Source organism: Notechis scutatus, chromosome 3, assembly GCF_049901735.1.
Source record: "Notechis scutatus isolate UNSWTSFEM ecotype Mainland chromosome 3, rNotScu1.2, whole genome shotgun sequence".
Taxonomy (NCBI): Eukaryota; Metazoa; Chordata; class Lepidosauria; order Squamata; family Elapidae; genus Notechis; species Notechis scutatus.
The window spans coordinates 183,298,267-183,442,445 of record NC_142011.1 but is presented as its reverse complement, the minus strand read 5'-3'; the positions used below and the strand labels follow the sequence as shown (position 1 = coordinate 183,442,445).

The following is a 144,179-nucleotide window of genomic DNA, read 5'->3' as shown; positions in this document are numbered from 1 at the left end:
ATCTGCTGTGAGCTATTAAGGAAAGTGGGGGTTGCTTTCTGTCTCCTAGAGCATGTTTCTCCATTTCTCATTTAGGGAAATATAATATTTTGCCTTTTAAAAATATTCCTCAAAATATTTCATTCTTCTAGGAGGGTGGGTGCTGACTTTCTACAGTCAGGTTCAAGCTCTCGTGCTTTCAGAACAAAATCTATTCTCAATTTCAAGTGTTAGTATTAATTATATAATACATTAGGGATTGGAGGTGAAGTTTGAATCAGCCTTGCCCTAAATTGGATGTTTTTCTATGCAGGGATTTCAATTCCCAGAATTACTTAGCCACTTTAGTCATGGCTGAGAATTCTGGAAATTGATGTGCACACATCTGGATGGTGACTGATCTGAGAAGGGCTAAATTGAAGGAATACTTCTTCCCATACATTTCTTCCCAAATCCTGAGGCAAGATTTTTATTTCCAAGTTCTGAGACTAATACCAGAGTCCTTTCAAACTAATATTTTCTAAGGGATCATTTAAAAGTGGAACTTTTCAATAATAGCCATGAACTCTGAATACATTCCAGAGAAATTCACCTTGTTCCTGCTCTGTTTTTTTTTTAAAACTTTGTAGGGAAATATCATTTTGGGGAGGGAAAGGATTTTATTATATTTGCATTTTTTGCTGTTACATTGCATTTTAAACAGTGTTACTTTTGCTGTATTTTTATTCTCTTTTCGTTTTTACTGCAGCTTTGACTGAACGACCAATAGTTATTAGTCCTGCGTCTTTTAAGGTGAAGTGGCTGTTACTAAAATAACAGCAAGAGAAGATGAATCAGGCAAATGAGGAGACAGCATATGGATAGTGAAGAGCAATAGTGTCAATAGAGAAGTTTATGGTTGTAAGATTATTGAAAGTAGGCTGACAGCAGTAGAAACAACACAAAAGAAGCAGGAATAGGGAGTTTTGGGTGCCTGTGTGAGCTGCACTGAAAGCCTTTTTAGCGTGCATACGGTTCCTGTGCTGCAAATTGCCCAGCTGTGAAGCTGTTTTGAATGGTGTTAAAAGGAACACATAGGCTTAGGACTGGAAGGATTGGAGTATACTTCAAACTAAGTTTCCTACTCTAGATCAAAGAATCACATAATCCTGCTGTGAAGTATCTTTCATAACATCCAATGTCAACAGGGCTAATATCGTGCAACCAACCTGCTGCTCTTACTTTAAAAGGCATTGTCAAGTTAGAATATTTTGATTTAGTGACAGAGCCACTTTGTTTTGAGTTAGTTAAGAACATTTACTCCTTTCATATATGGGCACTATTACTCCCTTAAATTGTTTTATGATTAGGAGAATTAGCCCTGATTGAAATGAAATATTTATTCATTTGAGATTTGTGTATTTTCCACCCTTCCCTAGCACTTTTAGGAGGAGTTTGGGGAGCCTGTTACTCCATAACCCTTGAGGTCTGCAAGCCATTTGTAAGGCAATGTAAACTGCCTTTGCTCACAGCTGAATGAAATTTTGGAGACTTCAAGCATGAGTCATAGGTGGCACCCAGTTTCTTCAGTATGAAGCAAAGCAGAAGAGAGATGTGCATGCATTAGAAAGAGTGGTTTTCTTTATGTGGAGGCATTAGTGGGATAAAGAAGTTAGTTTCTGGCTACTACAGAATAGTCATATTTTTGTTCGCTTGCATCATCTTACTACCATGGGGTTTCCTCTATGTTTTTTCTCATAAGATAGACTTCTATGTTCAATCTGTTCTCACTGTGTTTCCTGCTTTAAACTAATGAGATATGGTGCTATCAACTTTCATTCATTCTAGTCATAAAATGGTCTAGAACTTTGGACCAAAGCTGGTTTCAACATGTCCCATATACTATGAGGATTAGTTTGGTAGTTTGGATATTGACACAAAATGTCAAGCATTTCAAAAATGATGAAAACAAATAATATAATAACAAACTTTACTCCCAAACAGCTACTTGTGAAAGAGAACACTGGTACTTGGTTTTGTTACTACGATGCTATGCAATATTTATTCAAGAATAATATAATCTACGATCTTAGAACTTCTTATACCCTGTTCTATTTTTCTTCTCTATCCTTTGTGAGCACATAGATTTTACTATCCTTCCTTCCTTCCTTCCTTCCTTCCTTCCTTCCTTCCTTCCTTCCTTCCTTCCTTCCTTCCTTCCTTCCTTCCTTCCTTCCTTCCTTCCTTCCTTCCTTCCTTCCTTCCCTGCCTCAGAAAGCTTATCTGATGACGCAAAAACATTTTTCCAAAAGGAAACTGGACTTTGAAAATCTTCTTTGAAAATGTTTTGCTTCTCAGCCAAGAAGCTTCTTCACCTCTAAGAAGTTCTTAGAACTGAAGAAGTTTCTTGGGTGAGAAGTGAAATGTTTTCAAAGAAAAGAGGGAAAAAAAACCTAAGAAAGCCCAGTTACCTTCTGGGAAAAAGGACCTTTAGGACAACCATGACCTGGATGACTGAGAATCTCTATAGACATTTGCTTATCTGATGTCTTCTTCTTGACTGACAGAGAGATCCTCACAACTGGGCAGCTAATCCCCCTCCTCAGTTACCTCCTCCTTCCCTCCTCTCTGAAAGGTCCAGTCTACCTTCTCACTTCCCTTGCCTCCACAGCCCCTGCCTGGACAGTCCAGTGTCATCTCAGAAGCAGCTGCCACCAGAGAGTGAAAGAATAGGCAAGAGTTCCCAAGGCTGGTGCTGATTGGTGTGAGAAGTCCTGGGGCATTGACTATATAACCTGGTTAATGAGGCCGGGACAAATGCCAGATGACCTGCTGGTTAGGCTAAGTCAGGTTACAATACCACTCTTCTTTTTGTAGATCTGGCAGTATTGTCAGTGCCCAAACAGCATTATAACAGTTTGCAAAAAATGACCTGGAGGGCAGCATCTGGACCAAAAGTCTGAGTTTTGGTCTAATTTCATTGTCTTGAATCCTAACAGCAGAAAACAGCAGATTCTTTAATAAAAATCTACCAGAGATTGAAGCTTCACCTACTCCTAAACTAAGCTATGGCCCTGATCAGATCAGATCTGCTGGAAGTAGTGGAGAGATTTAATAAATTTCACCATTAAGATTTAAAGGCTTTGATCTATTTTTTTGGAGGCACAACTTTCTCCATGTGATGAATCTCAGATGGATTGGATTTCAGGTCTGCAATTCCTAGTTATTGCAGTTTAGTTGACTTAATCCACAACATTGTCAAGCTGTAGAGGGTGTTTTCTTTCTGAATGAAAACATTTGCCTTACAAGTCATGCTTTACTGTGTTTCTCCAGTATTGCAAACTTAGCTATTATTTTTATGAAATTTATAATTGTTTTTATACAGTTATAATTGTTTTATAACTAAAGATTGTTTTCAATATTTTCAAACTTTGGGAACTTTCACAGCTATAATCACAGACTGTTCCCAAATCAAAACCGTACTGTAGGAGGACAAGCAGCAGAAACCATTCCTAATGCTTGTTGTGACAGGTCTTTGCAAACACTCCTTAAGCAACATGAAACAAAGAAACCTCTTGGATGATTTGTATAAAACCCCCTTTCTTTGATGTTCAACCTGATTCTTACCACTATTCAAACCCATGCCAGTTTATACGAGTGTGATTGTGCATTTTTCTCAAATGTCTTCACAAACGTCTTCAATATGAGTTAGCCAACAACTTGCAAAATCCCAGTTTGTGCTCATATTTAGGTATATTCTTAATTCTGGGAACTCTAGAACCAATAGGCAAGAGGATTGTGAGAACTGGCTGTTCTAAAAACAAATTCGACCCTCTGTACAGTATCTGACTTGGATGAGAGATTCAATGTAGTGAAAACTGACCTGCACTTTCTCAACAGTGTGCTTTCTCTGTGAAAGGGACTTGGTTTTTTTTCCTACCTTATTCCCAGGGCGCTTGAAAATTCCTGTTGAATTTGTCTTGTCATGAGTGGTGTTTCTGAACATTTTTTATTGCTGGGGGTGGTAGATGGTATGATTAGCATATCACTGTTTTCTGTTACACAGGTTTCCATCACTAAGAGGCCTGTCTAGCAGCTGATATTTTCCAATATGGGGGGAAAATGCAACAGAAAGCATTCTGTAATGAAAATGTGCCTGTGGATTCATCCAAGTGTGAGAAATCAGAGGGATTGGCTGCAGATTGCTGAAGACAGAAATGCAGAGTCACAGACTGCACACCATCCGCACAGCCATCTTGGCAGCCTTTAAATGGAAATAGTGCAAACACATTTGTTTCCACCTATGAGCATTTCACGGAAATTCTCTTATCCTTAGAAACAATTTCAAAAGCAAATTCCCTTTCATCTAATGGATCAGATTTGACAGAGATTTGACAGATTTTTAAATTAATTTTATACTAGCTTACAAAAAACACATGAAAGAGGCAGAAGGTCTTGCAAACAGTACATGTCCCAATGCAACAGTACATATCCCAACAGCTTGTTAAGTCTCCAGTTTCCTTGTATTGCACAAAAAGATGGCCAAAGATTTCTATTATTTTTTTTTACACAAGCAAGTAGAAAAGTCTTTGAGCAACTAGGAAAGTAGGTTTGCCAATTATGTGAAGGTTCATTTCATTTCTGAAAATCACAATAGAAACCATCTACATGTAACTTTTCATGTAGTATGGAGAGATCAGAAACATCAAGGGTCTGGCCTGCATATCTCATTTTTCTAAAAATCTCCTAACTATTCAATCTTAAAGCAGCTGGTCATGCTCGTGGGAAATGTTGAGAGTTGGTCTCAAATGTGTCTGGAAAGTTTCAAGTTGGAGAAAGTTGGCACAAGTTATACAAACATAATACAATGCAGAAGATCCTCCAACCTCCTTATTCTATCCATATAATTTTCCAGTTTGAAAAAGTTGAAGAATATTTTGCAAATACAACTAGACTAACTTCTTCAGGCAGGTGGCAGGCTAGGATAATATGAAATAAACACAGGTCTAACTAACACAAAATAGAGGGAAACAACCTTGACACTGTATTTTTATGTATGCACCCTAGGCATTTGCTTTTCTCGAACCTATAATGCACTATTTGCTCATATTCACCAAGCCATCATAATTTTCCTCTCATGTACTTAAGCCCAGTATTGTTTCACTTTCATTCTGAGCACCACAGTTTAGGAAGGACCATGACAAACTGAAGGATCTGCAAAGGAGAATAGCCAATATGATTATTGGAACAGAGCATTTCAGAGAATGTTTGTGCTCAAACAGAGACTGAATAGTCATCTTTTGAAGACTGTGGTTTCACATAATGGGTAAGATGTAGGAATAGACACTTCCAAGATCCTTTCAGTCTCTATATCCAATTATTCTATGAACAAAAGATTATGTCAGAAATATGCTGGCTAGTCAGAGACTGGAACATCTGATTGACAATGGAAATCTGAAACAAGAAGATAATATTTGCCAACAACTAATGTCATTGTAGTACATATGTGGAAGAAAAGAACCCTCAAACCCCCAAAATGCAGAGATGATCTTCCTTTTTCTTTATTTGGATTAAGAGTAGCAAAAGTTCTTTGTTCATCCTTAAAGACTATCATGCAACCAAAATATAATAGAATATTAATCACATGCATCCAAGCCTTCAACCTGAGGCCTATGGTGCTTGTTACTCATAAATAACCTTCCTGGCTCCTTCCATACTCTCTGATCCACCTGTTTATAATTTAAAATAATTTTAAAAGATGCAAGCTGAATAATTGCAAATCTGATATCATTTTTGTTTTCAAATATTGTGTGCTTTCAGCTTTGATATTAACTTCAGAATCTTTCTTGGAAAATAAAATTGAGCAGGAACTGACTGGCTTCTGGATTTTCTTAGTCAGCTTATAGATGGCTTTATTATTGTTAGGAAACATATATCATATAAATTATTAAGAAAACAAAAAATTACATGTTGACTATAATCTGTTGTCTGGACCAAGTTACTAAACCCTCAACACTGCCCAAAAGGTCCTTCACCTCTATATTAGGATATGTTTATTTTGTTCTGCTATGAGACAAAATTAATTGCTAAAACTACTGTCATTTGGCAGCTGACACAACAATAGCTTGGTGACTCCTTAGGGTTCATTTAATGGCTAGAAATGACAAGACTGGCAAGGTTCAGTTTGACATTGTCACAAGCAGGAAGCTAGCAATGAGTAAGGCTCATCATGTATCCTCAGTTGTCTAATTGCTCTTCTATGCAGAAATGCAAATAGGATCTGCTACTCAGAATATGGGCAAATATCTCTTGGAATTAAATCTTAGTTTTGTTTTGTGACTATCTCTTTTTCTAAGGTATATTTCTAGCAATGCATGTAATGGCCATTTTGAATGGTTTTGTATTCTATAACAGTTTAAATCAGGGGTCTCCAACCAGACTTGTGGACGTCAACTCCCAGAAATCTTTAAGACCCGTGGACTTCAACGTTGGATCAGGAACTCTGGGAGTTGAAGTCCACAGGTCTTAAAGTTGCCAAGGTTGGAGACCCCTGGTTTAAATGGCTGTTATACACATTCCTACGTACTGTAATTATTTTACTAATGGGCCTTTTAATCAAATCAACTCCTTCACTTTTTTAAAAGTTTAGGATAGAAATTGCAGAATGGCAGTGGATAACAGATAAAAAATGAAAGTGTAGTGGCACATTAGCAATGATGTTGGCCCTTGAGAACAAAGGAGCATATTTTTCATCCAACGAATTCTGATTCCTGGGAGATGATTCTATACAAGCAATGATGCCTGCTCAATGTCTGTAGGAACTTTCACTCTTATAACACAATTAATTACAGTGGGGAAGCCAAAGCTCCAGTGAGCCAGTCATACTGTTTTTCAAGTTGATTTGCCAGGCAACTTGTATGTTTTGATTTTTCGGACCCTGACAACTCATTTTTTATTTTATTTTCCTTAAGACTGCTCTATAACACAAGTGACTCACCAAGATAACGGAGCTCAGCAGCAGGGGACCATGGCTTGTCAGATGTCTGGTACATTTTCCTTGAAGGGAATATATGTAGCTCAGGGTTGAACTATAGAGTCCTTGGTGTTCTCTGAGCTTGGTTATTTGCTTGAAGATGAATATGGAGTTTGTTCCCTGTTTATACATAGTAGCTTGACCTGTCAGCTTTGGTGGGAATATGTTTAGGATATTTTTTTTGCTGCTTGAGCGTTTGGCTACTGTTAATCCCTGCTTATCTAGATGTTGACTTCTGGAGTGGATGTGTTTTGGCCTTTATACTACCTTCTTAAATTTGTTATTGCTTCTTTTGAATCTTGTATATGTTGTCTATATGTCTATGGTGGCTGATTTGTCAGAATTCCAGGCTTCCTGGAATTTCCAAATGTTTTTGGATTTAGTTTGGTCCAGGATGCTTACTGTTTCCAAGTTGAAACTATGGATGAATCTGTTCATGTTTGTCAAATAAATGACTTTTCATTGTGTTTTCTGACTACTAGTTGGTGTTCATGGATATACTGAACTAGTCTTGTGTTTGTTGAACATAGTAGCTGTTACATTGCTAGAAATAAAGCACAGTCACCTGGTGTTACCTAGTTGGGTAATGAATTATCTGCAAACAATCAAGTTCAGAGAACACCAAGGACTTCACATTTTCTTTGGTTTGCTCAACCAATCAACAAACAAGTAAGAAGTTTCTTCATTTGTCTGTTTAGGCCCACATACACAATTGATGGAATGCATTTATCTTCACAGGTGGTTAGATTTTGAGCTGAAAGCAACCAAACAGAATATAATTGTGTCTCCCATCTCTAATAGAGAGGACTCAAACACTAAGTCATAGCCAATTATTGAGCATACCACATGAGATGAGTTATTGATACCTTGTGTTTTGCTCAGTAATAAATCAGATATTTCCTGCTTTTTTTGGAATCACATGCTGATCGATATTGTATGTTTTCCTTTCTATTGGATTATGGTCAAGGAGGAAGAGGAGATTCATTGCATTTATGTCTTGCCTTTTCTCTGAACAGTGTGAGTGGAGGCTCCAGCTGCAGTTTCAATTCCAACTGCAGGTTTCAGCAAGAATTATATAACTGTATTGTTGATCTTTAAAAGTTAGAGTACTTGAAATATACCAGAACATCTATAATCATTTGTTACATGCACAGGTAGAATCTCACAAAAACAGGCAAGATTTTGGATGATATTTTAGCAGTTTGGAGGTTTGAATCTTACTTTATATATTCATTGACACTCATGACATATTGATTGATTGATGTCTAGTTCCTGAGGAAATTATAAATAAGGTAGGCAGTTTTTTAGTTTACCTGAACTTGAACTCTTCAAGTAAAGCTTAAAAGTATTTTGAACAATTCTGCAGAACACAAAAGTTTATTTAATGCTTTGCAGTACCGTTAGTTTTAATAATATTCCAGTTTATATAAGGAACACAGTCTCAATAGATTGCAGCATTAGGTCAAAATTGGATGGGCTGGGACCTTAAATTAGGTTGGTCCTGGATGAGACATTGTCAGAGAATCTCAGAAGGCAGCAGTAGCAAACCACTATTGCTGCCTGGAAAACCAAAAACCAAACATTTCAACATATAATAAAATTAGAATAGATACATCAACCTAATATAACTATAGTATTTAACCAATAGCACAGTATCATGGTTACTGACTAAAAGGCAAGTTAGAAGGCAATTATTGGTTAATAGCACAGTATCATGGTTACTGACTAAAAGGCAAGTTAGAAGGCAATTATTGGTTAATAGCACAGTATCATGGTTAGAAGGGAAAATACTAGATTTGCCCACCAGGCCATTCCCCTTCTAATAAAATATTATTTCCCTGTCAAATAAAAAGCAGCATTAGAGCATGCACAAATTTTCTTTCACAAGAGTGTCACAAAATCTTCCCTTGAGTAAATGAAGAGCAGACCATTGAGTCTAGGAATTATGAAAGCTCTTTTAGAAGATGGATATAAATTGTTGAAACAATTAGCATAGAATAACAATCTTCCAATCAACTATTCCATACAAGGAAGAATGGCCACTGTACATAACAATATCTAAATAACACTATTTCACAGTAATATATTTGATGTATCTGATACATAAACAAAACCATAAGCCATTAAAATGCTGTTTTTTTCTACAGTTATGTTGTTTAACTTTGTCGGACAATATCAGGACATGATTTTCACTGTTGTGTAGCTTGCGTTTTTAAAATCTATGCAAGAGCTCATAGCTAAGTAAGTGGTGCCTTAGCTGACTGAATGTGTTTATCTGACAGGATAGTGCCATCAGCTGGCCAATTCAATTTATTGGTGGATTTCACTGAAAAATTCAGAGAGGTTAACGTTATCAAATATAAACTGAATTATATATGGATATTTGGGGTCAAAAATGCAGAACTGAACAACTAAATACAATTCTCTGTCCTGTTGAGTAAAGTTAATCTGGATTTGAATCACTAGTTACTATGTTCAGAACTGCTAGTTCATGGTTCACTCTTACACGTAGCATCATGTACTGTGTGGAATCAAATTAAGCTAATCTCTGCCTGTTGGGTTGCATTGCAAATTTATTTGGGAGCTAAGGGGGAAATCTTTCACACTTCTTTTTAAAATGCAAGGGAAATTGGGAAGCCCAGGGTAAGAAAAATAATAATAAAAACTAAAATGTTTTTACTACATTTAGAACTACTGTTCTTCTACTTGCTAGACAAGAAATGCACTGACACAGATTGAAGTGCATACCTGAAAAAGATAGAACTATAGGCAACCTAATATGGAAAAAGTGTACTTTAGAAATGGAATAGAAAAAAAACACCAACTCTAATATTGTTCTAATAATGATTGGAGGATTATGGAGGAGTGGATGAGGTGATGCCATCCATTTTGGCTGTCTAGAAACACTTGTCTGTCCATTCTTCTGAGGTTCAATAAAGTTCTCAGTCACAATGCTGTTAGCATAGGCAATTCCATTTGTGGGAACCCATTCGTGATCCTTTGTAAGTAACCAGTTGGTTAATTGATGTGTTGTGTAAAATCAGTTGTAATGGTTGCTTAGGTAAAAAAAAAAAAACAAAGAAAAAAACCATAGTCTCAGCACCAACTTGGTGCTTAAAACTGGTCTTTGTAGATCTGAGGAAAAGATGCTGAAAACTGAATTGGCTTCATTAGATTAAAGGAACCAATTCTTTCATGAGGAAAGCTTATAATGTCTGAGGCTTTTTAGTGCAGAGAAAATATGAGTAAATGGGTACTGTTAGAGGTATATAATGCCATGCATGATAGAGAAAATTCATAGGGTGGTATTTTTTCCTCTCCTTCTTTCAAAATATTACAACAAGGAGTCATCGGATGAAGTTAATTAATGGGCCATTTAGCTTCTCTTCTTGAAGCCAAGTGGATGTTATTACCTCACGCAATCAGATTATGTTCAGAGGTCTCTTCCTTAGAAAATTTTATATGAACCATGTGGATGTCTGGAAGGGAGGAACTATACTCTATGGAGCTCATTAATATTCAGATATATGTCAGTATCATATAAACTTCAATATGAAAACCAATGTGATGTAGTGACAAAGATCAGAAATGTATGGGAACTCCTTCTTCCCAGATTTTGTGTAATAAAATGAAGAGAACTTTTGTGGGAAAGGAAGACAGAAATTGAACAAAAACATCAAATATGGTTCTGCTCCATATTCATAAGTTGGGATAATCATTAAGGTAATATAAATATAATAAATCATCCATTCAGCCATAAACCTGCATCTGTTTGAGGCTCTTAAAGCTGTTGTCCTTTTCCAACAGAGACTATGCTTTGGTAATAGCTGTAGGATTCACCTCATACTGTCACTCTATTTGTAAGAGAGAAAAGGCTATTGCTATAACTGACAGCAGATGCCTGTCATGGAGATCAGTTTTATTTTTCCATCTTAGTGACCTTGAAGCAACTGTGAACTACCACTCCCACAACTCTTATCCAGCACATGCACTTCAGATTGAGAAAGGATGGATTAGATACACTAACTTGGTCACATTTCCATGATATAGCGTGTGTTGTGGTATCTGGACATTTGTTGCATGATACTGTAAGAAAGTCTTAAAGCTCTCACAATGAGCAGACAACCTGTCTCCCGAACAAATACATACCATAGATAGAGAAGAATAGTATACTCTTCTATTAGAGTAGTATATGGTCTTGTTGCACATCACCATAGCAACAAGACACAGACCACTAATAACTCCATGAAAGATTTCCAGATCACTATTCTCATTGCATCAACGGGTCAAAGGCCCAGATGATTTAAGGACCAAAAATAGTCACTCGAAATCAAGTTAGCCCATCTGGAATGTGACAGATTGCAGATTCTGCCAATGATCGCTGATCAAAGGAAACTCTTCCCTCTCTGCACGAGGGATTCAAACAACAGAGGAAAAGAGAGTGTTGTGAGGAACTGCAAAATTAAAAATGAAACAAAGAACCTAAAAGAAGTCCAGCTTTGATAGTGATACCATGGATTTTGGAATTTATTTATTCTTATTTCTTTTAATCCAAAGCTGCTCTTAGAAGCACACAGGAACACTGAATTAAATAAACAGGAGAGAAAATAAGATCCAGACACTGACTTATCAACCTTCTTGTAAAATGTGATCCTGCATTGGCCAAGCTATGGAGGAGGAAGGCTGGAACAATAAAATATTGGAGTACAGAATATGCTGATTAGCTTTCCCATACTTTGGAAAGAAAAAGCATTTTGAGAAAAGGAAACTCAAACTTGCCTTAAAAGGTCCAGGTCCAAAAAACATGCAAGGTATCTACAGGAAATGTAGTTAATATTTTTGTATCTTTTTTTTTTTGCACTTGCACCAAAAAGTGACTGTACTTTTTTGGGGATATGGGAAGAATCTAAGGTGGTTGGTTAGGGGCAGAACCAGCTAAAGAAGTTAGCTTGAAAAAATGTGTTTACATATAACTACACTGAGTGCCAGCAGCTTGAATGGACTCAGTTGTGAGTTTGCAGAAACTGTGAGCTTGCTAAAGCAACACAAATTGTATATTGTACAAGAGATATATTGGAAACTCCCAAAGTCCCATGATGTCAATGAAGGATACAAATTAATCAGGGGTGGGATTCTACCAGTTCGCACCTATTCGCTAGAATCAGTTGTGAACATTCTAAGCAGTTCGGAGAACTGGTTGTTAGAAGAAATTACTGGCTTAATCCTGTAAGGAAGGCAGGAAGGAAACATTCTGGTGTTGCTTACAGAAACTGCCTCTCCATTAACCCTTATTACATTCTTGGCAGGACTAGACTGCCTGTCTCAGGAACTTCTCTGGAATTTTATTTCCCTCCTTTGCTGGTACTTTGCTTGTGTGGAGTGACCATTCAAAGTTACAATGGCACTGAAAAGAGTGACTTATGACCATTTTTCACACTTACGACTGTTGCAGCATCCCCACAGTCATGGGAGGCCAGGTGAGGAGATGTGTGCCTCGATGTGAGTGATATTGAATTGGCCATGCCCAGCCAATAACATGACCACCAAGCCATACCCACCAACTAAGTGGGTTAAAAAATTTGAATCCCACCTCTGAAATTAATCTACCAATGTGTCAAATAATGAAGGCATAGCTATCATGGTAAATACTGAAATGCGGGGCTGTCTTAATGCATGGGCCTGACGGGCACTTGCCCATGGGCTCCACGAACATAGAGGCCCCATACTAAACTGTATGTGTTAACCACTCAATGTACCTGATATCATATAAATACAGCAACATATTTATTGCATTTTTATTAATACTAACATGCATTAATAGAAATTAACACTGATTTTTTTTCCCCGTACATGAGATGAGCCCACCATTATTCGGTGCAGGCTCATCATTCTGTTCAGTCCAACGAGTTCATAGATATATCTAATGAACTTAATGACATGAATATTGGTTATATTTATACATTGTATATGAACACAGGTATAGGGCTATGCATAGATTATTAGTGATTCAATCTGAGGTTCATTCACAACATTGAACCCTTATACGATAAGTATGTAGGGGTTATTTAAGATTATGAATTTATGATGCAGTACTAATAACCAATAAAATGTTTTTAATGTTTCAACACTGATTTTAGTTGGAAGTGGATGGTGATTGGGGCATGTGATGCAATGAGGAGTGCAGGGGGTGGATTTGTAATATTTTACTTATTGAAAGGAAACCCAGAACTTTCAGATTGCTTATTTCCTCAGCCGAATCTGGGCACAATATGGAAACCAATACGAGTTTCCGCAATTACCGACAGGATGAATGAAAGGGACCCTTTGGCTTGTCGGGGAACTTGTCATGAAATTGTGTAATCAATCTATCTGCGTGTACATCCCAACTTTTCACCCAAGCAGCTTCTGACAAAGGGTAGCCTTTCCACAGCACTAAATATTGTAATCGTCCTCGGTATAATCTAGAGTCAAGGATTTTCTTGATTTTGTAATGTGTTTTGCCTTGTACTACCAAAGGGTATTTATTGGGTGGCTGGGTGGCTGCTGGTATGGGTCATAGATTGGATTCTTCTTCTAAGTCAAGGTCATGTTATTCTTGCACATGGTTGAGAAGTGGTTGACGTCTCAAGTTGAGATGGATGGTGATTGGGGCATGTGATGCAATGAGGAGTGCAGGGGGTGGATTTGTAATATTTTACTTATTGAAGGGAAACCCGGAACTTTCAGATTTGGGGTTTTCCAGATGTGCCAGTTTACTACTCTAATAAATGGAACCTTTGAGAAGATGTCTGTCTTGGAGTTATTGGTTGAAGTTGAGGTTTTCTGGAATGCTGACATATATGTTTAATTTTATTGACCATTTACATTTTTATCCCTGTGAGTAATTGTCATAGAGGCCCCAGTACACTGCTTTGCCCGAGGCCCATAATGCTGTTAAGATGGTCCTGCTGAAATGTGCAGTCATGCTGCTGAGATCCATCAACACTCCAATCATTTTATCTGTCATCAATACTGCTGCCCATCAGTTATACATTTTCTTGGCCTTTATTCACAAACTAGGTATGATAAGAAAAGAAAGAGCAGTTTTTAAAATAAACTGTATTGTTCGTTTACGTTTTAAAAAAGAGAAATTAATCATAACATTGACAGTACTGTAGCATCAGTATTATACATATTTATCTCTTATGCATATTTACATTTATATACATTGTTATACGATCATATACATTTGTCTATAGTTGGCTTATCTTAGGTTTCTTTATTTTCTATTTACCTAGTTTCCAGCCAATCATACCATATATCTCAAATTTTATGATCTTCAGACTCTTCTTTGTCTTTTAGTTTTAGGGTCAATTTGTCCATTTTGGCACAATCCAAGATTTTTTGAATTACCAATTCATCAGAGGGTATGTTATTATGCTTCCAACGTACGATATTCTAGGGCCATTAATATGTGTAATACAATATATTTAATCTTTTTCTCATGTTTCTTTTTAAATATTCCTAGCATAAAGGGCAGTTTTGATGAAACTATAAAATTGTATATCTGCTTGCCTGCAATTAGATTTGCTTCTGTGCAATGACCTAAACAGAAATGTCAGGACATGGCATGGATATGTAAATCACTTAGCTGAACCTGGTTGCTCTTATCTGATCATGTGAAATGATCCAAGAAGCAGACCTTGCACCTTGCAGGAAAAGAAGAATTTGCATGATGTCACTGGAAAGGCTAAGACAGAAATTTGGAGCTTTTTCAACTTATCTACATGTCTACATATCTATCAAGATTACTGGTAGAAGCCAAACATAAATACTATTGCATTTGTTTTAAGTGAAATGTAGTGATGGTAAATTTTGGCAATATGATCCGGAAAACCAAAAAAGTCACAAAAAGGTTTCACACCAAAGTTGACTATTAAGTTGCCATTTTCTGGGGTATGGAATGTTGTTTTGGAGGGGGAAATGGAAAACTAGACTGAAGATTAGAGATACCAGGAATAAGGAATCAGCAGCTGGTTGGCTTTTCAAGCAGATGTACTTCACCTTGAATCATTCATTATTTTGTATGAGAGCAGATTGTAGCTTAGGTGAGTGAGAAATTGCACTATCTCTCCCTACCAGATGCCCTGCCAAAGACATTTTATTTTCACAGAAATGATTTTTTTAAATGGCGTTATCTGTTTTCTGATAAGATATAGAGCAGATGTTATATGAGATGCATTAAACACAAAGGAAAATGAGAGATCAAAAGCAAATAACTTTAATAAAACCCATAAAATGAAATGAAGACAGCAGCAAATTAAACAAAGCAGTCGTTATTTTGTTGTTTGACTTCCTTTTAGACTCTGGACACCCTGCCAAACTTTTCTGCAGACGCTGCCCAGAAATCAAGATGAAATTAGCTGTGCTTGGCTGCTGTTGTTGCTGCAATACTCGCATAAATTTGGAAGACTAAGCTTTCTCCCTCCTCTCTGTTCCTAATCCTGTGCTATTGAAATGCATTGAATGTATAAGAGCACTTCTCCCTCTAATATCCTAGTTAAGGTTAGGGTTAGAGCTGAAATCCTAACCAACATCTAAGTATTGCACATGTAGTAAGTAATGTACATAGTAAGTGTGGCTTACTATGGTATGAAGCCACTCTGCTGCTTTGTGAGGACATGTCCTCCAAAATGGACACCTAACATAAAAAACGTCATCAAAAAAGCACAACAAAGAATGTTCTTTCTGCGCCAATTCAGAAAGCTCAAACTGCCCAAGGAGCTGCTGATACAGTTCTACAGAGGAATTATTGAGTCTGTCATCTGCACTTCTATAACTGTCTGGTTTGGTTCTGCAACCCAACAGGACAGACACAAACTTCAGAGGATAATTAGGACTGCAGAAAAAACAATTACTACCCACCTGCCTTCAATTGAGGACCTGTATCCTGCAGGAGTCAAAAAGAGGGCTGTGAAAATATTTACAGACCCCTCACATCCCGGAAATAAACTGTTTCAACTCCTTCCCTTAAAACGACGCTATAGAGCACTGCACACCAGAACAACTAGACACAAGAACAGTTTTTTCCCAAACGCCATGCTAAACAAATAATTGCTAAATAATTTCACTCTGCTAAACAAATAATTCCCTCAACCCTGTTCAACTATTACAAAGTCTGCACTACTATTACTGTTAATCTTGTCATCTGCCACAGAACAGCCCACTGGGCGAATCACTTCCATGGGCATTTTTGCTGCTAAAGGGGCCTGACATCTCACTTTCATGGATTTTTTAGACATATTATGGAATCACGATTGATACTATAACTTTTTAAAAAACCTTGATAAGATTTCAACTCCTGATTCAGGATTAAAGACTTCCAGAGAATTATAAAATCATAGACTTAGAAGGCACCCAAGAGATCAAATCCATACTCCTGCACTAATTCACATAGGCTAAATAGGCTCACAATAGTTATCTACCAGGGATGGCCCTGGTAGATAACTATTCAACCTACTTTGAAAACATCCGGTGAAGGGGAAGAAGCCACTCCATGAGGTAGTGGAAGCTTAAAGTTCCCTCAGTAAAGCCCCAGGGCTGGCCAGAGCAGAATTTGGGGGGTAGATGTCTGCATGCTTTAAGGATTACTCCAATCAGAAGTGGCAGCCAGAGGCCACAAGAGTGCCAGATAGATTAATATCAGTTTACAAATGGGAAGCTGGTAAAAAGCCACCAAACAGGTATAGATAGAATTGTCTGGACAGATTTGCAATTATTTTTATTTTTAAAACTTTTTTTACCTCAAACTATTCTGTTCCCATGTGTGTATATTCTATCTTTTAATTCTATAAATAATTCTTTTCATTAAATTTATATGTTGGAACCTGGCCTGAAAATCTCATTGACATCTATACATACGAATTTAATCTCCAATATCTAGCTTTTAATCCCCAAGTAAAATCTAATATCCAGATCGTTGCCCAATGCATTTCTCTAGCCCAAAAGTTGACTCTTAAAGGGTTTTTTGGGGAGACGGAGTGGCTATTGGAAAACTGGGAAAAATATTGGAAATGTAGGATGCTAGTAGATAAGGTTTGTTTGCCTTCATGTACATCTCTGGGATTAGGTATTTTTGAGGATTTTGGACCCAAAACAGAATTTCTTGCCTATTCATCTTTTTTGTTTTGATTATTGTAGTTTTATAACCTTGTCAGGTCAAATTTGTTCCACTCTGAGTCATAAAACAGGTTTGACTTTATTTCAAAGATTTGTTTTCTCTCACAGAGGCATCTGTCCTCTTGGAATATACTTTTCTTTTCTCTGGGGATTGCTTGGTTATAATTTCTTGAGCTACAGCAGAAAAATCATCTTCCATATTCTGCTGTTTCCAAAAGGTTCAAAGTTTTCTAAAATATGTATCAGTTTTATTTTCTTTTAATTTATTTAGTTCTGATAGAAATCTAGAAAGTTACTACATATGGAAAATTATGATGATGATATAACAAAATTAGAATAGCAAAAGAATCTCTGTTAAGTGTTGATAGAATACTATGTCTACATCAGATAAATACTTACCCATTCTGGAATTTGGGAATGTCTTGGGAATGTCATGTCTTAGGAAATTGACTACTTTCTCTGTTATTCATATTTCTTTGAACCTTACAGTTTTATGAAGCGAGTGATTACAATGGATGAAATGATAATGATAAAGAACTGAATGACACATATAAGGTTGGCTACTTCTTGTGTTTCATGGGGATGCTACTGGCTTTTCTTTTCATTATTCCTATATTTTTACTTATTACTTTTATTTACTACTTATATTATTTCTACTTATTTTTTATTTTCTCACCACAAAAAAGCAGGAAATATTTTCCTATTTTTCAGTTCTGTTAATAGAATCCAAAGGCAGAGGAAGCTCTAAAAAGCTACGGTACTAAAGTGGAGATTTTAGCTACATGTAGTCCTGGGGCCGTAAATTAGCAGATTATATTGTCAAATATATTTCTTGAGACTAATTAAACAATTATGAATCATACTAATGTTAGACAGATTTTGTAATACCCACTTTTCACAACATAAAATTTATCCTTTGTCTCATCAGGTGGCAACAGCTGCCCAGTCTTGACAAGGTTTATAAATTAAGCAGGACTGGATCTGGTTAGTTTGTGGATGGGTAACTAAATCAAAAACATATCCTGAAAGAAGATAAAGACAGATTACGTCAATATTGCTGCCCAGAATACAATGTGGCCTAACCATAAAATCATCAGGAATCAAGCTTGGCTTTGGAGGATTGATTTTAAATCCCTCCTTTACCTTGACTTTATTATTTACCTACAGCTTCTGCTTATCCTTTGGCTAACTCTTTGTAATAACTATAGGGAATATTGGCCACACTATTAACAGCAAGGATTTGTATGCAAGCTACAAATGCATATGACCCAGGGCAATGTCACCCAGATTTAGCTCAGGGCTTAAATGAAATATCATTTTTCAGCTTGACTGTTCTGTGTCAATCAGTTGCCCATTAGGATCTAAATGCAGAGGAAAGAGGTGCTGAACAAGTCGGTGGAGGAGAACTTCTAAGCAACTATCAACCATCTGTTTGTACCAACACAGGAGTTATTGGAAAGGCAACGATACATAGAAAAAAGCAGGATCATCTGTCAGCTGCCAAGAAGACAGTTCAGTATGTCCAATGCAGGCAAAGAGAAGAAAGAATTGAGGCCAAAAGTCTGCTCCATTCCTAAGACCTCAAAAACTAGATTCAATCAAACATTTGTCAATGCACAACGTGTACAATGAAATTGAAAAGATTCTGCAAAACTTTATGCCAAAAGCCTGCTAATCATCTCAGAGAAAAGTGTCTTATTTTTCCCTCCCAGGATTTCATATTGCCAAATTGTCTACTACCATGTTGATTTTTTTTGTAGATTAATGTTCTCTATTGCAGTGATCCCCAACCTTTTTTATGCCGCGGCCCGGTATCCCCAACCTTTTTTATGGTGCGGCCCGGTACCGACATCAGCTGGGCGCCGCCATCTTGTTTTGATGAAAAAGTGCTTCCGGTGAGCTTTCTACCGGAAAAGCTCACCGGAAGCACTTTTCATCAAAACAAGATGGCGGCGCCAGCTCAAGCACCGGTAGGACTTGTTCCACGGACCAGTACCGGTCCATGGACCGGTGGTTGGGGACCCCTGCTCTATTGTACATTTTCCGATCACCTTTTTATTAAACACAATTTTCTGTCTCAAACATAGGAATCTTATCTTCTTAAATGATCGTTGATCAGTTTTGCCATGTCATTTAGCTAAGGTTGTTTTGTGCTTTCTGTGGTTGTGTGGTGTATGGTAGTGGGTTTCTGATGGGTGACAGATAGGGAGTCTGAGTATTCTGGCCTTGGAGGGAAGTCCAGAGGCTCCGGTGGTGGGATTAGAGGGAGAACAGAAGGCATGTAATGCCATTATATTTGTGATAGGGAAAGATAAAGTGGGAAGCCGTATCAGTGGATAGCAGTCATGTCTTGTCCCCAGTGTTCATTTCTGGTACCAAATGATTGCATGCTTGGTGATTCTGGGCTCCAGCTGCTACTTGTGAATGCCCGGTTGGTTTGTAATAAATAACCTCATCCATGGTTTTGTCAGGGAATGGGGTGCTGACCTAATATGTACAGGTAATCCTGGTTTAGTGACTGCCTTATATAGCAAACTTGTGAAATTACAACAGTGACAAAAAGACTTCTCATGTTGACCTTCATGGGTCTATAAAGCAAAGTTAAATTGAAGTAAGAGGATAAGCATAGTCATGTGAGGTTATTTGAACTGAATCTGATCCCAATTCCTGGTAGACAGTAGACAAAGTCTTCCGAAGTTTGGTCCACTGTTTATTAGACTCAGGTCCTTCCTGCATGGCAAAAGTAGTTCAGGTGGTGACCTGTAATTAGGTGTGTGGTTGCAATGCAGAAGACCATTGCACCAAGGAGTTTACTGTCCAATTTTAGATTTCTACTTCACATTAAGAAAAATCTAGTTTAGAACTCATTCTGAGCTAACCTGTTTTTCACTCTGGTTTGCAGAATAGCTACAAAAGTGAGTCTCAGACTTTTGATTCCCATCCCAGAGTCATGTGCCACCCGGTCAAGGTCAGGTCTTGCAGTCTCATGACCATAGTAGGGCATGAAGCTGTGGTGCCAGGCTTTGATAAAATCCTTGAGGTTATTTGTGGGAACTTCTGCATAGAAACTAGCATTAGGTACTGTGGAAGCTGGCTATCCTTGGGCTATATCTGCTGTCATTATTAAGGAGTTCTTAACAGGTTGTAAGAAATTTGTCTTGCTTTGTATGTATGCTTTTAAATATTGTATTGAGTGAATAATAAAGCTTCAAACCATTGGTGTGCTCATTGTTTCTGGATACAAAAGAAGCAATTGCCTATCATTGGATACCTATCATTGTCCTGGATATCTATCATTGTCCTGACACTTGGCAAAACAAGGTGTCAGCCTCTCAGGAGGCAGCAGTGTTCCTTTCTCAAGAGGCCATTGTTGGATTCATCTCTTCTGGACCAGTTATTGTCCAGTCTCCGATACTCCCTTTCTTAGAAAGGTTGAGAAATTAGTCAAACAATAATTGCAGACCCTGAAAAACAAATCTAGATCTATTGCAGTCAAGTTTCACATCAGGCTATAGTATGGAGCCTATATCAACATACTTGTTGATGATCTTTGGCAGAGTTGGGATAAAGGTGTATCACTCCTTGATCTCTCAGTGGCTTTCAGTACTATCAACCACAGTATTCTTTACTTCTATTCTACTCCTTCCACAGGGAAGTAGAGGTGGTTGTGCACACAGCCCCTCATTTGTGAGGGACAAAAGGGCTCAACATTCTCATCCCAGTGTAACATGTGGGTGAGGTGACCCATGATATCAGCATGTTGTAAATCTGTCATGACCATCTCCTAGTCCAGTGGTGGCTAACCTTTTTGGGCTCCTGTGCCAAAAATTGCACATGCATTAGCGCGTGCACACTCATGTGTCAGCACCGAAAATGCAATGCGCCCCCCACGCTGCGTATGCATGCGCAATCCCCCCGTCACCCCCTTACCTGCACTGTGCCTCACAGCTGATTTTTCCGCTGGTTTGAGGCCTCTGCAAGACTTTTCAGGATGAATAATAGGCCCGTTTCATCACTTCTGGAATTACAGGAAGTGACGAAACGGGCCTATTATTTGGCCTGCAAATCCTGCAGAGGCTTTTTCCAAGCCTCTGGGAGGCTGAAAAAAGCCTCAAACCAGCTGAAAAATCAGTTGTGAGGCGCACGCATGCGCAGTGAGGTAAGTTTGCCTGCGGCTCGCGTGCCAGCACAAATGGCTCTGCGTGCCACTTGTGGCACACGTGCCATAGGTTCGCCATCACGGTCCTAGTCTCTTAAAAATCCTGAGCCAGATATTCATCAAAGGTAAGAATAGCTTCCCAACCGTATCAATTTCAAAGAACCGAGATATGAGTTGTGAATGAAGTTGCAGTGGCACAGGGCAGAATTGCAGAAATGTTGAATTTCAAACCATGGATTAATCTCCTTATCCTGGGATTACATTCTGGTGCATCCAGATCACTATGAATCATTCTGATGTGGAAGCTGCACTGCAATTTGTAAATATGCTTGTAAGCACTATTGACATATATTAAGGGGAGGATCTTCTTTTTATTGTGAAAGCACACCCTGATGTCCTTAATAGTTTTGGCAGCGTTACCTATGGCTAGAACACAACTCAAAACATTGAGAAACAGCAACGCAGAAGTGCCAGGCTCACATCTACATCCAAGTCATAAATAGACCTATTGAAAAAGATTTTGGCAAAGGTGCCTAGCCAGCCTTTCCCTTCCTGCTCCCATTTTTGACATCCAGCTGGCCAAGCTTGTCACATGATGGTTGACAGAATGGAATCCAGTTTGCTACTTGAATTGCAAATTATCAGTTCTTCAAACCACTGCAGATTTGCAGTTTTTTGGTATTGCATTCTATCATTTTGAACAATACCAATCAAAATATAACATAAAGCAGAGCGTGCCAATAATTTTAATTATATATTTTTCCTCTTTAGGCTGATTGAAGAACAGTTTCAAACACATTTTTGAGAAGGGGATGTGAAACTCAGGTTAAACTTTTCTTCCAGAAGGCAGAGACCAACAGGGAAATTCCAATGGACAAGCCATAACTACTTTTCCTTAAAGGTGCATTGCTTTAAAAGAAAAAAATACTATAATATGCCTGGAATATCTCAATATGAATTGACAAATCAATTTATTTTCCCATACCTATCATTCACAATAAAGTTTTTATTTCCTTTGCACTATGAGTATACTTTTATTCTGGAATATACCTTTTCTTTGATTCTCTCTCCCTCTCTCGCTAAAAGTTCATTACCTTGTAATAATATACTAAAACAGCAGCATAATTATATTGTATAAAAGACTTTAAAAGAGAAACCTAGTCTATTATAAAGAGCTATATAGAGAAAAAAATAAAACATTCTACTAAACCAGTGGCGCCCAACCTTTTGGCCACCGGGCACTAGTTCCACGGAGAGTGATTTTTCTGCAGATGGGAGGGGGCATGGTTTTGTGCGCTGTCTGCATCCCGTGAATGGGGCTTAGTTTGCACATCCTGGCATGCCGCAGCTTGGTGCTGGTCCATGGACCGGAGATTGGGGACCTCTGTACAAAACTATGTGTGGATGTACAGAAAACAAAACTTTAAAAACTAAACTAAAAGCTCAAATACATTTAAATTGTATTTATTTTAAAACATTTAAAAATCTATTTAAAATATTGATCAAGCTGTTAAAAATATATAACTTGTCTCAAATTTACATAATTTTCTTCAAATTCTAAATCAATTTTTGAACAATTAAATCTAGCACATGCCAAATCATGTTACCTGTCTCCTTTGGCACAAAATCTAAGAGTTGATTCAATACAGATAGTTCTCAACTTATAGCCATTCATATAGTGAGCATTCAAAATTACAATGGCACTGAAAAAAGTGACTTTTGACTTTTTTTCATATTTATGACTATTGCAGCATCCCCATGGTCACAAAATCCAAATTTAGGCGCTTGGCAGCTGGCATGTTTTAAGGCATCAGGCTAGAAAGCAAGAGATTGCAAGTTCAAGCCCCACCTTAGTCAAGGAAGTCAGTTGGGCGACTTTCGGGCAAGTCACTCACTTTCAGCCCAACTGACCTCACAGTGTTGTTGTTGTGGTAAAAATAGAAAGAAAGTGTATTGGATATTTTTACCATGTTGAGTTAATTGTAAAAATAGAAAAGGCATGATAGAAACAAACAAATAACAGCTGCACTGTTCAAGGGTCATGTATTCACCAATTTGTAACTTTCCAAGCCAGCTTTTTACAAGCAAAGTCAATGGGGGAAGCCAATTATCATTTAATGCTCGCATGATTCTCTTAACTGAAGTGATTCATCTAACAATTGTGCAAAAAAAAGGTCATAAAATGGGGTAAATTTCACTTAACTGCCTTGCTTAGTAATGGAAATTTTGAGCTCAATTGTGGTCATAAATCAAGGACTATCTATACTTAATTGCATTTTTCATAACTGCCCAAGCTTTATATATCCAAATTTCTCCATAGAATGAAATATTCCAAATGTTTTAGAATATAGTTTAACAAAAGATTAAATTTTTCTGCCTTCCAAATTTACTACAATATTTAACCAATAAGTAATTACAAATGGAAACATACTTGTATGGATTTAAGTTTTACTGTATGCTGTTTGAAGAACTCGCTAGTATTGAATGTTGAACAATATTGTAAACAAAATATCACCTCTTTTACCCCATACTATATCATAGCAACCCAAAACTTTCAATTTTTACAAATGACTATTTTCAATTATTTTGTCCAACATCTGATAACCAAAAGAGAAATTATACTACCTGTTTCCTGGAAAATAAGACCCAACCAGAAAATAAGCCGTAGCTTATTTTCAGGATACTCATATATAAGCCCCACCCCCCAAATAAGCCCCAGTTATGATCATCAGCTAGATGGATGCATTTAGTAGTGCTGTCAACTTGCAAAGCTTCCCTAACCTGCTCCCGAGTTGCCATAGGCAGGGGGATGGGGAACTGAGCTTCACAGCTGCATCAAGGAATTTGCACCTCAGTCAAAACAACGCACATCTTAGCCGGCCAAAGTCAAGGTCATCTCTACAGAAACCAGTAACGGCCCGAGGGAGTGACTCCGGCCAAAGTCAAGGTCATTTCTACAGAAACCAGTAACGGCCCGAGGGAGTGACTCCTACGACCTGTGAAATTACTTTGTTGGGGAATGTGACTGATGACACACCTTGGGGGGAGGGAGAAACAGGGTAAGAGGCAAGGCATGAACTGAGTGGGATCAGAGCTGGCTTCACTTGGACTGTGCTGACATGACATTCCTTATAAACAACTGGATTTTTCTTGAAACTTTGCTTGAGGTTCCTGTTTTTATTAAGGCATCAGTTGGAATCCTGACAACTGCATTTCTCCAAAAATAAGACCTAACCAGAAAATAAACCTTAATGTGTCTTTTGGAGCAAAAATTAATAAAAGATCTGATCTTATTTTCAGGGAAACACAGGTATTGGCAGATGAAACATAAAAGGAGACTGATTTTTTACACAGCTGTTCAAAACGGCTATCCAATTTACAATTGAATTTACTGAGAAAACATTAGTAAGATACCTGATAAGGACCTATAGAATTCCTAGAAGACACTAAAGAGTTGATAAAAAGCAATTATTCCATCATATGATTCTTCATTTCATACGTAGAAGCAACATTACTATATATGTTGTTTCTTTAAATTCAGGCATAATTGTGCAAAAAATTGATTTTCAATCAACTATATTACTATAAAAACAAATAATACTCTTGTGATCAAGATGGTACATTGCAACACAAGAAATACAAGACTACTACTATTCACTTCATAATTTACATTTGGTATTGCTTATGAAAGAAAGAGCCTCAAGCATATTTTAGCTTAAATGGTAATTACATAATTTTACGGCCTTATTAATTCCTGGCACAGATCCTAGGAATTCATCTAAAAAGTCTTATTAGAGTATATAGAATTACCACTACTCTAAATAGAATTACTAGCAAAACTCCTTCTGAATATGTTCGTCTGATAAAGATTACATGCAGATCTTTTAACAGCATGATTTATTTTTTTCCATCTGAAATTTTTGCACTTTTTTTTAGCATTTGGAACAGTAATTTAGGACTTCATTAGTAGTCAGGCTGAAAGGTATTATATTGTGACGTCAACAAAATCAGGTAAAATCTGGTTAATGTACGTAGATTTTTAAAGAGAACTCATTGATATTACTGCCTTGAATTGCTTATAAAGTAATAAAAGGACGATAAAAGCAAATAAGTAAATAAATGTAACTTAATAAATACAACTCTAGCCCAATTCCTGTCTGGAAATTTACGAGGAAAAAAAATACAATGGAGAGGTTTATGCAATATTTTTCCTGAATACTGATCAAGACATTTTAATTCAGGTCAATCGAAGGTTCTACTTCAATAGAGTAAAAATAGACATAAACATACGTCAGTTATATGTTTTTGCTTGAAACAATTCATTTTTCTTTTAGAGTGGTCAAGAAGCATGTGCTAGTCATTTCCGGCTCTAGTTAATTAGCTGAAAGCTAATACAAAAATGAAATTTGTGAAGTAGAATACATTCTAATATTGTGATCCACTCTTTTGGGAAAGACAGTTTCATTGCAAACATTTTCATGTATAACACTGATTTTACCATTTAAAACATTGTCCAACAATTACATCTGAAATTTGAATTCAGGAAAATAAAGCCAAGACAATTTTTCAAAGACTCTAATACATGTTTCCAGTATTTGTTTTTATTGAAATTTACCAAAAAGTTATTTGTTCTTGGAGTATATTGTGTGTTGTTGAAAAAGCCATTTCCCCTCCCCTTTCAATGCAAACTTATTCTGAGAAATTAAAGTTAATTCTTATGTTCATATCTGTATGTACAAGACCACCAACTCTTCCCAAAATGCTGAATATATAGGGCAAGGACTTAATATCGTTCATTATAACTAGAACCAAGCCACAAAGATACATTTACATGTATTACAAATGTCACAAATATCTAAGAAAATGAATAATGTAACATAAAATATGGTTGTAACCATTCACTCCATTTATAAAGGTGACAACTTAAACTGCTCAGTTTTGTCATTAATACAATAAATAACAAAATTAGAGGAGAAATATAAATGAAAGCTATAACAATTACTTCTTTGGACACAGAAAGAGAAGGCCATCCCACCCTTTAAGGCTGCAGATATGAATTTTTCATCAAGTTAAATTTATAAAGGATATCCGTTCAGGAAAGTGATGCAATTACATATTGTATGTCTTTGCATTTCAATACTTGCAATCTTTTAGACAAATATGACTCAGTGTACACTAAGGAACTAAGAGAACTTTAGTGCTACAAAACCTAAGTGCTGGAAACATTCATACACATAGTACTGGTTTACTAAGGACAGAGTTAGCTCATTGTTCTTTTTTCTTTTTATGTATCTATGCTGTGAAGAACACTGACATATTCTAAAATGTGTCAGCTTAAACAATCACATATGTGATAGAAAGTCAAATGCAGTTCAAGTAGAATACATACAAGATATTTAAACAGAGAAGCACAGATATTAATGTTCATTTGCTAATGCCTCAAATGTAGATATGAACTTGAGGAAAATATTAAGCAACAATTCATATAGTTATACTGTCTTTTTATGAAGTGATAAAAACTAGTTCCATATTATAAGGCAAGTGACATTTGTGAAGCCTTGAGTCTGACATTAAATTAAAAACATTCAAATTGTAATTGCTAAGGAAACTTTTAAAATTTACCTGCCATTTCCAAATATACCATTATTTGGCATATAGTTCAGAGATCAGTCATGCAACATTAGGAAGAGATCTGGGATGTAAGCAAGTTTACACACCAGTAATAAATTTGAAAGAAGTTGATGTTGCACTGCCAATGGGATTAAGTATATAGCATGCAGACTTTTCTCTGCCACTATTTCTATTTACAATTTTTATTACATGGTTTTCTTCAAGTCACCGTGGCAACCAAACAATACAGGTACATTTTTTTGCTTTGTAATACACAACCAGAAGACCAAACTTTAATTCAGACTATAAACATATGACTGCACAAATTTACTAAGTCACTACCATTTTTCTAAGTACAATAGTAAACCCAAGATGAGCAGAAATAGATTTGGTATGAGTCTGATTGAAAGTCAAGATTCACAAAAGTAAATTTCAGGTTCATAACATAAGTCAAAGAGTGATGGGGTTATGGTTTTTTTTGCACTTTTCCATTTAGTTATCTAAACTTCTAATAATTTATTGCCCTTTGAACTGTGCAAAATATATTAGCTTTTGATGCAAAATGGTCTTCAATTTCTAATACTTCTGGATAGGCTTAGGATATTTATGGCTTAAACTTGGACTTTTAACATCATTATTACAGGCATGTGTTTCAACAGATATATCACTACCCAAGATAAGATAACTAGATATGATTTCAAGACATCTACTGAGTGTTAAAAATACATTCCTTTCCTTTCCTAAAGGAAAGACACAACAGCTACTTCGTAGGTATAAAAGTTAACAGCCCTATTCAAGTTCAGTTTTATAACCACATTATCAACCAAAGTTGTCTAAAGCAACTTAGATACCTACCTACATTGGAATTTACATGTGATAATACAATATTTTTGCCCTGAAGGACATTGCTCTAATGCATATGAAGATTTACTTCTACCAAATAATCCCAAATTGTAATAGACTACTTAGTGCAAAGTTGGTTTTTGTTCTCCTGGTAGTTTAAATCAGATAAGTAACATTTTGACCACTGTCCAAGGTTTTTGCAAATTATATTTGCTCCAGCTATAATTCCAATGACCTGATGATAATAAAGTGTTTTACTCTGATGCACTCAATGCTGGTCATTTTTTTCATTTTGTTCTGTGAAGTTTAGTCAATTCAGAATTCTTCATTTTGACATGCACCAACAACATGGGAATTGAATTGCACTACTATAATTGTGATATCATCCCTGTACATCCGAGCCAACTCTTCTGGAAGACTGAGCATTTTGGAGAGCCGTTCATGATCCACAGTGCCAAATTCATTATTTCCGACAGCATGGCGTATCAAATGAGTAGCAGCATTCTGATCTTCAAAGGCTGAAGAGACACGGGCTCTCCTTTCAGTAAGAAGCCCATGCATCTGTCCCAATGTTACCTTGTAACCACCAACAGCTATTGGCTCCTGATGATGAACACCTGTAAGATACTCACCTACAATTCTAACTACATCCTGCCTGTGCATTGTTTCCCACAAACCATCTGTTGCCAGTATCAGGAATTTGTCCTGAGGTCTCAATTTGTGGTGTATCACTTCAGGCTCAGCTGTGAGATATGGAGGAGTATGATAGTTCGGTGGAATGAACTTTGTATATTCATTATCATTCAGTTGATCGGGGCCAGATTCTACTACTCTCTTCTGAAGGTCAATGCTCCACTTAAATTTGACATCACCAAAAGCTCGGAAAGGCATAAGTAAACCCAATAGCCGATCTTGTTTTACAACACTCTTTTCTTCGGACTTTGGATGTTCCATCTTAAGTCGTTCAATTTCATTTTCATTGTATGAATTATGATCATGAGATAAAGCAACAGCAGTCCAAGAGCCATCCTCTTCTTGGACACCAAGCATGGCTCTACTATCACCAGTATTGGCAACATGCAAATCAACACCATCTACATGAGCCACACAAGCAGTTGCACCAGAAAAAGCTACACGCAATACTAAATAGTTAAGAAAAGAATTTGGATCTCCAACTTGTGCTTCCAAAGAAATGTCATTGTCAAGCCTCTTAAATGCATTAATTAAAGCTTCTTTGACATCTGTTGTTTCTCCAGTGTTAAGATCTATGAGTTCTTGCCAGTAAGTTCGCAAGCTGTTGAAGTATAATTTGGAGGCTTCTTTACTGAAATAGTCATTAGGGTGTTTATGCCACTGTAAGATGGGCAACAGGGCCCTACCGCTTTCAACAGCATTTTCTATTTCAAGTAAAGTTTCGTGGGGCAACAAAGAAACAGCTATATAATAAAACAATCGCTCACTGACAGCCTGGGCACATGCACATCCTGCGTGCCCATCGAATACACCCAGAAGCATGCCTCTTGTCTGCAAACAAGTCGCTGCACTTCTTCGATCCTCTATGGGAGCATTGGCTGGCAGCTGGTTGCTGTCAAAGCCAAGAACAGAACTTACATTTTTGCCATCAAACTCTGGCACTTTGAAACTATATTCATTTGCCTTGAGGATGCTGTTGACTTGTGGAGGCGTGAGGTAAAATCGCTGTGGTGTAGAGACATAATTTCTTGCATGAATAAACTGACTGAAGTTTTCCTTTGGTCTGCAAAGCGTCGCAAGCTTCTTCTGAGGAACATACCTCAAGTGCTTGTGAGTTACGGGAGGGGACAAGCAACATAGATGCTTGTGGTGACAGTAACATGCAGTACTGTATATCCTGCCAATCTCACAGTTGCGAATTAATGGGAGTAGTAGCTGAGCTGGTGCTGGCATGGCATCAGAGAACAATGGCAATCTGGAGCTTTTGACTGGAATTGCTGGAAGAAAACATAAGACAACGTAAACTTAGGATGGCCTGTCATGAAAAAAGTATATATGCACCATATCATGCACCTATATACTCACTTTTACTTAAATACCTCTTTAATGTGTACAGCTTTACAGATTCAACATATTTGCAGGAAGCAGGAATATTTTAAAGTATCAATCTAAGATTAAATAACTCAATTCACCCTATTACACTAGTAGAGAATTACAAATATCATTATTTAATTTAATCAAAACTTCAAGTTGGGAGAACAAAAGTAATCTGAAAAGTTGAAGGACCAAAACAACCACAATTGAAATCCTGTCCTTGAAAAGACTCTCAGTATACATGTAATAAGGATTTGGATTGCCATATGAAAAAAACTGTCACATCTGTTATTTGTATTAATCATTGTAATCTGTTTTCTCCTATATGATTTCCCTCCAATTTCACAAACTTAATAACAGAACAGAATAACAGAGTTAGAAGGGACTTGGAGGTCTTCTAGTCTATACCGGAAACCCTATAACATTTCAGACAAATGGTTGCCCAATCTACTCTTTAAAAATCTCCAATGTTGGAGCACCCAAAACGTCTAATTATTTGTTCTGTCAGGAAATTTCTCCTTAGTTCTAGGTTGGTTCCCTCCTTGATTAGTTTCCACCCATTGCTTCTTGTCCTGCCTTCAGGTGCTTTGGAGAATAGGCTGATCCCCTCTTCTTTCTTGCAGTTCCTTAGATATTGGAACACTATTATCATATCACCCCTAGTCCTTCTTTTCATTAAACTCGACACACCCAATTTCTGCAACTGTTCTTCATATGTTTTAATCTCCAGTCCCCTAACCATCTTTGCTACTCTTCTCTGCACTCCTTCTAGACTCTAGAGTCTCAACTTATATCATGGTGACCAAAATTTGAAGGACCAGGCATATATCATCTCTGTATTACCCACCAGTAACTTTGGCTCTGTTCACCATTTACAAATGAACAAGGGTATTTATTGTGTGTAACAACAATCATGTACAGTAGACTAGAGTTTGGAACTACAAAACGTCCGATAGATTGTTTTAAACGATTAGTCATTTAATGGTCTTCAAACAAATCACAAAAATAATTAATCTCCATTTTGTAGATAGTAGTTTTCAGCAACTATCTACTGTTATATAGTTCGTGGTCTATGACAGTTAGCAACTTCAGAATTAATATGTAATATATTATTGTATGCTAGAACTAACATCTAACCTAGAGATTCCCAAACTTTCTTGCTTCATAGTGCTCTTAGTGTAATTTTCTCACTGTACTATCAGTTCCCACACATGCTTTATAGCAGGGGTCTCCAACCTTAGCAACTTTAAGATTTGTGGACTTCAGTTCCCAGAATCTCTCAGCTAGCTTTGCTATCCACAAGTCTTAAAGTTGCTAAGGTTAAAGACCCCTTCTCTATAGCACCCCAAAGACATTGGACAGTTCAGTTTATTAAGTAGTAAAGTATCCTATAGTGCCTGTGAAATTATTGTAATAACCTAGGCGTCAGTTGGAGAGCCACAGATCTAATCCACACTTTCCAACTGACAGCTTTTCAAGAGGAACTCTTCTAAGTAGTAAAACAATTTTCTTACTCTAAAATCTTTTATGTTCCATAGATATACAGAAATATTTTAGCTATTTCACAAGGTTTGGTAGGGTATTACTATTAAATTTGTGTTTTTCAGTCATATAGAATTTCAAAAAAAATAGTCAAATTGTCTTAATCTGAGCAGTCTGTATTAATTTCTTCTGTATTCCTATATTTTGGTTGCACATTGTTTGCTCAGTGTTTTGTTCACCCGTCAGTCTTTCTCAAATGTCAGATACTTTTTGCTACCTTAGCCCTTAATAACCATTAAAGGAATACACAAGATGGATCCATTGTTCTCAATTTATTTTGTTTCCCTTACAATCATACCCTTTTGTGGGACTTTTACAGTACAGTTAGTAATATGCTGCTGTGGAGAGTCTTTTGGGAGTGAAGCAGATTATCTCATTGCGTAATTTAAATATGTATATGATTTCAAATTCTGGAAATGTCTACTTTTATTCCATCTTTCATTTATTAAGTCAGACTGCTCTAGTAATGGCCAACAAGGGACCAGGTTCAGTTCTTTTATTTCCCCCGTTTTACTGCCAGAGCTGTGGTGGCGCAGTGGCTGGAATGCAGTATTACAGGCTAGCTCTGCCACTGGCTCAAGGTTGACTGAGCCTTCCAAGGTCGGTAAGAGGATCCAGATTGTTGACTCTGTAAACCACTTAGAGGGGGCTGTGAAGTAGTATTTAAGTCGAAATGCTATTGCTATTTACTTATTTACTGTCAGCTCTCCAGACAACCTTATCAATTTTAAGCTGCTGATGACTTTCAAAACAATTTGAAAGCCTGATATATGTAGTTACTTGTCATGGTTACCTTGACCAATATTTCACTTTCCAGGTAAGATTCAGCATTGTATCAGATAGAAGATCATACCAGGAGTGTGGTACAAGGTAGAAAACAGGGGTGGGGGGGAGAGGAAGGGGAGGGAAGGAAATATGTCAGTGACATGCCCAATTTATGCCAGTAACTGAAGCAAGCTAAATTAATCCTGCCTGAGGGCATTCAAAAAACCATGAATGAATAATTTAACTTTATATTATATTCTAGATACTTGGGATGCTTGTCAGCAGTACATTTGTACAAATGAGTACATTCATTCAACCCAATTCAACACACGCATAATGGTTGGATACACACATCCTAAGGATATTTTAAAAACCATAATCAGTTGAATAAACCGTAATGGCTAGATCCACATATGTAAAATCATAAAGCATATTTCACAAAGCACCATACTGAGTTTATGCATTTAAGCCCAAATTAAACAAGTTACATTGTTCAATATATTGTGAAATCTGATTTACTGTATAGTGAAGCTGATGTCCGTGACACTGAAATCCAAGGTAAGTTTATTTGCAAGAGTATACATTAAGAAAATACCAATTTAAACTTAAAGAAGCATTTACAAAGATAATACTTACAGCACCTTTTCCAAACTTGGCATTCTCCAGAAATGTTAAGATTACAATTCCTAGAGTTCACAGCCAGCAATTCCAGAAGTGATCTACAGTAATGCTTATTTAATACACTCCCTCATTAACCCATCACCCACCCTTCAAATTTTATTACTCAGATAATAGGAGCACAAAAAATACCTACCAATTCTCCTGGGCCCAGGACACACACACATTCTCCTGTCACAACAAGAAGCCGCCAACATCCACAAAGCAGAAGCCCAGGAATAGCAAGGAACAGGAGAGATTATTAAAGGAGGAAGAAGAAGTCTCCAACATTGAAGGGGGACAGGAAAAAGAAAGACAGAAATACAAGCAGTTTGTAGTGACAAACATTAAGAAACAACTTGCAGCATAGCCATTTCTTAACCAGCACTATTCTAAGCTTTCTACAGCCGAACATAGAACATATCTCAATCACACTTGCTATGCAACGTAACATCAAGTTCACACAAGACTCATCTGCTGTCAGCTAGCTCTGAAGAGCAACAGGCATATACACTGTTTTGAAACTAGGCTGAAAGAATATTTCAATCTGCTAAGCACCAGCTTCAATTATTTGAAGCCCCCATCAAGGGGTATACAGCTGCTCTGAACAGAGCAATGTAATGTTTTCACTGTAGTATTTTCTACAAACCAAGATGCTCAGGATTTTTCCAGCTTCACTGATCTAGAGTGAAGAGATTAGTACTAACAGAGATTACTAAACAGACATACAGGACATATTCTGACCAGATTGACATTTAAATCGAAACCAAATGTCCATATCAAACAAGTATGAGCAGTATTTAAAATAACAAGTACGCCTCAATCTTTCTGAATAGATATGAACATCACAGAAAGAAGGATGCTTCTTAGGTGAGGAACAGTTTATCACTACTGCTTCAAAAATTTGGTGCTTTCAAAAGTGCCTTCTTACATATCCCAGATTTCCTTATTTGAAAATTGGGGTCATAAAGCCATGGATTTATGGTCAATCCAGTTACAAGGCATATCCTATTCTCCAAGTTCCACAAAATCCTTGCAAATTCATGAAATAGAAGGTGGTCAATCACAAACTTGGCAAGAGCACACCAACTGTTTAGCAGCAAAAGTAGTTTGTTTCTAGGATGAGGGCATTCTAACAAGGGATTAACTATATCTATCCCAGGATTCTATCAATCCTGTTGATTATTCTCCATATTGCAGGTAATGGTTTAAAGAAAAAGGGGGCAGCACAAGTAAGTTCTTCTGGATACAAGGCAGGAGGAAATACACTGATTAGTTTATGCAATGATCTGCTAATCAGATTTAAAGCTTTAATTAGAGTAGAGGTGTGCAGAGGGAGAAGGGTACCATTTCAAAAATATCATAGAAACCTCAAATAAAGTGCTATCTTCATTTTGTTCTTTTGCATTCAAGAAAAATTAAAAAGCAACATATGCCTAACATCAATATTATTAATCATCTACATGTATACAGCACAGCGCCAGCAGATGGAAATAGCTGGCTGCCTATATTTGAGTTTGAAAGCTTAGAAAAGAATTGAGTGGGATTAGTACTGGGAGAAGTGAGCTGTAGATAATAAGACAAGCTATGAAGAGATGTGAAAAGTAGCAAAAAATTATATAGACCTCTATATTGCTGTCTATATGTCTATCTATCTATCTATCTATCTATCTATATATATATATATATATGCTGCCTAGATTATTTCAAGAAAACTACCGGTACATTAAAATACAATAAAAGAAAAGCACATTGAGTAGTTTTCTCAAACTTGGAGACTTTTCAATATATGCAGTATGTGTGTGTGTGTGTGTGTGTGTATGTATGTATGTATAAATACACATACATATAAGTATGCATATATGCATACACACACACAGGAACTCTTAATGGAGCCACTGCTCATAAGTAACACTTAAATATGGCCCATTTTGCTCAACAGGGCCTGCAGACAGGTTGGAGCTCTCTCCTACTCTTTACTAAGGAAATCATCTGGATGTGTCCATGAAACCACCAGGACCCAAGCTTGACCCAAAGGTTATTCCCCCCACACTACCCAGAGATGCAGCACTGTGAACCAAGGCTTTCTGGAGGCAAAAACACTGGCGGATCCCGAAATGTCACCTTCAAGTCGGACAGAGGATGCCTGTTTTGCATGCCCAGCTACACACAACAGGGGCTTCTCTTTCAGGGGCTGCCTTGGAGACGCGTGTACTCGGGTCTGTTGCTGAAACTACGCCCGCGTCCTCTTCCTACGAGGGATCCCCGGTCCGCCCCTGGGCCTTTCCGCCTGTACCCAATGTGGGAGAGGAGCTAGCTGCAGGGCAGCAACACTAACTTCCTCCGCCCAGTCTGCGCGCCCTCCTCCTCCGTCTCAGGCCGGGGAAAAACGGAGCCGAGAGATGGCAGCGGCCGCTACCCAGGACCACCCGCGGGTGGCTCCGGCCCCATAGCCGGCTCTAAACCCAGAGATACTGACCTGGCCCGAGATGGGGAAGAGGGAAGGTGACAGTACCCGGCGGCGAGGGCAGCGGGTTAAGAGGAGAGCGAGCGAGCGGAGGCGGCCGCCGTCCCGCCCTTCCGCGGCCGCCGTAAACGGGGCGACTCGGCCTCTCCCCTCCCACCCAGAAACCCGAGTGGCCAGCGGCGGGCGCGCGCCTGCCTCGGCTTCTCGCTGCAGCCGCGCAGCGGGCGATAAAAAAAAAAAAAAGCGAGTCGGATTTCAAGGATCGTGGCCGGCTTTTGTGACGCTACTCGATTATATAGCCTTCGCTCGGCAGTCTTCACGCTCATTGGCTAAAGGTAGGAATGGGCGGGGAGAGGGCAGGTCACGTGACTCCCACGCTCGCTTAGCTCATGCTCACCGCTTTTTTTTCTCTCTCCCTTTTTTTTAAATTGTCGGGGGCTTGGCGGAGGGATCTCAAAGCTTAGGTTTCGCTCACGCTGATCGCCTTTGCTGCTAGTGCCTTTCGAAAGAAGGATGCGCCTTATAGACATTGCCGCTCGGGACTTCTTTTCTTCTCCTTTTATGAGCTTTTCTTCCAATCTGAAAAAGGCGGGAGCCGGCAAAAAAAAAAAAAGAGAGAGGGCGGGTTCGGCCGACGCTCTGTTTGGCTCGGATCTCCCAGAAGATCCTCCTCCTTATACCTTTGCGGCCTATCAGAACGCTTTGCTGAGAAGAGGCGTAATCCGTGCTTCTGGGGTGGGGTGGGGGTGCAGGTGAAAGCCGTATTCTATTGAAAAGAAGGTGGGCACAATTTTAAGAGTGGGAGCGCTCTTCACAATACTCGCTCTTTGCTAAAGGAACTAAGTTCACACGACGACAAGAATAGCTATCATTTGCTTTGGATAAGAATCTCAGTGGGCACAGTCACCGTATGTTTGCACAGGGCTTGCATAATTAACCCCATGTTACGAACAAACTGCACGGCAGGTTGAAAAACTTAGTTGACTGGTTTATGGTTTGGTAAGGGGGTCTTAACGTAAACCCTAATATTTCGATGTAGCTTTTGCAAGTATGAACGGACACAAGTCATCTACTTTAACAAAGACTTTCCTTACATATTGGGAGGAAAGGATCTGGGGGTGGGGGAAGTGGGATGAACGGAGAAGCTGCGGTAGAACAAACTAGCAAATGCATTGACTTGAATCTAACAGCATTTCTGCAGTTCGGATTCACGTTATACATTCAGAATTTGAGAGAAGATAGGGCTTGCTGGAGAAGCAGCAGCATTCAAAAATAATGCTCATCTCACTTTTATTCTGTTATATGGTGGCCATATTTTCTTGGAAAAAATGAAGGACAATCCTGAAAAAGGCAAATCTGAAAAAGGTTCATAAAATAAAACATTTTAACAGTTTCTTTTGTAAAGACTGTCTGAAGTTGTCTGAAGGTTGAATCATTGCAACTGGACTGGTTTTTTTGTTGTCAGTTTGAGAGGTGCAGTCGCATAACTAGCTCAAACCAAATAAAACTAGTCCAGCTGCAATGATTCAACCTTCAGATAACTTTACAATCTTCAGACAATTCTACCTGGATGATTGAAAATTTTCATTGACATCTTTCTGTTTATAACTGCTTTATGAAAGGAAAATCAATAGTGACCCCATCCCCCCACCCCACTAAATGCATATTATTAAAATACAAACAAATGTAAATTTATTTTTATAAGAATCCAATTTCTGTATTTTTCACATGAATATGAAAGTTGCATTAAATCATAACATATGTACAGTAAAAGTTTAACTCAGTAGGATAGATGTATGTTTTTGAAAAGTCCTAACAGGCAGCTTATTGAAATAAAGGACTCTCTTTTATATTAAAGAATATATGGTCACTGTACTTGCTTATAGCATTTTCCTGATTTGCTTGATGCTGTAAAAATACAGAAAAATATAATAAAATCTTTACTCTCAGGTTAAAAGGGCTATAAGTTTCATCCAACTCTGGGAGATTTAATGGATAGATCAGATTTAACTGAAGTAATTTATCACTGCCTTCTGGTTTAGACTCCAGTCTTCTGATTCAATCACTAACCAGATCTGACTCTGTTGCCCAAGATTTTCTAGGATTGCTGCCTGCATAACAGAACAAATATAACATTTATTTGATACTGCAGTAGTTAGATATTCATACAGTAAAGTTGTGCCTAAGATTCAGCACCAGAGTCCTACATATAAGAGTAAGATAAATACAGTATGCAGTTGTTCTGTTCAACACCTAGCTAGTTTGAGCTGTTACACATTTCATACTTTTTTCAGAAAGGGTTGAGTTACTTATAAAGTAATAAAGGTAGGATAAAAAGCAAATATATATTTCAAAAAGCATAGTTTTCATTTAATCTTTTGCAGCTTGCAGACAAGCAGAGGTTGGAATCAATCAAAAGAGGTCAATTAGTGTAGGTTGTCCTAGATCTCATATAACAGACACAAATCTCTGTTTTGGAGGAAAAGATAATGTCTATTCCATGCACTGAAGAGCAATGACTAAGCTCTGAATTAATTTGTGGAACAATTGCCCCAATATCAGAATTATGGATATCATTGGAAAAAGTTTAGATAGTTTTAGTTTTATCTTGATAAGGTAGAAATATACTGCTTTTTAAAAATGGAAATATTAGGCACTTGGTTCTCAGATCATTTGAAGGCCTGCTTTTTTCCCATAGTTCTTTGCCATCCTTAAACCTTTTATTTTCTAATTTGATTCAGATGTTGTGGTCACAAAAGAGAGGGTGAAGGTATTTTTAAATATGAAATACTACTGAGTTCCAAATGCTTCTGTGCTATGAATGTTATGAATTTAAAACCTGACCTACCCTGAGGGTCAGCCAGAACTGGAAAAGTGACACTGAGAAAGTCCGTTGGTTTTAAATTTCAGATTGTGTGACTGAGCCATTTTCATTAATCTACAGCAGAAAAAATACTTCTGTTATTTTTTTAAAAGGCCAGAAGTAGCAAAGTCTGAACTTTTAAAGATATCAGTTAGATTATGAAGTGACATGCTGCACAAAAGTATATTTATCTAAGAGGAAGTCCCAATTCTTAAAGAGACCCAGGGGATGAAACAATGGAGGTTTCTGAAAATCTGAAAAAAAAAAAATCTTTATTGGTACCTCTTGAGATGCTGTGTCAATTTTCCATGCAATTCTTCCTTTGTATGTTTAAATAAAATACATTTAGAAAAGACATTTTATTTAACTTCTATATAAATAGGGTGAGGCAGGAAGAATGGCAAGATGAAAATGACTGACATGAAACAGGATAATCCTGCCATTCCTGTCCACAAGTAATAAGGCATGATCGGGAGTTTTGAACTAAACTGAATTGATCTAAATCTGAACTTCTAATAACATTGACTACATTATAGCAATAGCATTTAGACTTATATACTGTTTCACAAAGCGGTTTATGGAGTTGGCAAATTGCCCCCAACAATCTGGGTTCTCATTTCCTGATCTCAGAAGGATGGAAGGCTGAGTCAACCTTGAGCCTGGTAAAAATTGAATTTATCAACAGGTTGGCAAAATACGACTGAGCTATTGTGACCCAGAGACTAAATAAACCCATGTGATAGAATTAACAGAATAACAGAATTCTACCATGTTCTACCTAATTCTAATTCTACCACATTGAAATTGCACTGCATTTCAGTCTTTGCTCAGACCTGAAGCTTATTGGATGCTTTTCACATAGTAGTGCTTAGCCTTGGCAAATGGAATAAATTTCCATATATCAACCCCTGTATGTTTTACAGGACAGGCAGAATACAATAAATAAATAAATAGTGGGAGAAAACTGGGATAGAGGATTCATGTTTCAAATTATAAGAGAACATAAATCATACATTATAACTCAAATTCTCCACTTCCCTTTCAAGTCCCTTCCATTAGGTATAGTGAGTTTGGTTGACTTTAGTAGCCACTTTTTACCTCACAAAAAGACCCATTGGTAGTTATTAACTTATTGTTGCTGCTATTATTATTACTACTACTACTGCTGGCTGGATTCAAACCTAGTAATAGAATAGACCAATTAAGAGCAGTGGCACTGAGATTAATAATTAAGTCTCATTGTTTTCCATGGGTCTCTACGCACGACCCATTGCACTTTTTTTTTGAGATTGATAAGTGACATAAGGCAAAGCTACTTGTGTATCTGTGTACATATTAGCTCAGGTGCTAACATGGTTGCTCTTGGCTTGGACACCAGGTGCTTTAATTGGAAGGAGTGCTATTTATTCTCCAGAGGCAGCATAAAGTTTTGGACCAGCTCTGTCCAAGCAAACTTGTAATCCAAGTTAGCTGAACATTTGTACCTGCAAGCTGTTTTCAACTAATATCATGTACAGAAAACATGGCATCCCTGTACCAAAGAATGTTTGTAGTTTGACCAGTTTGGCTAGAACAGGAATGGGTAGAAAGGAAAATCTTTAAAAATGATTTCTCAACATTTGTGAGAGTCCCACTTCTAGTTTTATCTGTCCTATTTTCCTTGTCAGTGTTCATACTTATTCATTACCTATATAACCTACAATTTCTCTATCATGTTTCTGCCTCTTGTTTCTGATGGAACTTTGTGTGATTTTAGGTATAATTTCCTTTACCCTGCATGATTCTTCTAGACCAAAATTCTCCAAATTGAACCAGGACCTTTTTGAATGCAAAGCATACAGTACAGATAGTCTTTAATTTACAACAGTTTGTTTAGTGAATGTTTGAAGATACAACATTGAAAAGAGTGACTTACGGCTGTTTTTCACACTTGCAACCATTGCAGCATCCCTATGGTCATGTGATCAAAATTCAGATGCTTGGCAACTGATTCACATATATGACGGTTGTAAAGTCCCAGGGTCAAGTGATCGTCTTTTGCGACCTTCTGACAAGCAAAGTCAATGGGGAAGCCAGGTTCACTTAACAGCTGCCTTATAACTTTAAAATTGCAGTGATTCCCTGAACAACTGTGGCCAGAATAGTTGTAAAATGGGTCAAAATTAACACGTCTCACTTAAGAACAGAAATTTTGGGCTCAGTTATGGTCGTAAGTTGAGGACTACCTGTAGTTCTTTGCATTGCAATGACTTTTTACCAGGTTAATATGTGATGAGCAGTACACAGATAATTAAGCTAGAAGGCAATCTTTTGAGCAGTATTTCAGTCCTGATAGCAAGAATTACCCATTTTATCAAATGTTATTAGGACACTTGAGTGTTGACCCACTATCTGCTATTTATATATTAATCATGAACAGAAAAGACACTTAAAATTCCAAATGGCTTTGGTCTGTAAACAGCTTCCTAAGTGAATTTCATATTATCTTATTTACATTCCAATGTCCAGACAACATCAGTTTCAACAAGTGGGATTTTGCAAGGATCATTTAAGAAATGGCTGTAAGTAAAGGTTGTGTAATATTCCAAAGTATAATATTAAAAAAGTCAACAAAACTATTTAAAAAAGTCAACAAAACTATTTTAAAAAGTCAACAAAACATGGCAATTAAATAAAAAAAAACTCCAAAAGCATGCCTTGCTTTATAAAGAATTGTATTCAAATGAGTTTTATAGAAAGGTATATTAGCTTCCATGTTTTACTAAATAAACCACATAAAAAGGAGCAAAAATTTATTTTTATTCATTTATTAAACTTATATAGTCACTCATCTATCAGTGGTGAGCAAGAATTGAAACACAATATAATTAAAATGGAACAAAACAGTCTAAAATGATGTGGAGGTCTGATAAAACTTGCATCCATCAACCAACTAATCTTGAACCTCACCCCCTACCCCAAAGTTGCAGGTGGTCCTATTGCTTCCTTGACAATAATTGCTGCATTCTTGAGAGGATTTCTTAATGTCATATGCAATCACCTCCTTTAAAACACCCACTACCATCTTCTGCAAATTTATTTCTTTCATGGTTTTATCAGGAAATAACACTTTAGTTATTAGTTAGGAGGACTGGCCATAATGATTTATCACTTCATTCTAGAACTTCATTCTAGAAATTCTCAGACTGAAGTGAGTGATTCTTTAATAAGGATGGTTAGAAGTGCATAGTCCAAATAATAGTCTTGAATTGTTTGCTAATCACTGTGCATTATACATTAGAGTACATTAAATTAAATCTGAACAGCATGATCCAAGAATCTCCACAGGGTATAGTCAAAAAGTCACTGAATTAAAGCTCATTCCCAGCAACCTGCCACTTGTTTTCTATTCTTTCATGAAAACTATTTCTGCAATGGTTAATCTGATTCAGTCTCCTAGTGGTGCCGTAATAAAAGGTTTAAAGTTAAACTCTCATCTTGAAATCAAGAGGCTATAGTAGTAGGGTTGCGGCAATGTAACTCAAGAGAACTGCAGTGTGATTTAGGTGATAATTGATCTTGCAATCTTTCAGGCAACTTCCTTAATAGACAATAATTGTCAGAATCACCTTGGACCTGTTGTACTTCACTGTTGTATGAATTCTACCTTACTCTTAAGATTCACTCTATATATCTTTTTAGAAGTTTGGTCTTACATCTCGCTCCCTGCCCTTAATGAGTCTTGATAGCTTCTTTAAAAATTGCATACCACTTGAAGAATTGTAGAACTCTATCTCAATATTATTTAATAGTGTTGCACTGCTTGTCTCATATTTATTTTTATTTGAGATTAAAAAAAAATTAAGAAAAAATAAATGGAAAAAAAACAATTCACCCAAGTAATGCTTAATTTTCAGATTATAGTTTGACAATTATCATGATTTTAGCTAGGTCCTCGTTCATTATTTATTTAAAGTGCCAATTTTCAGTGTCTGTTATGGAAAGAAGCTTATTTTTTACCGAATGTCCTTCAAGATAATCCTGACTCCTGGTGATTACATAGGCTTATCTTCTTCCAAGGGTTGAGAAAGACTGACTGGTTCAAACTAGTAGGCTTCCTGCTTTAACTACCAGAAAACAATTATGAGCCTTGAACTTGCAGTATTGTGAATTTAATCAACATCATAACACACAACAGTGGAATCCATGGAACTATGGTTCAATAGGAAAGTAATTTCTCCATTATTCATTATTCATTATTAAAATAGCCTAATTACCTACTAAGTCTGTTGAAGATCATTCTGGGTTTTTTTTAAGTGCTAGATTATTTTTATGATGTAAATCACAATTCTACCAAGAACATTGTTCACACTTCTAGAACATTTAATTTGGTTGGTGTATTTTCTGAAGAATTTCACAATTCTTTTGGGCTTGCAGAAGGAAGGAGGAATGATCATTTGTACAACTGAACACATATGCATACGAACCCTTAACCATCTACTTTTTTCTCCTATAAAACCTGAGGGATAGATATGTTGTTAATGCAAGGCAAAACTAAGGAAAGATTTTATATCAAAGATGCTGAATTTGGAAATTAGCTCATATTAATAGTATAGTAATTGTGCAGATGTATTTATGTTGTCATAATTTCATTTAATAACATAGTATTGAAATATACTTGTTATAATGAAAAAAAGAGTGATTTGATGATAGGAATGTCTATGGAGATTCCCATTCATCCAGATCATGGTTGTCCCAAAGGTGCTTTTTCCAAAAGGCAACTGGACTTTTTTTCTTTGAAGACTTTTAACTTTTCATCCTCTTCAGTTCACTTCAGTTGATGATAGGAAATGCAATCAGAGTCAGAAAAAAGAGTTGGATTGGCTCCTTTTTGTCTACAAGTGACTTTTTATAGATATAGATCTGTGCAGTGCATGGAAAATTTCCTATCAGGCAAACAGAACTTTCCAATGTTTTGGCAAGTCTCATGCTTTGATGAACATGAGCATACCATTCTCCATTTTCTAAGTTCTTGTTGTTCACAGCTTTAACAAAGTACAATGCTTTTCCACAATGAAGGCTGAATTATCAGGAAAATTAAATCATGCAGCCAATAATGGATTAGTATGTATATTTCTGTTGCAGATTGGTCTTTTAAGTTAAAAAATCAAATCTTTACTTGTGGTTTCCTACTTGAGCATGGGGTTAGACTAGAAGACCTCCAAGGTCCCTTCCTACTCTGTTATTCTGATAGCCTACAAGCAAGTGATCTTTTGCAATGTGTTTACAGTGGGTCATTTCCCAGAATACATGACAGTAAAGCCTAGGCTGAACAGACTTCTTTGATCAAAGTTGGATGTACGGTAGTAGACACAGTTTGGGAATGACGATTACTGTGAAATAATTAACAGCTATTTAATCAAGGCTTTACTTCTATTCAGGAAAGGCATGGGAAGATAGCAGGAAGGTGCTTTCCTTAGCCTCGGTTTGCAATACAGCAGGGTACTTTAGTTTATATATTTTCAGCCATGTGCAAAACATTAGATAGAATTTGAAAAAAATCGACCTTGTGAAAGGCTAGGCTTTGTATGGTGTGGAGGGAGGAATGCCATCATCCCCTCCCTTTATGTTCCTTTGTAAAGTCTCTCCTGCCTGTGCAGTCAGAATTGGAAAAAAAAGTAAACCGCAAAGTAAACCGCACCAAACTTGATTGCAGGAAATACGACTTCAGCAATAGAGTGGTCAATGTCTGGAATACTCTACCCGACTCTGTAGTTTCTTCCCCAAACCCCAAAAACTTTAACCTTAGACTGTCTACTATTGACCTCACCCCTTTCCTAAGAGGCCTGTCGGGCGTGCATAAGCGCACCAACGTGCCTACCGTCCCTGTCCTATTGTTTCTCTTATTCTTTTATTTTTCTTATATGTAACCATTTCATGTATTCACAACTATGTATACATTTATACTTATTATCTTGTAAACAATTGGCAAATCAAATAAATAAATAAATAAATAAATAAATAAATAAATAAATAAATAAATAAATAAAAGGCTGGGAGTATAGAGCCCAGTCTGAAGAAAGAGGGCTCCTCTCATCCTCCGTAGAGACAGCCTGATTGACATACTTTGGGGTGTTTTTTGCCTGAGGAGCTGAACTTTTTTTCTTTAAGCTGTAGTTAAATGGTGAAGTTCAAGAGCGAATGGGAAAAATAGCACCCAACTGAGCTTGCCTGAACTGTTATATCTGTATCAGGCAGCATTAAGGCTGTGTCAAGGGCAGGAGGAGCCCAGCAGGAATGAGGCCATATACCTGGGGGTGGTCCAGAAGCAGCAGCCCTTTGAATAACCCCACCAATGGAAAAACACTGCAACAAATAAAGCCACTGACAAAGTCCTTCTCTGGTGAATTGCACTGCAAAGTGTCTCAAGTGTTCCTAAGTTATCAAGATGTTGGCTTTTTTTTCTTATTTCTTGTCCCTAGTGTCTGGTAATAATAAATTTGTTGGGTTCTTTGACATCCAAGCTTCTCCTTGCAGTCAACCTGGCAGTTCACACCTCCGGAAAGGAATCTCTTTCTGTCCGCTGGAGTCTTCTGCCCTTCTGCCCTTCTTCATTTATCATTGCTGTCAATAACCTTTTGCAAATTTACAGTTAATGATAACAGCGTTTTCCACTTTCTTTTGTTACCCCTTTAGGGAATTGTACAATTCAGGGGTCTTCAAACTTGACAGCTTTAAGATTTGTGGACTTCAACTCCCAGAATTCCTCCTCTAGTCATGTTAGCTCAGGAATTCTGGGAGTTGAAGTCCACAAGTCTTAAAGCTGTCAAGTTTGAAGACCTTTGATGTAGGAGATAATCAAATGGAAATAGGGCAGATGGGCCTTTTCAGATACTCAGATTTAAAGCTGGCATCAAGTTCCAGCTCTAATCTTTCAAATTTATCTCCTGCAAGTAAGTCTAACACTTTACACCCAGTAAGTAGTGGTCCTCTCTGTATCCTATTCTATACAGTTTTACAATTTAGTTTGTTTTCATATGATGACAGCCAGTTCAGGAAGGCATCATGGTACAAACTAGGAGACTCTAAATTCTAGTCCCCCCACCCCGCCCGGCAAGAAGCCAGTTATTTAATATATTTATATGAGGTAGATGAGACAGGAAACATGAACAGATGAGCTAATTTTACTTTATTGTAAGGTTTTATTAACAGAATCTTGCAAGTTTGAAGGTACATCTCTTCCTCAGTCTTTATAGCTCAAAAAATTAAGAACAGTGCCATACCAGGGGTGGGATGCTACCGGTTCTGCCTGGTTCTATGCAGTCGGTAGCTCTGAAGAGCAGCAAACACAGAACCGGTTCTGTACTTGCTGCTGTTTGGCCCGCCCCCCCAGGCTCTTACCTGTTGTTTATTTCCTGCTTTTTAACCTCAGCTGCTTTGTGCGGCACAGCTGAGGTTGAAAAAGCAAGGAAAAAGAGGCTTTTTGAATGAGGCGCACCTGCGCGCAGCGCTTTTCAGCTGTCTGGGCGGCACAGCCTAAGGTTATTTTACACGCGCATAGCGTAATCACCAAACCGGTAGTAACGACAGTTGAATCCCACCCCTGTGCCATACCCACATTCCTGCAGTAAATCAAACTACTAAATAGGCTTTATCGAGCTGTTCCCTTGGCTGTGTCTCTACCCTGTCTCCCAAGTTCCACATAGGATTACATCTGGTGACTTTGGGCCAATCACTTCCCCTCAGCCCTAGGAAGAAGACACGGACATCTTTTCCTGCTTAAAAATACTGACTTGAAGGCATATATACACACAGGAAGAAATACTGGTTTCTTTCAGAGCTCTTAATGAATTCTAAAGTACAAAAGGGAAGAAAATTTCCGTCATAGACTGGCTGAATATAATATACTCAGTTATATATGGGAATCATCAACATGTGATTTCTTCACTGCACATGGCTAGATACATGCTCATTTGGTTTGTCAGGACACTGTAAGACTGGTTACTTGTTATTGACCCTCAATTCAGGCAGTAGAGGCTTGTTTGCTTCCATATCTGCTTTGTTTTATTTGATCAGCATATTTTTTCCATCTGTCAGCATTTGTTACTTTATGGAAGGCTAAACCCAGCATGCCTTTATTCAGGAGATCAGCAAAACTACCAAGTTTCAGAATCTTTTGTTGACATATGAAGCAAAGCAGAAATAACACCATACTTGTTTGATTGTAACCGGGGACATTATAGCTTTTCCCCTTTTCCAAGTTTTTTCTATTTAAATATACTGAATGTTCAATGGTCCTTGAACTCTCTGAAAAAAATTACACTAGCCCTTGAGCACTTAGGCTCGTACCTTCTAATATTTTCTGCCAAAACTTTCCAGTTTCTTTATTTTCGCCCAATATTTATTTAATTAATATCCCATTTAACATAGTAAAATCATGAAAAAGTTTATAGAAATCTACAAAATTACAGAAATATTAAAAACAGTATTTAAATACTTTAGTATTCTAAATCAACTAGTTCACAAGTCTGTAAAATTATAAACCCATAAAGGTTACTTAAACCATATGCAAATATGTTCAGAATAGACACAACTGAGAAATATTTCAGTAACAAATCTGAGTTTGTATAAAATTATGAAATTAATTCATGAATTTTATTTTGTAATATTGACAATAGGATTCTGTAGTATTTTATCAGGGCCCTAGGGCATGGTATTCATTATTAACTACTACAAGTACCAAAGTATTTAATTCATAGAAAAATAGATTTTCCAGCATGCCACATAAGAAAAGTAGGATACATTAATTTTTAAATAATACTGCAAACAAATTCTTCTTTTTCGTAACTTTTTTTCAGAGCAACATAGTGTCCAATAAAGTTTTTTTTCCCATTCATATCAGGAATCGTTCATCTACTAATGTCTTGGATGCTAAATTCTTCTCCCCAACAGTATTACGAATGAACCTGAAAATCTAAGAACACAAACCGGATTCAGTTGATATGTCACAAATTGAACCAAAATATTCTTCGTATAGCAACAGATATCCATATGCTGTTCTGCTAACTTACATACTATTCGATCTCATATTGATTATTGTCTTAGATTGTGACAAATTGATATTGCAGTGCATGACAAAAAGGGGGACATCCACTATCTAATATGTATTCATATTACTTTGGAGTTCTAAAATGTACATCAAAAGCAAAGCTTTAGGACCAGTCACTTTAGGATATATCAGTTTACAGTGCCCAGTCTTAAATATGCTATTTCAGGCTTTCAGAGAGTAGCGAATTATAATTTCTTTTGAAATTCTAGAGGTATTCTAATAGCCAAACAAATGAAACCACGTGACTTTGCTGTTTGAACAGTCAGGTTTTATTAACAATGGGAGTTTACCAGAGGATTATGCACTGAATTCAGAGTACTTCCTGAAAATGCCATACCAGATTGTGTTGCTTAATACCGAGCATAGTTATAAAATAACAATAGGTTATATATTGCCAGGTATAATTGCATAATGTTTCTTTGGAGGGATAAAAGAACCCAGGAAAAAGTTTAAATATAAATCTTTAAAACTATTTTCATGGGATCCCCAAACCAATGTTCAATGTTCCCCTTTGCTCTCTGTTCTGTGTGATTTGCCTTTTCCTTTCACTGTAAAAGATGGATTGTTTTAAATTTTTATATACAGTATGTAGCAATTTATAGATATTAATAATTTTAATAATGTACATTTCCCACAGGATAACTACAAGATGTAAATAAATGACAGAATAGAACTTTGAAGCATTCTCCATATTATTTTAATTGTGAGATTTACCTCTTGCTGTAAATATGTAAGAACAGCTGCTAAAACAAAATTCTGAGTAGCCAGATCCACAATGGCAAAAAACAGCATATCAAAAATAAGAAGGGTAGTTTCATTGCCATAATAAATAATATCGCTGAAAGAATGACCTTCATCTGCAAAAAATGAAAAATAAATAAAAGGTTAAAGATTGAAAATATCTGCTGAATAACTTGCCTTTCAAAAAACCCAAAGTTTATTTTATAAAATCATAACTACTACTAGAATGTTTTTTTCAAACTAGGTTCCATCCCTCATAATGCATAGCCAAACAGCTGTACTGGAGAACTGATAAAAAATACAGAGAACATGCAATGCCAAAGGGAACATGAACTATCTGTAGCGATTTGGGAAAAAATAGTTATATAGATCTTTTTTGATTAATGCACTACTCAAGTTATATTTGGTTGCAATCAATGTAATGTGTTTAATGTATCTGCAATTCTATCAGAGCATACTAGTTGCAAAGCCCTTCTTAAAAACAAAATACGATTGAAAATACAACTGGAATCATTTCATTTCTGAAGTTTTATAGATTAAGTTATTGTCCAGAACTTGGATGGAAGACCATTCGGAAATATCAGAATTGCAAGATATATTGGAAGGTTGAAAAGACCCTGGAAGAAGACAATGCCAAATCATTTTCAGATTGTTGCCACAAAAATCGCATGTTGCTAGGAGTCAAGCCTGACTTGACAACCCTTCTAGTAAAAAAAAAAAAAAAAAAAACCTGCATTGAACAATAGGCTATTTATGACCAAATTTCTAAGATTCTAAGATTCTTCAGAATGAAAAAGTAATCACACTTCTAATCTTCTGCCATTAGCAGAAAAGGAAGCTGCTTGATTTCTTTACACAGCAAACTCCATTCTCAGAATTAGTGCTGAAGTTAAGCAAAGTAATAGATGAAGGATTCACCACTTAATTTCATCTCTGCCTTTTCTTTTGGTAAAAAGAGTATATTTTACCAGTATTTTAAAAAGCATTTATCTACATGCTGTTTGTAGAGATAAAAGGGTGTGAAATGTGTGCCCATCTAAAGAACAACTATTTAGAATTGTATATTCTGTAAATTGTAAACAGAAGATGTACCAGAGTACTGTTGAAGGTTCCTCAGTTTTGAGGAGTGATAATGCAAGGACAATTGGAACAGCAGAGTTTGGCTTGTTCCACGGGTGTCAAACTTGTGGCATCATGTTGCTGTCCCATGATGTTTCATGTTTTTTCCCCTTCATGGAGCTGGGATGGCTGGCCTGCGCATGACGCATCTGGCCCGTGGGTGTGACACCCCTAGCTTATCCTAATACACAAAGATGGTCATTCGCTTACAGCCTGATGTATTTATCTGCTGACAGATTTAATCTTCATAAATATATGTATATAGAAAGGAGCAAATATAAGCTATATGTAATGTAGTTAAGTTTGGCATTTTTCTGAAACACTAAATGCTGTGCAAGAAAAAAAAGATTGCATATAGAAATAAGTTGCTAAGTTTCCTTTGCCTTCATAAATTAAATATCTGAGGCAATACCATTGTAAAAGATGCTCTTTTCTATTGGTTCCATAAACTCCATTCCAAGAATTCTTTCTAATAATAATTTGTCCTTTATGATGTAGTCTATTTCCTTATGAACCTATTAAAAAGGGAAAATACAACAACTCAGAAGAAGCAAAAGAAACTCTTCATTATGAAATTCCTTTCAAACAAACAGTAACAGCAAAACTAAATTATGTGTTTGCAAATTAAGCAAAACAGAACAAACAGTACAAAATAATTGTGCGGTTGATAATACCGATGAACAGCAACAAAAACATAAATATCAAGTCAAAGTCTATTAAACAAAAAAAATAACAAACAAAAAATAGTAATAGTGCCTCATAAGCTAGCAGAATATTGTCAGCGCAGATAACATCATGACCTGGGTATTATAGCTAAAAATATTGTTTATAAATCATATTAAAAAGCATGTTAGAAATTGCAACTATATTAAATGAACGGCAATAAGCCATCTTTGGGACAAAAGATATATTGCAGCTAATCAACAGACTTGGATGAAAGTAACACAAGCTAAAAAGGTACCTCACAATCACATGAAAATATTTCATATGTTAATCATACATACGTGATCAATAAATGAGCTTAGAAATTTATTCATAGTGTGGTATGCTTTTGTGCTTTGCTCAAATGTGGTTGCAGAAGAATTGAGAAGCCTAACAGGACCATGTTTCTGAAAGGAAAATGAGAGAATAAAAGTTAATCTGAAGCATGTATATTTATGGGCCCATTTTGACCTTTAACTAGTCACTTTCTCTGAGCCCAGGAAGAAGGCAATGATTGCATATTGCTTACTGCTTGGTTGTTTATCTGGTGTTAATCCTGGTGTTAGTTCCTAATTATCTGGATGTTGACTGCTAGTCAGGAGATGTTTTTGTTTCCTTTCTAACTTTTACTGTCTCTTTTGAATGGTATGTAAATGTTTACCTTTTATGTGAATGTGATGGCTGATTTATCGAAGTGCCAAGCTTTCAGGAATTTCGTAGAATTATTAGATTTAGTTTGGTCTAGTTTGGTCAGTTTCCCACTTAAAACTATGGTTAAATTGCCCATGTGTTATGAAATTAAGGAGTTTTCATTGTGTCTCCTGATTGTTAGTTGTGCTCTATACTCTGCTAGTTCTCTACTACTCTTCTGCCGGTCTGTTCTGTATAGTGGCTATTAAAGTCTTCATTACTGTATGTCAGCTCCTGTTAGTTCCTGTTATCAAAGGCTGAAGGGGTGGTGGTAGGCAAATGGGCAATATGATTGTGTGTATGTGATGGAAATAGGGAAGGGGGAATGGCAGGTGAATGAAGACTGGAGAGGCCCAGAACCAGTTTGTTCCAGAAGCACCAAGGCCATGCACCCTGAGAAAGGAATGTGAGTTGCCCACAACATCTCAGTGTTTTCATAACATTTTGACAAGACCCGATTGGTGGGGGTTGCTAGGGGAGGGAAGAATGGAACATTTTCTGTATCTTTTTCAGTGGGAAACTCTTAGAGCTATCCTGACTTTATTGCAACCAACTTCCTTTAGTAAAAGAACCTTTTGCTTCAACCTGATGGAGTTTTCTAAGTATGGGGCAGTCTGACACTGTATGATGTAGATGACTCCTGTTTCCGCCCCCCTTCAGTTGGGCTACTGGGTCTTTTAGATTATTTAAGATGTTTTGGAGGGCTTTAATTGGCTTGTGGTCTATGGTGATGTTGTGGGTTGTATTATACATAATTAAAAAAGCTAAAAAGGAAACAAAAAGTCTATAAAAATTCATTGAAAGCAGTCAACACCCAGATAAGTAGGGATTAATTAACACTGGACAATTTATTTTTATTTATTTATTTGATTTGCCAATTGTTTACAAGATAATAAGTATAAGTGTATACATAGTTGTGAATACATGAAATGGGTACATATAAGAAAAATAAAAGAGGAATAAGAGAAACAATAGGACAGGGACGGTAGGCACGTTCAATCAAGCAGTAAACATCTAGGAACTACCCAGAAGAAAACAACACTGCCACTAACACTGTCAGGACAAGCTATTTATATAAGTATTTAGCACTGAAGATGTTAGCTAGTTGAGTAACAAAACGCCTACAACAAACAACCAAGCTTGCATAACACTAAGAACTTCATAGTTCAACCCTGGGCTATATTTATTTTCTTCTAAGAGTATTTGTCAAACCCCAGCAGTATTCTGCACTAATATTACTATCTAAAAGGACCTCATCAACCATTTTAACATACAAATGTGAAATAATAAACTCCACTCAAATTGTAGGAATATGAATGTAGAGTGATGATCCACTTATATAGCACATAAATAGGAGAATAAATAATGAATCCTTGGCTATACAAAGATACATAAAAGTGGGAAAAGTAATCATATCAAATACAATATTTGTATTGATCCCATATATTCCAGCAAAAATCATATTTCAAATATTTGATAGCAAACAATCTAACAAGAAAAAGTATATACCCTTGTCAATGATTCATGAATCTTATCATATTGCTGCCTCATTTTGCTTGAAATGGAAATCTGAAATGTCTGGCCATCTGTATTTGGTAATAAACCTCTTTGGCTACACAGATTTTCCTGAGGAAATGACACAAAGTAGAATTGATGAAATAACATTTACAAAGATTGAAAGTTAACATTTTATTATGTAGGTTGGTGCTTCTCTACTTTGGCAACTTTTAAAATGTATGGACATCAACACCCAGAATTCTATAGAAAGCAAAATCTGAAGCTGAAGTACACACATTTTAAACTTGCCAAGGTTTAGCAACACTAATGCAAGATGATCCGATATAAACTGCAAAAAAATCTGAATGAACATTAGATTGGAATAACAAATTTTTTCTTTGCCGCCATCTGGATTTTTCTAGCTAAGGTCTGGAAGCCCCATATTATTCCTGTCACAACAGAATGTGGACAGTATGTAATTCCAGAACTGTGAAGAATCTAAAATTTTGATATAAAATACTGTTCATAATGGTAAGAACAGCCACCACCAAAAAGTGATGAAAGGTAATATTGATATGCTAATGGTTCAGTTGAATATAGTTTCTCTTCAGGGAAATCTTATGGAGATCAGGGTAAAAAATAAATAAAGATGGCAGCCACAACTTTACCTGTCTCTTTATGCACATTACAAAGCAGATTAAAAGAGGGTGGGGCTTTGGTTATGCATTTCTGGTTGTCATCTTGACTTTTTGAACACTGTTCTGCAGATGCCCTCTCTGTGACCAAAATTCATTAGGATACTCTTACAAGCTTTAGTAATTTAGTTATTCCTTTTTTTCCTGGGTGGCTTAAAATTAAAATATGAACAATACAATAAAGGTCAAAATAAATAAATAAGGCAACCATACAAATAATACAAACATTAAAAACAATTAAAAACTCCTTTGAAAGAAATAATGGATTGCTTTGTGTATTAGCAGAAATTCTGAACATTTCCCAGTTAAATATTGTTCATTGTAGTGATAAGTTCACATGAAAGATTTTATTTGAACTTGTCTCTGATAAATTCCATAAGCTGTGACAGAATTGGCATATTTTGAAAGATCAAATGCAGGGAAGGTAGAAGAGAGCAACTCTTAACTGTATATTAATGAATGAAATGAACTTAAGGTTGTAGCAGATTCCTCAAACAATTAGAATTGTTAGAATGAAACCATTTTAGATTTCCAGTATTCTGGTTTATTCACTTACTGCTTCCCTTTTTAGGTTCATATTCATCTCTTCCATATTTGTATCTGAATGGCCATGCACAGATCGCCCATGAATATAATACCCAAAACATCTCTCTGATAATAGAAAAACTGAAACCTGCAATGTGAGAAAAGTAAAATGAAGCATTTTAATATACATTCAGATAACAAGAACAATTCTGCTCACCACTGCATTTTGCAAATGTATTACATCTCACGCCTATGCTACAGAGAATAAGCAACTATATTTGGAAGCCAGGATATGTTTTAATTTTGAAGCACTTTTGAAATTGTATGCGTGACCATGAGACCCTTCCTTCCACGAGGCTATATCAGTAGGAACAACTCCTTTACTGGACTGGAATGCAGCACAAACATAGCAACAACTACACTGGGAGGAATGAGTTTCGTTAAATATTCAAATGACGTTACACTGGGCATTAAATAAGAAAAGGGAAAATCAGTCCTTTGTCTCTCTTGCTCACATCTGAATTCAGACATTTGAAAATGGAATTCTGAATTTATCTCAGAATATCAAAAGCTTTCCTATGGATGGGACTTTTTTTTACATCAGTAAAAATATAAAGAAATAAAACCCAATGCATTTTAGTAAAACAAAATTGGGAAGTTGTTTAGAAAAGGTAGTTTGGGATATAAATTATTAGTATACTAACTATAGATATATGGACAAAGCTCATCTTTTCAAATATAATTTTGAAATGCCTGAATATGAACAGCCTTTTCGAAGAAAAGCACTATTTGGAAGTGTAAAATACTTACATTGCTCATGCAGCATAAATCAACAAACTGTCTGATCTTATCTTCAATAAATCTTTCATAAATGACAGAAAAATATACCACCTGTGAAAAAACAGATTTACAAGTAAGTTAAAAAAGAATTGATGTTTTTCTCTTTTAGCCAGTAAGATACACAGATTAAGATGTCAAACCAGGCTGGGCAAGCCAGGTTCAAATTGAAAGCTCACTGGTGACCAGCCCAGCTACTTGCTTTCAATTCTATCCACCCTACAGGAGTGTTATTTTGGAGAAAAAAAATAGAAATTAGAGTACTATATATTGTTTCACTTCCAGAAGGAAAGGCAAACAAATCTAACAAAAATTAAATAGGCATTGCCATGCGACTGGTTTGTAGAGCTGAAGAGATTTTCAACTCTGTCAATTCCATAATAACCAACCAAGCAACTATGCAAACAAATATGTTCCAGAATGAAGGAGGAACTAGCATGGAATGTTCTGATTTTCAATGATTTTTGGTTAGAATATTCAAGTAGTTACAGACTGTCTTTCCTCCAGCCCAGTGTTGGCTCATGAGCTAGAAGCAAGACAGCCAATATAAACATTTCCAAATGTGTTTTTCTCTCTCTCTGAGTCTTCTAGATAGGTAGGCCCTTTGACCTTCAGTGATATTCCTTTCTGTAGACTAGAGGAGGTAAGACTTAGATGAGGGAATAGAAGGGGAATTTACCAAATTTGCAGATGATACTAAGCTGGCAGGAATAGCTAACATCCAAGAAGATAGGCTTAAGATCCAGATGGATCTTGACAGACTAGAACACTGGGCCATATCTAATAAAATGAAATTCAATATAGAGAAAAGTGAAGTCCTACACTTAGGCAAGAAAAACCAAAAGTACACATATAGACTGGGTGAAAACCAGGCTCAATAGCAGTAACTGTGAGAGGGATCTTGGAGTCTTAGTGGACAACCAGCTAAATATGAGCCAGCAGTGTGCAGCCGCCGCCAAAAAAGCTAATGCAATCCTAGGTTGTATTAACAGAAGGATACAGTCAAGATCAAGGGAAGTACTAATACCACTCTATAAAGCCTTAGTAAGACCACACCTAGAGTACTGCATCCAGTTTTGGTCACCACATTATAAAGAAGATGTTGAGACTCTAGAAAAAGTACAGAGAAGAGCAACCAGGATGATGGGACTGGAGGCTAAACGATACAATGAACGGTTGCAGGAACTGGGCTTGGCTAGTCTAGTAAAGAGAATGACTAGGGGAGACATGATAGCAGTCTTCCAATATTTGAGGGGCTGCCACAAGGAGGAAGGTGTCAAGCTATTTTCTAAAGCTCCTGTAGGCCAGACAAGGAATAATGGATGAACAAGGAGAGATTTAACCTGGAAACAAGGAGAAACTTTCTGACAGTGAGAACAATCAACCAATGGAACAGCTTGCCCTCAGAAGTTGTGGGAGCACCATCACTTGAGACTTTCAAGAAGAGATTGGACTGCCATTTGTCAGAAATGGTGTAGGGTCTCCCGCTTGGGCGGGGGGTTGGACTAGATGACTTATAAGGTCCCTTCCAACTCTGATTATCTGTATCTGTATCTAAATATGATAGAATGAATGTCATAGTCTTCAGCTTAAAACAAATTAGTATTTTTCCATTTTATGGAATTAATTTCAATACTAGTAAATGTTTTATTTCCAATAAAATTAAATGAGTTACATATAATACTCATTAATGAGTCTTCCAAGAGATGGCTCTTAATTCATGTATACTTGGGACTGACAATATATTAAGAAAACCAGATTCTGGTACATAGGTGCAAATCCTTAGTTGTGGAAAGAGAGAAAAAGTCATTCTGTCACAATTCTCTCATTATGAGAGAGGTCAGTATAATTATAACAATTTGCTATATTATCGTTTGAAATATTATCCATTTTGTTCCTGAAAGTAATAAATAAAGCCACTCCTGAAGAAAAACTTGAGAAACTGGATTTTATCAATTTACTATAGATATCTACATGTATGCTGATGACTCATACACAATAAAATCAATTTAATAAATGTGAATCATCTGGTGGGAAGGTAGTCACAGTAAAATGATTTTATAGTTTTACCTGAATTACAGCAATCAATAGCCAAAGTACAGTGGATATACCATATCTCAAAATGCGGCTCCAGGGTGCTATATAACTTTCAGGGTTTCTAGTTAGACCAGAAGATGAATCCATTAAGGCCAAGTTTGAAAATCCTACAACCTATAAAGGTAACAAACAAATTACAGTCATACCTCAGTATTCAGCTGCTTCAAAACTCATCAAATTTGGTAGTCCACATATTTTAAGCAAAAGTCTTGTCCGGGCACTTAGTCTTTCTCCCTGATACTCGATGCGCAAGGTAGAACTTGCTGGCATTGTCTGCCTCATGACTCCCTACCCCTTCCAGCCAAAATAAAGGGTCATGTGGTAAGTCACATGATTTGCTTGGTATCTGTTTTTAATATTAGTCACGCCCCTTGGAATGAAGCCCAGATGAGTACCAAGGTATCAACGTATTGATTATTTTTTAAAATATCTATTAGCAAAGATTTTCTAAGGAATAAAGGTGAATATACGTGTCTCAGGATAATGTTGCACGATCCAATTTGGGTCGGTCACTGGGACCAGCGGTTTTGGTTTGAGCTTTTGGACTCATGCTGGAGTCCATCTTCAGGGAACTTCTCTCTTGCAGAGTGTGCTGTTCTGGCTGTAGTATTTATGGTGCCTGTTGTATGTACATTTTTAGATGCTGATTGGGGGGATGTTGATGACTGGGCTTTTAAGTTGTTGGCTGCCGTTTGCTTGTGCTCCAAGCAATCTTTACAATGCATAATTTGTTCTCGTATGGTAGCCTCTGGGTGGCGTGCGATGTCCATTTGCAGATCTCAGAAAATGCACACTACAGTACAGCTTCTGAAATGTTTTCGATGTATGGCAGGACATGCCATGTGATTGGTCTTGTACCTTGTTTCTTCCTTTCTCTCCCTACCATGTTCTGCAGACATCTTGTCAGACACTGTCAACACGGTGTGCCCACAATCATTCATCACAAGAGGAACAAGTGGGCACCGCACACTGCTCAGTGGCTACCATAGGAGGACAAATTATGCTTTGTAAAGATCGCTTGAAGGTGGGAGATGTAATCTACTGAATCCCCTACATGGATTGTCCCTGTGATTATGTAGGACAGACAGGGAGAAAGCTAACCACCAGATTAAAAGAACACAAGCGAGTGGTCAGAGAGGAGAGTCAAACTCATTGGTAGCCTCACACTTCAATAAACAAGGACACATTCAAGTTTGCAGCTACTAAGATTGTTGGACAACCAGGCACAAAAACAGACAGAGAAGTGATTGGAGCCTGGGAAACAGGCCCCTCGTCAGTCAACAGGAGTGCCTTCTAAGTATTATGTACTTAGAAGGCAAGGGTTAGGCAGCACAAGCAAATCGGCCAATGACTTAAAAGCCAGCCATCAACACACCCCAATCACATCTAAAAAGCACATACAACAGACACCATGTACACAACATAAAACAGCACACACTCTACTGGAGAGAAGTTCCCTAAAGATGGGTTCCAGCACGAGTCCGAAAGCTCAAAAGACAAGACCTCTGGTCCCAGTGACCAATCCAGATTGGATCCCGCAAGATTTTCTAAGTTGCCTAGATGAACACTTTCAATTTTTGAATATACTTCAGCAAGCACAAAACAGCAAGTAATATTTTGTTCAATTTCATTGTACACATGTTGTGCATTGACGATTTGATTTGATTTGTCAGTATCATTTTTTCCTTTAAATAATACTAGCTCTTGAGGTGAGTGTGGAGATCTTATTTCCCCAGATGTTACTAAATTATTGTTCCCAACCAGAACGGCCTACAGGAAGAGTTGTTGGAGTTAATTCATCACAGCTCTGGCTTTAGGGTACAGGAAGGCTTGCAACAATAATGTAAATGGTACTTGATTAGAGTAGTAAAGTCAGAAGGTAATACTTCTCAGATGAAAAACTTATTCTGGAGCTTTGTAAACATTTGTTACAATTCCTACCAAAGACAGTTAATATTTATTTTTTATTTTTTTGCTACATTGATACTTAGCAAAAATTAAAACCAACCTCAAATAATATTAGACTTGGAATTTTATAATTCACATGAATAATCTTGCATTTTTCAGTTGTTTGTTTCACTTTCTGCTTTATATATTTGTCTCAGCAGCCAAAATTTAAACCTGCAGAAGGAAATGGCAGCTGGAATATAAATCCAAGTTCTAGTCTAGTCCTAGAGTGTATTATGAAGTAATCTACTCATCTTTCTCTTATCTTAGTTATATGCATGAAACAAATTTGTTCTTATCTATGTCTCATATAAAAAGTATGCATCAACTAACTTTTATTCTGCTAGAAAATCTATTTAGTATAAAATAGTATAAATTTAAAAGCATATTGTTCTCCTAGACACTAGATTACCTGATTTGACCTCCCTTGCCTGATTTATTCAATATTTGACTCTGGCCAAACCATGAATAAAATTACACTAAAAAGGCCCCAGGATGTTCTTCCAGTCTTTCAAATATCCTCTAAGCCTCAGAATAGCTGTTGATTTTAGTAAGATAATAGAAGTAAGAGAATGGAATTTACATGGGTGACAAATAAGCACATCCATTCTTTTGTTATATTGTCAGAGAAAAAGCCATTAGCCTGTCTTAGGAAATGAGGTAGTAATGAATAAATCATATTTCAATCCAAACAGCATCTGCTCCTATTTGATGGGAAATCGTTCTTGGCTGTACCCTGACCTCATTTATTATATTGTATTGTATTGTGGCTATTCAGTACATGGCTACAAAAGTATAGAAGAAGTTGATACAGCTTTGGTTTGCTGAGTATTACTGCATAATAAAGGGAATTGTCAGGAAGCTATCACCCATGTTGGATAGAATTAGACAGCAATAGAAAACAAAAGTTTAATTTAAACTTAGCAAAAACATTAAAGAAGCTTTTCCATTATTAAGACTCAGCCAAGATGCACCAAAATATTTATGTTGGCTCCTGAAAGCATGCCCTGCTCCTGATGAATTCTTCCAATGGTTCCTGAATTATGATTAAGACTTGTAAAACTGTAAATGTGGTCTGGATGGGTATATACAAATAGACACCACTAATAATTTTTGATGTTGAATGTAAAAGAAAAAGCTAAATCTTAAATGACTGAACTGGCAATTCCAATGCTCACATGTTGGGCTGCTCTTGATCATTCAACATTGCCCTTTGTTTAGAATAATAATTGACAACATGCAGTTAATCTATTGGCATTCAAACTAAAAAAAGCTGCTCATCAACAATCGTTACACTAACAAATAGGACATAAAATGAAAAGAAGATTCTCTTCTTTTATATGATACCTTAGGAGCCCTGGTGGCGGAATGGTTAAATGCAGTATGGCAGACAAACTCTGTCCACAGCCTGGAGTTTGATCCTGACAGGGCTCAAGGTTGGTATTCAGACTTCCATCCTTCCAAGGCTGGTAAAATGAGGACCCAGATTGTTGGAGGCAATACGCTAACATTGTAAACCACCCAGAGAGTGCTGTAAAGCACTAGGAAGCAGTATATAAGTCTAAGTGCTATTGCCATTTCTCAAATTATGAAGTGAGGTGGTGGTTTTGATTTCTTTAAATTTTCCAAAAAGGTATAAAAATGGCCCTCAAACATCAAGCAAGGAAGAACATAAACATAGGAATTCCTACTCTGGTAAGAAGCTCTTCTGTACTTCTCTTTGCTTCTTTTTATCCCAAAGGAGCTAAACCATCTTCCAGTGCACCAGGTGGACAAAAACAGCCAATTTGCCTAAGAAGGATTTTTTTTTCTCCATCTGTTTCTCTTCTTCCTGAACTTTTTTTTCTTCTTACAAATAATGTTATCTTTATCCTATATTCCTGAGTTTTTACATCTGCAAATCTCTTTGATTTCTTTGCAAGACACCTTTGTTTTCATTTTTGCTGTATGCCCTTCCAGACTATGTACCATCAAAATGAACTTCTCAAAATCATGTTCTCTGCTTTCTTTGATTTCACCCTTGTCTTTCTCTCATAAAACTGAGAATTACATTCCCAATAGACTCTTAGTGACTATTTGATTGTTTGTATGCAACTGGCTTAATATATACTTAATGTTACTAGTTTGATTATTATGTGTACAGTAATTTCATCATTGGACGTCCAGATTACATAAGTCAATTTAAGGATGTTCAGAACTGGTATTTTAGGAGGTCCAGTTTGTGACAACTACTGTATTATAAATGTGATTTTTTTCCATTACTCAATTTTCATGAGCCAAATATGTCTTGGAACATTGGGAAAAAAATGTCACCTCTAAAAAGAAGAGAACAGCAAGCACTTGGAAGAGAGGATTTATTTTCCTAACGGTCTGAATTTCATTCCACTCATTTGCTATGAAGTATGTTCTCCATATGCTGACTGGTGCAGAAACACTTCTTATGCCATTTTCTCCTATAAAGAAGAAATGTATGTTAAAGATTTTTATTTTGGCCTCAATGACACAAACCTCACTAGTTAGATTACATTAGATAATGTAACAAGATTATACTGTATAAAATTAACATAAAGCATATCATAGATGTTTAATGAAGTTAAATAACTTCGTGTATTTTTGTTCCTGCCCTGGGTGTATTTTATATAATCCAGTATGTAAATGTTAAAAATTTGGGTGTGCACTCATTACTTATCCAAAAACTGTATAATGGATTTTACATGTTAGCCACATGAACAGTACTAGAACATGAAAAGAATGTGTACAGTTACTTCTTATATAATATGAGAACGAAGGTATAGATGTGGTTACATATATCTGTACAAAATAAACCTCTTCTATATATAGAATGCTTAGAATGAGATTTGCACCATTTCTGAAATCATCAAGTTAATCAACCAAAGGAAAAACATTTTATACCTTCTACTGCCTTAAGAACTTTTCCTTTTGGACGTTCCCAGTCGATGAAAAAGATATCTACTGTAAGTTGGGAAACAAGTAGATGCAAAAAATGCAGCGCCTAAAAATCATTAGATGAAATTAAAAAAAACCTTAAAATTATTGTCTTGGAAAAGAAGACAATTCTAGAAAAGCAACAGTAACTTAGAATTACATGAAGAAAGGCATTTACATTGCCACCTATCAAATAATAATAAGAAAAGTCAAGTCTAATACCTCTGCCTCTATTGCCATTAGCAGGAATTGCATGTTCTACATGATGGATGACTTGGAAATTCCTTCCCTATGCAATCCCAATCAGATCGCAGAATTACAAAATGCATGAATTATAAGGGAGTTTGTAGGTCATCTTTTCCAAGCCTTCCAATAAATCATTCCCGATTGGCTAGTGATGCAGTTCCATTTGAAAGCTTCCAACAAGTCCAATACTGTTTTGGACAGGCTGTTTCATTTAGCAGCTTTTTCCAGTAGGAAATTCCCAGTAATAACACAATTCCTGGTGTATTTATTCAGGTGTAAATTTCTAAAGAACACAATTTTTAAATTCTTGTAAAAAGCTGTTTTTCCCCACTACCTCAAATCCAGTGTTGAATTATATATAGAATCTTTATGCTTCACTGATATACATATATGTACACTGCTCAAAAAAATAAAGGGAACACAAAAATACGACATCCTAAATCTGAATGAATGAAATATTCTTATTAAATATTTCTTTCATTACATAGTTGAATGTGCTGACAACAAAATCACACAAAAATTATCAATGGAAATCAAATTTAGCAACCCATGGAGGTCTGGATTTGGAGTTACACTCAAAATGAAAGTGGAAAAAAACACTACAGGCTGATCCAACTTTGATGTAATGTCCTTAAAACAAGTCAAAATGAAGCTCAGTAATGTGTGTGGCCTCCATGTGCCTGTATGACCTCCCTACAATGCCCGGCCATGCTCCTGATGAGGTGGCGGATGGTCTCCTGAGGGATCTCCTCCCACACCTGGACTAAAGCATACCCCAACTCCTGGACAGTCTGTGGTGCAATGTGGCATTGGTGGATGGAGTGAGACATGATGTCCCAGATGTGCTCAATTGGATTCAGGTCTGGGGAACGGGCGGGCCAGTCCATAGCATCAATGCCTTCGTCTTGCAGGAACTGCTGACACACTCCAGCCACGAGGTCTAGCATTGTCGTGCATTAGGAGGAACCCAGGGTCAACCACACCAGCATATGGTCTCACAAGGGGTCTGAGGATCTCATCTCGGTACCTAGTGGCAGTCAGGCTACCTCTGGAGAGCACATGGAGGCTGTGCGGCTCCTTAAACAAATGTCACCCCACAACATTACTGACCCACTGCCAAACCAGTCATGCTGGAGGATGTTGCAGGCAGCAGAACGTTCTCCATAGCGTCTCCAGACCCTGTCACGTCTGTCACATGTGCTCAGTGTGAACCTACTTTCATCTGTGAAGAGCACAGGACACCAGTGGAGAATTTGCTAATGTTGGTGTTCTCTGGCAAATGCCAAACGTCCTGCACGGGGTTGGCCTGTAAGCACAACCCCCACCTGTGGACGTCAGGCCCTCATACCACCCTCATGGAGTCTGTTTCTGACCATTTGAGCAGCCACATGCACATTTGTGGCCCGCTGGAGGTCATTTTGCAGGGCTCTGGCAGTGCTCCTCCTGTCCCTCCTTGCACAAAGGCAGCGGTAGCGGTCCTGATGCTGGGTTGTTGCCCTCCTACGGCCTCCTCCACGTCTCCTGATGTACTGGCCTGTCTCCTGGTAGCGCCTCCATGTTCTGGACACCACGCTAACAGACACAGCAAACCTTCTTGCCACATAGTGATATAGTGATGGATGAGCTGCACTACCTGAGCCACTTGTGTGGATTGTAGACTCCATCTCATGCTACCACTAGAGTGAAAGCACCGCCAGCATTCAAAAGTGACCAAACCATCAGCCAGAAAGCATAGGAACTGAGAAGTGGTCTGTGGTCACCACCTGCAGAACCACTCCTTTATTGGGGATGTCTTGCTAACTGCCTATGCTTTCCACCTGTTGTCTATTCCATTTGCACAACAGCATGTGAAATTGATTGTCAATCAGTGTTGCTACCTAAGTGGACAGTTTGATTTCACAGAAGTGTGATTGATTTGGAGTTACATTGTGTTGTTTAAGTGTTCCCTTTATTTTTTTGAGCAGTGTACTATACTTTAAAATACTTATAGACTGATAAAAAACCCAACAGTTTTCAAATAGAAAAAGTATATGCTTCTGTTTTTAAGGATATGGGAAGAAAGGCACATTCTTTTTCAGTTACAACTGTGATAGAATTCAGGCTTATTCTAAGGTTTTCTACATGCAGGTATCACGTCTGACTTAGGGCAGTAATTTCATATCCCCACTGAAAATTGGGAAGTAAGCATGAGTGAGTTTTCAACTATACTTCAAAAATATATTTAGCAAGAATTGTTGCATCAGCTATCAGGTTCTTACTTTGAATTTTAACCTAGCGAACACTAATAAGAAAGTAGCATTCTAAAAAAGAAGCTACTATTAAAGCTTCAGACAATAATGAATGTAAATTGTTTCCAAAGTGACATTGATAAGTTGTAGCATTTTATATTTTTGGAAATCAAAAGGGCATATATTTACCTTCAGAACAAAAGCACATGCAACGTAAGAAATGAACTTATCTTCTTGACTTGGCTGAGGTAGTAAAACAGAGACAAACTGCTGTGCCTGAAGAACAACAAACTCTGTTATACCAAACAGGATATAACACCATTATGCTTGTTTAATCATACTAGCTTGCATATTTCTTACAGAATTGCAGCAGTTTTGCAAAAAATAATGAACTTGAAAGCAAAATAGGATAGGTGCCAACTTGATCTATTATTTTTTTCAAGTTCACTTAGAGAGGAGAAACTATTGAAAAAGCATCAGAGCAAACAAAAAGATAATTTAACATGCAGAACTTGCCTGAATGGTCTGATCAGAAAAGGCAAAAGAGAAAGTAAAACATATAAATATCCAGATACCTCATAATTATACAGAACCGTTTATTCGTGTACAAAAAAAGGAAAAAAACTTACTTTAAAAAATATAAGCCAATAAATCCCTGTTCCCACTGTGATGATGAAGAAAACATTTGCAAGGTCTCCGGCATAAAAGAGAAGAAACTTCATAACTGTCTAAAATACAAAATTATGCTTTTGTAATATGCAGTGGAGTGACTTTTCCCCCCCCAACGAAAATGATTTTTTTAAAAAAAGACTTCTAAATAGCTGCACTACAGATCAGGAGACTCTTGACATGCAGAGGCTTCACATGCAGGAAAAGTTCAGATTTTGCTGAAATTAATTTCTTTGATTAGAGAAAAGACATTATCTACTTTTATTGCTGACTGGAAGTTTCTTATAAACTATTTGTATAATAATGAAAAAGGGCGTTGATACTTACCTGACACGCCCATTCTCTTTGAGCTGCGAAGAGCATCCAGTAGTGGGGAGGGGCTTCAGTCTCTGCTTGTCTAGGCTGGGCTTAATTTGCAGAACGCTCCTCTTCCTCCACGGTACTCCTCCCCAGCGTTCCCCAGTTTTGGCGAAGACAAGAGAAACAAACACCCTCGCCCTTAATACGCTAAAAGTCATTGGCCGAAACAGGATCCCACCAGATGGAAAGAGGGTGGGGTTGGATGCTCTTCGCAGCTCAAAGAGAACAGGCATGTCAGGTAAGTACCAACGCCCTTTCTCCCACGAGCTGCTCAGTGCATCCAGTAGTGGGACATATCAAAGCTTGGCCTGTCCTACGGGAGGGACTCCGTCTGTCTTGGAATCCCCTCCTGGTCCCTGTGGACCCGTTGCAGAACCCTTCTGCCAAAGGAGGCCTTAGCTGACGCAAACACATCTATTTTATAATGCCTAATAAAAGGCGATGGAGAGGCCCAGGTTGTGGCTCGACAGATGTCAGTGATTGGTGCCTGCGTGGCCCATGCTGCCAATGTTGCGGTGTTCCTTGTTGAATGAGCTGTTATGCCCCTGGGCACCTGTAGTGATTGAGTCTGGTACGTTTTTGCTATTGCGGCCCATAATGGCCTATTGTGGAGGATGAGACCTTGCATCCCTGAGTGTTGGGCTGAAAGGACACAAATAAAGCTTCCGTTTTTCTGAAAGATGCTGTGTGGTAAATATATATTCACAATGTTCGCCTCACATCAAGCCGATGCCATTGTCGTTCCAACCCTTGGGATGGTCTGGGACAAAAATTAGGAAGTATCAGTTCTTGTGCCCTGTGAAAGGCTGAATTAACTCTGGGTATGAACGTAGGATCAGGACGAAGGACGACCCGGTCGGAATGGAAGACGCAAAGATCTTGTCTGATCGACAAGGCTGCCAGTTCCAAAATACAACAAGCGGAAGTGATCGCTACGAGGAAAACTACTTTATACGTCAAAAACTGGAGACTTGATGATTGCAAAGGTTCGAAAGGGCACAGTGAGTGCAAGAAGGACCTTGTTAAGGTCCCAAGTGGGATAAAGGTGAACCGTTGGAGGGCATAAGTTTGTGGCTCCTCGAAGGAAACACTGTATGTGTGGATGATGGGAAAGAGATAGGAGACCTTCATAAGTGACAACTGACACCAAGGCCACCACCTGTCTTTTCAACCTATTAGGTGATAATCCCCTGTCAAGCCCCTCTTGTAAGAACTCTAGGATTTGAGCCACAGTTGGAGAAATGGGATCAATTTGAGACTTGGTACACCATTTGCAGAAATTGGACCACGTGGCATTGTAGATACGAGTTGTTGAGGGGCGTCTGGCAGCTTGGATGGTGGCGATAACTCTGTTGGAAAACTTTTCACTCTTCAGACGACTCCGCTCAACCTCCAGTCAGTCAGGTGCAACCATTGAGGGTCCAGATGCGGAAGGGGTCCCTGAGTTAACAAGACCCTGTCTGGCGGAATTCTCCATGGTGGTGATACGGATAGACTGCGGAGGTCTGCAAACCACGACCGTCTAGGTTAGTAAGGAGCTACCAGAAGCAGCTCCACTCTCTTGTCGAGCAGCTTCTGGATGAACCTGGGGATCAAGTGGCGGGAATGCATACAGAAGCCCCAGAGGCCAATGGCAATGGAGCACATTGAAATTCTCTGCTCCTTGTGAGGGGTATCTGGAAAGAAATCTTGGGAGCTGAGCGTTGAGGGGGGAAGCGAACAGGTCTACCACCGGCTGTCCAAATGTCCTGACCGCCTCTTGAAAGAGGGTTGGATGGAGGCTCCACTCCGATTGATCTATCGTGACCCTGCTTAGCCAATCTGCCTGTGTATTCGACAGTCCTGAAATGTGTTCTGCTCTGATGGAAATCAGGTTGCTCTCTGCCCAACGACACAAGCGCTTCTTGCATAAGGTGTTTCAACTGAGTTCCCCCTTGTTTGTTTATGTGAGCTTTCGCGGTCACATTGTCGGTCAATATTAATATGTGTTGATTGCGTACCTGTGGAAGGAAGCTGCGGAGAGCCAGGTGTACTGCTCGAAGTTCCAGCCAGTTTATGCTGCACGACTGTTCTATGGAGGACCAGCAGCCTTGGGCTGTGAGCGATTGAAAGTGAGCTCCCCATCCAAACAGGCTGGCATTGATGGTGATGGTAAGTCTGTGGGACTCTTTGAATAGACAACATCTGTTTATGGCTGGTCTGGTCCACCAGAAGAGAGATATGAGGACCTGTGATGGAACCTTGACCTTGTATTTGGAGTTGCTTCGGCCGGGTCACTGGTACGGGAGCAGGAACCACTGGAGGGATCTAGTGTGGAGCCGGGCTCAAGGAATAATAGATATACATGAGATCTTGCCTAACAATTTTGATAGATCAGCTAGGGACACCCTCTTATGAAACCTGATCTTCTTAACTAATTGATGAATGCTGTTTTGTCTATCTGGTGACAGGAAAACTTTGCCTTCCACTGTATCTATGACTGCCCCCAGATGGATTAATCGAGTTGAAGGTGTTAAATTACTCTTTTCCCAATTGATTGAGAACCCATGCAGTTGTAGGGAATGTAATGTGGTCTGAGTATCTATGACTGATTGATGAACAGAAGATGACAATATTAAGATATCATTGAGGTAACATTGCAGTCTTATGGGGACACCCCGGAGATGAGCAGCGAGGTCTGCGAGAACCTTTGTGAAGGTCCTGGGGGCAGAGGCTAGTCCGAAGGGAAGAGCCACATATTCAAAATGGAGATTATTATAACAGAATCGTAAAAATTTATAGTGGGAAGGCCGAACGGGAATATGTAAGTACGCCTCCGTCAGATCTATGGATTTAAGGACGTCACCTTTTCTGATGCCAAGTAAGATAGATTGCAGGTGTGCATTTTGAATTTGCGATATACTAAAAATTGATTAAGACGTTTCAAATCCAAGATTGCTCTCCACTCTGAACTAGCTACTGGTTGGATGGCTCGTATGTCCAGTAGATGCTGAATAGCTGTTTCCATAAGATTTCATTTAACCGGATCTCTGGAAAAATCCACAACATAAAGAAATCTGGGGGAGCGGATTGAAACTCCAACGCAAGGCTGAATCTGATCGTGTCTCTGACCCAGGAATCAGACGTTGAGGAGTCCCATTGATCTGCAAATAATTTAAGGCAGCTGCCAATGGGAGCCTGGTCCATGGGGTTATCTTGGATGCCGGAAAGATCTATTTCCTGCTCCTCAGAAGGATCTCTTGGATTGGCCATGCCTTCGGTTCCTATCCCCAAAGTCTGACCTCTCTGGCTGTTGCCCTGGTCGGAAGGGTGGGAGTCTCTGGTATCTGGTTGAGAATGGTCCCTGATAAAAGGGCCGAAAGGACTGAGGGTTTCTAGGGTCTGACTTCCGAAAAAGGGAAGGTAAAATCAATAAGTAGCGGATCGAGGGAAGGGCCAAACAGTCTGTCTCCCACAAGAGATGACGCGAGCTTGCATTTATGCTTAATATCCGCTTGCCAATTCTTTAACCATAGCAAGCGTCGCGCTGTGACATGTGAAGTAATGGCTCTGGCTGAAAACTTAACTGCACGAAAGGTTGCATCAGCTGAGAATTCAGCAGCTGCTATAAGTTTTGCAATGTCTTGGTGTGCTCTAATGTCAGAATTGGGGACATGCTCCTGTAATAGCTGAAGCCATCTAAGGGAAGAATGGGTAAAGAAGGAAGCGGCCGTGGCTGCTCTGATGGCCCACACATCAGACTGATGGGCCCTGCATTGGGCTAGCTTGGCCCGTTTTTCCTCCGGCTTTAATGCCTCCAGCGCCTCACTGGGAATGGAGGACGAGGACGCTAATCCCACAATGGGTTTGTGTACCTCGGGAGTATTCAACAATTTTAAGAAATCTGGGGCCAAATTAAAGTATTTCCTGTCGTAACCCGTGGGGGCTGGGTACACTGCTGCAGAAGCCCACTGTTTCTGTACCAGGTCTGCAAACATGTGAAGGACTGGAATCACGTCTGCCTCGACTACAGGTTGGTTGAAGATGAGATCCTCTGGTTCCTCTTCTGACGGAATTGGAATGGTAGAAGGGGCAGGCTTGTCCAGGCGCGTAGTGTTTTTGGCCTTAAACAAGAGTGACTTGAAAAGTTGCGGGTGGAATAAGCCTGTAAATACAGGTTGGTCGGGAACAAGGCCCTCATCCTCAGACATTCCCCTTTCTAAGGGGTCCGCTTCTGACATGGCCAGGTCAGTATCATGTATTGATTCTGATTCACTCTGTTCCAACTGCTCAATGTGTTCCACCTCTTCCACCTCCTCCTCCTGCTCCTGCGGCCCCTGGAGGAGCATACCCCCTTGAAACTGTACCTGGGTATAGTGTTGCTCTGACCTGTCCAATCATACTCAGCGGGTGCAGGATGATCCCTGGTCAGAACCGCATGTTGCAGGCCTGCTGCGATTTCCTGATGGATAGCCATCTCCATCCAAGTCTTCATTTGCTCTGGCACTTTGTCTGGAAGATTGTTCCTGTTGAAGACTGGCAGCCATTGGTGTGAACGTCGCTTCAGGTATCCTTCGCATGGTTGGTGATTGAGTTGACTGGGCCTGTTGACTCTGGGGAGCCACGCTGCACCTGGATGAGAGGGAGAGATCTGGGGGGGAGGGGGGGAAGAGGAGGACGGTTCTGGACTGTGGGGTGAGGAAGCTTGAGAGGTCCTGTGTGTCTTCCGTGTGCACTTATCTATTTGTTTTTCCAGTGCCTTGTGGCGCTTGTTGGCATCTTTTTCTGATGACTTAGAAGTCCCCCTTTTTTTTGCTTAGGATTGTGTTGAGATTTAGATTTGCCCCTTGAAGTTGAGGTGTGTGAACCACTACCCCCTGCCATTTTGATTATAGAATTTACAATACGCTTGTTATTTAATGCTATATTGTATAGGCGGTTGGCGCGCCCAGGGACCTGACCAAGGATGGACAGAGTCCCCTTACCGCAAAAATGGCGACCGGCCGTTATTTGTGGTGCGCGCGCCAGCAGCAATCTCCCACCGTGAAAAAGGGATTAGCTCCAAACAGCTTTCCCTTAGGGCTAAACCGGATGGGAGGGGTGAAAATAACCAGGCGATTACACCTCCACCCCTAAACAGCGCTCTGGGGGAAAAAACTTCGATACGATTCAGGAGAGAGCGAGAGAGAAAAGCCACACCATTTGTATGTTAAAATGGCACGGCTATCGCTATGGCAAGGGTAGGGGTAGCGGTGGGGGGATGCGGAACGAAGCCGAAGCCTCCCTCCGCTTAGGAGCGCAAGAAGCGCTTCCTGATAATGTGATCCCTGATGGCCAGGTGGCAAAGGCAGCGTCGGTGGATCGATGAGCAATTGTTAGAAGAACCTGAAAGATGAAATTGACTGTCTCCAAACCTGAACGAGAATTCTCCTGTTTTGGCCAAGGAGTAACGAAAAAGCACTGCCTATCTCTCACAGGGCTGAGCCAAAACTGGGGAACGCTGGGGAGGAATCCCGTGGAGGAAGAGGAGCATTCTGCAAATTAAGCCCAGCCTAGACAAGCAGAGACTGAAGCCCCTCCCCACTACTGGATGCTCTGAGCAGCTCGTGGGAGAACTTTTCTGTCACTGACTGCATTCCCTATAATCAACTAAAGTGAACTGAAGAACCTTCTTGGATGAGAAGCGAAATGTCTGCAAAGAAAAAAACAGAAAGTCCAGTTGTCTCCTGAAAAAGCATCTTTGGGACAACCATGACTTGGATGACTGACAATCTCCATAGAAAATAATGGAAAAAATGAACTTGTGATTTATGGTTTTGATGATTAGATAGGATAGATCATAGAAAGGAAAATATTACATGTAACTTTAGAGAGAGTTCAAATATATTTGTACTTAATTGCTATGCTGTAGAAAGTATCAGAAGCCACTTCTTTATATATTTTCCTTTCTTTTCTATTTTTTAACCCACCCCTTTTTCTTGCACATTTTGCTTTCTCCTTTTAGTGTTTGTTAGTTTGTGTTAGCTTTTAGGTTCTTATTTAAAAGTTTTAATAAAAATTATACTTGAACAAATATGTAGGGGCTTCACAGCTGATTTTTGAAAGAATCTATAGGAGAGATAACAATTCAGCACCCAAATGTGGAAGTGTATTTAGGAAATAGTTTTTCATATTTCTTACTATTCAAATAAGCCAACATAAGGCCTGGATATAATATTGTGCTGCTCTTATTGTATTACATACAACCATGCCATTAACAGTGGGTTGAAAGAATGCAGGAATAAGGCTACATACCCCAAAGAATAAACATATTATGCAGGACATAGAAGGCCCCTTCCATTCAGAGATGAGTAATTAAAAGAACCTTCTGCTATTTTTCATAAAATTTACTATTGCACATACATGCTAGGATTGCAAGTTTTATATACAAACTATATTGACACTGGAGTTTCCAGTTTGATGCTTTTAATGCAGTGCTTACATTCCTTAAAGTTGTTGTCCTGGCATAAATGTGCATCATAAAATATAATTAAACTGAATAGGATGTATTTTTACTAAATGTGATCATAACATCAAGTGTGATGCATTACCAAAGTATTATGTTTAACCAGGTCTGCTTTATGTTGCAGGAATGTGTCCTAACATATACAACTAATAATACTAGATAAACTAAGACATGTTCTTACCTGTAAATCAATCATGGGGCTTCCTATACGCCTTTTCCAGCCAGCAGTCTTGAGAAGGGACCATAGAACTGCCAGGCCGCCTAGAACACCCAGTGCTATCTGCAGGAACAAGTAAGCAAATCATATGGCTTTGCCTATGGAAATGAGCAGACAAGTTTCAAAGAGGTTAAAATTTGGCAGGAAGAGAATGCTTACATCAGTGTGAATGAGAGCCTCTGACTGGTTCATTTCATAATCGACTGAGAAGGAAACCTAAATAGTGAAATTGTTAGAATGTTAAAAGAATAATTTCACAAAATTAAATCACCTCCATCTACGTAACATTAGAGCAGGGCTGTCCAACCTTGGCCCCTTGAAGCCTGGCGGACTTCAACTCCCAGAATTCCCCAGCCAGCAAAGCTGGCTGGGGAATTCTGGGAGTTGAAGTCCGCCAGGCTTCAAGGGGCCAAGGTTGGACAGCCCTGCATTAGAGTATCGGTCATAAAATATAATTACTTTAAATAAAATGTACATCATTGACTTCTCATCTATTTGTTAAGCTAGGTCTTCAGTTTTTGGCACAAGAATGTTGTGACACCACAGACAAAGTGGATGGTGTCAGAAAAATTGTGGCTACAAAACAGAAATTTGAACCAGCCAATGGTAAGAAATATTCAAAACAGCCTGGCTTTATATGCAAAACTGGTACTGAGAAATTGTTTAAAAAAATAATACATAATAGAGTGAAGGAAGTCTAACTCAGTGACTCTTGTCTACAGGAAAAAAAAAATATGGGAATGGAAAATTGAGGCACAAAGTATCATCATCATAGAGTATTGGGCATGCTTTTCTTATATGTCACCCAGAGTCACATTTGTGAGATGGATGGCTAGATATTAAGCACAATTATGGGAGAAATAAGAGACTAAGAAATTAATCAATGTTTAAATAAATCAGAACGGAGATTTTGTGAGGATGCACCAGTGTGTAATTGTTCATTTTAATGGCCATTCAGTAAATTGGATTAAACAGGCAAAAGCTTAGTTCTCTTTTTTAAGCTCTGACTTAAAAATATGTAAAATGCTCTTTTTGGTTAATTGTTATACCTTCATAATGATCAATATCCAGGGATTTCCAGTTTATTAAGTTAGTGGAATTATTGATTATTCAGTAGGATCTATCTTGGTTATGCCCGGCTAAGCTACTGTTAAATGTAGCTGAGAGGTAGGGAAAAGCATTACCTTACCATTATATTCTCAGCATTAGGATTCTGGATGAGAACATCACTGTAGGCAATTGTTATCAGAGGTGGATAGATGGCTCCCCTTTGAGTGTTCCGCACTAGACGAATGCTGCAAAAAGGAATGCAATGGAGAGTTAGCTAGAAAACCGCAATTGGCACCATTAGAAGTAAGGTAACGAGTCTGCAATGTGTAATCTCTTTACATGCAGTTCTGTTTTGTTTAAACTTTCTTTTTCACTATATGTAATGTGCCTAGCATCTTTTTTTTTAAAAAAACAATCTCATTATTCTTTTTAACTCCCAGAACTTTTGTTACAGAACTATGCTTAAATATGGTTATTCACTATAATAAAAGGTAGTATTATTACTACTGTTAATGGAAGATAGGCAAAGGCAGAAACTTGGAAGAAAAGGTGACATGGGGTATAGATCACAGAAGAGGACAGAAGAAAGGGATATGGTGCATTGGTCTTGTGCTACTAATTTGGTAAAATCTCTCTAGATTTTGTCTTGGATGAAATTCAGAAGAACTGAAATATTCTGTTTCTGGGTTAGTAAAACTGCAATCTACTTGGCTAAATTTCCTGGCCACGGTGTGTTTGTTTGGGGTTAAAACAAACATATTTCCTGTTTGTATACATCCTTCTACAAAGTACAGATTATAAAATTAAGACAATACACTGGTCCCATGTCTCATCAACAGCACTTACTTTTATCAATAACTGGTGGCTATACTGGAGCAAGTCAAATATGAAATTAGCCTTTGCTTTGCAGTCCAAGTATGAATCATATCATTTTTAAAGCTACTTCCCATTTCACTGTTTATGGTAGCAAGTTCCTTCTTCAAGAGTAAAATTTACTGCAATAACTTCCTGAAATTTTCATTAAGGCTCACACTGTACATATAGGCAAAATATTTGTTTGAACTAAGGATGTAATCGTCAGCATGTGATGGACCATTTTTAGCCTATGATCATACTTTATGTAAAAAGAGCAGGATAAATTCCAGGGAATTCAACAGAGCTCTCATTTGAGCAGATATGTGGGAGTTTTGATGGTTGGTGGGCATTGGGTTACCTTATTTTTGTGCAGATTTTTTTCTCACAGCAAACTAGTATGCTGGATTAAAGAAAATTCAAATTTGAATTTGGGAATTTACAGCAACCTTTTCAAACTTTATATAACCTTACCTTATTGCTATTTTACTAGCAATTCGGATTACTTTTGGCTGGCTTTCTAAGTCATTTTCTCGTCCACTTAAGGTATCCACCAATAATATACGCCGTGTCAAAAACCAGCTATTCACATTGCTGCCTTTGAAAAAAAATGCAAAATTACGATTTTAGACAAAAAATTACTGAAAGAGAAGGAAAAATAAGGAAACTTGCATTATTTATCACTAATATAGAACAATGAAAACAATGACATAAATCATATTGAATAACTTTTAGTTGTTCCATATTATTAAATATATTTTAATATATTTACTGTTAAAACTAAAATAACAGCTGAAGTTACTTCAGGAGCACATGTATACTGCTTTTCCTTCTCCACTAGCATAGCTGCCCCAAGACTGAATATCTGATTCTGTTTTTAATTAAATGTTTTAATTAAATGTTAACTTTATGTCCAAACTCAAATAAACTGTGGCTGGTCTTATAGTTTACTGAAAACAACTCAATTTCAAACAATAATTTACAAACTGGGCTTATTTCAATAATATAGTTAAATTAATCAGGGCTTAAAAATAAAGCTTCAGTTAACTGAAAACCAAATGAACACTTCTATCCTATTGATAGAGCTACCTGAAAAGAGAATAGGTAGATTTAAGCCTTTTCCTGTTCACTTATTACCAAATTAGAGGGCTTGGTGCTCATTCAAATGAGACCATTGTGTATGAATGAGATTTAGAGTGCCAGTAGAGTTACTGATAAATAGTAGCAATAATTTTGAAGAATAAGAAAATGAAACTATGCATTTATTACATCTACTTTTTATCTATGGAATCACTGAGATACAACAACAGAATATTCTTACCTTGGTTTACAAATATTTCATTATACTTAAGATTCACATTTAACACTGGCACAGCCCAAAGGTATTGTTGTCCATCTTCTTCATCGTGATATTTGAGGAATATATCATAAAACACAGGTTCAGCATAATCCTTTAAAATCTTGGAAACTGAAATTGTACACTGTATCAAAAGAGCAAAGGAACGTATAATGTGTTTTTACTAACATCCAAGAAAATTCAAAAATGGAAAACGTTTTAAGGAAAAATCCTTCCCCTTAAAACATATACCTTATTATTTTGTAGCAAACTGAATGACAGAACAAAGAGATTATACAAAAGGCTTCAAAAGTCTATATACAATTACAAAGTGCTCAGACAGATTTTCCTGGGCATGTTAATTAGGACATGAGGGTAACAGCTTCCCTTTCACTATTTCCAGTGCTTGGCAATTTAGAAGCATTAAAAAAAGAATGTTATTATTTGTGTTAGGTAAGTTTTACACTGAGATGAGGATTAAAGTAAAAATTCAAAATAGATTTCACATGATTAAGACAAGTATTAAAAAATAATTTCAAAAATAGAAAAAAAATCATCTAAAAGGAAAAGCATTCAAGCAGCCACCGTCTTTTATTCTCCCCACTCTTTTTTCTCTAAGTACTACTTAAGTATTTTTATGCAATGCCTTATACTTCCACAATCATTGCCATTTCTGTTTAGATAATTTTAATTTAAAAAAATTAAAAGGACAACCCTCAAATTTAACACTGAATGAATTGTTGATGGTGTTTTTGTATGCACTTTCTAGTAGTACTGATTTTTCATGTCTTGCTGATCATAAAAAGCCAAAATATTTGGAGTTCAGGCATGGCTTAAAAACTAATAACAACAGTAAACAACAATAAAATTCTGAACTGCAAAATATGCAGTATAAATATGCACTTCTTAGTTAAAATTATGTGATCCCCAAATGTAAACTACCAGACTACTTTCAATTGTGTTCGTAGTGTGATAAAACAGAATGATCTTATTTCCGTCAGTCCATATGAGAGTATGGAATTTTACCCAAGAACAGCACAACAACTGGACATTATTTTATTCTCTAGCCTTAATTAATGTGTACTTTATGAATCTTTAAAAAAAAAACACCAACTATGCTTACCTTTTGTTGGTAGGTTGTTCCAAACTTATAAGCAGCATTCAGCCTAATTAATGTGTCTGGACAAAGCTGTTTTTTAAAAAGAAAATATATAGCATTCTTCATTATAATATTCTCAGATTTTTAAATACATTTTACATTCATTCCTTTTTTTAAAAAAAGGTAGAGGAGTTATGTTTACATGGAGACAAAATGCAGACCTTGCCACTACAGATATGAAGCACTACAGATAATCTTTGACTTATGACCATAATTGAGCCTGTGACAAGTCATGAAAGCCATCAAGGGGATCATCGTGGGACTGTCCCCGATTTTATGACCTTTTCCCGACAGCTGTGAAACAGACACAGGGTTGCAAAGCGAACTGATTACTTGCTATGGGGTATTTTTTTGCTGGAAACAGAATAAACAAGCAAACCTTAAATGTAGGCCAGTTGCCAAACTCTCAAATGCAGTTACATAATTTAATGTATGTGGCTGTCAGAACTGTGTATTTCGGTCATAAATACCTTTTGTGGGGTTAATTGTAAATTTGAATGGCCACTAAGCTTGTAAATTGAGCACTAATTGCACCAGGGATATCAAAACTATCTTCATTGTAAGATTACATTAACAGTTTGAAGGAATTTCTCTCCTCCTCTTCTTTTTACTCTCTGAAAAATTAGAAAAGGTCCCTTCTGAATTCCTTCCTATGACCTGCTCCTTCTGGGTTCTGAGTTATCTTTTATATGGTTACATTGGTTTTATTGTATTGCGAACAGTTTCTGGGGTCCATCCACAGTTTCGTTGTACTTGTATGACAATAAAGTTCTTCTAATTCTAATTCTAATTCTAATGATGGTTGTCCACTCTGCACTCTTCCTCTTGTCTCCCAAGGTCATTTCCACATATGATTACAGGTAATCCTCAACTTAAAACCATTTGTTTAATGACTGTTCAACGTTATGACAGTGCTGGAAAAAAATGACTTATGACTGGTTCTCATACCTCTTACCACCACAGCATTCTTGTAGTCATGTGATCAAAATTTGAGGCTTGGCAACGGGTATGTATTTAGGATGGTTTTAGCACCCTGGGTCACATGGCCATTTGCAGCCTTCTCAGGGGGCTTCTAATAAGCAAAATCATTGGGGAAAGCAACATTCACTTAACAATGTTTTTGGATTAATGACTACAGCAAAAAGGTCATGAAATCAGATGCAACTTACTTAATGACAACTGAGTGTCAGAGGTTCTGGTCCCATTTGTAGTCATAGGTTGAGAACTACCTGTACATTTTCCTACCAGTGATTTGAGAAAGTTACAGAAAGCTAGGTCTATGCTGATGGGACTCAAAATGCAAATGTGGATTCATAATTAGAAATGTATCAATGATGTCACTGTCTCCATGGAACTACTTCTATGACTAAAACAGACTCTTCCCCATCCTACTTCCTGGACACCCCTGTATCTTCTTTGGAAGACTCTTGAGCTCCTGCTAAGTATGCAGGAGTGGTGATGGGAGAAGGAAAGGAAATGGAAGTTCACTTACGTAATGTTACATCTCGTCCTGTTTAAATACATTTAAAGCCTTTTTTAACCATGACAAATGTGTTCTACTAGATTCAATAGACAGGTTTGATTAAATCTGATCCTATGTTCCTAACCCAAATTAATACAAGGTGATATGCTCTTTCCTTACCTGTAAAAGACCATCTTCTAAACGTTGCCATTTCAGAAAATTTCCTGTTGCATCGTATGAGGCTGCAATAAAATTTAATTTCACTTCCTGCAAAAAAGAGAGGCGCTTTCAAGATCTAGGCTCTTGCATCTTAGGCACATCTTTTTATGCAAGATCAAAAAGAAAATCAGAATGTTATTAACATTTCATGTTGTGATTTACAACTGTATTAGAAAAATTATCATAAGAATTAAGTACTAAATGTAAATCCCTACCATCCATTTACCATATGGAAACATAATCATGGAGAGGCAAAAGTTACTTCCTTATTCTTAAAATATGAAAAGGAATAATAGCCATAATTTTAATACAAAGAAGTGTTACAACGTACCAATGTAGACCCAAAGCTATAAGATAGAACTCTCTCAGCATAACAGATATGGGGATATATTAATTTTTAGACTTTAGTTAAATGCATGATTATTCATATTGTACATATTATAAATTAATGTCTGCCTATCATAAGTATGCTTGCAAACTCTCCCTCTTACCTAAAACGTTTCCAAGAAAAAAGGTCAAAACCCAACAATAAAGTTTATAAACATCTGTGAAGTAAATGAAATTAATTTATAGAACATTAAATCCTAATAAATAAGCTGTTTTGACCCAGCATAGGAGCTACAGTAATTTCCCATTTCCTTCAAATAATGAAAATCTGAAAAATAACAACATCTTGGTCATTTCAAACTATATGAAAAGCTCCAATATAACTGTAAAATGGATTTTTATGTTCTATTTTCAAGGTACATATTCAAAAGTAGTCTACACCAGTGGCCCCCAACCTTTGGGTACTAGGGACTGGTTCCGTGGAGATTTTTCTGCAGTCCAGAAGGGACATGGTTGCTTGTGTTACTTGGATCCCAAGGATAGGGTTTCACTTTTTTGTGAGGCTCAGTTTCTGGTATGCCACGGACCAGTGCTGGTACATGGACTGGAGGTTGGGGACCCCGGTCTACACTACAATAAATGACATATCCTCAAGAAATGAACTAATACATTAAAAATAGTCCCCTGGGTAAATTAATCACTATAAAATCTTATCAGGGACAAATATAGATTGAGAAAAAAAGAGTTTTTACTGCAGGGAACCTACCTCATCTTTTTCTTTAAAAGTGAAGCTAGTAGGAAGCTCCGTTCCATCAAGAACCTGGGATGCTAAGCCTGGTTGGTCACCATAGAAGAGCCATGGAAGAGACTGTCTCCTGCAAACAATTATTCAGTGTTTACTGCAACCTACATATGACAAAAGCATATAGCATACAATTCAAAGGAATGACTGACAAAGACAACATACCAAAATGATATTGAATGGACAGTACCAAGTCCAATCGTGTTTGCAAACACATATTGAAACAAACCACATGCATCAGGAGTGGCAGAGCTCAAACTATTCATGTTCATAACACACATATTTCCCAAGGCTTGGCAAGATGTAAGATTGGAATATAGCTGAAAGAAAATAAGCCAACGATTATGAACAGAATTATATAAAAGATTTAAAAAGAAAACAATGTTTTCCCTTGTGAATGAAAGAAAATAAATGGGTTGTTTTCTATCATTATGCTCCACACAGTTAGTCCTTGACTTACAATGCAGTCGAATTTCTGTCGCTAAGCAATGTGGTTGTAAAGCATGACTGCATTGTTTAGTTATGGCAATCCCTGTCATCCCAGTTGCCATCATTAACTGAATCCAATGGTTGTTAGGCAAGTTAGCAGGCAGGTAAGAGCTGCTGCAGGGTGGGGTAGGGCAGAAGGGGATGCGTGTGGGTGGAAGGGAGATGTGATGAGATTTGGAGAGGGTACACAAGAGAGGTGCCATAAGGTTTGGGGAGGGGGCAAGGCAGGCACAGAGGGAACACGGGATGTGTCAGTGGCCAGTGCAATGTGAGCTCAAAGGCTCTGAGGCAGGGTGCACGTGTGAAGGTGACTTATCTGAACAACTTGTGCCCATTCCTGCTGGCTTCCCCACTGACTTTCTGAGGAAGCTGGCATGGAAGGTTGCAAATGGCATTGTAACTGGTACTAAGTGTGAGCCTGTTGTCAAGGGCTCAGATTGTGATCACATGATTACAGGAATGCTGGGATGTGACATTACACTTTATGACTGTGTTGATTAGAAAAGGAAATTCTGGTCCCAACTGCTACTAAAACCTAAGAATTGTATAAATTATACAAGGATTAGAAATATTTATGAGTAATTTTGTTCAAAAAGAAAATTAATTTAATACATACCCAGCAAGCAGCTGCTGATGCTTGAAGATTTTTATAAAACCATTCTGATCTTAATGTGATGCCCTAGAAATGGAATAGTTCAAATTGTTACAGGTTTGTTGTTTTAACTATTTAGTCATGTCCGACTCTTGGTGACTTTATAGGCAAGTGCTCTCCCTGATGCCCTGTCAAACACAGCTTCTTTCAGTTGTTGGCTGTTCATTTTTGTATCAGCTTTACATGCAGAGTAAGCCAGGATGTTCTTTGCATGCCCTTTTTTCTGGTTCCACTAACCATTCCTAGCATCACTTACTTCTCTAATGAATTTGCATGTGTGTTAAAGATATCTTAGTATAATTCTACAAACGTCTGCTCATAAGTCAGTCCCAGGTATAAACAAAAGACTGCAGTCTCATGACTTTTTCCTTCAAAGAATCAGCAACGCTTGACTTGATGGTAACCAAAATTAAATTCAATATTACTTTTCCAAAACTTGAAAGCCTGTCAAGATTTTGAATACAGATTTATAGAAAGACAGCTTCTGAATGATCATTAAAGGAATTTACAGAGTTTCTTACTTAATGGTTAAGAAAATTTATCAGTAAAATCAAATCTATTGGTGGATTTTCATTCACTAGATGCGTGGAAGTTGGAAAGTTATCTGACTGATGTTATGACATAGATTTCTGCACTAAATTGGATTTCATGGTCAAGTAGCTTCTTTTGACTTTTGTGTCTGTGGTTCTATTGCATATTAAACTTAGCTTTATGTTAATATGCTGCGGGTAAAAATGATGTATTTATGTAATTGTAGGAGCTTAAAATCAACAATTCTTTTATGTCCTGAGTGCACTGGTTTTGTAAATCATATAAAAATGTGACTATAACTTACTAGTTTTCCAAATCGGACAGTTGCAACTCCCTTTGGAGGGAAATTTCCAGTGCTTGTGAAACATAAACCTCCTGTCTGAAATTGAAAAATATATAAATCTTGTCATGAACATATATATTTTAAAGGTAGATGTCTTATCCTAGAGAAGCCCTTCTAAAAAGAACGTTTCTTTTACATTGAAGATCCAATAACAGAAGCAGCTCAGAAAGGAAGCCTCTTGAATTTTAGTAATTCACCATTTATATGAGTCCTATCCTATCTCCCATTCAAAGCAGCGCGAGGAAAGAATTTTGGAGGACATGTACGTCTCATTATAGTGAACATACTGCTTAGATAACTATTAGTACCTAATTCAGATTTAGCCATGCAAAACCTAACACCATCCCTTCCAGTCCCATCTATGTCCACTAAAACCTATAACAAATTGGGAGTGTCACATGGAGTGGGAGGAGGCTGCAGTAGGGTTGCTGCACTACAAATGGGCTGGCCCTGAAAGATAAATGGTTCCTCCACATCAGTGGTTCCCAAACTTTTTCAGTCCACTGCCCCCTTGGTGCTGCAAACTCATCCTCAATGCCCCCCACCTAGGGGCGGGATTCAAATTTCTGTGGGTGTGGCCTAATTTGAGGGTGTGGTTTGCTGGTAACGTGATTGGGTAGGCGTGGCTTCCTGCTCACGTGACTGGGTGGGCGTGGCTTGCTGGTCACGTGACTGGTGGCGTGGCTTCCTGGTCACAAGTCTGGGTGAGCGTGGTTTGGTGACTGGCAAACCAAATACAAGTTGTTCTCACTTAATGGCCGGTTGCTTAGCAAGTGTTCTAATTTATGACTGGCCTCCCCAGAACTACTTGACCTGTTTTTGGAGTTTTGACAGCCATGCACACACATATACACATGCTCCCTTCCAACTGCTGGAGCAGGTCATTGAACTAGAATCGGCAAAGCATCTCTGATTAGATTCTAATCGGAGATGCTTTGCCGATTCTTATTGATTTGTTTTATTTGTATTTATTTATTTTATGTTGCTGAATTGCATTGACATGTATGTCCCTTCTTGTGCACAACCCAGAAGCTTTTGTGATTCTTTGCAGCAAAAATTACCGACCTCTGGCTTTGCTTTACTTTTCAAACATGCCGGCACTGCTGTGTTCTAGGTGCCAGCCCCGCAGGTCCACCCCATTGAGCCCACTGCACTGGAAGGACCTGCCCAAGCAAGTTCGAGTGGAGCAGTGCACCAAATCAATAGGGTGAGCCTGGGAGAGGGAAAGAGAGAGAGAGAAAGAGAGAAAGAAGGAAGAAAGAGAAAAGGGAAAGAAAGAAAAAGGGACAAAGAAAGGGGGGGCATGGAGGGATAGAGGGGGGAGGGGGGAGGGAGAGAGAGAGAGAGAGAGAGAGAGAGAGAGAGAGAGCTGATGCATCAGATTGAAATGAGGCCTAGTTTAGAGACCCTTTTCCACATTGAAACATCTTTGCCAGCATCTTTGCCAGCACATTGAAACATCTTTGGCTTCTATTAATTAAAGGTTTCATGGACGAAACATGGCCAAGACTATCAGGAAGTTCTCACATTTTGTTGAGACTTTAAACAGGATCCATTGGACCAGATCTCCACCCTAAAAAATTACTTTTCCCCAATGTATTACAGTGCCAATTCTGAAGAAGGCAAAACCAAAATGTATTGGTAAATTACAAGGAGAACACACACAGACATACACACACACACACTCTCCCTTCTAACCCTGCTGGAGCAGGTGATTGGACTAGAATAGTTATCTCATTATCTTTCTTCTCCCTCCCTCCCTCCTTTATTTCTTTTTCTTTCTGTCCCTTCCTTCCATCCCCCCTCTTTCTTTGTCCCTTTTTCTTTCTTTTCCTTTTCTCTTTCTCTTCTCTCTTTCTCTCTTTCCTCTCTCTTTCCCTCTCTCAGGCTCACCCCATTGACTTCGTGCACCGCTCCATTTGGATTTGCTTGGGCAGGTGCCTCCAGTGCAAGGGGCTCAATGGGGTGGAACACAGCGGCGGTGGGATGTTTGAAAAGGAGAGCAAGGCACTCTGGCTTTGCTCTATTCCCAATGCTGCGTTCGGGGCGATGCCCGCGGCGTGGGATGTTTGAAAAGGGGAGCAAAACCACTCTGGCTTTGCTCTCCTTTCCCAACATTGCGTTCAGGGTGACGCCCGCGGCATGGGATGTTTGAAAAAGGGAGCAAAGCCACTCTGCCTTTGCTCTCCTTTCCCAATGCTGTGTTCGGGGCAGAGCTCCTTTCACCAGAGAATGCAAGTCAATGGGATGACCCTGCGGAGTTTTGCCTTGAACGCGGCGGTAGCGGGATTTTTTCTCACCCCTGAATTGTGCCCTGCCGCTCACCTCCAGCGCCCCCCTGCCATCTCTTAGCGCCCCCCTGCCGCCCCCCTTGCCTCTCAGTGCCCCCCTAAGGCATACCACCGCCCCCCAGGGGGCGGTACCGCCCACTTTGGGAACCACTGCTTCACATGACTCTAGGAGAACCAGTGAAAAATAAATGAATGCAGCTTATGTGAACAAGCCTCCATATTCAATACAATGAACTATATTGCTTATTAAATTTATACCCCTCCTTGGTGCTCAAAGATCATCGAAAGTAGCTGTTTTTATTATCTGCTGTTTGTTACACTTACTAAAATGTTTGGCTCAGAACAGCTACATGATTTGTTAACGCTGATGAAAGTTGGTTGACATCTTTTGCACCTACAAACAAAAGATAAAATGAAATGTGAAGAGTGTACATAGAGTTTAACATTAAATAATCTTAAATAAAGGATGCAATGGTCCTTAAGTTAATAAGCAACACAAATAAATACAATCTCTCCCAGTATCATGGTAGCATGGCAAAGCTATGTACCACATTAGAGTTAAATCAATGTTGAAAAATCAGCCTGCAAATAGAACAAGTTTTGATATTTTCTTCTGACTTTTCTTCCTTTTAGCAAAATAGTAAGAATTGCCTTTGAAGGAGGACACAATTGAATGGAAGGGGAGGGGGGAGAAGAAAGTGCTATTTCTGAATTAGTCCAATACATTTTCAAAAGTGGGAACACTTTGAAATCTTTACATTTGGTAAACATCAGTGTTATTTTCAATTTTGCAAATTTAATGAAAATAAATAAGGCAAATGTTGTTTCCTAATCCAATATACATCTTATATAAATAATATACTTACATGTTATTTAATGTATTTGCAGTTGAAAATGACTGTTCCTTTCCATCACACTGAACACATAATGCTGCTTTCAGTAGTGAACCATTAGTATTTCTTTCCACTTAAAAAAGTACAAGAATATTAGTAATAATATTACTATATATACTATATTAAATGGGCAATGTATGAATACCATGTATATTTTAAAATAGTAAATCCAGAAAATTCAGTTGACAATGCTTAATACACAACTCCCAATTTGGAAATCTTGGTCATGATCTTTCCAGGAATTACCCCAAATGAAAAATTAACTGTGTAAATATGGAAGTGCTTTTCGCTCATGTACAATCACTTATTTCTACTAGTTATTTTATAGGGAAAAAAAATCAACTTACATGTTTTTAAAAGGAAAGTTTATATGTAATTATGTAGCCACAAAAGCTATGTTGTTAAGTCTCTCTCAACACTATTCTATGTTGCAACTTTCATCAAAGAGAAAAATGGTGTCATAACCTAACTTGCTGCAAAAATATAAATTCAGAGGAAGAACATGTTTTCAGAGAAAATATTTTATTTTCAGTTTGGGAAAATAATAGAGTTCAGGAGAAGATTCTGAAAACCATTCAATCAAAGACACTGACCGCTTGAATAACACAGCAGGTTTGCTTTGCTGTAAAACTATCAGTGATTTCTAAATGAGATGTTTCATTTTAGCAAAGAAGTAAGAAAATAGCAATAAAATTTACATTCAGTTATTATTTGGAATAGTGGATCTGAAAAAAAAAATGGAATTGTTTTATTTTTAAAATACAAATTGGTAATATATAATTATATACCCTTTGTTCCTGGAATAAATAAAACGTAATTTTTCATCTGTTCACTGAACTAAAATGTTAAAATATATCTCACATATATCTTTCTATATAGATTTGCCTAGAAAAATAAACAAAAAAGCATAAAATAACTTTATAAAATTCTTACCTAGAATCTCATTATTAGCGCATATACATTTTCCTTCTATAGTTAAGCCACTAGGACAAGTAATGCAGTCCCATCCGTCTTGAGTAACTCCATTCTAAATGAAAGATTAAAATTATTTAAAACTCACTTTAAAGCTTGTAATGTAGAAAAAAACACATTTACCTACTTTTTAAAATAGAAATATTTTAGGTTTGAGTTTACCATGGTTTCTGCACATTTTTCACATGTAATAGATGTTCCACCTTTATCAAAAACTTTTTTGAATCCTGGAAGACATTCACATGATGTACCTGAAAAATACACAATACCTTGTTGTATTATCTGCTTCAAATTACAATATTTGCTTTAGTAAGGATATGATTGAAAGAGATCTCTAAAATTTCTCTACCTATGTTGCCTTCAAATGTTTTCTGGAATGTATTCTGGAAAAATATGAGCATAAATCATAAAGATAGCTTACTAGTATTCCAGGCCAATAAGATATGTCAACTACAGGTAGTCCTTGACTTACGTTTAGTGACCATTCAAAGTTACAACAGCAGTGAAAAAAATGGACATGACCATTTTTCACATCTATGACTGTTGCAGTATCCCCCTGGTCATGTGATCAAAAATTGGATGCTTGACAACTGGTTCATATTTATGATGGTTACAATGTCCCGGGGTCATATGATGCTTTTGTGATCCTTCTGAAAAGCAAAGTCAATCAGAAGTCACGTAACAACCATGTTATCACTTAACAACTGCAATGATTCACTTAACTGTGACAAGAAAGGTCATAAAATGGGGCAAAACTCACTTAACAAATGTCTCGCTTAGCAACTTAATTTTTTGGCTCAATTGTGGTCATAAGTTGAGGACCACCTGTATTTAAAAGACTCTCTAAAAGTTCTCTGTCCAGTGCACCATTTTTATGTTTATTATTATTTCTGTTTTCATTGCTTTTAAATTTTATGTTCATTGCTCAGAGAAGCAATTAAGAGGTGTATGACTATATAAATTAAAGAAGTAAATAGTGATCATTTTTCTAAAGTAATCTTCATTTTTCCTGGTAGCATGTTAATTTGACAGTAGGTATTCTATAACAGGTTCCAATACTAGTCAAACCTGGAAAAAGGGGCAACCATGAGATCCCAAAAATTCAGGGAACTGATTTGAGTCAGATTTTGAAATATTCTTAACAAGGTGCCTTTAACGGGTTTCCACTGTCCTTCACTACTAGTGAATCCACTGTTATTGAGATGAATCAATAGATGGAAAGAGGATTAAGATTCTTCCCCTCTATCAAGATACCACTTTTATTTCCCATAGAAAGAATCTACAGTTTAATAGCAATTGGCTTTCCTTTCTCTTCCAAATATAATGCTCAAGATTAATGGAAGATAGGGCTTAAATATAAGATTGTGTGAATGTGTAAACGTCCACCCACCAATCTGCAATCTCCAGAGCGAATTAAGGTTTGTCTGGCCACCATCCAGAGAGAAAGTGAGTCAAGATGGTTCTAGTAGACAGTGACACTTTCACTTACTTCTCATTGTTCTCTATGTATTACAGCAATTTCAGCCTCTCAATGGCATAATAGTTGGCACTTGTCCAATAACCCCAGCGTTTAGCATTTCTCTGTCTGGACAGAGAATGACAGTACAAAAGATCTAGCTCCAGCAAAATATATGGCACTTGATGACTACTACTATTTACTCACTCACGCCCTCAGCATGAAGCAAGAACTGGAGAACATCAGACTTGCTGTTCCTATTATGCAGGGTTTTGTCCTTTTATTAACAAGCCAATAGTTTACACATTTTAAAGCAATTTCATCATCTTGCTCAATTTCTCCCTGTGGTCATATGTATTCTTTTTCCTGGAGGTGATCTAATGACAAGGAGCAGCTACTCTTTTCCTGATCTGCCCATGAGTTACAAAATGTCCAAAAGGTGCTAGGTGATCAAGCACAGCTATTAATTATCTGGTCTTTGGGGGAAATAAATGGACATGCAATTCTACATGCACTATGTTCAAAGAGGTCCACTGCATTCAGCGCAACTTCTGAATGGACCTTTTCAAAAGCTCCACCTTCCCTCCCTCCGGCTGAACCTTTAGGTAGTAGTCTCACCCTGAACGCTTTGCTTCTGGAACTCCCCACAACGTCTGCAATCTAAGCTGGCGATATCGAAGTACTGAGCCCCAGTGCAGCTCTGTGGGTCGCGCAAGGGGAGGAAGAAGCCGCGGCCCGCGCTCAACGGGAGCATCAACAGCGCCGCAGCAAACCACCGCCGCAGCGTCGCCATGGCTACTCAAGCTTCGACCCCGCTCATCTCATTGAGAACTCCCTGGCTGGAAAGGCGGGTTTGAAACTCGAACTACGGTACGCCAAGAGGGTTAAAAAAAAATCGCAGACGTACACAGGGTCACGTTCTCCGTCTCTATATTCCGTTAAAGTATCGAGAGATCCTGCGGCTCATTCAACGAAAGGTGGATGAGATTCAGTTGTAAATGGAATTCTTGGAATTGAACATTAAATTTCAATCATTTGATGAGTGAATAGCAGCCCATGAAAATCTGCACTTCTTGCCCCGTGTTGTTATTTTTTGTTGAATTTAAACAAAACATTGCATTTAAAAAACACTAATTGAGCATGCAATGCATATATTGATTCCTATGAAATCTCAAATAGAAAGAAACATGGTTAGTATTAGGACATGATTGATATGATTAAATGGATGGTTACAAAAGTTTATTAAATTTAGCTTTCATTTTCACAGCTCTTTTTTGATGTAATAATCTTTGAGCAACATCCAGTAATTTTAAACACTTATGTAAGAGATTATGTATTTACCTATTATGTACTTTGCAGTGTTTTGCAGTAACACATTTTGCAGGCAATGATTTTGAATCTATTTCTTAAGCTGCTACAACTGGCAAAATGAACAAAATCGATTTGTTGAAACAATACATACTTTTAAAAAAATATTTAAAAAATTATAAAAGTGCTTATTGTAATATAAATAAATTTAAATATAAAATTGTTTTCTAACCAGCTAGAAAACATAACTCCACACTTGGACACTGAAACCTCCAGATGAGTTGAATTCCATTACAATCATTCATTTCATAACTGTTCTGTTGGAAGTTAAAACCCACCCCTCTCCTAGGAAAATGAAATATTTTAGGATACACAAAAAAGGCAGAATATTTCTCCTAAAAAGGAAAGTAGAAACTCAGACACAGAAACTCAGACCCCCACCCCCTTTGGCTAATAGACCATTACTCTGTCCTGGGCCAGTCTATTTTACATAACAAAGATCTACTCCAGGTAGAGCTATAATAGGAATTGCCCAAAGCCCTTTCATTGCATCATCATCCAGCAAGGCTCAACCAAGCCTGGGACTCAGGATAGCGTAGAGTTGCCCCTGCATGGCCCCATGGGAGTCTGACAACCAATCAGAATGCAAGCTCAAATTCAAATTCCAACAGAGGGCATAAAACCGCATCAAGATCTCTGCCCTTCTTTTCCTTCACCCAACATCTTGAAGCATGTGATCGTTCTTTTCACTTTGGAGCTCCAAGCCATGTGGTCCTGTCCACCATTAAACCATCTTTCCAAACAGCCTCCATGTTTTCAGTGTCTTTTTCCCCACTTGGAACTGAACCCAGAAGGATATTTCTTCCAACAGTTCAAAGTTACAATGGCATTGAAAATGTGATTTTTCACACTTTCAATTGTTGCATCATTGCCACAGTCACATGGTAGAAAATTGGGCATTTGGCAACTGGTATGTATTTATCATGGTTGCAGCATATAATGGTCCCAATTGTCATTTCTGACCTTCTCGGTCAGCTTATGATAAGCAAAGTCAACGGGGAAAGCTGGGTTCGCTTAATGACTGCATGATTCACTTAACAGTTGCAGTGATTTGCTTAACAACCCTGTCAGAAAAGGTTGGAAAAATGGGGTGTGAATTGCCAAGAATAAGACATTACTGAATGGATAACATCATCACCACTGTCTATCTGTATCACAATACTATTCAAGTCTAAGCTCAAAAACATCAAGGAAATTATTTTTTTCATGCATATGAAATATAGAGAAGAATGCTGCATTAAAACGAGATAAAAATCAGTCACATGAAATCAATCTATTTTAAATCAAAGGTCTTTGGTTTTCACGATGATGGCATTATACACATCGTTATACTTGTATATTTATTTTTATTTATTTATTTTGATTTGTCAATCGCTTACAGGATAATAGGTATAAGTATATACATAGTTATGAATACATGAAATGGGTACAAAAATACAAATAAAAGAAACAATAGGACAGGGATGGTAGGCATGTTGGTGCGCTTATGCATACCCCCTACAGACCTCTTAGGAAAGGGGTGAGGTCAATAGTAGACAGTCTAAGGTTAAAGTTTTTGGGGTTTGGGGAAGAAACCACAGAGTCAGGTAGAGTATTTCAGACATTGACCACTCTGTTGCTGAAGTTGTATTTCCTGCAATCAAGTTTGGTACTGTTAACCTTGAGTTTGTATCTATTGTGTGCTCTTGTGTTGTTATGGTTGAAGCTGAAGTATTCATTGACAGGTAAGTCATTACAATGTATGATTTTATATACCATACTTAGATCAGACCAAAGACGGTGTAATTCAAGGTTTTCTAGGTCTAGAATTTCAAGTCTGGTGGCATAAGGTATTCTACAACGAGTAGAGGAGTGGAGAACTCTTCTTGTGAAATATTTCTGGACTTTCTCAACTGTGCTAATATCAGATATGTAATGTGGGTTCCAGACTGATGAGCTGTATTCGAGTATTGGTCTAGCAAATGTTTTGTATGCTCTAGTTCAGGGGTCCCCAACCACCGGTCCGTGGACCGGTACTGGTCCGCGGAACAACTCCTACCGGGCCGCTGGCTTGCTGGGCGCCGCCATCTTTTTTTGATGAAAAAGTGCTTCCGGTGTGCTTTTCCGGGTAGAAAGCTCACCGGAAGCACTTTTTCATCAAAAAGATGGCGGCGCTAGGCTCGGTGAGCTTTTCCGGGTAGAAAGCCATTTCTACCCGAAAGCTCATCGAGCGTATGCCGCTTATCTTTTTGATGAAAACATGCTTCCGGTGAGGTCACCGGAAGCACTTTTTCATCAAAAAAAGATGGCGGCGCCCAGCTGATGCCGGTACCGGGCCGCGGCGTCAAAAAGGTTGGGGATCACTGCTCTAGTTAGTAGTGTGATATTACCAGAGAAAAAGCTACGTAGGATTAGGTTAACAACTCTTAATGCCTTTTTGGCTATGTAGTTACAGTGGGCTCTAGCACTTAGATCATTAGAGATGAGTATTCCAAGGTCCTTTACAGAGCTTGGATCATCAACAAGGTCTTGACTATTCAGCCTGTATTTATTTTCTGATTATTTTTGCCAATATGTAAGACAGAACATTTATTTGTTGAGATTTGAAGTTGCCATTTGTTTGACCATTCTGATACATAGTCAAGATCTTGTTGAAGGGTAGCAGTATTGTCTGTGGTATTGAACAGCTTTACATCATCAGCGAAGAGAACGCAGTTGCTCTTAATATGATCACAGAGGTCATTTATGTAGAGTATGAAGAAAGTTGGTCCTAGAACACTGCCTTGGGGGACACCACTATTGACAGGTACAGAATTTGATAGGACACTCCCAATTTTGACCATTTGTTGTCTGTTTGACAGGAATGCTTCTACCCAGTTATGCAGTTGTCCAGAGATACCATAAGATTTTAGTTTTAGGAGTAGTTTGTCGTGTACCACTGAATCAAAGGCTTTACAGAAGTGTATGTAGATTGCGTCTATTGCTTTGCCCTGATCGAGTTGTGTACGCCATATGTTTTTGCAATGTAAGAGTTGCAGATTACAGGATAGTTTTTTTTTTAAACCAAATTGTTTATTGGAGAGTACGTTGTTTGTCTCTAAGTGGAGGGTAACGGATTGGTTAATAATTGATTCCATGACTTTACAGGTGACGCAGCATAAGGAGATTGGTCTGTAATTTTCAACTAGGCTGAGGTCTCCCTTTTTGAAGATGGGGATGACCGTGGCTTGTGACCATAGGTTAGGCGAGGAGCTGGTCCTGAAAGATTTTTCAATTATGCTTAGAGGTTCTGCTATGGCAGTGGATAGCTTTTTTAAGAAGTAGGCACATATTTCGTCCGGTCCAATAGATAGAGATGGTTTTAGATTGTGTAGTGCTTTTAGAGATGGTTTTAGATTGCGTATAAATAGCTCATTTAAAAAAATCTGAGTTTGTATTAAAGAAAACTCTAGGAGGCCAAATAGACATTATATTTTATTTTTATTTATTTTATTTGTCAATTACTTACAAGATAATAGGTATAAGTATAAACATGAGTAAGAATACAGGAAATGTATTCTTGTATACTCGTTGTAGAATATGTATACTCGTTGTAGAATACCTTATGCCACCAGACTTGAAATTCTAGAACTAGAAAACCTTGAATTACGCCGTCTTCGGTCTGACTTAAGCATGGTATATAAAATCATACATTGCAATGTCCTACCTGTCAATGAATACTTCAGCTTCAACCATAACAACACAAGAGCACACAATAGATACAAACTCAAAGTAAACAGACCAAACTTGATTGCAGGAAATACGACTTCAGCAATAGAGTGGTCAATGTCTGGAATACTCTACCCGACTCTGTAGTCTCTTCCCCAAACCCCAAAAACTTTAACCTTAGACTGTCTACTATGGACCTCACCCCTTTCCTAAGAGGTCTGTAGGGCGTGCATAAGCGCACCAACGTGCCTACTGTCCCTGTCCTATTGTTTCTCTTATTCTTTTATTTTTCTTATATGTACCCATTTCATGTATTCACAACTATGTATACACTTATACTTATTATCTTGTAAACAATTGGCAAATCAAATAAATAAATAAATAGGTACAAATAAATGGGGACAATAGGACAGGGACGGGAGGCACGATGGTGCACTTATGCACGCCCCTTACAGACCTCTTTGGAATGGGGTGAGGTCAATAGTGGATAGTTTGAGGTTGAAGGAGTGGGGGTGTAACAACAGTGTCAGGTAGTCCATTGCAGGTATTGACCACTCTGTCGCTGAAGTTGTACTTTCTGCAATCAAGTTTGGAGCGGTTAAATTTCCGAGTCCGGTGCAAAACGCTGTTCTACATGCCATCGGCTTGCTAACAAAATTGGCAACCTTTCACACCTCCCTCCCTTTCTCTCCTTTACAAAACTTGTGTTCGATTTTTTTTAACACGTGTGGGGAAAAAAATGGCACTGGCTGCCATCGGAAACGATTAGGGCAAACCGAGTGCTTGACTACACTTTGAGCTTCCGGGGCACGGCGCGTGCGTTTTTAAAGTGCCACACTGAGCCTGCGCGCGGAAAGTCGCGCCCAATGGTTTTGCTGAGGTGGGACGCGGGGAGCTGGAGCGGAAGCGCGGCTGCCATTTTGTATTATTGCGGATCGGTGTTTTCTCGCTTCGGGAGGTAGAAGCGGGGGACGCACCGTAATTTTTGAGAGGGCGAGACGCCCGCAGCCGCTTTCCTGACGGACGCCTGGAGCGATTGGCGCGCCCGAGAGCAGAGGGAAAGAGGCTGCGGCCTTTGCCGCATAATCTGTTGACAGCAAGCGCGCGTTTCTGCTCTTCTTTCCCGCGGGAAATTACGGAGCTGAGGCTCTTTCGAGGCCTCCTTCGACTCCCAGGGGCCTGGTTAGTAAAAATGAAAGGCGAGCGGGTCATTCTTAACGGGTGTGTGTATGTGTGCGTATGTGTTTGTTGGGGTTGCTGGCTTTCGACGGTAGCGTCTAAAGGCGCACTTTGCATCCCGTGTTCTCGTCGTGCTCTGAACTGAGAGGCCGACTGAGGCCTGCAAGTGGGTAACGGGTAAATAATAAATGGGTGGCAAAAAGCGTTTGGGCGCTGCCCGGGGGCAGCTCCTGCTGCGGGGACGGTGATGCCGAGGCGTTTGCTGTTCAGTGTTTTGATAAAATATCGAGGCGTTTAAACAATTCGCCGAAAGCGAATGCTTTCCCTGTTTAGGACGGGGATGGAAGGAAAGACTGATTGCTTGGTGTGCTTGGAAATGGTCGCTCTGGTTCTGCGTCGGAAGGTCGTTTCGGGATCGAACACGCTACGGAAGGCCTCGTAGTTCTTGTGTTTTCGTTCGCTGGTTTAAGGGCACTTTTCCTGAGAACATCGGATCGTTCCGAACGTTTTCCCGAGGAAGTGAGTTGGATGATATTAGAAACTGAATGTCTATATAGACGCTGTACAAGATGAAGAAACTCCGGAGTCGCAGCTTGTTTCACCGACTGATTTCCATCAGGATGCGTATTTCTGATCTCATCTTAGTCAACATATCTTTGGAAAGGAATGGGTATTGATAATTGCTAGAGAGAAGACATGCTTTTTCACTCCACCTGGTCTTTTTGCAATGTATTTTTCTACCAGGATTATAATCGCGGAAGTCATGCCTCGTATGTCAGAGTTCTACACTCTGCATTCTCTAGGAGGAATAAATCTTTGCCACGACCTTCCTGGGAAAAGTTCTTCAACCAGGCACTACTCCACCAGCAGTCATTGAATGGATAGGAATGAATGAGCCTGTTTTAACAGGAACCAGTGCTTGCTTGCTCAAATTCACATATGGATTACACAAGAATAAAATGCAGAGTATATACTTTAACTGCAAAAACATAAAAAAACCATTTCATCTGATATTCATTCTCTACGGAATTGTATGATATGTACTGGTCTGTAGAGAGTTGGAGGTGTGATTTTTTTTTTTTGCATGTGTTTGCTACAGTATTCAGTTGGTTTTTAGGTGTTTTAAAGCTTAAAGGGACAATAGGATCCCATTGTATCTGCTCAGAAATAAGTTGTCCTGAAATACTGAACTCCTTGTTTGATATTTTTTCTCCTCTTACCAGATTAATGTATATGTGTTTTGGTTTACTTGGCAATCAGGAATTTAAATTTTAATAATTGTTTTAATAATTGTTCATTTGGGATTCCTGAAGGCTTTTTCGTTGCCCGGTAGACCTTTTGAAAATAAAGGACAGGCTATAATGCTCTCTTTCATTGTTGAATCTCTGTTTATTCTTCACTTGTGTTTAGGGGAAAAATTGAGCTGCCCAATGTTAGCAACGGTTCTAGCTTAGCTAGCTAGCTAGCATTGCACAAAGCTATAAATTGTGATGTAAGTTTTTTGAACAAGTTGTTATTCATGTCCCTAGATTAGTTGCCTAGATTGTTTTCAGTGAAATATAGAAACTATGGATTGGACCTTACAAATTATATAAGGTCTTTAAAAAGAAAGATGGATGTGCCATACTTTTGTAGGATTTGGAAAAAGTTTGATTCTAAGCATAGTGACAGATATGAATGTTCAGTATATTTTATAGTTGCATATAGTCTTAAAACTTTTTTGTACATCAGATATCTGATTTGGGTTCTGGTATCAAAGACCTATTAACAATATCAAATACATGGAAGGAAATATGTTCAATTTAATATTCTAAAGAATATTAAATTGAACATATTTCCTTCCATGTATTTGATATTGTAATAGGTCTTTGATACTGAAACTGCAGTACTGTGTACATTTGTAAGTGGACTTTGATAAGCTTAGTGGGACCTTATGTCTCTAAGTATATAGGTTTATATTGTTGTTTTTCTGTTTCCTTTTTCTGGAACTGGTGAAATATGGATATTACAAGTGCTGTATAAATCTATTGCTACATATGGACATTACATGTGTATTTCTATCTTTGCAAGGTACTTATCTTCTAAATTCAAAGTTATTCTAACATACTGGATTCCTCTGGATTCGTATAGGCACAGCAAATGTTATGGGGAAATTGGTATATCATCAATATGTTTTCCTGGAATTTCTGAAGTTTGGTATGTTTCATTAATTTGGTCACTTATTCAATTTTTGATGAACTTTCCGCTATGTTTTTTAAAAGAAAAAGCATGTTAGAAGAAATGGACACTTACCATTTTTATGTGGAACTTTCAAGGACTGAGGACATTGAGGAAAAGGATATTTTTAAATCAGATTTTTTTTACCTCAAAATTTTGAAGATCAATCTCATATCTCTGGCATCAGTTTAAGTAGAGAGCATAATGAACCTCTCTCAAAACATGTGAAAAACAAGATATACATATGAAATTCACAAATCCTATTTTTTGGTACATCTCTGCAATACAAAAGGAACAGAGCAACTTATTTTTTATTTCTTACTGGGTGGTTAATGTACACCATGGTTCTGGATATGCCACTGAATGTGGCATAAAATGTAAATCTGCTTCTTGGCCATTAATTTTGTTTCATTTTCTTTCCACAGTTGATTTCACAGCCTTAATCAGGCCTTCCAAGAAGAACCAGGTAAGCTTCTGAAAGCTTGATGTTTGTATTGTCAGATTTGATGGCTTTTTTTTCCAAGCTGATGACTGCAAAGGAAGATGTGCAGTTGGCTGTCTAATCATAGGAAAGAATAAACATGGAGTAAAAGATTACTGAATTTAATTCTTTATGAGATGAGCCGGCCTGACAGAAAATGCTTAAACTTCATTATTGCTTGGAAGTGATATGACATCTTTTTGATCAAAGTAATTCAGGATGTCAGATAATGGAAAACCTTTCTTTTACTGGATTTTATAAGAAGCTGTGAAGCTTTCATCATAGATTTTATGAATGACATTGGTGCTTTTATGATTGGTAATATTATTGTGAACTGTACACTTATTTAGACTGGCCGGTATTTATAAACATTCAGATTAAATTAGGTTGTATGATTTGAAATGTAGGCATTCTTTCAATAATGGCAGAATTTTTGTTTTAAGTGGTGTAGGATAGGCCTAGCATTCTTCCAATATACTAAAGGCTTGTTATGTATGCCTTTTTGTCCACAGGTGATTATTGCTGTGGGTTGAGCTCAAAATGGCTGTAGTCATCCGTTTACAGGGACTTCCTCTTGTTGCGGGTTCTGGAGATATTCGTCGCTTCTTCTCAGGATTGAATATTCCTGATGGAGGTGTACATATTATTGGAGGAGAAAAGGGGGAAGCTTTTATTATATTTGCAACAGATGAAGATGCCAGACGAGCAATGAGCTATTCAGGAGGATTTATCAAGGATTCACGTATACAGTTCTTTCTTAGTAGCAAGGCAGAAATGCAGAGCATAATAGAAATTAATAGGAAAAAATTTGATCGTGGTGGAAGAGGACGAGGATCTAGGCGGACAGGTCCTAATAATTCAGGAACATCTGATGTTGGCAACCTTTCAAATATAGTTCAAGTCATTAAAAAAGGAATTGGTAAATCTAGCCATGATTCCAGAGTTCCTTTGGAGGATGAGTTTCATTCTAGTGGCTCTCGAAACAGTAATATAAATATTTCAGAATCGAATTTTAACCAGCCTAGGAAAGAAATGTCTAAATCTGATAGATTATATTTATTCATACGTGGAATGCCTTATTCTTCAACAGAAGACGATGTGTTCAATTTCTTTTCTGGATTACAAGTGGAGAAGATACTTATGTTAAAAACCAATGGTCAAATAAATGGAGATGGTTTGGTCAAATTTGCTACATTAAGTGATGCCATGAAAGGACTGCAACGGGATAGGAATTATATGGGTGAACGGTTTATAGAAGTACGTCCCTCCAGTGAGGGATCATGGATTAAGTATGGTGGTAGAATAGATGAGAAGATAAATGATGCTTTCCACTTTCAACATAATTTGAATAAAGGACATAGTTTTTCAAACACAGAACATCCCAAAAAAGAGCCAAGCTATTTGTCTTCAAGGAAACGTACCCGATCCAAAACTCCACCACGTAGAGTAGTATCACAGGTTAATTCAAGGTCTCCTTCATGGAGGATTACAGAACGCAGCTATTCAAAATCTCCTTCACAAAGGGTTATGGCACATGCATTTTCAAGATCTCCTCCAAGGGATATGGCACACACTGGTTCAAGATCTCCACGGAGGGTCATGGCACGCAATGGTTCAAAGTCACCACCACGGAGGGTCATGGAACCTATCCATTCACATTCTCCAAGGAGGATCACAGCAAGTACCCATTCAAGGTCTCCAAGGAAGGTTAAAACCCACTCTCATTCACCTTTCTCTGCTCCAAACCAACCCCATTCACCCCAGAGCAAGGAATATTACATACATCTTAAAAATCTGTCTGCTGCTATTGAAAAGAAGGACTTGCGGGCATTTTTTGAGGAGCTAACTTTAGTGAACAAAGACATTACTTTTCTAAAATCTCATGATAATGAGGCAAGAAACAAGGATGCAGTTATTACACTCAGATCAGAAGAAGCATATACAGCAGCACTGACTTACCACAAGCTTGATCTTTTTGGACGACTAGTTTACATTTTCCCTGTTTCCAAAAGAAGAGTGCAAGAATTAATTGGATCTTCTGAAGTTAAAAGATCACCAGGACATCGCCATGTAAAGGATAAAAATAATCAAGATGGCTACTTTGGCTCAAAGACATGTGTATATGTAAGAAATTTTCCATTTGATGTGACAAAAGTTGAAGTACAAAAATTCTTTGCAGGATTTAACATTGATGACAATGACATTTATTTGCTTTATGATGACAAAGGAGTTGGACTGGGAGAAGCACTAGTTAAATTCAGAACAGAAAATCAGGCACGAAAAGCTGAAAGCTTAAATCGCCGGTGCTTTTTGGGGACAGAGGTACTCTTAAGATGTATACCCGAGGAGCAAATGCAAGAGTTTGGTATTAATATTTCATCAGCATCTAATGAAAAGATGCAAGGGTATCACCATAGTCGTGAAAGAGATGAAAACTTTTATTCTGTTGATTCACAAGGACCCTCTGTGCAAGAAGGTGACTATAGATGCTTGTCTGATGATTTTATCTGCTCATCTGAGAGAGGTCCTCCCCAATTTAAAGAATTTGGTGATGGTATTCCTGGAAATTTTTCCGATAGACGCTTTGTGCCCGATTCTAACTTTGGTGGTAGCTCAGATTCTGTAACATTCATCAAATTAAGAAATATACCATTTCGAGCTTCTCCTAATGAAATTCTGGATTTTTTCCATGGCTATAAAATTATACCAGAATCTCTCTCTGTTCAGCACAATGAATATGGAATGTTTTCTGGTGAAGCAATCATTGCTCTAGTAAATTACAAAGAGGCAGAGGCTGCTATTAATGAACTAAACGAAAGGCCAATTGGCCAGCGCAAAGTTAGATTAACTTTAGTATAGATTAGTATAGGTGAAAATGAGGTAGAATAAATATACAGTATTATTTCATTATAATTCAAATTTTTTACTTGGAAAATAAACCATTAAATTTAATTTTAAAATTGCAACATTTTTAATTGCTTTTTTAAAAAAAATGGATCAACCTCATAGTTCTGCCAAGTTATCTTTAAAATATGCATAGCTGAATTATGACATTTGACATGTATTTCATCCGTCTGCTGCATGTATATTTGCAGTTTATCTAAATATGGTTTGATGTAAAACATTGTATTTTCAGAGTTGTTCAAAAGCATAGGTTGTGTCACCCTTGTATATATTAAATCCATAGGATTCTTGTCCATTGTTAATTTTCAGTGATAGCTTAAATGGTTTTGTTATTGTCAGTTAGACTTTCTTTTAAAATAAAAGTACATGCACTGAAATATGTGGATGGGTCATTTATGCATTTTTTATTCATAGCAGTAATATCTTGCAATTCTAGTAAGTTTTATATTTGGCATATGTGAACATAGGTAATGATTTTATAAATTTTTATAGGAACAGGTACAATTTAAAATATTGTATAGTATAGCCTAAATAATGCAGCCTACTGTGATATCTGTATACCCCTACGATTTTGTTTCATGCTTAGATTTTCTATTAATTTGGCAATAGTATTATCCTTGGGTAGAAAAAGCCTTAATACATTCTTTTAAATGTTTTAGGGTTAGGGTTAAAAAGGAAATGACAGCTAAAAAGTATCCAGTATTTAAAACAACTTCAGAAACATTTTCAAGTTGATCTACGTGCATTATAAGGACATTTTTACTTGGGTACTTGCAGCTGCAGCATCATTTTAACATGATTACTTTGGCTTTGTATGCATTAGGCAAGTCTTTCTCAACTGTTTGTCTTCCAAATATACTGGACTACAATTCTCTTCAAATTTAGTCAACTATTTTTCTTGGGAATTAAACATAATCTGGAGGGTATCAATCAGATTGTGAAAGGCAATGTTGAATACTTACATATGGGATGTCAGGATGACACTCCTCAATCAAATCTTATTTCATATACCACTGAGTAATTACATTTTTCTCTTAAAGGTAGTGTTTGACATGGATAAAAGTCAACATATCTTCGTGGTATTTATTACTCTAATTAGCTGAGCCACGGAAATAATTTTCAAGTATGACTAGTAAAGAAAACTGCTTTTTTTGAGTATGGATATATAGTTTATCATATATTGATTTGCAAGGTCAATCATTGTATTCCAGGATAATATCTTGGCATTATTGTACAGTGTAAATTGATGTTTAGTTACTGAGGTAAAGAGATTATGGTTCAGTTTTAGATTTTTGCACATCTGCATTTTAATTAGTTGATGGAAGTTAAATGCTTATTCTCTTTGGTTTCAAACTTAGTGTTTTGTATAGTTTAAAAATGTGCTATGGACTTCAGTTTCAGAATCACTAAGACCGGATATAAATACTTAATGTGAGAAGCATTTTTTATTTTTAAAAATATGATAACCTACAATAGAATGGATGTTAGAATGTTGCTGATACACAATTAAAGCATTAATTCTGATTATAAAATAAAAAAATCCCATTTTTCTTCTAAAGTCACGTGTGAATTTTGACTAAAAACTTAAAGCTGTACCATAAAATGCTGAAAGGTAAATATTTAATACTGACTCACACTTCTGTTGCAAATCAAATATAATTCAGTTAAACACCAAAGACTAGATTCTGGGGAATTCTAATTCTGAATCTGGCTAAGGATGGGCAGATAAAATTATATTCAAGCTTCACTGACAGTTCTCCAGTTACATGGCATGCTGGAAGATAGGGCTGGAAATAATGATCAAAATCTTTCTGACATAACTTGTTCTCAGCTTACAACCATTTGTTTAGTGACTGTTCAAGGTTTAACGGCGCTAAAAAGTGACTTATGACTAGTTTTCATTGCAGCATCCCCATTGACACATGGTCAAATTTGGGCATTTGGCATGTATTTATGACAGTTACACTGACCCGGGATAATGTAATCACCATTTAAAACCTTTCCAGCCAGCTCCCAACAAAGTCAGTGGAGGAAGCCAGATTCGCTTAATGATTGGATGCAACAACTGTGAAAAAAAAAAATAGACAGAACTTAATAATTGTCTTGTTTACCAACAGAATTTTGGGCTCAATTGTAGTTATAAGTTGAGAACTATCTCTACTTTTTTAGAATTATAGCACTGTGTACAGGTCAAAGCAAATTTAGGTATTTTGACTGGATGGATTCTATAATACATCAAATAAAATTCTGAAGGTCACTTTTATTTGGTTACAAGGGATGGCTGCTTATATTGTTTTAATAAATATGAACATACACGTCATTCCCGTTAGTAGATAATCAATGGGAATATCTGTTTTGAAAAGCAAAGAAACCAGGAAAGTTGGTGAATCCTTTCAGGTTATTGTCATAATTGACACCACTTTTTTATCTCATTTTAGCAACTTTTTATACATATAAGAGATCATAAGGTGGTCAAAAAGCCCCTTAATGCATTTTTGTGGTAATTTTAATGGCTGACCTTACGGTGTCTTACCATGAAATGTAAATACAATAAGTATTTTTAATCTGAGGAATGTTTTGTTGTAGCAAAAGCTATCTTTCCTCCTTGGTGGTTTCTAATTCTTCATCTTCCTCCTCTTCCTCTTCCTCCTCTTCCTTAAGGCGATTCCTAGCAATCTGCTACCAAAAAACATAAGTTGTTTAAGAACCAACTGAAAAGCATTCATTGGAGAAAGAAAAACATTTTTGTAAAGTATTTTTTGTATGTAAGGATTCATTGTTCTCAGACTATCCTACACACCAACTATCCTTTTGAGTTACCGTATTTATCGGCGTATAACACGCACTTTTTTCCCCCTGAAAATAGGGGGCAAATGATGTATGCGTGTTATACGCCGATATAATGTTAAGAAGCCTTCGGTGAATGCTGCTGGGATCGGGGATCAAGGACACAAATGAAAGAAGGGGAGGGAGGAAGCAACCGAAGCCTGTCCTTCTCTCTGGGTCAGCTCTGTCAGTCGCTCTCTCGCTCCTCCACCAGCACAGGAAGAAACTGCTTCAAAGAAGCGGGGGCTTCCTGAAGCGCCCGTTTCTCCCCCCACCCCCACCCCCCGCCCGCCCGCCCGCCCGCAGTGCTCCGTTCTGCCTGCCTGCCTGCCTTCGTTAATGGTTGAATCGGAACAGCTTCGGCTGAGTAAAAGAGGCGAATAGTTATTATTCTCAGCCGAAGCTGCTCCCAAACAACCAGAAACTAAGGCAGGCAGGCAGGCAGGCAGAATGGGACACTGGATTGAAGCGCGCGCGGGGGGTGGGAGTGGGGGTGAAACGGGCGCTTTCCTGAAATTTCCCTCTTAAAATGAAGATGCGTGTTATACGCCTGTGCGTGTTATACGCCGATAAATACGGTACATTTTAATGGCTTCCAAATGGAAGTATTTTCAGACACATTTTCCAAAATGAACAAATACATATAAGATGCAAAAATATATTGGCACATACGTTTTTAAATTTAAAAATATGCTTTTCATCAAAAACATGTATACTGTATTTTATATGCAGCTGAATTACAAATGCTAGCCTCAATATTTGAAAATGGTACTAAAAAGCCCCTTAAAACAAGTTCCAATATTATCCCTAAGATTTTCATAAATGATTTACACATCTGAGCGTGTGTATTCGCTGTTAGATATAAAATGTTTTATAAATTCATTTTTAACTTTACTGAAGTGGCAAGTAAAGTGAGCATTGAAACAATTTGATATCCAAAGGCTATATTAAAACATTTGCAGCACTTAATAAAAACATTCAAAATATTTTTCTACCTGAACTATTCCAGTACAAGTTCTGGAAGAACCAGTTCTTTGAAGGGGAGATTTAGAATTTGCACGAACAATATCCAATCGGGTTTGATGTTCTGGTGGATAAAGTGAACTCCGAAACACCTGTTAATAAAACTTAATGTTGATAGTGAGATTTGGAATGCATGCAACTATTCTGAGGCACACTATTTCTCAGGAAGTTATGATTATCTAAGTACTATGCTGATTTAAGTTATATAAACATCACTTCAACGCATAATTTCTTGGAATACTCCCAGTAACATTTTAATCTGAACAGTGGTGTAAATCAAAGTAGTAAGGATTTTAGGATGTATTGTTAATGGCTGCAGAGAGAGTAAGTTGAATATCACCTCATCTCTTCTGAAAATATAAATGTTACCAGAGATGAACATCAATCCAAAATCTGGATATTGGTTAATATGTGCAGGTGAAGCAGGTGAGCTTGTATAATTGAAGTTTCCTTTTCTCTTCAGTACTGAAGAGAAAAGCTAGAAATCTCTTTTTAGAAAGTCATTCGGTTTTAAATTATTAAAAGGAATTAAAGAAGTTTGGGCTGAATTTATGTTGCGTATGCCTGGTTTGTTATATCCCAATTTCTAGATGCAGAAGAATTTTTGCAAATTAGGTTAAAAAGGCTTATTTACTTTTGCCTTCCATGTTGCAAAAAATCTTTTGAAGTACTAGCAGCTGGCTAACACTTAAATCAGCAAAAATTATTTCAACACATTCCTTCTCATACAATTTAGGGAAGCACATTACACTTTTAAAAAGTTAAAATTAGGAAGAGACAGTAAGTATAAATCTCCCTCTTATCCATTGCTTCCTACCACTAAATCTACTTTGAATAAGATAAATTTAATAAATTGCATCTCTTATTTATGGAAGAATGAACAAGAATGGGAAACCTTTCTGTTGCTTATTCAATCTAATTTTTTGTTTGCTTTCAAATATATACAGACTATAACTATTCCTTAATTGAGATTTTTGTTTATGCTGAATAGAAGCATATACATTTTTAAATATATTCCATTATCCAATAAAATATTATTTAAAGAAATTATTTTGGAACAGCTAACTTTTAAAACTAATATGCTACAAAACCAACTGACTACAGCTTTATCAAAGATGCATTTGGTCTCTTACCTCCAAATCTTCATTCTCATCAATATTTTGTATATTTTGGAATGCAGCAGTATAAATTTCTAAGGCTTTTCCATGAAATAACATTTCAATTGTAATGAATTCTGAAAGTATGTTCTAAAAATAAAGGGTAGAATATTATATATACCTTTATCTCTTGACAGGTGTGGCAATAATTGAACTGCCACTATGAAAACTAGAAAATTTCACTATGCTTGAAAAAAAAAAGAATGTTCAATTTACTGTTTGTAACAGTTTTTGTGTAATTGGTATAGGCTGACTTAGTATCTGCCTAGAAGAAATCAGTGCAGCCACATTTTATTCCTGAACAGTTGACTAGAATACTTGTTCTTTCCTGACTTCAACTGGGAAAAGTTCTACACTTTCTTGTTTGAAGGTTTCTTATATGAAACGTAACAGCATGGACCATCTGAGCATTGTTTTTTTTCCACTCATCTTAGTACCTAGCTCAGTGCCGAGTTCCAATTTCATTTATTTATTAAAGAAACTGTCTATTCCTTAGAATTAATACATTTTAATGTTTATTCAAATACTAATTGCACTACAATTCTGTAATTTTAGTATGATCAATTTCAGTAATAAATCTGAGCAGTGTTTTTCATAAATGAGATTTTTAACAAAAGCAGCAATTTACAGGGGCGAAATTGTCTCTGACATGCACTATGAGTGTTTAAAAACTGCCACTTTGAATTATTTAGTGAACAACATTTGAATTCTGTTGCTAAATTTGAACATGCCAATTTTAAAAATAAAACCAGGAATTATATCCTTTCTAGGGTCCTCACATGAAGGCTAACAAACTTGGGTCACTCATTTGCAAGTTCATTAAATGTGTGGAGAGATTTGTTCCCATTTCAGAGTCTGCTTAACCCCACTATCTGTATTGTTTTGTACTAGAACTACATACCTACCTTAATATCTTTTATTTTTTGTTTTTCAAAATTGTCAATTGTTTCCTCCAACTGCCGACTTGTTCTAGTTGCATCCAGAGACGCTCGCTGTAATTCACTTTCAGCCTTAAAAAATAAATGATTTTTTTCCTACAACAGATGTTTTCCAATGTTCTATTTAAAAATTATTACATAAACCTCCTGAGAAAGCATACTGCTGTATCTATAGTCCCTAGATAGGATACTCTAAATAAATCATGTATTTTCCCACAATTTGGAAAGTGCTACAAATACAACTCGAAAAATGTTTCATTGGTGTTTTAGATAACTATATATGGTAAGTGTGAAAGATGCTGTAGACAGCAGTGATTGCAAAAATCTATTTAGTGGACCCACTAGTATATTGTCACATATATTCAGAACTAGCACAATTGGAAAGGTGGTGAATATCTAGCTCGGATGTAGGATGAGCCTGGTAAATGTTTGGAAACCAACCCACAAGCTTGGAGAATGAACCTTCACCCTCACAATTGGAAAAGCTTGATTTCTTAAATTACATATGTTCTATCATTAAACAGTCAAACGGATCTAGGAAGTCTTTTTAAAACAGTAATCTTTTTAGCTCTTTTCTGAACATTAAAAGTACCCATTAACTGTAAGTCCCTACTGGAAGTGGGGCTCAGTGTTTTTCCCATGGACCTGCTGTAGCTTTAGGATCCTTGGGAAAATGTTTCTAAAGATTTCTAAGATGTAGAGGGGAAAATGTTTCCATTTTTCTCACCTGTAACTTAGAACTATTTGCTGGAAACATTTGCAATACATTTGCTGATAAAGCACTATTCTTTCAGTCTTTCATTCCTAAAACTTCATTTAAAGGTTTTATGGACATTAAGCTGATTTGCTGTAGTTTTTAACTTTAGGAGTAATATCTTTCTTAGTATTTTGAGTTTATTTAATGTTTAATTATTTTTATTTATACTACAGATAACCCATCTTTATATCCTTAGGAAAGAAAACAATAAAAAATAAAAGTTAAAATACCACCAGAACATTTAATTCTAGATTGTGCCCATGCGAAGAATGAGCCACTGGAACTGACATCATAAGCTGTTTACTCCTAACCCTGGTCATCCTAATCGGTTTAATTTACAAATATTACGTTAGGACGTAAATAATTATATATCTTTAAAATATGACCAAATTGTAATAGGAAGATCTACAGCAGTTTGGATCTCGTGTGTACGTAATTAAATTAGCTATGCAATGTTTTATGCCAATACTAGTCATTTTAATTTTAAAAAATCAATTTAGCCAGCTAATTTACGAATTTTAATAATGTATATTAGTCAGAAAACATACGATCAAACACTCTTGCCTTCTAAAGAAAGAGATCTTTAACCCCTCTATGTGAAAGTATAGAGCAGCAAAAAATTAAGCGTCTGTTCTGCCGAGACTAAATAGAAGAACTGGAGACGGTGGCCCGGAAGGGGTGTGTCTTCAGTTTTTCAATTCAGTCTATAGCCAAACACAGCTGAATACATCCCATGCATGGATCCTGTCAAAACCATTCTGGAAAATCTACTACTACTGATGTTAGTATATGTAGGTATATTCAGACATGATATTCTTCCGATTAAAATTGGAATTCCGATTTTTTTGGGAATCGCCCCCCCCCCTTTTTCTCCTCCTTCCCCTCCCCTCGGAGGCCCCCTGAGTCAGGAGTTGCTACCGCCGGCACGGTTCCAGTCCTGCGTTGCCTCGGGAAGGGAAAGGCAAAAAGGAAGAGCCGTGGCGGTGCTTTGCAACGGCAGCAGCGGCACCAGAGGCTCAGGCACGGCAACTCCCGGTTTTGCCTTTCCCTTCCCCAGGCAATGCGGGACTGGAGCCGCACCGGCAGTAGCAACTCCTGACAGCCCCAGCCGGACACCTGAGCAGAGCTCAGGCGGTGCGAGCGGAGGCCGCTGAGCGGCAGGAAAAGGGAGCTGGGCAGCCACGGACCAGCCGTCTCTCTGTGCAACACGCCACCGCCCGGCCCTGGCGAGGGAAAGCAGCGGGCGCTCCCTGGGCGGTGGCCTCGGCCCCGCCCCAGGGAAGCGGCTGCCCAGCTCTGGAGCTGATCCACACGTGACCAGCTGGAAAGGAAGGGTGTGTAGCATTGGTGTTGTGTGTGCGATTTCTTGGCTCGCGGCGCGGGGTCTCTTTTGGCCGGCCCCGATTTTTTTTTCAGAGGGGAATATCATGCCTGGTATATATAACTTATTTTTATCTTATTGGTGGAACAATTATAAATATGAAAAAGCATAATTATCAGAACAATAGAAGACTCACCTGCGACTGAAGGTGTTAATAAAGGAATATGTCCTAAATTATAGAAAATAACCAGCAGTATTTCTGATATTTAAACAATTCTTTCTGTATAACAACTCCTAGTTTATCAGACAGAAATTATTGATGGCTTTTGGTTTTTAGTAAATCTTGAAACTAACAAATTAGGGAGCAAAGAAAGAATCCCTTAAGAAGGTAATTACTTTTAATTGCTGGATAATCAAGGTAGCTGCTTGTCAACTAAGGAATTTTAGGAAAACATTTTACATTCTAAGAAATTGTATTTACATGTACCAATCTTTTTCAACAGTTTAACTATTGCACATAAAGTTTTAAATAAGTATGTGTGCAAAGGATACAATAATGTGTCGATCAGATGGATTTCGTTGACGGGTCCTCTCCAGTTGAGATAACTGTTTTGCTTCTCTGTTCTTTGCTGTTAAAGTTGCTTTGAGATCCTCCTGCAAACATATTTTAGGCATTTCAAAAACTATATTTTTTAAAAAGAGGTTTCTAATTTAAATTTTTTAATGGAATTCTGAAGCATTTGTTTAGGCTATTGATTAAATGATAACGAGAGGTTGAGGCTATTGCTTTAAGATATAGATATATTTTCCCAATTTGTTAGAATTGCTATAGGATGAACTAGGTAAGTTTTGCTTTTCCAGTATCTTGTTTTCCAAAGTCTTGGGCAACAGATGAGGAAAACAGCCATTTATCATAACTGGATCTTCAGCTACTGATATCTAGAGCAGGGGTGAATAATTTTTCCAAGGAGCCACATGAGAAACTGGGACTGTTATGGAGGGCCACCACCCCCCCGCCCCACATGTTGCCAGCACTTTGTCTCCCTGCTGCCAATGATCAGACAGGGACAACCAAAGGGGCTAGCTGTGGCCCATGGGCCATAAAATGCCTAGTCTGATTTAGAGGCCTGTTGCTTCTGATCTGGAAAGTACTAACACATGAATTTCGTGTGAGATTATCCCACTTTAAGGTAACTGAAATTGAATAGCTGCTGCAATTTATAGGAACAAATTTTGTAAGAAAGCATTTACTGCACTTATTCCACCCAGGTCTTGATTTAATAAGACAAAATATGAATAAGCCTTTTTACTCATGAATGCAGCTCCAACCCCCTCTTTGTTATACAATCAAACTAGCAAGTCTATGTAATCTATTTTTCCAAGATTCCTATACAACAGTATATAACAGAAAATACTGAAATATTAAATCTTTTTTTTGATTTAATATTCAGTATATATGTAGGTTTGGATGAACAAATATGCATGCTTCCTGTGTTAAATGTATTTCTATGTAAATATATGCTTTTGAATTTCAAAGTTTTCCTGTATATTGTCAGTTTTCAATATCCAAACATAGAGAATTTTAATTACATGGCCTTTTATAGATTTTAGGATTTGATTATTTGAATTAAGAAAGACTAGAAACACCAGGTTCTCAGAGAAGTACAGGTAGGCCTCGGTTTACAACTGTTCATTTAATGATCCATCAGTTACTACACTGAAAAAAGTATCTTATGACCATTTTTCACACTTATGACCATTACAGGATCCCCATGGTCACATGATCAAAATTCTGACACTTGGCAAATGAGTCATATTTGTAATAGTTGCAGTATCCCAGAGTCATGTTACCATTTTTTGTGACCTAACAAGCGAAGTCAATGGGGGAAAGCCAGATTCACTTAACAGCCATGTCATTATTTAACTGTGGCAAGAAAGGTCATAAAATGGGGCAAAATTCACTTAACAAATGTCTCACTAAACAACAGAAATTTTGGGCTCAATTGTGATCGTAAGTTGAGGACTACCTGTACCTTAAACATGAAAAAGTCTGTCACCTACTCTTTTAAGTTTTATGATGGTTCCATAACATTTCAGAGGTTCAACAACTTTAGCTTCAAGTCTTTCTACCTATAAAAAGAGGTCATGATGAATCATTCTAGAATTTTTCATTGCATAAATTCCCATTACTTTCAGTGAATCTGAAATATAGAAAACAATCAAGAAGGAAATAGAGGAAAAAAATCTTTGTTCTGAAAGTAATATTTAATAAATATTTATTAGCATACTCATCATTTAGTTTAAAATACAATTATTAATTTGCTAGTCATCTTTTAAAGTGAAAGATTACATTCAAACACAACTTAAAGCCTTACTAGAGTATCTTCTTAATATAAACAAAGCCTTACTACGGTATTTTCTTAATATACTAAAAAAGGATTTTAATTCTCTCTGAAAATTTATTCTGGAATGAAATCAGGGCCTACATCAGAAATTACCAAAAGATTAAAAGTTCTGTTTATGGGTAAGTTACACTGTGTGGTATTAGATTCCAATGGCCCTAATTGTAATTCATTTATTATTGTCATAACATGCAAACACTCAAAATTTGAGTACTGACATAAGAAAACGCATGAAAGTAAATTTATACCTCTGCCTGGCGATAATCCTGAAGCTTGGAAAACTCATCTGCAAAATTTTTCAATCCAAGCTTTAAATTTGGTGTTTCTGTAGCTGCATAAGCATGTATCTCATTTACTAAAAGGTCTGCTTTGTCTCGTAGCCTGGCAGTTTTTCGTACATATGCTGCAAATATTTGGCACAATTCACCAAAATGTTTTTCCACATTTGAAACAGCTTCCCGTATTTGCCTGGTCTGGTTATCCCTATTTTAAAAAGAAGAGTTAAGTTAATAAAGGCAAAGGACAGTGTTCAGAATTATAAACACATCCAACAATACCAGCAAACTTTCAACAGATTATTGGGGGAAGCAACATTTGTTAGACCCAAGTGTCCATTAAATCTGAATAGAAAATCGAACCTATACAGATAAATCTTGACTTATGATCACCTTAGGTGACTAGATGGGAAATAAGACTCAGCCTACAGACTGCAATTGCCCTCTGTATGCCAGTCGCTTCTGCTGACTGACCTGCTTCCCACTGCCCTTTGGGATTCTCCAGGCTTCAACTGGCTCCCAAACAGGCTATTCAGCAGGTAAGGGAGCTTTAAAGCTGTTAGCAGAACAGTATTTCTTGTGAGACTTTTTTTTTAAAAAAACGAGGTTCTGTTTGTGGAGCTTCCTTAAAAATCAACCACCTACACTTTTGCTAGAAACACCATTTGCTGGAATAGATAGAATATAGGCTATGGAATTATATACTACATTTTCCTATCCTTCCCAAAAGTATTTAAGACAGGATTCGGTAATAGGCCTGGCGTTTATGTGTTTATGCAGGCCCTGGTTTGGTTTAGTTTATTGGTTTAATCTGGACTGTCTGTGAGATTGCATGTTTTTAACTCTTTTTATTGTTTTGTATCTATAAGCTGCCCTAGGTGGAGGAGAGTTTCTGGCTATAATAAATGCAAATAAGTTATACCTACATGAAAGCAACTGCTCTTAGGAAAAGCAACTCATTTGTCGAACATGTCCTACAGAATAAATAATACTTCTCTGCAGCAGGCAGGTATATATACAAGGCAAAGGACACAATCCCCTTTGCTTATCACATTGTTTTGCTAAGGAAAACCTAACGACCATATGTGACCAGTTTACTGAGGTCCTGTCCTAAAGGCAAACGACTCATCTCGCAATGTATGGGAAGGCGGCTTTCAGTTCATTGGTCAAAAATCGACCCCAACGGCTTTTGTGCCCAGGGAAAGAAGCCGGGGAGCTCGAATGGGGGGACGCGGCTGCTTCCCTCACCGGGCGTGGCCCAGAAGGCGAGTCCCCGAGCGCGCTGCCACGCCAGAGATGGACCCGGGGGGGAGGGGGGACTGGGAAAGAAGGAGCGAGCGCTATTTCTGAGGGCCTCAGGCGCCTCATTCCTTTTCGTTCAGGATCAGAGCGAGGATGCCGAGACAGTCTCCAACGTTTCCCGCCAAAATCCCAAGTCAGGGATGGGGAACTATGGCCCTTTTAGGACTTGTGGACTTCAACTCCCAGAAGCCCTGAGCCACCATGTCCTGGCTCAGGAATTCTGGGAGTTGAAGTCCACAAGTCCTAAAAGGGCCATAGTTCCCCATCCCTGCCCTAAAGCATGTGCTGGACTACCATTTCCATATGCCCTGATCAAGATGAGGAAGGGTGCTTTTAAATTGACAGGCCTTTTCTTCCGGAAGCCAAACCCAAGCCTCCCTCTTCTCCTTCAACGGGACGGATCGGCCTTCGCCGTACCCGGACAACGCTTCCTTCCATTCCGGGGCGAGCACACACCCCGCGCCAGGGAGCGTGGCACCCGAGCGGGCTCCTCCAGATCGGAAGCCTCTCTTGCCCCTCCGCGACCCGTTACCTGGAGTCCAGCCCCCTGCCCAGCATCAACATGGCGATCGCGACCGGCCGCGGCTCCCGCAGACGGTTGAGAGAAAGTGGATGGGGTGCGCATGCGCTTCGCTTCTCTCCGGTTGCCCTGGAAGCCAAGCACCGCCCACCGGCGGCTGATGCGATGCTGCTCTTTGCTTTTCCAAAGAATGGGAGATTGGAGGCGTTCGAGTCATCCCTGTCGCTATTTTTCCCCCTCTTTTTTCCACACTTTGGCAAAGTCGGTGAAGATACTTTACGTTCTCTCCTTGATGAAATGTTATTTGCATTTCTGGATAACCCATCTCCGATGCACTAAATCAGCGGTTCCCTAGGTGGCAGTAAAATGATAGAAAAACTCTTTACTTCCCTCTGATCCCTCTGATCTCTCTCTCTCTCTTTTTGCAGCTTAGATATGGCAGCCTTATATTTTGGGATTTTCCCAGGGAAACCTGACGGGGAGTCCAGCCTCATTTTCCCTGTCAATTCAAACAACTGTTTTTTTTTTCCCTCCTGGGATTTTGAGTGTTGACTGAATAAAGGCTGAATGTGACTATGTCCCTCATACTGTGGGAAAATGGAGAAAAATGCCATTTATTTTCAACTTTTGCAGGAATGGCTGCTTCCTAGTAAACGTGTGAATGAAGAAATGGCAAAGGAGGCCATGATAAAGGTAGCCAAGGTTTTTGCGAAGTATGATATTTGCAGTCACAGTGGCCTTAGAATGGGTGCTTTACCAACACTTCCAGTTATTGTAAAATATTGCGCCACCTTGGTCATATGCCTGCATTTCTGGCGCTTGTCAACCTGTTTGTAGTTACAACCCATTGCAAAGTGCCTTACAATTGTGATTTCCGCTTGCAAACTTCTTTGCTGGCTTCCTCAGAAAATCAGTTCAGTGGGAAAGGTGGTGAGAGGAGGGGATGTTGGATTTTAAGGACTGTTTCCCCAGCAGGCTGAGGGATTTCCCCTCCTCTATACAGAGAGGGAAATTCTATGAAAAGAGCTGTGGTGGAGCAGTGCTTACAATGCAGTATTGCAGGCTAATTCTGCCAACAGCCAGCAATTCAATTCTTACTGGCTCAAGGTTGACTCAGCCTTTCATCTGTGATGACCCAGAGTATATCAGAAATATAACAAAACCCAAAACGTAACTAAAAGTCCTTTAATGCCTTCAACTTGGCTTCACTGTTTAATTGTTCACAGTGGAGGAGTAAACTATTTTCAAAATAACATTTCCAAGGAAAGAAACACAGTTCAAATTCAAAGAGACGATAACAAAGCAAAAACCAAAAACAAACCACACTGAATAAAGTTCCATGACAGACCAGGATAGATAATTGCCAACTTCAGGAAGATAACCAGGTACAGTCCATTGGAGGAACGCCAACCTAGACAAACCTTTAGGAATAAAACACTAATTTGTCTCCAGTGTCTGTTAGCATGCAGGTCCAAACTCTTATGCAAATCTCACACCTGCAACCCATGAAGAGGATCATGGCTCTTTCCTCCTGAGTAGACCACATTTTACCCTGATCCTCTCCTCCCCGCATGCCCTAGGATGGATAGGGGATGGGCCTAGGTCCTCCTCTGACTGCTCAGTCGGCCTCTGCCCTTCCCCAGCCTCCTCCACAACCTCTGGAGCCACCCTTCCACTCCCTGTTGGCTGTTCCTCCTCTTCCTCAGAGTCAGTCTTCACCAGGGGCATGACATCATCCTTCCAAGGTCGGTAAAATGAGGATCCAGATTGTTGAGGTCAATATGCTTAAAAGCGCTTAAAAGGCATGAATGCAAGAGTGAGGAACAAACATCCCTTGAACGTAGCTGGCTGGCTGAAGGTTTGAGGGAGATAGTTGGTTCAGAAATGTGAAATATAAATTAAACAAACATGGATGGGATGGTAGTTGTTAGGAATCTGTCCACCAATTAGTTGGGTTGGCAATATATAAATCAACAACGTATGTTTGTAGCTTTAAGACAAAATCACTGTATTGATTTATACTATATTCCGATTGGTTGATTATATTGCAAATTACCATAAGAGGGAGCTAGCTTGTTCTCTGACATTCTGTCTCTCTGACATTCTGTTGCTATCTAAGGTTCTCTGTTGTATTTATGCTGTGCTTATACTTTGATATTTTTGTTTACTGTAAATGACAAAGGCAACCGGTAAGAAGACTTTGTAATTGGATATTCTTTGGACTGTTAAACGTATATGACCTGGACCATTTATTGGACTGTGCTATTTCTTAAAGTAAATTTTAACTCAATTTAGTGTATCTGTGTGTGGCTGAATAATTATTCATAACTACTCTCATAAACGTTTCCATGTGCATATCCTTGTTACTCAAGGGTTATTCTGTACCTATCTTAACAGTAGTACAACATTTTGTGATGGCCAGTAGTCCTCTGTGGACCACAGAGTACTGTTTCTGAAGCCATTGTAATTCTAGACTGCTGTTAAACAAACAGTTGTAAGTCAAGAAGTGCCTGTAATGGTAAAGGCACCAGGCTAGAAAGAAGGAGATTATGAGTTCTACTCCAGCTGTAGGCATGAGCTTGGGTGGGTGCTCTTGGGCCAGCTATGTATTCTTGCTCCTCCCCAGGAAGGAGGCAGTCAGCTCTGTCATCTTGCCGGGAAAACTGCAGAGACTAGATTGGGCAGTTGCCAGAAATCAACACTGACTTGAAGACACACCCCACCTCACCCCAAAATAAGCCTTAAAGCCCACTATGAGTGGTATACAATTAAATCCAGTACAATACCTAAAAATGACCATTTCAAAGAGCATCACCTAATGGGGGAAACACATAGCATAATCAAAACCAACAGATGAGCATACAGTATCACCAGCTTATTCAAAGAGCTTGGGGAAAACTCTAGATTTTTTAAAAAAATGTCTAAAGGTTTCCAGGGAACTCCAAACTTTCTAAGACGACGCTATTCCAGGATCAGGACTCTGCAATGTACTTTTTGTCATCTGCATTGGTAGAGAATTGTCATATATGTATACAAGGCCAACTTATACCGTTTATCATTCTTAGAACTTCTGATATTTCTGTTAAAATATTTTCTATATAACATGTAGCTTTGACCTCAGCATTCTTAAATTAAGGCACTAGATATAAGGCATATTGGACTTTTAGGCGGTGCAGATGTGGCACCAAATCAGCTCAAATTCTGAAAAATGATTAAAAATGCACATTTCTGGTCAAATGCCAAACCTGCAGAGCCAAATTACCATGCCCAGGCTTTGTTTTCTGCAGCTACAGACTTCCAGTCCTTATGTGAATATACGTCTTGGAATTTATGCGGATAGTACAACACTTTTCCTCTGGCAACCTGCCAGACAATGCACTTGAATATTTTCCTAAAGTTCTGCAAAGACATTTTGCTTGAATTTGTTTTCTGTTTAGTGGTAAGCAAACAGTAGGTGGCATTCACTTAGTATGATTTGGATTTTTATAGTATGGTTTTCTTGGCTGCTGTTTATGACTAATTTTCTCCATTCTGAATCCCAAGCCCATATGGCACACATCACTTGCCCACAGATTCCTGAAATATTAGTTTTCATTTACTGATGGCATAGCCCAGCAGGTTGCATTAAAATGGAAGGAGTGGGGAAAATGGTACAAGTAGTAGAAGTTTGGTATTAGAGGAAAGGAAATATCTTGTGTGTTAGGAAGCTGGAGCCCAGGGCTTGCAATTACCAGGATGTAAGAAAGAGCTCATGAGTGTAAAAATAAATGGAGAAAATTGTAAAGTAATTTGATCCCAGGGAGAAACAAGAGCTTCTTAGCAGAAAAAAGGGAGCTTGCAAGAAACCTGAAATTAGAAGAGGCGAGAGAAATGAACAAAACCTAATTTGTTGAAAATACAAAAGGTGTAATGTTGTGAGTTGAACAGAAGGTGCCTAGAGGCAAGTGCATACCTAGGAACTCTACTGAGGGAAATAGACCCAGAGAAACCAATGTGGGAAGAAATGGCTAAAAAAGACAAGGAAGTGGCTAGCTTAGTGCAATGTTTCTCAACCTCAACAACTTTGAGGTGTGTGGACTTCAACTCCCAGAATTCCCCCAGCCAGCATGATCTATCTCTTTTATGATTGTTACGACATACAACCATGATGGGCAAGCTCCATTTATGGTTGTAGAGGACTACTGTACATTTGTATGAATATCTTAGATTACTGCATCAACTTACCACTTAGAGTAGAGGTGGACAACTATGTCAACTTTACCACCTGTGGACTTCATGAAATTCTGGGAGCTGAAGTCCACAAGTCATAAAGTCCAAAGGCCGTAGTTGCCCATCACTGACTTAGAGTCATTATGATTGACATGCATTAAAAGCATTTGTAATAAACAAACAAACAGACTCTGAAATTTTCAGCCTCAATTAACATCTATGCTGGGAAAAGGGCTGGGAAAAGGGCTTGGAAATTACCATTGATACAAACCATGATGATTAAGTAGTGCATAAAACAGGATCACATGATATCTCTCTTGGCATTAGCACTTATATACAGCTTCATAGTGCTTTTACAGCCCTCTCTAAGCGGTTTATAGAGTAAGCATATTGCGCCCAACAATCTGGGTCCTCATTTTACCCACCTTGGAAGAATGGAAGGCTGAATCAACCTTGCTCTCTTGCTAGAGTTTCATGATGTCTGGTTCCTTTCTGGGTTCATTTTTTCACTGCTGTTTTTGATATTTAAAACTGTAAAGTGCTTAGGTTAGGGATCCCTATGTTAGGGACTCTACTCCTGTCTTGAACTTGACTTGCTAATTGCATCAGCAAGAGAGGCTTGTGTAAAAGAGCTTGCTGTTGGATGGTTCTGAAGTTATGGAAGTTTGCATCCCTCAGAGAAAGAAATACTATATATATGCCTGTAGATCTTTCAGGAAAGGTGGAAGATAAATATCATTAATAAAATAAAATGTACAGAAAAAACATTGAATAAAGATACTTTTCGGTTGTGTGATTAATGTTAGAGTTGTGCAAAACATTCAAAAAGATCCCTCACCAAAGGATGCTTTGAACAAAGCATCCTTTCTCAAGGCATTTAGGTTGATCTCTCGAACGCTTGGTGCATCTGTTTCCAAAGTGTGTTTGCAAGATACAAACCACACGACTTCTGGGACCACCAATGAAATGGCAATGGACTGTTTGGGAAGAGCATGTGTGAAACATGTGGACAACATTCCTGGAAAGTGCATTTTCTTCAACACTTTAAGGATGTTTAATACGTCTTTGTCCTTGCTGAGCAGTCTCCAAAACTAGAATTGATCTCTTTGGTCAATGTATTTTGTAGGTCAGCAGAGAACTTTACTATCTAAGAATTTTGGGAATTAGTCCCACCACAGTCAAAGGAGTCCAAATTGGGAAGGTTGACACATCTGTTCAAAGTCATGTGACTGATCAAAATGTTATTTTCTACTAAAAAATGACTAGTAATCCTCAACTGATGACCACAATTGGGTTTTTTTTGCCACTGTTGTGAAGTGAATCACTGCAGTTGTTAAGTGAAACATCATTAAAGCAAATCCAGCTTCCCACATTAACTTTGCTTGTAGGAAGCTGGCTGGGAAGGTTACAAATGGTGCTCCCATGTCCCTGGATTCTGTAACCATCATAAATACATGAGGGTTGCCAAGCGCCTGCATTTTGATCATGTGACCAGTTGTAAATCACTTTTTAAAAAATGTGTTGTAACTTCAAACAGTCGCTAAACAAATAGTTGTAAGTCAAGAATATACTCCTTTGGACAAAGAATGGAGGGACAGACAGAACTAGATTGTCTATGTAAAAATAAGATAGAATTCTTTATTGACCAAGTGTGATTGGACACAAGAAATTTGTCTTGGTACAAATGCTCTCAGTGTACATAAAAGAAAAGATCCATTTGTCAAGAGTCAAGAATCATCAGGTACAACACTTAATGATAGTCATAGGGTACAATAAGCAAATCATACTAGGAAACAGTCAGTAAAAATCATTAGGATACAAGCAACAAGGTTACAATCATACAGTCATAAGTGGGAGGAGATGGGTGATAAGGAGTGGTGAGAAGATTAATAATAATAGTGCAGACTTTGTAAATAGTTGGACAGTGTTGAGGGAATTATTTGTTTAGCAGAGTGATGGAGTTTGGGGAAAAAACTGTCCTTGTATCTAGTTGTTTTGGAGTTGAAACAGTTTATGTCCAGGATGTGAGGGGTCTGTAATAATTAATAATTCAGAATAAATAATTAAATAATAAATAAGAATAAATAATTCAGAATGAAGCTTAAATTGTACTAAAGATTTTCCTATATTGAATATGTACATTTTGGTCACTATTAATATGAAGAGAAAAACGTGGAAAAATGTATCTGTATTCAAAATGAACTGTCTGGGCTATACAAGCTTTGTTTTCAGATTACAAAAGATGGAAGAAAAGTTGAAAGAATAATAATTCCTTTAGAAAGACAATGTTGAATCTTTGGTTGACATGACTGATATGACCTGATTTATGGAGAAGTAAAATGCTGAATTTGGCTACAGGATCTGGGAGATTGAGGGCTTGGCAACAGATTGGTCTCTGGGCATTATAATCAGAGAATCATCAAGTTATACCAGAACTAGGAATGTGGTTAATTTCCAAGGCAGTGCATTGGATTACTGTACGGCCTACAGTGATAAGTTTCTGCAACTTAACAAGGGGTAGTAAGTGGGGATTTTCTGCAGGCAAACCTGGAAAAGACATGTGAAAAACTTCTTTTAGAAGGCTTTAAGATCATAGCAACAGTCAGCAGATGGTGGTGTTGCATTACATTTCCTGAAGTCTTTTCAGTTGGGCTTTTACATTTTTTTAGTTCAGAGCATAAGGAATAACAGGAGAGCTTGTCTTAGCTCTTGCTCGGAGTAAATTTAAAGTAATACCTCCAGCATTGCTGCCGGGCTGAGTTTTTTTTTTTTAGAAGAAAAGAGAATACCTGTTCTTAGTTTTGTTTCTTTGGTCCAACTTCCAAATCTCATATACAGTATGATATATCCAATCATGAAACATAGCCATATCCTATCTTAAGGAAAAGAGCTAAAGAATTTAAAATACTTGCTATTACCTAATATGAAAAATGTATTCAACCCAGCCATAGACATAGCTGTAATCATGGATGGCACTTTTTTAAAAAAATAATTTTCTGTTGGAAAAATAAATTATCAGGAAGAACTGATCCTCAGACAATAAGCCAGCTGTGTAACACTCTTATTTCAGTGCATGATTCTATTTTGTGTAATATAACTAGTGATATCGTAAGACAAGAAAGTCTGTGGAAATGAATCAACACAATCCTGCTCTCTAAATTGTGCTGGCTTATTTCTTATTTTATATTATGGAGAAACTCAGTCATGATGAATTTGTATTTGTACAATTTACATCTTTTTTATCTCCTTACGTTCCAGCACTTGGGGCATAATATCATTTTTATTGCAAAAAAAAAAAAAAAAAGCTTCAAGGTTTTTAAAGCTTCAGGAATGAGAGTGTGTTCTAGATTTGTCTTGGAAAATAATGGTTCCTCCTCCAATTTTTGGTGACCATGCACAAGACTTCTTTTGGGGAACCAGAATTCAAATGTGTCTGCCAAGACTTGACTCCACCAAAAAGAGTATAATACAAATAATACACTTTATTTTTTTCTGAATTTGTGATGAAAATAATTCTACTACTTGTTAAAAATGCACATAAACATATAATAAGGTGCACTAGCTGTAATTTCATCTGCAGGTTGACCTATTTAGAGCAGCAGTTTTAACGGTTCCAACACTGCACAGAGAAAAACATATAAATTAGAGTTTTTCTATGTAAAAATATTTCCTATATTTCCAGCAAGAAAATCTTCGGATTTTGAACATAAGAAACTACCTGCTCATTTCCAAAACTGAATTCTACTGAGCTACTGCTGTGCATACAAAAGTAGACTTCTATTCCTCATACAATTTCACTCTCTGGAAGCGTGGTGGCACATAGGATGCTCATGAAGTAATTATAAAATTGGTTATCCACTTGATAATTTTCTCAGGATCTCCAATTTAAACAACCTTAACTTTAATCATTTCATAAAACTGAATCTCAGAAATGCTGTCCTCTGATCTCATTTAGTTTACCATATGCAAATTGAAATGCTTATTTCAGATGTCAGATTGCATTTTGAAGCAACATGGATAATGAAGACAGCTCAACAAACCTTCATTCTAATCTTTAAATATTACTTATTTATCCATGCTTTTAAATTTTTTTCTGATGATATTATGCCCTTTACGGGTGCCCAAACTGAAAATGATTTTTTCCTCAAGTGAAAATTCACAGAACTCTCCCTAGCAAGAGTTATTTAAAATGAAAACATAGAGGTGTAAAAATTCTAAAAAATAACTACTTTTTAGTTTAGGACAAATATACCTTGGGGTCATTAAGACAGTCTCTAAGTCTTTTTTGAATAGCATTCTGGTTTACCAGATAGGAGGCAGCTGTCTCCACTGATAGGCAGCAGTTCTTCAGCTGGCTCTCTACATAATCTGAGAACCAACTCTTGCAAGCAACATTTAGAAATTGGACTGCTATTTTTATTTTTCTCAAAGTACTCCAAAAGATGATTATACTTGTAAATAATTGCTGAAAAGTGAAAAGTGCCCAGTGCACATTATTGGAAGGTCTGAAAGCTACTAAATCATATTCAGAAGCATTTGCTATTTCTTGAAATTTACAAGTTTTGTGGAAGTTTGAAGGAGCATCTCAAGGCTGGGTGACCACCTTTTCCAGATTGAATCGGCTCTCTTCTGAAAGGTAACATTCAAGAGAGGAAACTTGTTAAGAGTCCTTTCCTCAGAAGAATTCCATCTAAAGCTGGGGTGGCGCAGTGGTTAGTATTGCAGGTTAATTCAGCTCACTGCCAGGAGTTCAATCCTCACCAGCTCAAGGTTGACTTAGCCTTCCATCCTTCCAAGTTGTTAAAATTGTTGGGGGCAATTGGTGGGATTCACATTTTTTTTACTACCAGTTCTGTGAGTGTGGCTTGGTTGGCGTGGCTTGGTGGGTGTGACAGGGGAAGGATACTGTAAAATCTCCATTCCCACCCAATTCCTGGGGGAAGGTTACTGCAAAATCCCATTCCCTCCCCACCCCACTAACCTGCTTTCCAGCTCTGTTCTCCTGTGCAGGGCAACAAAAGAAGATCCAGCCAATCACCCGGGACTCGGGAGGCAGAGAATAGATGGGGGTGGGGCCAGTCAGAGGTGGTATTTGTCAGTTCTCTGAACTACTCAAAATTTCTGCTACCGGTTCTCCAGAACTGGTCAGAACCTGCTGAATACCAACTCTGCATACTCTGTACACTGCTTAGAAAGTGTTGTAAAACTCTATGAAGCAGTATCTAAGTCTATATGCTATTGCTATCTACAGACCCCCTGAGGACTAGTTTTTTCAGGTGATGTTCCTCTTCTATAGAACAAAGCACTATAGATAGCAGGACCTCTTCCACATTTTTGGTCTTTGGATGGCCCCTCATTTGAGGATATAGGAGATTACTGTATCCCTATAGTAATGATGTATTACTTAGTTGTATTCTATATGATTAGAGTTGTTTAGATGTTTTGGTGTTTGTAAACCACTCAAAATCTATGGGAACTGACCGGCATACAAGCCTCAGCAAGCAAGTAAGCAGGCAAAGAAAGGAAGAAAGTAGAGGGCCAAATATCCTTGATGGATCCATCTGTGTTTTCATCAAAAGCTAAAATATGCAATGATGCCAATGCTACTTCATATAATTCTGCACAATGCTGCTAATACTTTCAAGAAATTCAAAATAACAATTCTTTTCCAATTCTCTGATATATGCATGTACTTTTCTATGTGTTTATTAATATCTTGAATAGAAAGCATTACGCTGTTCATTTTTGTAGCCAACAAAAACATCTTCAATAAGAACTTTTATTTCTTCTAGATTTCATTGTTTGTGTTCCAGATTAATTTTGTCTTTTCTGTGTTTTTGGAGGGATTTTCAAGCAGCATGCCAAGCAACCCTCCACGTAAAAATGTTTTTTTTAAAAATTTAATAGCAGAGTCTATATGAGGCTTATTTGATAGATGTTGTCTTGCTTTAATAAATCCAGTTTCTATACTTCCTCCCAGGACTGTTGGCATTTTGACAATGCAAGCAAACAAGCAAGCATCATTATGCTCATTTGTGAATGTTTCATGAAACTTGAATATGTATCAAGCCATGGGGTTTTGATGTAGCCATTTCTATAGATTCATTTAGCTCTTTGAGACTTCCATCTAAATGAGACTGCTATTCATTTGTGATTCAGTCTTTTAGACAATGATTTTTTTTAAAGTTCTTTAAAATTATGTTTTGACAGTTGATTATATTGTATTAAAGTAATTTCAGTGGTTAGTTTGTGCTTAACCAAGTTGTCCAATCTTCTTGTCTCTCCCACCAGGTAAATAAATTTTCCTGCCTGTGTCAGTTTGATTCGCAGCAATGTAAGCCACACAGCCTTTTTGTGAAGCTCTCAGATCTAACAGGCAAAATCATGAGGGATGGACCGAGAGGTTTGTTGCTTCCAACCAGTGGAAAGGCAGACACATGTGAGTATACTGGAAGGTAATTCTAGTCACAGAAAGGAAGTGAGTAGCTAAGCCTGGAAGGTTCCTGGATTGTGCAAATGATACTTCTGTATGCTAGTATTTGGAAATGCAAATTGTTCAGTTTAGGGTAATGCGTTTATATTTTCTTATTTGGCTTTTGAACAAAGGTGAAATTATTATTATTGTTATTGAACTTATTATTTCTTAGCAATACTTCATTCTTTCATCTTGTGCTCTGCCATGTATGTTTGATTCATCCAGTGAACCCCTAGAACACGGGTGTCAAACTCATGGCGTCATGTTGCGATCACATGATGTTTCATGATTTTATTTCCCTTTGTGGAGCTGGAGTGGGCATGGCCTATGTGTAACACACCTAGCCTGCGGGTCGTCAGTTTGACACCCCTTTCCTAGAAGCAGTAGAGCTGGCAGTTTTGAATGTTTTTTTTCTCTCATTTTGGGCCAGATTTTTAAGGATCAGAATGGCTGCAATATCTACAGAGGGCACAGTGTCATCAGCCACACCACTACATAGGTGATTATAGCAGGAGAGCAGTGTTAGTCTAAGGGAGCAAACTAAGTATCAGGAGTCTGGCATCGAATGAAGTGAGCTGCAGTTCATGAGAATACATGCCTTTTAATCAGATTTATTGGTTGGGAAAGGTACTACCTGATTCTTGTTTTTTTTTTTTTAACTCTTCCCCAGAATAGAATGAGAAATTGCAGGTGGAAAAAGTTGTCTTCTTTTTCTTCAGGTGTTAATCTTGTTTCCCCTCCTTCATCCTGGGTCCACCTGAGGTTATTGTAACCTTAGCTCAATATTTCTCAGACTTGGCAATGTTAAGAATATAATAATAGAATTATGAAGCAATTCATTAAAAAAAAAACCCATATCCCTGGAAGATTGATGATATGGCTTGTTCACTAAGCAAATACCTATCTACAAAAAATATACATTAAAAATATTGGAAATCAATGGAAATTTGATGTATCCTCATATGTGCAGAACTGCATCGTTTAAGGTAAGGATGTTGAAGCTATGATTCTACAGATGTTCGTTAGCTTTAATTCCCAGTGATTCCAACCAGTATGGTCAACAGTATGGCTTGCTGGGAGTTATAGTCCAGCAACAACAAAATGACATAGGTGTGCTTAATTTTCTACCTAAGGTCCACATATTTTGTTAGGACACTTCATTAGACCAAAGCATGTTCATGAATCTCCTTCTAGAGGGCAGCAAAATACTATTAGAACAGTACAGATATTGGTTATGTATTACTTTAGACCAGGGGTGTCCAACCTTGGCAACTTTAAGACTTGTGGACTTCAACTCCCAGAATTCCTCAGCCAGCAAAGCTGGCTGAGGAATTCTAGGAGTTGAAGTCCACAAGTCTTAAAGTTGCCAAGGTTGGACACCCCTGCTTTACACTTTATCCTGCCCTTTTGAATTACAGTGATCCCATGTATAATGTTCATTCTCTTCCCATTTTTTTTTTCAAAATGACCAAGTGATAAGAGCAGAATAAATTGGATTTTTTTTTATATCAAAGTCCCTTTTAAAAACTGAATGAATACGGAACTCATTCTTCTGATTACTACGTGAAAGCTAAATTGTATTAGTAAGAAAACAGATACAAAATATTAATGTGACATGTAATATAAAACCAGAAACTTTGATGTAGACAATGCATTTAAACATCAGTTTAACTGGAGCAAAACAGGATTTCTTAGATTTTTATTTTGAATCTATTATTCTCTGTGGGAAGAAGTTAAAGTTTGAAACAGAAGAGGTTTTTTTTAAACTGCATAGCTTATGGCTTCTCATGTCTGTTCCAGTTCTTGAGTCATAACCTGGTAATATAGTCAAATGCCAAAGTATCTAATGTCTAATTTAACCAGTGTCTAATTTTCCCAAGAAATAGGAAAGTTAACCTACAATAAATCGTTGAAGTGCTTTTCAGTTCAATTCTGGGGATAGATTTTTCTATCACACTAACACCTGCACAAACTACACTATTTTTTTCTATTAAGGCCAAACTTGATTTGGTATTAATTATATGAATGCAATTAATTTGTACAGACTTGCAGAATAGCACTTGGTGGAGCAGCTATGAAAACCTTAGATGTGCGACAATATATTTATACATATAAGGATCAGAAATGTGCAAACAATTGGTATTCTCTGTGGCACTCTATGGAAGGAAAAGGTGAACTTTGAAGAACCAAGATAGAAAAAATATTGATACTTTTGAAGGTTGGTGTTTGGAGAAGATACCTGAGAATACTATGGATAAGCAGGAAAACAAATGGATCATTGAACCAATCTAGAGTTCTCACTTGAGGTACAAATGACAGACTCAATATATCCTACTTATACTAGCCTTGCAGAAATAGTGGAGGTTTACTTCAAGTTAATAAGTGTTGAAGAAGAAAATCATGAATTGGCTGATTATGTAAAAGACAGCCAAGAGCAAGCACTGATGTAAGCTAAACATTGGAACTTACTGACTGTGTAGGAAATAAAACATAAATATCAAACAGAATGCTGGTAAGAAAAGCATTACATGGTCAATTTCTACAAAAGATCAAGAGAAAGTGGATAAAGATAAACCTTGGAAAAGGTACAATTGAAACCTTAAAAAAAGAAACTGAAGGCTTGATTTTGGCTGCTCACCAGGAAGCTATTTGAAATAATGCAATCAAGGCCACAATTGAAAGATTGTCAAATGATTCAAAGTGCAGATTATATAAAGAAGCAGAAGAAACAGTACATTATATACTCAGTGCACAGCAGAAAATTACAGAAGCTGATCATAACCAACAACATAACATGGTCGCCAAAATTATTCACTGGAACATCTGTAAATATTATCATGTGCCAATAACAAAAACTTGGTGGGAACATATATTTGAAAAAGTAATAAAAAATGAGCAGGTTAAAATATTGTGGGATTTCCAAATACAAATTAATAAAGCCTTGTTTATAACACACTAGATTTAATTATGGTTGAAAAGAAAAAAAGTATGGATAAGTGATCTGGCAATACCGAAAGATAATGAAATAAGAAAACAAAGAATTGGAGAAGAACACAAAAGTATCAACTGAAGTTGAAATTTTGTAATGGAAATCTTCATATGAAGTTTTTTTTAAAAAAATCTGTAAGAATGATAAGAATCTGGTAATATATTGTACTTCCTCCTATTTTTCCAGGTTCTTAGTTGAGAGAGGCCTTTGCGTATCCTTGCCAGCATTAAAACATGGTACCATTTTAAGGCAAAATTTATACTGGTGACCATTCAGTTGTGTGACCTCCCAATATTATTTACAGAATCTCAGAAAAAACAAACCTACAGGTTCACTCATTAACTGGAATAGAAGAGGAAATTATAGGATTTCATGCTCTGTTATTTCATAGATTTCTGGGGATGATCCACATCAGAGAAATTGCCAAAATGAAGCTTAGATTGGGTCAAAAAAGAATGAAAAATAAAAGCTATGCATGCAAAACCAGGGAAACAAAGTGCCTCAGAATAGCAATCATAGTATAATGCACAAATGTGGTGCTGATACATACTATAGTAAATTGCAGAAGCATGAAAGTGAATTAAATCATTTTACTTTATCCTCTTTTTTAAGTTTCTGCTTCTGTAGCTGCCTTTTTCCAGTTGGTAATTCCTCTGCAAATTATATCTGCATTCGCAGAGAAGCGAGAATGAAGTAACAGCTTTGCTGTTACTAAATATTAAGAACCAAGCTGCCCTGCTTTGTAGCTTCTTCTTCACTGTTAGCGGTGAATGTAAATTAGCAGACAATCAAGGTTACCTTGTGATTCAGGCCACAGTTCCCTGGCAGGGAATTTAGCCCAAGCATCTGCCTGTGGATGGGTGGGGGGTAGGGGAGGGAGAAAGGCAGAGAGGACTGTGGCATAATCCTAGAAGGGAATAGACAGGAAAAGCTGCTTTGATTTCATGAGAGAAAGAGAAAAAGTTTTGGGAGGTTTAGCTGGGTGGTAAGAAACAATTTTAGGAGTCATGGGGTTTGCTTACATCCTTTGATCTCTCAGGAATTACCAGTGCCTGCTTCTCATTAGCTTATCCTATATATTTATATATTAAGTCCATATATGTCACAACTGAATAAAATAAATTAATGGCTGTTCCTAGAGACATAATTCAGGGAAGTCATTTCACAGCGGTTTCTTGATTATGTCACTGAAGTGGTGCTTCACATTTTCCTCTTTTTTACATATTCTTGAGAGCTGAGCTATATATCTTAGCACCAGGTAAATTGCAGATTCATTATTATTTTAATCTGTTTCCCCCTATAGTTTCTTCAGCAAGTTGTCAAGAGTTCATGAGAAAGTATTATGATGGTAGATTGTATTAAGACACTGTGAACTGAGTTCTCATTGGGCTCTGGGTACCATAGCTTTATTTTATATTCTCACATTATGTGTTTTAAAAATATTTTAATTTTTTATCATATGCAGCAAATACCACAGGAGGTGAAAAACATACAAAACCTTATTAGTTATAAGCTAAGATAAGTCTACATGCACCCCATGTGTATGCATCGAATTTATTCATTTAAAGTAGTACGATATTGATTGTGTAGCTCTGAATAGCATGTCAGGGGCAACTTAAATATTAGCCAGATCCAAATAAAGATTTAAAACATAAACATAATCTAACTTATAATTATATTTAATTTATCTGTTATATTTTAACCTGGGTGCATATGTGTATATGTATGGTGATCGCCATTTCCATGCTTCTCTATTCCTAAATTCAAAATAAATTCTAGAAAATGAGAAAACATATTTTTTTCAAATATATACATACTAGCTCAATACCCGTGCTTCGCTATGAAACTATGTGGTTGGGTTTAGTTTTTGGGAAGAAAAATAAAGGGAAAAAAATCTGCCTCTGCCTACGAGCATACATGGGTATTCATCTGGCTAATGTCCTGTCAGTGTGTGAGAGAGAGTTGAGGGCTGTTTGGAAACTGAAACAGCATTTGCTGTGTGAGCAAGGAGACAGCAAGGAGCCTGGGCATGGCTTAGCTCAGCTGTTCTGTACTAAAGCTGCTTGGTGCTATGAAACTAAAACTGAAACTCCTCTCCTCTGCTTGTGTTTTGCATTTGGAACAGATTTCTTTTCAGGTGGGGAGGGGGAGTAGAACTCCTTAGCATCAGAATAATAATTGTTAATAGTGTTAATAATAATATACAAAACACTAATGTTCTGATGGTCATTTCGAAAAATCCTTTCTTAGTGAGCACCTAGAAGCCAAGAGGAACACATGTGCCAAATTTCAAGTTTGTAGGCTTTACAGTTCTGGAGATTTTGTGATGATGCGTGAGTGGTATTTCACTTATATATATATGATATATGCCCATCTGAGGAAAGTAAGGAAGGTGGCCTTGATAGAGATACCTAGGCAAAAAATAGGTATCTAAAATGGCATTTTTAAATCCTGAGAAACAAAATAATATTCAGAAGCAGTTCAGGTAGATGCCACCCTGATTCACTGAATTGTCAGAACAGGAGTAATACAGGATTACAGTGTAATCAGTCCAGCAAGATACTATTATTATAGCCACTTTCAAAAAAGTATCCATGGAGATTCTCAGACATCCAGGTCATGGTTGTCCCAAAAGTGCATTTTTTAAGAAGCAACTGTACTTCAGCTCTGAGCTGAAGAAGCTTTTTGGATGAGAAGCGAAATGTCTTCAAAGAAAAACAAGAAAGTCCAGATGTCAGAAAAGTAGTTTTAGTTTTCTCAATTTCTCGGTCTGTTCTACCTAGCAGGATTGGTAGTGTGTGTTTGTGTGTGCGTGCACACACATACCTTTATATAGTATATGTAGTAGGACAAGACTACGGATGTGGCTCCTGTAGCTATTGCTGAATATTAAATTAAGTGAATAAATTAAAAGCAAAATGACCTAAGGAAAAACAGGAGCATCTTAATTTATGTCACCTTTTCTTTCTGGGGTAGTTTTAAAAGGGACCTGCTCAAAGGTGGAAAACCATTGTGATCATAATTGTGTGGAAGGCACAAAGAGTCTGGGGATATGGGGTATGCGTGGGTGGATAGGAGGATTCAAAATTGGCCAGATGAGGGTGCAGCATCCACTTTTATATATGTGTTGATATCACACACATGTTTAAAAGAGACATGGCTTGCACTGTGATACTCTGTCTGCCTGTGATGACCCAGAGTGTAATACAAATGTAACAAAATCCAAAACATAAATAAATGTCCTTTAATTCCTCCAACTTGGCCCCACTGTACAATAATTCTCAGTTGGAGATAAAACTTATTCAAAAATAGTCTTCAAAAGTAAGCAAAACAGTCTGAACTTAATGAGCAGATAGAGGTGAAATAAAAAACCAAAACAAACTGCAATGAAGGAAATTCCACAATGGACCAAGATAAGTGATTACCAACTTCAAGGAGATAATAAGGCACAGTCTGTTGGAAGGACACCAACCAAGATAACTTCAGCCCAAAATAAAACACACTTTGCTTCTGGCAATGCTGTGTTTTAACCGTCTCTCTTATATACTATTCTCCCCAGCTACAACCAATGAGAGGGATCATGGTCGCTTCCTCTCTCGTAAGCCAAGTTGTTGCCTTTTCCGTTCCTTCCTGCATGTCCTAGGATGAAGAGGGATGGGCCTGGTTCTTCCTCTGACTGCTCAGTCGGCCTCTGCCCTTCCCCAGCCTCCTCTACAACCTCTGGAGCCACACTTCCACTCCCTGTAGGCTGTTCCTCCTCTCCCTCAGAATCTGACTCTAACAAGGATATGACACTGCTATTTAGATAATTTTAACCATTTAGATATTGCTGAGAGACCATTGATTTTTTTTTAGGGTTTAAGACCTCGAAATGTGACCCAATCACTGGTTTATATATAATCTTCCCCAATTCACAGAATTTGCAGGGAAGGTTATGTTTCCTGGATGAAGTTCTCACAGCTAGAGAGTGGCCATATTAGAGATGTCTGGTTTTATCCTTTTCCTAGTGCTAATTCTGATGCAAATGATAAGTCTCTTATCAGTCCAGGCTGCTATTATTTGCATGGGAGAAAACAGTGAAAAAAATGTTACTTCAGTTCTGTGAATGGACCACCTGTCCTTCACCAGGCTAATGTATAAAGACAGGAGTTAGTTATCATTACTGCCAGTCCCTTCTTGGAGATACCCTGGACAAGTCTTTCAGATTTATTTTTGAGTATTTTTCAGAAGCGGTTTGCCATTTCCACCTTCCTAAGCCCGAGGGAAAATGACCAGCCCCAAGGTCACCCATCTGGCTTTGGCAATCTCCAAAAATCAGGCACAATTGAATGAAATACTCCCTCCCCAATTGTCCTTTCATCTTGTAGTTGTCACTTTAGTATTTATCTGCCAAGTTATCATGATCAAATATGATAGATGTTTCTGGGGTTAAAATCTCAGGCAGGAATAGTTTCAATTGTAGTACCATTATCTGAGGATAGAGGTGGGGGAGTGTTAACTGCCTTATGCCCTGATCCCAATACAGTTCCTCCAATGGCTACTTTTGGAAAATAATAGTCTGAAATCCAACCATAAATAACTGAGGTGGTCTTAAATTTGTAAGAGTAATTTCTCCAGTCAATCCAAGGCTGATTTAGCTGAATGACATTTTAGACAATATGAGTTTGACTCAGGATTGTTGGTCATTATAGAGACTTTTGCTTATGCATGTGTACATTTTTCTTGAACATGGAACAGATAACTCTGATTCTAGGTTCTATCATATCACAAGACCTAAAATGGACACCTAACATCAAAAACATCATCAAAAGAGCACAACAAAGAATGTCCTTTCTGCGCCAACTCACAAAGCTCAAACTGCCCAAGGAGATGCTGATTACAGTTCTACAGAGAAATTATTGAGTCTGTCATCTGCACCTCTATAACTGTCTGGTTTGGTTTTGCAACCCAGCAAGACAGACACAGACTTCAGAGAGTAATTAGGATTGCAGAAAAAAAACATTACTACCAACCTCCCTTCCACCAAGGACCTGTGATGACCCGTAGTCTCTCAAAATAATCCAAAACCCAAAACATACATTAAAGTCTGGTAATGCCTTCAACTTAACTTCACTGTTTTATTAGGCACAGTTTAAAGTCACAAAAGTAAATAATGAGGCAAAAAGAAAACCAAAACAAACTGCATTGATGAGAGTTCCGAAGCAAGCCAAGTTAATTAATCATACATTCCAGGAAGATAAGGGAGGAGAGTCCATGGGAAGAATGCCAGCAAAGATAAACCTCTTTCAAAGAAAACATTAAACTAAACTTTAACTCCAGCAATTCTGACTACACAGTTACAAACTTATATACATAGCTCCCAGCTGCAAGCCATGAGGAGGATCATGGTAATCTCCTCCTGAGTAGAGCTTGCTTTTCCCTGATCCTCTCCTCTCTGCATGACCTAGGATGGATAGGGGATGGGCCTGGATCCTCCTCTGATTGCTCAGCCGGCCTCTGCCTTTCCCCAGCCTCCTCCACCACCTCTGGAGCCACACTCCCACTCCCTGTTGGCTGTTCCTCCTCTTCCTCAGAGTCAGTCTCCACCAGGCGCATGACACTATCCCCCCTCGCATGGCCCCCTCCCCCAGGACCAGGCGGACAAGGACATTGAGGAAACCGAGTGTGAAAGTCCTGGACCAAACGAGCAGCATGAACATCAGTGGCATCGACCCAGGTGAAGTCCTCTGGTCCATAACCTTTCCATGCCACCAAATACTGAAATCGATCTCGCAACTGGCGTGAATCTTGGATGCTATCCACTTCATACTCCTCCTCTCCCAGAGGGGCTACTGGGGCCAGTCCGGTCTATGCGGACTGTCGGCCGAGGCAGGGACTAACAGGGAACGATGAAAAACAGGATGGATATGCATGGTCCGTGGCACGGAGAGACGATAAGACGAGGGATTGATCACCGCCTTGACCGGAAAAGGTCCCAAGTAACGGTGATCGAGCTTTTTCAATGGTCGCGTTGTTGGTAAGTATCGAGTAGAGAGCCAAACCCGATCGCCTACCACTAAAGGCGGAACATCATGATGATGTCGGTCTGCAAACTGTTTATACTCCTCCTTGGCTCTCTCTAGTTGATCGTGGACCATGTGGTGCACGGCTTTTAACTCCTGCAAGAACATATCCACTGCCGGAACTGGGAAATCAGATGGGGCTAAAGGAAAAGTCATGGATGAAACCCATAGTTAGCAAAGAAAGGGGGCACACAGGCGGATGCATGTTGAGCATTGTTATAAGCAAATTCAACCACCGGAAGCACTTCCACCAAATTGTCTTGTTGAGTATTGCTGAAACAGTGGAGGTACTGCTCCAAAATAGCATTCACTCTCTCTGTCCCCCCATTAGTTTTGGGGTGATGAGAAGATGACAGACATGCCTGAACCTGCAGTTTCGCAAGTAGGGTCTGCCAGAAGCGTGCCGTAAATTGTATCCCCCGATCTGATACCATGCGGTCTGGTAACCCATGCAACTGGAAAACATGGGAGATAAACAATTGAGCTGTTATCTTGGCCGATAGAAGACCCGCACACCGAATAAAGTGGGCCATTTTAGTCAACATATCCACCACCACCAAAATGGTTGTGGCACCATTCGATGGTGATAACTCAATGATGAAATCCAATGAAACTGCCCCCCATGGTCATTCTGGCATGGGCAAGGGCTGCAAGAGACCAGGGGGTGCACCAGGAGCATACTTGACTTGGCGACTGATCCCACAGGGTGCCACATATCCCGACACATCATGTTTAAGTCTCAGCCACCAAAATGTCCTAGAGATGAGGTGCAGTGTTTTGAACACCCCAAAGTGTTCCGCCACCGGACTATCATGACATTGGCATAGGATAAGGCCACGAAGAGGACCTCCAGGCATGTAAATGCAATCATGGAACTGCAACAGGTCCCCAATATACACCCAAGGAGTCTTTTGTCTCCCATTCTCATCCAATCCTTGATGTCAAGCTTCCACAAATGGGTCCTGCCGCTGCACCTCCTGAATCCTCACTCGGAGGTCCTTGGTGACCGCAAACCACTCCAACGGAATCATCGTCTGGGGCAAAATTTTATCCTCCTTTTGGGTATACTCAGGCTTTTGAGATAGGGCATCGGCACGTTGATTCCCTCCACTTGGAACATAGGTCACCCAGAAATCAAATCGAGCAAAGAATAAGGACCATCTCACCTGACGCTGGTTCAATGTCTGAGCTGTACATAGGTGTTCCAAATTGCAATGATCTGTCCGAACCTCGATTTGGTGACGAGCCCCCTCCAGGTGGTGCCGCCATGTCTCAAAAGCAACCTTAACTGCCAATAGCTCCTTGTCCCAAATCATATAGTTGCGCTCTGGAGCTGACAACTTCCGGGAATAATAAGCGCACGGGAACAAGGTGCCTGCAGGAGCATAGGCCTGGAGGAGCACCACACCAACAGCCACATTGGAAGCATCTGTTTCCACCACAAATGGCTGGCCTGGATCAGGGTGTTTGAGGATAGGCTCGGAAGCAAAGGCGACTTTCAATGCCTCGAAAGCTGCCTGCTCCTCAGCACCCCAATAGAACTTCTCCCCCTTCTTGAGCAGATTAGAAAGGGGAGCAGTCAAGGCAGCAAAGCAGGGAATAAATGTGCAGAAGTAGTTCACAAACCCCAACAGTCGTTGCACATCCTTAACCCGCTGTGGAGGTTCCCACGCCTGTAACAATTGTATCTTTTCTGGGTCCATTTCCACCCCGGCAGGTGAAATACGATGTCCCAAGAAGTCAATCATGGTTTGTGCAAACTGACACTTCTCACGTTTAGCAAACAGGTGGTTATCACGCAAACATTGCAACACCAGCCACACATGTTGCCAGTGTTCCTGCAGGGAGTCTGAGTAAATTAAAATGTCATCTAAATAAATGATCACGAATTGATCCAACAAATCATGGAAAACATTGTTCATGAAATTCTTGAACACAGCTGGGGCAGTGGTTAATCCAAAAGGCAGCACGGTATACTCAAAATGCCCGTACCTCATCCAGAAAGCTGTTTTCCACTCGTCCCCTGCACGAATGCGAACCAGATTGTAGGCCCCACGCAAGTCCAACTTCCTAACGATCTTAGCTTGATGAAGCCGCTCAATCCGTTCAGGGATGAGGGGAAGTGGATACTGATTCCTCACTGTGATTGCATTCAACTTGTGGTAATCACAACACAAATGTAGCTCCCCCAATTTCTTTTTTACAAAAAACACCAGTGCAGCCAATGGGGAAGTAGAAGGCTGGATAAACCCTTTCTGGAGGTTCTCATCAATAAAATCCCGCAACGCGGCCAACTCTGGTTCCGACAGGGAATATATCCGACCCACCGGCAATTTTGCATCGGGCAATAAGTCGATTGGACAGTCATATGCCCGATGCGGAAGCAACTGATCCGCCTCCTTCTCCCCAAACACAATCAGCAAAGTCCACTAACTCCACAGGTCGATCCAGGTCCACGGGCGTAGCCACACTCCCTGCACAGAAGCGCAAGCAATGGTTGGCACACTTCCTATCAAGGAACTGCACAGCTCCAGACGACCAGACAATCTGTGGATCATGGGCCTGTAACCACTCCAAACCCAGCACCACCGGAAAATGAGGCACTGCGGTAACATAGAACACGGTTTCCTCCACATGCTGCCCAATACGCATGCAAAGGGGTTTGGTTGCAGCAACTACAGGTCCCGAACAAAGGGGCTGACTATCAATCGTCTCTACCATTACTAGCAGGGACACCTGTTGCTGAGGAATGAACCACTGCTCTACAAAATGAGCATCCATGAAATTGGCTGTGGCCCCTGAGTCGACCAAGGCTTGGATCTCCACCGCTCCCACATCAGGCACGAACACACTTGCTGTCAGCACAAGATGCTTCACCAATAACAATTGTGGTGGAGATGTCAAAGGTGGCAAGGATGGCAAGGTTGGTGAAGATGGATAGGGGATGGTCCTGGATCCTCCTCTGATTGCTCAGCCAGCCTCTGCCCTTCTCTGCCCTACTCTGGTGCCTCCTCCACCACCTCTGGAGCCACACTCCCACTCCCTGTTGGCTGTTCCTCCTCTTCCTCAGAGTCAGTCTCCACCAGGGGCATGACAGGACCTGTATACTGCATGAATCAAAAAGAGGGTTGTGAAAATATTTACAGACCCCTCACATCCTGGACATAAACTGTTTCAACTCCGACCCTGAAAAAGATGCTATAGAGCACTGCACACCAGAACAACTAGATATGAGGACAGTTTTTTCCCAAACCCATCACTCTGCTAAACAAATAATTCCCTCAACACTGTCAAACTATTTACTAAGTATTACTATTGCTATTACTATTACTATTAACCCTCCCATTCCCTCCTTTCACCTATCTCCTCCCACTTATGATTGTATGACTGTAACTTTGTTGCTTGAATCCCAACTATTTTTATTGACTGTTTCCTAGTATGATTTGATTGCTTATCCTACCCAATGATTATTATTAAGTGTTGTACCTTATGATTCTTGACTGTTGACGAATGTATCTTTTCTTTTATGTACACTGAAAGCATATGCACCAAGACAAATTCCTTTGTCTTGGCCAATAAATAATTCAATTAAATTCAGTTCAATTCTATTCTATTCTAAGGTTAAATTGTAGCAAATTTGCAGCTGACAGAAATTAAAAAGACTATTTTAAGTGCTTAGCAAGTGCATTAATATTATTTGTCCTACCACTAACATTTTTTTCTTTATTCAAGCTGATTTGAAAAAAAATATTCTCACATTTAAAATGCGTTATAATTTAGCATAAATTATCAAAAATAATTTATGTCAAACCTTCCACATTATCTAATAATACACAAAACATTCCTGAGTAGAATCAAGAGAGTATGGGAAAGCAGAACTTCCGTTGGATTTCAAATTCTGATAAAGGGAAAGCTAAGCAGAAGATCATATAGTAATAGCTTAACTGGCCTATTCAGTCCATCATTCACAAGATAAACCTGTTCTTAGGCTAGTATCACTGATTGGTCCAGGTCAGGTGGATAAGATAAACTTTGGAAATAGAAGATCAGACTGGCTCCTCCCTTAATTCAAAAGGTCCTGACAGGAGTCTGAAAGGTACTTTTTTCAGGAGGCAACTAGACTTGTTTCCCGCCCCCTTTTCTTTTGAAGACATTTCACTTCTCATCCAAGAAGTTTCTTCAGCTCTGACAGGATAGTGGGGAATGGAAGGATTTATATTTGTTGCAGACAGCTGGTAATCTGCATCCTTCAAAGCAGGGGTCTTCAAACTTGACAGCTTTAAGACTTGTGGACTTCAGCTCCCAGAATTCCTCCTCCAGTCATGTTAGCTCAGGAATTCTGGAAGTTGAAGTCCACAAGTCTTAAACTTGCCAAGTTTGAAGGCCCTGGCTTCAGAGGGTCATTGAAGTACTTGGAGGTTTATTTGTGTCCTCAGGGTCACCTGAATAAGTGCTCCTGGCTCCTGTAATCTACAATTTTTCTCCTCTGGAAATCCATTCCTACTCCCACACCATTCAAAAGGTGTTCATCCCAAATTGTATAGCTAAAACAGTTGTACAGCTGTCTGCAAGGAATATAAATCCTTCCATTACCTGTTATCCTGTCAGAGCTGAAGAAGCTTCTTGGATGAGAAGTGAAATGTCTTCAAATTAAAAACAAGAAAGTCCAGTTGCCTCCTGAAAAAAGCACCTTTGGGACAACCATGACCTGGATGACTGAGAATCTCTACAGTCCTGACAGGAAATTTTGTCTGCTGCTGCTGATAGAAATATGGTTAGAATTACTTAAATGCTATGGGGCTTCCAATAACAGGAACCTTCTCTCTAGCAGAGCTTTCCCCAGTTAACACAGACCAGTGGAGAGTTATCAGTCTGCCAATGATAGTACATCCCAATCATTAACATTGAATGGAACATAGAATGCTACCCCTGTGTATTAGCTCATAAACACGCACACTTTTTTGGCCAAGGTCTATAAGTAGGGTTTGCAGAATGTGCTGAGGATCATATATGTGGGTCAGGATAAAGGAACAGTGGATGTGGGCAAAGCAGAAAGCAAAAGTGGGCAAGTGTGGAATCAAATCTCACATTTTAAAATCAATTGAGACTTATTAAGGTTGATTTATCCTTACCCCATCTGTCCACCCCTCTTCTGATATTATCTAGTCTTTAAAGCACTACATTTTAGTTTTAAATTTTAATTTTCCAATTGAAAATTAGTAGAAGCTGAGAAGAAGGCAGAAGAAAGTAAGAAGACTTTTGGGTCTGCAGTTGGATGATTCTGTATCAGCTGGATGATTCTATATTTTTATTTCTCCTCATGTAAAACAGATTGCTTTGAATCTATTTTGTTCTATCATTGTAATTTTCCATTTTTAGTCTGATTGCTCTCATTTTTTGTTCTGAAATAATATACACAAGGTTCCATATCACTGGGAGAAAAACCAGTGAAATGAGAAGATAATTTCAACTGACAAAACTGAAATCATTTTAGTAATTGTCTTCTGTTTTATAATGGCTAGAAGGAATGAATCGCTGCTAAAGTCAAAATATCTCCTTGTTAAGAAAACCACAGCCTATGTAAAGGAACCAGCTGATCTTCTTAACAAACCAAACCTAATTTTGAAGGTGACAAAATTTCTGCTGGTGTTTAAAATGAGCAGGCTGAATGAACAAAGACTCTGTGTGTGTTTAAACTGGGCAATTCATGGTGAGAAGGATTTCATTACAGGGGACTCAAAATGCATTCAAGCTTTTAAAATCAGATTGGGGAGCATACAATTGATTGCAACTTGCAAATGAATTGAAACCATGAGGAGAAGCTGTACAGGAAGGTGATAATGATCACTTGACCAGCTTTTCTAATAACCCTACTGAGGAAGATATTACATTAATACTATCCAGCTGTGAGCAGGAGAGCAAAGGTTAGAGAGCTTCTGTTTTTTGAAGTCTACAAGTACAGAACAGAAATGTGAGGTGTCTTAAGATTCTATTTGTAAGAATGAGGAAAAGAAGATGAATTGAAGATGTATCCAGTATATTTTCTCTGTGGGAGCTGTGACAGTTATAGATATCCTGATTTGATTTGTTCCAGGGTATTCCAACTGCAGGATTCAGCAATAATTGTACAACTGTCATGCTGATCCTTAAAAGTTCAACCACTTGAAAAATAAGATAGCACATTTATGAACATTTATGACTTGTGCAGGCAGTTATAAGCAGAGACAAGTTTTATAGCTGAGGCTTGAAAGAATATGGGAGCACCAATCAGTTTCTGTCAAATTTGGACATCAAGTCAGTCTGGAACATGGATAGCATAGTTCAGAGATGCACTGAACTTTGAACCACATTTTAATTCTCCCTGATAGCCTTTATTCTATGCAAAAAAAAATAAACCACCCAGTTATAGCAGATAAAATTCCACTTTTGTTTTTAGTAAAAGGAAAAGAAACAGTGAAATATGTACATTAAATCTTCAATAAAAAATTTTCAAACAAAAAATCAAACAGAAACTGAATTTCAGAAAATGATGAGTAAAAATCATTCTGAATATTGTAGTAACATTCTTTTTGGAAATATTTTAGTGTTAGTACCATGCTATTGCAACTCTTGAATTCTAAGGGAAAACATTCTGGTTAATTAAGTAAAAATGCAGCCCTATTCTAGCTAAGAATAGTTTTAAGGCAGCTGGTGCTAGTTTGAGAAAGAAAAGAGAGAGAGAGAGAGAGAGAGAGAAAGAAAAAGAAAGAAAAAGAAAGAAAGAAAGAACTTAATACCAACCGGGAGAAACAATCTTGATAAGCTCTCCAATTCTTGTGGAATGAAAATTAATCACTCAGATATTAAGGAGTGGGAATCTGTTCAATTGCAAATCACTCTATATTCCTTCTTTGTACTTTGTCCCTTTGAACAAATAGTATGACTTTAGATTTTGGAAGTTAATTAACAATATATTTCATTTGTAGTATTAGATAATAGGTATCAATGCCTTTCTATGTCCTATTGGAAAGCAGGAAGGAAATAAGGAGTGCATCTTCTGCATATAGTAATACCTGGCATTTATAAGCTGCTAAATTTGGGGACATGGTCATCTAAATTGTTCCCTATCTCAGTTATATTGTTTATGAATAGATTGAACAAGGTAGAACCAGAATACATTCTTGCTGTACACCTCTATGAATAATGTATTGCATCTGCGAGTAGTCCTTGATTATTATACCTAACTCAGAGAAGAGTTGGTGTTTACCTCCTGGATATCTATCCACAATGATACTCTCGAGCTTATCCAGAATATTTTTCTGGCTGTAGAGTAAAACACAGATTTAAATGCTTGATTTTGAATTCTATACATACTTCAGGATAAGGTGGCACAAATACCAAAATATAGTCTACAGTTGACCGACTTTCTTTAAATTGTTTTGTCTATAGTCTAACGTTTCTTGAAATTCTATCCAAGTTTGGAGTTGATTACTCAGATGTTTTGCATATGATTTATCACTCGTGACACTTCATAGGCTGAAAGGTAATAATAATTAGCTGGATCTTATTGTCTTTCTTGTAAATAGGAACTGTAATTGCTATCCCTCTTCCTTCTCTCCCGTTCCCCCATCTTTAGGGATCTGCCTTGCTTGATCAATAAATGTAAATATAGATGCCAACAAAGGAGCCCACTAGTTACAATTTAGTTTAATTACTTCAGGAAAGACAAGCTCATTATCTGGGATATTTTCAATTTTATGTGACTATCAGTTTGACCACTTCTAAACTAACGAACTGGAGGTCAGCTATCCAGAGTGCTGAAATCATAATAACCAGCTTCATATAGCAATTAAGATCAGTATACAAAGCTTGATAATGTACTTGAACCAGGCTCTGATTGACCTGGATCTCAATTAATATACCAAGTGCATGGATAGAAATAAGCCAGAAAACAGATTTTCTTTTGTCTGACAAAAAGGGTAAGTTGATGCCATGCATGTTTTATAGCCTTCTGTTTTTTCTTCCTCAGGATTGATTTATATTAAAGGGTCTTAGAGGGATAAAGTTTGTAAACAACATAGGCAGCTCTAAATCTCTCTTTGAGCTACTGGCATTTTCAATCAAACAATTGTTGCTCTGCTATTAAGGAAAAAGAGATGCTTCCTCTTCTCGGAGGAAAAGATTTACTTAGGTTTTCTGATCAACAAACTGTACAACAGTCTTGCACTCCAATGGGCTCCTGGCAATTAAACCTTGGGCAAATTTCTGAAGTATCTTCTGACTTTAACCATTGAATTACAGCACTAGCACATTTTTCTCTTCCACTTGGATCCCAGCATATTGTTAATGACCTCCAAATTCAGGGTGCCAAATTCTTTGCCTCTGTTTTCACCAATCCAGTGTATACCATTGAGTCGCCATGGGTGAATAGACAGCAATATAAAATAAAAAAAATAAATATCCTATCGTAGCTAATACAAGGAGAGGATGATCACCTGATTAAAAGATAGGTAGAAAATTTTAGAAGCTAATCCAATTCAAAATGCAGAGATCCAGGCAGAGGTGGTATTCAGCAGGTTCTGACCAATTTTGGAGAACCAGTAACAGAATTTTTGAGTAGTTTGGAGAACTGGCAAATACCACCTCTGACTGGCCCTACCCCCATCTATTCTCTGCCTCCTGAGTCCCAGCTGATCGGCTGGGTCTTCTTTTGTTGGCCTGCACAGGAGAACGGAGCTGGAAAGTTGGTTGGTGGGGTGGGGAGGGAATGGTCTTTTGCAGTAATCTTCCCCCAGGAGTGGGGAAGGAATGGGGATTTTACAGTATCCTTCCCCTGGAGTGGAGTGGGAATGGAGATTTTATAGTATCCTTCCCCTGCCACATCGATCAAGCCACACCATGCCCACCAAGCTATGCCTACAGAACAGGTAGTAAATTTTTTTGAATCCCATCATGGGATCCAGGCATGTGGTCTATCACAGTCTGGACTTTCCCATATAGAAAACTACAAAAACATAGTTACACAAGTTGTATGGAAAGAACTGAAGGCAAGACCAGAAACTGTCTTAAGAGTGTTAAATATTATAGCCAGACCCACAAACTGGTTTGATATATTTCCCTGCTCTAATCAGATGCACTGTGGAATAGAATTTAAGGAAGATGAGAGAACAGGGAAATCACTCAGAATTTCTACCAAATGTCATGGATGTGTCTGGTTGGAATATAATTTGTACTTTGAAATTTTGAATACAGAACAACCCAATTAGTATTGCTTTTGAACAAAGCTATTTTTTAAAATTATGAAGTACATGTCTAGCATAGCCACTGCTATGCTACAATCAACAGTATGAAATAATGTTAAGAAATTTGAACCACTGCTTCCGAATAAGATTCATTTCTCAAATGAGATAAGCAGGTTTAAGGCGGATCTTTTCTTTCTGTCAAGATACACTTTTAGAAATGATAAACTGTATGACAAACTGTACTTTTTATATATGGAATTTTGACAGCATTTTCATGTCTGAAATATAAAATTTTCAGAAATATTAAATATAGGTAATGCTATAGTCATTTATGTAAGAAAATACTTTCCTTCTATAATGTTTTGCTTCTGAACAGTAAGTTGATTCATGGATGATGAAAGATAACACAAATCTGAGGAGGAAGATCACACACTTTATTGGAGCAATGATTGTTGGCTTCCAGCTTTCAGAAAATGAGAATTGAGAATAATAAGAAAGTAAGGACTTTTATAAGATTTCTGAACTGTGGAATTCTAGATCTCTGATTTGTTGACAGTCTTTTGGGATCAAAGGAAGAAAACTGGATTGTTCTTATTTATGTATATGGGGCCATTTTTGTTTTTAAGAAACCTTGTGCTTTTCCAAAATGGCAACATAACTGGAAATGCTGATTGTTCTTTTTATAATGAGTAGTGGATAATTGATGAGATTAGTCAACTATCCTCAATTTGGAATGAAATGACCATAGTATTGCCCAGTTTCTTATAGATCTGCCATTAGATGGTTACACAGGTTGGTTTTTGCTGACTTTGCTGCCTTTTGTCAGCTTTATTCTGCTTCATTAAAGTGAGTAAAACTCCTTTTCTTTTAGTCCGAAAGGGTTAAAGTTTGGGAATAATTGTTTGGGCTAGTGGTTAAGGCACCAGGCTAGAAACCAGGAGTACTGGGAGTTCAAGTCCCACCATAGACATAAAAAGTTGGGTGACTTTGGGTCAGTCACTCTCTCTCAGCCCAACCCACCTCATAGGACTGTTGTTCTGGAAGGAGGAAGGAGTATTATGTATGTTTGCTGCCTTGAGTTATTTATAAAATAATAAAGATGGGAGAAAGAAAGAAAGAAAGAAAGCTAGCTTTTGAATCTGTCAGTTGTTTGCCCCAACAGTGGAATCACTTTTATTGAAAACTTTCTGCTAAAGGCTGTTCAAAATAAGATCATGCTTAGTTCTGTTTAAAAGTGAAAAAAGAAGAGGAAACATGCACCAAAAAATACAGGCAGGTCAAGACCATTGATTTATATTGTTGTATTTTGCTTGTCAAAAGGCCAAAAAAGTATCTAAAATATTTGTTAGTATTCTGCTCTATGTATGGAATTCTGCTGTGGAAAAGGTTTTCCTGCTGGCTGTGACCTACTCTGTTTTGTGTGGGGCTCAGCAATCTCATGCATCTAATGCCCCTCAAAACAGGACCGTCTATTATAGGATATGCTCTCCTTTATCCATGGAACTATTTTGCAAATATTTTAGGCAAATGGTCAAAACATTAGAAAGCTTGAACACAAACTGTAGCTTCTGCTACATACAAAGCTAGTTAATGACAACACTTTTTTCCTATAATTTCACAAAGACATCATGAGGTTATGTTGTGTGCAGTTTTAATTCATTTTCATGCTACAGTTGTGAAAATGTTCATTTTAATTCTTCCAGTGAATCGAAAACAGACTTCCTAGCTAGATGTACTTTCTTCAAATGATTTTAAACATTTGGAGAAATTATAATATATACCGGTAGTGAGTTCATGGTTTTGATTAATTTAATCCAGGCTAATCATTCTTATTACCAAAGAACCTATAGAGTCACAAGGATGGTCGAGGGTCCTGCTGAACAGAGAACAATCTTCTATTTGATACAGAGGTGGTATTCAGCAGGTTCTGACTGGTTCTGGAGAACCGGTAGTGGAAATTTTGAGTAGTTCAGAGAACCGGAAAATACCACCTCTGACTGGAGATTTTACAGTATCCTTCCCCTGTCACACCCACGAAACCACACCCACAGAACTGGTAGTAAAAAAATTTGAATCCCACCACTGATTTGATACATCTTCTATTTTAATGGCTTTTTTTTTTTACTCTAGATATGATTTAAAAGAAGGAACTCTACAAAGAGGGAATAACAATGACCTTGACATTGCCCAGATAAACTTAGCATCTCAAAAATATCTGAGCGGATGCAGAGATGGATTGTACTGTTATATAAAATACATTAATAGTTATCTATATCTGTCTGTCTGTCTATCTATCTATCTATCTATCTATCTATCTATCTATATTTCTTTGTTCTATTTTGATGAAAGGGTTGATTCATGAAGGTGGTTTCCTTGCTTAATATTAAGCATGAAGCAGATCAGAGGCTCTGTTTTTTCAAATAACCCTAAATCCAAGGTTCTGGACTAAATCATAGTTGATTGAACAAATAATGTTAGTCTATTTCACAGATAAAGTTAAACCATGAATGAACACACTAGTTAGGATTCTTAAGAAGTACAATCACAACACTTCTATGAGGCAATAAGTAAAGGAATATAGTAATAGATCCCAGATAAACATTGTTCCATTGAATCCAATGGGTAATAAAATACATGCTTCTGTTGCAAGCATAATTCAAATGAAGCAGTTAATCAGATAATTTTGAGGGTATGAAATCTGATTATGTTGCGGAAAACCTAAATGAAAGCTCACAGCAACAATAAAAAATTTACATTTCAGAAGATAATGCAAAACAACAGTTCCACATGCCTTTATTTGGACAGAACTTACCCTGAGTGTTATAGCCAGTTTTGGTGACCCCACTGTGAGAAGGATTGAGTCAGTCAGGAACAATTCAAAGAAGAGCAATAAAGGTGACAAGGGTATAAAGCAGGGGTGGGATTCAAATTTTTTAATAACTGGTTCTGTGGGCATGTCTAAGTGGGCATGTCTAGGTGGGCATGGTCATGTGACAATGGGCATGGCTTCTTTTTTTTTTTGCAGCAACTCCCCATTTTTTTTGCCTCCTGGGCCTCCCTTCCTGGGGGGCATTTTTGCTCCCAGAAGGCTTCCCTGGGGCTCAGGAAGGCAAAAAATGGAGCACAGGGGCAGCGCACAGCCCCCCCCCCCCCACCCCTCTTTTTGCCTCCTGGGCCTCAGGGAAGCCTCCTGGGTGAAGCAGTAAGACAGCAAGGGGGACCCCGGCACAACTGATCATTGGAACAGCTGATCCTCTGGAGGGAAAAACGAAAAAGAAATACCTTAAGGAGTGACTGGGTGGGGGAGAACGCAGTCAGCGATGTTGGGCATGCGCACAATATCGCACATGCATGATAAGGACTGACTGGGCTGGGAGGGGAGAGGAGGGGAGGGGAGGTATGGGAGGAGAGATGTGGGGCCAACCAGGGACACGATTTGCCAGTTCTCCGAACTGCACAGAATCATAACAACTGGTTTTATAGAACCAGTCTGAACCGGTAGAACCACACCCCGGTATAAAGAGAGATAGGACTTGTGTAACCACTTGAATAAAGAGGAACAGGAGCTAAGACTCTTCAAAATGTTAAAAGAAATTCAAGACCTATTCTCTACCATTTCAGAATTCAGGTCATGGGACAATGTGTTTATGTTTTAGCACTTCAAAAGTAGAACCAATTAGAGCAGTATTGAGCTTCTCTTTACTGGATTTGTGCATTGGAGCTCGGAGAATCATCTGTTCATCTTAATTTGGATGCCTTAACTTGGATTCCTGCACTGATCAGGATGCGAGTTTCTATTATACCTTCTGCCTTCACTTTCCTTTCTAAGTGTCCACAATACAATTATATTGTCCTATTTTACTGAGTTCTTATATCATTAAAATATGTAAGACATGATATAAATGGTATGACAGTATAATTGAATATGATCCTATACAGACAAAACTTCAGTATATTTAAATATCTTTATGGTGGTCAAAACAATCCATTAGGGCCCCTCAGCTTGTGACTACCCAGTCCACTAGGTTCGTATGGAATGGGAAATCTGTAATAGAAATAATTTGGGCACAAATCCATGACAGTAATTTATATTCTGTGCTTACAATATACTTTGAGGTGGCATGGATAGTAATATCATCTTTCCTAGACAAAAAATCTGAAAAAAACAAGACAGGAAAGAAGGCACATTACTGAATATTGAATATAAATGATAGTAGTGCAGTGGGAAAAAGAGTTATATTAGGGACATTTATGTTAAATAAACCTGTATTAAGGAAATGTTTGTGTCGTGTCCGTCGCGGAAAGGAAGCTCGGAGTCAGTGACTTAATTTCAGCTCTTTATTGTCTCCGGATACAGCTTAAGCTTGAAGGGGAAAACGGCGGCTTTTTATTTTCGAGCCGCGGCGGCCGCGACCAATGACACCGCTTGAATCTCCCGCGATTAGTTTCCACCAATCGCGGGGATTACTGCAACCAATCAGTGCGGCTTGCTCGACCAATCCGGTCGCCGCGCTTTAGCCAATCGCGACGCGGGCTACAGTATGTAAATTGACTTGTACAGAACACCCTCCCCTCTTGGTTTGGTCCTACGTAACGTAGTCCCGTAGGTAGGCGGGGCTTCGTACTTGTCTACTTGACTTGCGCAGCTTAGTTGTTGTTTGGCTCCCGGCCGGTTCGGTCGGGACTTCTGTTTCTCTTGGCCCTGTCGATGGAACCCCCTGGACGGTGTCGCTGGGCCTCTTGTTGCAGCTCCCTCCCGGTCTACCCGGGTTGGTCGAGCTGCGACTTTCGCCGCTCCTGCCTGGTCTTTCCGGGCTGGTTG

General features: G+C 38.1%; 4 protein-coding genes across 7 annotated transcripts; 1 reads left to right on the top strand and 3 right to left on the bottom strand.

The window, feature by feature from the left end:
- Positions 1 to 25,889: 25,889 nt before the first annotated feature.
- On the bottom strand, positions 25,890 to 35,569 carry PDP1 (pyruvate dehydrogenase phosphatase catalytic subunit 1). Of its 3 annotated transcripts, XM_087962005.1 has the most exons (3): positions 35,272 to 35,360; positions 32,950 to 32,984; positions 25,890 to 29,731 (listed from the first exon to the last, which is right to left on the bottom strand). In XM_087962005.1, the coding sequence occupies exons 2-3, from the start codon at positions 32,978 to 32,980 to the stop codon at positions 28,077 to 28,079; spliced, it is 1,686 nt and encodes a 561-aa protein (XP_087818131.1). In that variant the 5' UTR covers positions 32,981 to 32,984; positions 35,272 to 35,360; the 3' UTR covers positions 25,890 to 28,076. The 3 variants fall into 3 exon arrangements, with proteins under 3 accessions (XP_087818131.1, XP_026546664.1, XP_026546658.1); XM_026690879.2 differs by lacking the exon at positions 32,950 to 32,984 and having other exon boundaries at positions 35,272 to 35,569; XM_026690873.2 differs by lacking the exon at positions 35,272 to 35,360 and having other exon boundaries at positions 32,950 to 34,449.
- Positions 35,570 to 46,480: 10,911 nt separating this feature from the next.
- Positions 46,481 to 86,901, bottom strand: TMEM67 (transmembrane protein 67). Its single transcript, XM_026690896.2, has 28 exons — positions 86,663 to 86,901; positions 84,751 to 84,839; positions 84,550 to 84,643; positions 83,590 to 83,689; positions 83,048 to 83,117; positions 80,394 to 80,468; positions 79,523 to 79,585; positions 78,583 to 78,737; positions 78,382 to 78,490; positions 77,250 to 77,336; positions 75,572 to 75,637; positions 74,434 to 74,593; positions 73,587 to 73,710; positions 72,400 to 72,505; positions 71,370 to 71,426; positions 71,175 to 71,273; positions 64,110 to 64,208; positions 63,670 to 63,756; positions 60,974 to 61,073; positions 60,374 to 60,513; positions 56,087 to 56,227; positions 53,990 to 54,070; positions 53,211 to 53,327; positions 51,972 to 52,088; positions 50,075 to 50,179; positions 49,483 to 49,585; positions 47,925 to 48,067; positions 46,481 to 47,075 (listed from the first exon to the last, which is right to left on the bottom strand). Exons 1-28 carry the CDS (start codon positions 86,835 to 86,837, stop codon positions 46,995 to 46,997), a joined length of 2,943 nt encoding a protein of 980 aa, XP_026546681.1. The 5' UTR covers positions 86,838 to 86,901; the 3' UTR covers positions 46,481 to 46,994.
- A 5,047-nt stretch (positions 86,902 to 91,948) lies between these two features.
- RBM12B (RNA binding motif protein 12B) lies at positions 91,949 to 98,257 on the top strand. Of its 2 annotated transcripts, XM_026690907.2 has the most exons (3): positions 91,949 to 92,281; positions 94,921 to 94,961; positions 95,489 to 98,257. In XM_026690907.2, exon 3 carries the CDS (start codon positions 95,517 to 95,519, stop codon positions 97,833 to 97,835), a length of 2,319 nt encoding a protein of 772 aa, XP_026546692.1. In that variant the 5' UTR covers positions 91,949 to 92,281; positions 94,921 to 94,961; positions 95,489 to 95,516; the 3' UTR covers positions 97,836 to 98,257. The 2 variants fall into 2 exon arrangements, with proteins under 2 accessions (XP_026546692.1, XP_026546698.1); XM_026690913.2 differs by having other exon boundaries at positions 91,960 to 94,961.
- Positions 98,258 to 99,306: 1,049 nt separating this feature from the next.
- CIBAR1 (CBY1 interacting BAR domain containing 1) lies at positions 99,307 to 110,505 on the bottom strand. The gene is made up of 8 exons (XM_087962004.1): positions 110,414 to 110,505; positions 108,553 to 108,787; positions 107,964 to 108,032; positions 106,455 to 106,556; positions 103,792 to 103,896; positions 102,863 to 102,976; positions 101,702 to 101,821; positions 99,307 to 100,559 (listed from the first exon to the last, which is right to left on the bottom strand). Exons 1-8 carry the CDS (start codon positions 110,443 to 110,445, stop codon positions 100,473 to 100,475), a joined length of 864 nt encoding a protein of 287 aa, XP_087818130.1. The 5' UTR covers positions 110,446 to 110,505; the 3' UTR covers positions 99,307 to 100,472.
- Positions 110,506 to 144,179: the final 33,674 nt, after the last annotated feature.

What these genes read in the sequence shown, in the direction of transcription:
- PDP1 (XM_026690873.2), bottom strand. Translation starts at nt 33,010, where the DNA reads ATGTTGGCGGCTTCTTGTTGTGACAGGAGAATGTGTGTGTGTCCTGGG. An exon ending in TCCTGGGCCCAGGAGAATTG is followed by an intron (nt 29,732 to 32,949) that starts GTAGGTATTTTT and finishes GTTTTCTTCCAG; the next exon opens with CAATTCCAGTCAAAAGCTCC.
- TMEM67 (XM_026690896.2), bottom strand. Translation starts at nt 86,837, where the DNA reads ATGGCGACGCTGCGGCGGTGGTTTGCTGCGGCGCTGTTGATGCTCCCG. An exon ending in CCAGAAGCAAAGCGTTCAGG is followed by an intron (nt 84,840 to 86,662) that starts GTGAGACTACTA and finishes TGTATTTTTCAG; the next exon opens with GTACATCATGTGAATGTCTT. An exon ending in TTCATGAATCATTGACAAGG is followed by an intron (nt 50,180 to 51,971) that starts GTATATACTTTT and finishes TTTTCCTTTCAG; the next exon opens with AAACATGGTCCTGTTAGGCT.
- RBM12B (XM_026690907.2), top strand. Translation starts at nt 95,517, where the DNA reads ATGGCTGTAGTCATCCGTTTACAGGGACTTCCTCTTGTTGCGGGTTCT.
- CIBAR1 (XM_087962004.1), bottom strand. Translation starts at nt 110,445, where the DNA reads ATGTTGATGCTGGGCAGGGGGCTGGACTCCAG. An exon ending in CATCTGATCGACACATTATT is followed by an intron (nt 103,897 to 106,454) that starts GTATCCTTTGCA and finishes TTATTTTTTAAG; the next exon opens with GCTGAAAGTGAATTACAGCG. An exon ending in ATGAGAATGAAGATTTGGAG is followed by an intron (nt 101,822 to 102,862) that starts GTAAGAGACCAA and finishes TTTTATTAACAG; the next exon opens with GTGTTTCGGAGTTCACTTTA.